The 130,638-nt window shown below is 48.0% G+C and overlaps 1 protein-coding gene across 1 annotated transcript; it reads left to right on the plus strand.

The window, feature by feature from the left end:
• Window positions 1–6,157: 6,157 nt before the first annotated feature.
• GALNT14 (polypeptide N-acetylgalactosaminyltransferase 14) lies at window positions 6,158–110,246 on the plus strand (the record flags this gene model as incomplete). The annotated part of the gene is made up of 15 exons (XM_080342901.1): window positions 6,158–6,286; window positions 43,698–43,867; window positions 68,328–68,426; window positions 77,963–78,030; window positions 80,510–80,575; window positions 82,319–82,440; window positions 87,762–87,849; window positions 88,515–88,599; window positions 89,981–90,084; window positions 95,426–95,552; window positions 98,135–98,227; window positions 99,546–99,629; window positions 100,802–100,949; window positions 109,409–109,528; window positions 110,088–110,246. The coding sequence occupies 15 exons, from the start codon at window positions 6,158–6,160 to the stop codon at window positions 110,244–110,246; spliced, it is 1,662 nt and encodes a 553-aa protein (XP_080199027.1).
• Window positions 110,247–130,638: the final 20,392 nt, after the last annotated feature.

Raw genomic sequence — 130,638 nt, forward strand, 5'->3', positions numbered from 1 at the left:
ACCACCAGAGACATCTGGAGACATGCAGGGCACAGAAGACATGGCTCTACTGTGGCAATAAGTCAGATAAAAGCAGAGCTGGTCAGATGCAGCCAGTGAACAGTACTGAAGGTGGTCACAGCAGACGAGCATTACCAAAGGGATCTGTTCTTGTGCTCCCTAGTATGTCCCTCAGCCACATGCTGAAGTCAATGTTTCTCCCTTCAAACCTCCCATTGCTCTGGTTCTTGTTCCCACACCTGTTTGTACTGGTGCCACTGAGCACATGGCAATGCTGGGAGCCAGTAAAAAGACTGCATCGAACCTAGAAATACCTGTGCTCCAGTAAATGGAGACAAAGACTGGGGAGAATGTGAATTAAACACCAGACCAAGTGGGTGGCCATTTGATTGCAGTTGCTAAAGATGCAAGATAGAATACCTTGTGGTAGGAAAGAATTACCTCCCACAGTCCTCCAGCCTTATTATGGAGAAGTCTTTGCATTTATCCCAAACGGTGGGGGACCTCAGAACCACCTCCTACATCTGTGAAGCTAGGCTGAAGGTGGGAGCCTGACTTGTAGAACTGCAAGTGAATGTCTGGATGTATGCTGGTGCCCATCTACTTGGGGAACAGCTTGTGTTCCTGCAGATGACTTGATGAGAACTTCAATTAGCAAATGCTATTAAAGTGGCTCTCCTCTTTATTATTTTTTTTTTAAATGCATAGCATTTCCTGACAGCTTAAACCTTTAATTAACTGGAGATGCCATCATGGAAAGTTTGCTAGAGAAGAATGCTTGTGGTTTAATTAAAAAGAAAAGAATCCTTTACAGTTACTGAAAAAGATCTGCTTGCAACTCCAACAGCGGCAAAAAGCCCGCAGGATTTCCTCCATTTCCCTTTGTGATTGCAGCAGTGGGTAAGGAGGTGCAGAGCGATTCCGTTGTCTGAGTGTAGAAGGTGAGGGCTTCACAGCTTCATGTTTGACCCTCCAGTTTGGGCTGAAGATGTAGGACAAGATACAGTTCTGTTATCGTGGTGAGAGAAAGCACACACCCAGCTATAAAGCTTTTACTTCTTTTAGGAGAACTTTACCTTATAGTTCTCCTTTTATGGGGCTAGAGCTGTCTCCAACATTTGTGGTCTTCTCTGAGGGCACACAGGGAGAACTTTGTTCAACATAATCACAGATTTATTTTTTTTGGCTTACAATATAGCACAACAGAGCTTACCTGCCACAAAAATGTAGGATAATCTCTTCAGTATCTTCAACAGCCTTCACAGAAGCTGCTTTTTGAGATGGTAGGGTACTGCCCGAGGTGGCAGAGAGTCCTCGCTGTGGTCCACAACCTTGAGGACTGTGTGTGATGGGAGCTGTATCTTGGAACCAGCAGCTGAGGACACATATACCCGTGCAGCGACATGCCACGGGGACAAGGCAGAGTGGTGACAAGCGCTGCAGAGCTGGTGGACTCCCCTGGCAAAGCAACAATCTCTCCTTGTCCCTGTGCAAAGGACCTGTGACTTCTCCCCTTCTTCTACCCACGTTGACTGGATTAGGAACAGATCAAGTGACCTGGAGGCTTCCTGAGCAGCTGCAGATCCGAAAAGGGATTTTTGTTCTTGTATTACATATAAACCTGGAAGAGTCACTGACATGACTTCACATTCAAAGCACAGCTCCACCCCTAGACAAGTAGCAAATGGTTTCTGAGTCACCCCTGGGGAGCAGGTTGGGGCTGGCGGGGTGTTGCCTGGGCCAGGGACATGTGTTGGCTTGCTCTCCGGGAGCCCTGCAGCCAGGCTGGCACCTCAGCTGATGGGTGACAAGGGACAGCTGGGCTTCTTGTGAAACATGCCAATGCTCAGCACTTGCCAAAACAGTTATTTGGGAGCAGCTTTGACGTGCTCTCCCTCCTCTCCTGGCGCCGTCTTCAGTGCAATTAAGTGCAGTAAGTGCAGCACACCCTCTTCCATGGGGTGAGGAGAGAAACTTCTGTGTTAGCTTCTTTCCCCAAGCCTGGAGCAGGGACCACAAGGATGCCTTTGACCACTGAATGAAATCCATCTCCCTGTGTAACCATATGGCCATGCCGACCCTTTCAAACACAGATCTTAGTTTTGCAAACAAATTCTTCCTGATATATCTGCTACTGCAAGCAGGATCTCTTTGTCGAGAAGCTGCACTGCCATAAACAGCAGGAAGACCTGGGCTGCCCCGAACTGCTGGCTCTGCACCAGGTCCTCCCCTGGCACTGGGGCTCTGTGTCCTAGAAGCCCTTTCTCAGCCAGAGCTTGGCGGGGTTGCTCCATCTTACAAGAAGCTGTGGTGTTCAGCATCCTGCGTCAGGGATAGATTTTGATCCTTTCCTCAAATCACTTCTCAAACCTACCTGTTTATCACCCTTTCAGATTTCCAGGAACAAAACACAAACTATTTGTGATCCTTTTGGAAAAGAAACTTGTTTTTTCTCTGGGTGGGTTCTCAGATGTGAGCCAAACCCAGGCGTATTCCCAGTATAAACCGCACTGAAGCAGTGCCTGGGTGGTTTGCAGACCCTAGTGAGATTAAATTCTCTTGAAATGTGCTTTTACAGGTGTCCTTGAAACAGTGAGGAGAGCTACTTTCTCCTACCACCCTTTCCTTAAATTCAGGACCCCACCGCCTGAGATTGCGATTGTGGAGTTTTCCCTTCCACTCAGAAATTATGTGTCGTGGTTGAGATGGAAAAACAACGTAGACCAAGTTCTTCCAGGATGAAAGTAGTAGATGCCATTTATTGCCAGAAGTGCATTTTTATACAGTTTTACCAATTCATGTGTCTCTTCACTATTGGTTACAAGTTACAGCAGTAACATCTCCTTGGCTATTTGTGCTATCATCAGTTACTCTTCTACTCCCTTCTCTCTCACAGGTACATCCTTAACATCTCTGGATACTCCTTTACTCCCATCTTTCTCACGGGTAGGCCTTCATATCTTCAAGGCTAATTTCTGTTGCCATGTCCTCCGTCAGGGAATCCACAGACCCACCGTAGTACCCCACAATTATGTCATATTTTTGCTTTCATGAAACAATCACTTTAATCAAGTTTGTAGTGCTGATACCAACAAATGCTAAATACCTGTTTCCTACACTTTTATTTTCTGTCTCTAGATGTACTGCTGGCCTTAAATTTTGCTCTCTTGGAAACACGTAGTATGTTATGGACCTCACTTGTAAAGCAACTGAGATTGGCAGATGAAAAAAATAGAAAAATGGGGAAGATATGCCCATCAATAATATAATAGCAATTTTTTTCTTTTTTATTGCTGTGGTTTTAATGGAATTGCAGTAGGATTTTTATACAAGTTTCTGAAAGTCTATGACTTCAGATAACTCTGAACCTAGAGATTTGTAGTCTTGCCTTATTCTTGTTTAAATAGCTGTTACCATCCTCTGCTCAATATATTACCTGTCGCAGCACACACGCTCACAGTCAACAGCAACAGACTTTTTTGGAGATCGTATGCGTCACTAGAGCTCCTCAAATCTCCCATCTCACCACAGGACACCCGCACAGAGCAGGTACGGGGCTCCAGCAGGCAGGGCTTTGTTCGGTGTCACCGTGGTGCTCGTGGTGTCACCTCCTCGCCGGTGTAACGGCAGCGCTAGCAGGAACGGGTCAGGTCTTTGCCCATTATCTCTGCGGGCACAGCGGGTTATTCATCACAGCGTCGAGCTCTGCCAATAAAGCTTTCCCTCAGCAGAGGGAGTTGTTTCTCAAGGTAATAAGATAGCATTATCTGATTGCATTTTTGTCAGGTCTGTCCTATTTATTACCTTACTTGTAATCTAATTTGTAATGTATTTCCCTGATATTTTCTATATTTCCCCCTTATATTTTGTAATAACTTCCACTGAAAGTCTGACCTATGAAAAAGACAAGGTTTTTAATCCAGCTTTGAATGATAACACCCAGGTGCCTTTATCTGGAAAAGCTCTCCTAACACAGAACGAGGTATGGTAGGAAGATCTCGGCACCCTCTGCGAATGTGCTGGGGGAAATGCTGCGTTACAGCAGCCAAGGTCATCTCATCCCAGTTGGGGAAACACCAGTGGCAACTTTCTACTTGTGGCAAGATGATATTTTTGGTCAGAGAGCCATTCTTATCCCAAATGGGGATAGAAGAAGGTACGTCAGAGGTAGCAACCAGCCTGTGCCAATAGCTGTGGTAGGCACAAGGTAAGAAGACAAATATAAGCCCTGTGCAAAGCTACCATTGATGAGCCTTAGCTTTCAGGAGAAAACATAAAATAACAGCTTGGGGAAGAGAGCAACACCTGCTGCATTTACCTGCAGGTCCCTTCTAGGTTGGGTAGAGATGTCTCATGGTAGCAGAGCTGGAGTGCAGTGGTCCAGCTACACTGACCATGGGCCTGAGGAAGGTTAATTGGTGTGACACCATGGGACGTGGTGGCATTTTCAGGCTGGCATGGGCCTCCCATGCAGTGTCAGGCTGACGTCTCACCATGGCATAAGGCCTTTCCACTCTCCTCCCACGCGGTTAGTTCTGCTCCTGCTTGGCTGTGCTGCTGAAGTTTGTTTTGCAACGACAACCTAAGCCTACCCACTGGACCTGGATTTCATCGTTCTGATAAAGGCATTTCAAAGTCAGACGGCCTTGAAACAAAGAAAGAGAAATGTCCCTTTTTGTGGATGCTAATGAAATTTTTATCTGGGCATCTTTCTGTGAGTGCTGGGCCTGAGAGGCATGGATTTTGTTGGGGGAGAAGGGCTTACCGAGTCCTGGAAATAAATCGGAGAAGGACAGACGATGAAGATCGCAAATGATAAATTAGCAAGTGACAGAAAACAACTGCAGGAAATAATAAAACCAAGAGGAGTGTGTGGGAAACGCATAGGAGAGGCTGTTTACAATATGTGCATCGGACTTTCCAGCATTTGACATCTTATCGCAGACTCATTCCATATGTTACTTTATGCATGGATTCCTGTTTTTATGGGGTTTGTTCTGTAGTTCTTGTACTAACAGGAATGACTCACATCTGCTCCAATACTTAATTTATTCTCTAATGTCTTCTGCAAGGGATTGCTCAGCTCGTGCAATACTTGTCAGTGGCAGGATCGAGGGGCAGTGAGTAAGGCAGGTGAGCAGGGACAGCTGGGCAAGGCAGCTCTTTTCTGGAGTCCTACTCCAGGGTTTTTTTTGCCCTCAGCAATGTCTGTAATTCCCACTTTGGGTGCCCTGTGTGGACAGGCTTGCTGTGCCAGGGCTGTGTGTGGAGCCAGCAGGGAACGCTCCACGGGACAGAGGTGACACTGAGGGCCATCCCTGCAGGACCATGGCCTGGCACCAAGCTGTAGCTGGCATACCAACAGCTGCCCTGCTCCGTGTCAATGATTATGATTTTATTTTTTTAAGTGCTCTTGACAGCTCTGGAGATTCACATCTTCTCTTCCAAATCCAGTAATTAAATTCCACCTACCTGAATTCCCCCTGCTGTTTCAATTGGATAAATTAATCTTCCCGTCATGTCTGAGCCTCCTCTGTGTGTTGTTGAACGCTGGCCTCCCTTCGCCTCAGCGCCGGACCAGGACCGGGACGGGAACCGGGATGGGGACCGGGACGGGCCAACTTCGCCGCGGCGCTGCCGGGCCCCGCGCGTCCTTTCGCGCTCGGCTCGGGGGCGCTGGAAAGTGGCCGGGACCCACGCACGGTGCGTGTCCGGGGAGAGAAACGGGCGGCCCCGATGATACACATCCCCTCCGCCTCCAAACCGCTGTGCCCGGTGCCGCCGTCCCCGGGCGGCCGCAGCCCCCCCAGGCGCGGTCCCCGGAGGGGCGGGCAGAGCAGCGGCGCGGCCCCGCAGCTGCCCCACCGGGCCGGGATGGCAGACCGGCTGTCTGCGCGCAGCACCTTCCCCAGGCGAGCGGCTCCGGCACCGGCTCCAGCCCCCCTCCTGCCGGCGCCTCCTCTTCCTCCTCCCCTCCCCACCCCTGCAGAGCATGCACAGCCCGGGACTCGCATCGCCGGCTCCGAGGCGGGCGGGCGAGACCCTTCTCCCCGCCTAGCCCCGCTCCCGCTGCCCCCGGAGGCGCCCACCGCCCTCCCCTACCCCATTCCCGGCCCTTCATCCCCCACCTCTCGGACTTTTCCCACCCCTCCCGAGGATGAGGCGGCCGACGCGGCGGCTGGCGCTGTCTCTGCTGGGGGTGCTCTGGCTCGCCGCGCTCCTTCTCTTCTTTTTCGGGGCGAGGAGGAAGTTGGAGGCGGCGGGAGCCGAGGGGCGCACGCCGGAGGTGAGCAAGGGGCGGCGGGGCCGGGACGCAGCCGGCGGGCAGGGCGCGCCGCCGCCCGGGGAACAACTTCCCGGCGGTTTTCGGAATCCCCCACCTCGTCGCGCTCCCCTTAAAGTTTTGCATCGGCTCTGTGCCTGTAGGGGTGGGTCGGGCCCTTTCCTCACTCCCCCCGCCCCGGTGATTAACCTCCCTGGTCGCGGTGCTCCCCTCTGCACGGCCTTGGGAACCGGCAATCCCAGCCGTCCTCCTGCCCTATTTTACCGGGGGCTGCAGCCGTCGGGGCTCCTGACCCGCGGGTGCTGCCGGCGTTACCGGCCCTCCGCCCCGCCGCCAACTTTGAGCATCTCACGTTTCGGGCCGTGGGTCCCTGGGGAGCGGGGAGACAGGTGCGCTCCTAGGAAATGAAGCACGCGTTTTGTGTCCCCCGTGGAGGACGGGCGACTCCTTTCCCTCGTGGGTCACGCAGCGGTTCTGAGCCCTCTCCTAAAACAACAAGGGCTCGACCCTGCCTCCTGGCTGAAACGGGAGGTGGCCCGTGGCTGGGACACATCGGCTGGCAGACCTGCAGGTACATCAGCCGGTTTGAATCACTGGGGCTTTTAATTACTGGTTTTATTTGATGACAGAGTGAGGGCAGGAGTGTTGTCCTATAAGTCGGCCTGGGTAGAAGGATACATTTGCAGTCGCGTGTTTCTGTGTCATGTTTGAGTCCTCGGAGTGACAGCACGGGGGAGATGGGAAGAGCATCCCATTTCACACCGGGAGTGAAACAGAGGAGTTTCACGGCACAGATGCTGCAAAAAGCAGGGAGCTGCAAGCAGCTTTGTTTGAACAAGGTCCCATGTCCCCTGCTCTCTAACATGCGAGAGAGCAGCCTGAGGTTAACCGAGGGTTAACTTCCAAAGGACACAGATTAGATGCTTCTTTTGGTTATACTGCTGTAAGTCTTGAATAAGTTAATCAGGTCTTGAAAATCTACTGTGATTAAGGGTTATTGTAGCAGAGGAAGGGTACAAGACTTCAGCCCTTTTTTTTGCATCAGTGACACCCAACTGGGTGTTTAAAAGCCCATGACTTATAGCAACTGTATGTGTTGGCCAGGTCTTCACAGAGTCTCATCTATGTTCACCTCTGAAACTGAATTAACGACCTGATTGGAAAAAAAGAAAGTCAGAACTCATAAAGCTTACTTTGATTTTTTCATCTTGAGGAATTATTGGGTTCCCATGTTTTTTAAATAAAAATGATTGAGGAGATTTTTCAGGCTTTCAGAAATCTTTCAGTCCTAGCAGAGGAGAATGAATCTATGCAATTTCAGGCTCCAACATAAATAATTATATCTACGTTTATTTATTTATTTTTTTAAGCGGGGGAAGGTAATAAGTTACTGAAAACAGTGTTGGAAGACAAGTGCTTCTGAACCGTAGCTGTGCTTTGGTGTCAATTGGTTTCTGTCAGAACTGCGTTCTTAAAAATTGCAAAACCAGACCTCCCCTGTTTGATGTGAGTTCCTGTATTCTCCTTGAAATGAACCTTGCTTCTCGCTTGGCACCAGCTGCAGCTGAATTGCTGCTTCACTTTGCAGCCTGTTTGGACTGTCTGCTCTCATGCAAGCCCCCCCCTCCCCTGAGGTGCAGGTTGCTGGTGCTGTTAGAGGCCGGGCTGGGCTCCCATGGCTGGTGAAGCGAACTTCTCCATCACACAGGATCAGGCCCCAAGTTTTGAAGCTGCAACTGCCAAGTTGCTATAACTCCAGCAATTTGACTGCTAAAATTGCCTCTCCTTCATTTCCTCTGAATTTTCCATCAAAACAGTCGCATCCCCTTGAGATCCATAGAGTGCAGATTCTTTTTTTTTTTTTTTTTTAAATGCATTACATTTTTTGGCTTTGCAAGCTGCTTTTGGGCAATGTGAATTATAAGCTGGTTGTGAGCGCGGGGATGTGGTGTCACTTTAGTTAACTCCTCCGAATGGCTGCGGAGTTGACTTGGGTACCAGAGGCAGAGATGCTGCGGTCCAGAGAGGAGCCTGGCAGCATGTCCTGTTCCCCTGTTCCCCTGGCCGGTGGGACTGGCTGCTGCTGAAAACTTGAGCAGTTAGAGTTCATCAAGAAATAAGTGGAGGTAGTAGGTTGTTAATGGCAGTGCAAACTTTGTAACGCAGCTACGATGGAGAAATGGAGCAAATTCACATCAAGTTTCCTGGTAGTGGTTTCTGACTTTTTTTTTTTTTTTTATCCCCCCCTCCCTTCTGCCTTTTCTCTCAGTCGAGCTTTATTTTTGCGGCCATATGCATACCCTATATCATGCCACATGTGGATTTAACCTTTAGACCCTTTTATTTAGGCTCCAGCTGGTAGTGCTGCCTCCTGCCCTCACCTATCTCCAGGCAGGACTCACGGCATGTGTCCGATGCTGGGCGGCTGCGGTGCCCAAGCTTGCTGGCCATGGCATGTTGGTAGCTTGCCAGGGGCACAGCCACTGCTCGCAGTGCTGCTGCTCTTGGCTGTGCGGAGGGCTTGCCTGTCCGCCGCTATTATTTTGGTCTGCATCCCCCCCTTGCTCTTTACCCCAAATCCTGTGCCAGATCCAGCACTCAGCTTCCCAAAGGAAGGCTTGAGATGTTTTTCCCACAGCCGGAGAGCTCTGTGTTGGGGTCGGCAAGGTCTCTGAGGAGCAGGTCCTCGGTGTGAGGGGTCTGCTGTGGTCTTTGAGTCCTGCCTATCCCTAGAACACACTGCCAGCTTGGCCTCTTGCAGCGCTGGTGGAGACAGGTGTTTGGGCAGGTCTGACAGTGGTAGCTGAGCTTTCCTGTGCTGCTTGTGCCTGAAGAGGTAGGAGCAGCCGTTTGTTGTAATTAACTTGGCTTCATCTCCTCTTTTTTTTTTCTTTTCTGTTTTTCCCTATAATCCCATCTCTGTGGATCTCTCACGGCTGCCCAGTGGCGAGCAGGCTCAGAGGGCACCCCTTCTTGCCAGCCCTTGCTCCCCTCAATCCTGATCCCCTCCTTTCCCTCCTCTTCGTCCCTGCTGCTTGCAGCCGCTGTCAGTACGTGCCGGGGCAGCCGGAGCAGGCTGAGGCTGGATTTTAGGGTGTGGGACTCCCTCCCGGATGTGGGATGCAGTAACCTGGCAGGGTTGGTAGCATGTAGAAGAACATAACTTGCTCCATTTAGGACTGTGAAGCTGTTCCTGCGACAGGCTCCCCTGTCCCTCCAGTGCTGTTATTCCTGCTGTCGCTTGCAGTTTGATTTTTTTTTTTTCTTTTCCAAAAAGCAGATCAAGCCCTATTAGTGCAGTAAGAGAAACCTGACCTTGCCCTTTCCCTGCCCTTTATAAACTCCTGTAAATTGGCTGGGAGGGGGAGCCGTAGTGGCATGCCTGCCCTTGCCGCGGCGCGCTGCCCGCGCAGCCTGGCTGGGTGCCGGGTTAGCAGCTGGGGGCTCAGCCCCTAGGAACGCTGAGTCTGATGGATGAGGGGGTCAGGACACAGGGCTGCTCGGGGTTACGGATGACCTGGGACCTGTGGGTGCCTCCTGCCCTCTGTGCCTTTCGGCAGAGAGTTTTGAAATACTTTGCAAGCATTAATTAGTTCCAGCCTGTCTCCCTGCCCCAGCAGTTTTCCGGCTGGATAAACTGGGACCCGGAGAGGTTAATTGAACTTTGTATCCTTCTGGCTCTCGTTGACCCCACAGGAATTTGGAGTTGCTCAACCCTCTTGGAAACACAGGCTGCCGGTGACCCACCTGAAGTCACTCAGAGAGGTGGCATTGGGGTTTGGCATGTACTGGGGTAGCTGGAGCTCATGGTCCCATGCCAGTGCCTGGTGTCTCCCCTGCCTCCCTCTGATCTGGCCTTTTGCTTTAGAAAGGGGATGCGCACACATATAAATTAATAACTTAATTACATTAAGAAATAATGAGAAGAACTGATATGTGGGCTTAATTACAAGCAAATTCCTGAACTGATTTGTGAGGAGCACGTGTAGCTGGCTCTGCAGAGATGTTCCGTGAGCGTGGTGGCTCCCCTGGCTCGTGCCTGTGCCTGTGCCCGGCTGCAGCCGCGCAGCCTGGGGGATGCTAAGGAGGGAGCAGGAGAAGGGTGGGTGACAACCCCTTGGCCATCTCATCCCTTCCACCTGGTGGAGCCACAGCAGACTGGAGTGGGGAGCCGGTTGTGTAGCAGAGCCCTGCTGCAGTGAGGGGCTCGTGGAGGGGTCTGGGTTCTGCTGCTGGGCCAGCAGCGTGTGCAGGAGAGGCAGAAAGATGGTTTTTTTGTTGGGTTTGGGGTTTTTACTTCTCTTAATTTCCTCCTGTGTGCCAACTTCCTCCCTCTGATGAATGGCTGAAACACAGCTGACAAGCCTCTAGGGGGAAAGCGGGTCCATCATGGGCTGGATTGCAGGGCAAAAGCTACAGAAGAAGAGTTCCTTTTATTAAAAAAAAGTGACCTGACATACTTGACTTGTGCTAGTATTTGCGATGCGACAGATCCTTTCTCAGTGTGTTCAAATGCAGCTGGAGGGTGAGGTGATGAGAGGTGCCCACGGTGGTGCTCAGCACCCAGCAGGATCTGACCTCGAGGCGAAGGGATGCTCGCCAGCTTTGTGCCCGTGTGCCTCACAGCAGCCTGCACCTCCTTCTGCAGCATCGCCGTCTAGAAAGCCTCAGCACCTGGAGCTCAGCTGACAGTTTTCAGATATTAAATTCCTGTCAGTTTTATAGCAGCAGAGCCACTTAACAGATTAAAATAACTGCGCATCCTGCAAAAATTCAGATCTTGACTATTAAGGGATTGAAGTGACAAAGCTGTCGGGAACAAAAAGGCAGAGTGTTTAGCAACAGGGACACTCGTGCTGGCTGGGGACTTGGGTAGGTCCAGGGTGGGAGAGAGTAGGAAACTTTTGTCATGCTTTGCTGGTGAAATCCCACCCTGAAATCTCTAGGAGCTAACCCAGGCTCTTTAGGATGTCCAAAGCTTTGCTGGTCCAGGAGTTGGGGTAGAATCCAGTTGCTCTCTCCTGCTGGTGTATGTAGTGATTGATGTGGAAGTACAAACCACAAAATAATGCCTGAGCCATCCTCATCTATGGGAACAGATAGGACAGGTCTGGTGCATCAGTGGGTGCTGTTTCTCAGCTGCTCGCCTTCCTTCTGGTGGGCTCGGGGAAGAGGTTTTCTCAGCACGGCCACCTCCTCGTGCTAACACCTGTATCCTCGTGGAGCAGGAGCGAGACAAGAATTCCTGCCCAAGTCAGCACCCAGTCACGTCAGCTACTAAAGCAGCCATGGACAAACGGTGAGCGTCCTGTCTTGTATGTCTTGTTTAATTAATTTACCTACTAAGCATCAAAGTGCTCTCTGAGATACCAGTGAAACGATAAGCGGTCAATGAAAACCCTGTTAATTTTTCACTGGTAATTGCAATGAATGAATTTTACCCCCATTACATTCTGGTAGAGCTCTGTGTTGCAACTGTGACTGATGGGGGCATAAATATTGATTGAACAAGACCTGTTTGCTTTGCAAAACGGTGAGTATCAGGATGCCCAAGTGCCTTTCCTGGCTCAGTGCTTTTCAAAAAATATCTGGGAAGGAGGGAGAGAATGCAAGGTTTATACTTCTTTGCTGGTAAGGAGCTAAATAAATTTCTATGCAGCTGATATGTGTCTTCTTGACAAGAGCTGTTGAGCACCAGAAGAAGAAAAATATTGTTTATTCTGCTCTAGGAGGGAAGAAAGAGCTGGAAAAATCCCGCTGCTGTGCTTGGAAGGGGTGTCAGAGGTGGTGATGCTGCCGAGGTGTTCTCTCTTGCAATCCACTTGTCCTGGCAAGGTCCTTGCGGAGCACCCTGCAGGCTGCCAGTGGGATGGCTCTGGGCTGCTGCGTCTCTTGCTGGCTACTGTGGTGTGGCGTGCCGGTGTCCCCTTGCTCGGTAGGTGGTGGGGAAGGGCGTCGAGCCCTTGGCCCTGCAGCTGGGTTTTTAGGAGGGCTTGGGTCTGGCCCTGAGCCTTTGGTGACCCTTAGGGGTGAGCTCGGCAAAACAAAGTCCTGCTTTCAGGCAGGGAGGTCTCTGAAATCAGCTCTGTCTCTGGATGCTGGGGCACCATAGACACACAGTGTGTGTTGTGGCGTGTTTTGACGCTTGAGAAAGATGCTGACTATCAGCATGTGTTTTTTCCTAGTTATCCTTTCACCACCATTGATGCATACAGAGGTGGATTCTTTACTCAAAGAAACAAGGCAGTTTTCTCTTCCTCACTCTTCCTTTCCATGATAAGAGAACATCATCCTATTTTATCTTGATGTGCTCATGTCCCAGAGCCTGTCTTGGCTGGGTTTGCTTCCTCTTGCTCTGCCAAGAGGTCTCTTGACCCTGGCTCTGCAGCATGAGTTGTGTGCCTGGGATGGCTGCAGGGTAAGGGCTAGAAATCGCAATACTGTGTCTGTGTAACATTCTATGATACCAGGACCAGAGTTTTTCTTTCCTGCTGAAGCTGTGTGGTTGGTTGTAGGCGCAGAGACCAGGGCAGAGAATGCAGGGCATGGTTTAACAAACCACTGTGGTTTATTAGATGTGAGCTGGGTGAGTACAGATGCTTGATGGGCAGTGCTGGGAGAGGCAGCCTTGCAGCAGTGTGCCCAGGTGGCTAAAAAGGCCAACAGCATCCTGGCTTGTATCAGGAATAGTGTAATGAGCAGGACTAGGTCAGTCTTCCTGTACTCAGCACTGGTGAGGCCCCACTTCGAACCCTGTGTTCAGTTTTGGGCCCCTCACTACAGGAAAGACATTGAGGTGCTGGAGAGAGTTCAGAGAAGGGCAACGAAGCTGGTGAGGGGTCTGGAGCACAAGTCTGATGAGGAGCGGCTGAGGGAACTGGGGCTGTTCAGCCTGGAGAAAAGGAGGCTGAGGGGAGACCTTACCACTGTCTACAACTATCTGAAAGGAGGTTGTAGCATGGAGGGTGTTGGGCTCTTCTCCCAAGTAACAAGCAATAGGATGAGAGGAAATGGTCTCAAGTTGTGCCAGGGGAGGTTTAGATGGGATATTAGGAAAAATTTATTCAGGCAAGGGGTTGTCAGGCACTGGAACAGGCTGCCCAGGGAAGTGGTGGAGTCACCATCCCTGCAGGTGTTTAAAAGACATATAGATGAGGCTCTTAGGGGCATGGTTTAGTGCCAGATTTAGGTTAACAGTTGGACTCAATGATTTTGAGGGTCTCTTCCAACCAAAATGATCTTATGATTCTATGAAATAGCACCATTTTATAAGCCCATGTAAGTGTGGGTGCCACCTTATTGTCCCAGGCTGGCAGATCCCTGGGTGGCTCAGTACAGGGTTTGAGCAGAGGTCTTGTGAGCCAAGTGTTTTTTCTTGGGTCCATGAACATGCGTGTCCAGGGCACACAGCCCACAGGATGCCGGTTTGGTGCTTCTGGGTGTGTTTGCCTGTGGTCTCATCTCTTTGCTGGTAGGAAAAGCAAGCTTGGGGGAAGTCATGGAAGTGCAAAAGCAACTTACTGCAGTTGAGAGAGACAGGCATGGTTATAACTGTTCCCTTCTGCAAGGGCAGCCCAGCATTTGGTGCAATAAAACCAGTTATGGGGAATGTATCTGCAGAGAAAGCAAAAGTAGAATCTGTTTAAGAAAGATGTTTGCATGAAGGGGTAATTATGTGTAGCCTAACGACAAAGGGTGCAGTGGATTGACTATTAATTGGAATAGCGTGAGCTGGAGATTGCTGGCGTTAGCTGTGTGTTTCTTGCTGGCTTCCTCCTATTTAAAGAAGGAAGGGGTGAGGAGCAGATGAAGTGGGGGGGTTTGCTCTCAATCCACTTTCCCGTGCAATGAAAAAGCCATTTTCCCTGCCTTTCTCTCACAGCGAAATGTTCAGATTTTGCCAGCGACACTTAGCACAGTTGCTTACTAAGCTGCAATTACATTGATTTCCCACCCTCTTTCCCCTTTTCGGTTCCAAAATCTCAGCAGGAGTCAGCGTTATGGGAAGAGCAATCCAAGGAAGAGATCCTGAGCCCCATCCTCTGCTCACCGAAATCAGTATTGCTCCCCTCTGCCCATGCATTTCCGTACGAGCTGGGGAAGGTGGGCTGCCTAAATACAGGTTTTCCCATTTAGCCGCTGCTCTGGTGGGGAGGGCAGCCATAGGTGTGTCTATAGGGTACCCTGGGAAGCCGCCTGCTGCAGGGGGGTGTTGGATGTCCTGGGGGGGCTGGGGCTCTGGGTGCCTGTGGCAGGGGGTGCCAGGAGGAGGAGGATGATTTCTCATTGTTAACATGTGCCTTCAGAAAATGATCAGTGGTGACAGGTTCAGCAGGAGTTCACCACTTTGTTTGTGGGGGCGGCATTAGTTCTACTAATAGTTTGCCTTCAATCCCGCTGTTTGAAATCTTCTTATGAGCCTTAATTAACCCTCACTGCAGCCTGAGGGAACGAGAGAGATGCAGAGGTCCTTTACGTGTCATGGAGAAGCATTTTGGAAGGGACAATGTGCCAGTTTCCCTTCTTCATGGGGAGGACATGCTGGGTTGGGGACTGTCCCTGGCCAGACATGGCACAGGGACCTTGCTGGTGGCACCCAAGGGGCTGAGTGGGCCTTGTGTCCCGTGCCAAAGCCCTGCCTTGGCACACATAAGCTAAAATTAGTGATTATTTACCACAAAGCAGCTCGAGCTCTGGCTTTGTGATATTATTTGGAGGAGCAAGTGAGCTAATGATTGCATCTCATCGTGGGAAGTGCAGTGCTAGTAGAGAATTGATTCAGAAGCAAAACAGGTTCATTTTCAGATCAGGCTGAAAGACAAGGGAAAGATAGATTATTATTTTTTTATTATTATTATTTTTGTTTGCCTCCATTTCATGTGCAACTGAGGGTTTTAGCCTTTCCCTCCTTGGTTTTCTAGTGGAAATGCCAACAATAAACCTGATTAGAAAGTGATATGAGGAGAACAGGGCTTGTGTGGTGCAAAACCAAACGAGCTCAGAAATCACCTTCTATTCTCTAAATAGTATTTGCAGAGCCAAAGAAATTGAGATGGATTATTCTTGCCTTTTTTTTTTTTTTCTTTTTCTTTTTAAGCCACTGAAGGATCCAAAGGATGTAATTTGGCCCAAGCAAGGAGAGCAAGGCTGCATTATCCTGGCTTTCCAAATAGCTTTGCCTGCATTTAGACACACACCATTTCCTCCTCAAGGACCACTGTCGGAATCCGCCGGTTACAAACACACCTCATAACACATTATGGAGGCATGTGGCTCGCAAATAAAACACGAGTATGTTCAGCGACACGGAGCTCGGTTGCAGCCCCCCGGGCAGGGGGGAGTTTGTGCACATCTTTTCTTTCTCGTGCATTGAATTTTTACTTGCTTGTCTTTAGGTGTGGTGGAGAAAAGGTGAGAGGGAGAAGTTACAGGTCAGAGCAGGCTCATTTTCAATGGTGTGGCTCAGTTATTTTTATTAAAAATGAACCTTTTTTTTATTTAAAGAGTTTATTTTATTTTCTCTGAGTCAGAGTAATCTGCTTCACATGATGGGTTGATTTGGAGTCCTTCAGGATAGAAGAGTATCCTCTAAAATCCCTTAGGATGTGCCCTGGGGGATGTTTGGGATGCAGCCCCTTTGTGCTGTGACCTCACCCAACCAAAATGAGAAACTTGGGGTCTGGGTGGGGAAGGTGGGTGTTTTTTCCAGCAGGGTGGGCAGAGGGAAGATGCAACGGGGCCGCTGGAGCTGGTGTTGGGGAGCCAAGCTGGAAGAGAAGCTGCCGTGTTGCATGGTCCTGCCCTTCGGCAAGAGCAAAGCTGGATGGGAAGGGAGCGGCGAAGAGAAGTGGTGTTTATAATGCTCGTTGCATTTTCCCGACATGATAATATGGTGTAATTTGGAGAAAGAGAGACTCAAACATGCATTAAACAGCCATCTGCTCCTGCGACTGGGATCAAAATGGATGAATATCCGTATAACGCTCAGAGTTAAACTGCGTACAGCGTGTTGGCTGCATACGGTGCGCTCCTCACAGTATTGCGAAATGCAATTCCTATCCTGCAGGAAGATCGCTGGTTTAGGTCTCTTAGAAAAAAATAAAACCCACAACCGTGCAGGCCTTGGGGATGGGTGCTCAGCCCAGCACTGCCTCGGTGGTCCTGCCTGCTGGCTGTGGTGCAGGAGGAGCTGATTTTGGGGTGGAGGAGACAACAAGCATTGCCAAGGGCCGGCCAGCACCAGCTCTCCCTGCCCTGCTGCCGTGGCATGGAGCGCGGGAGGGATGGACAGACAGCTTGCTTTGGCAGAGGGGCGGCACATGTCTTGGGAAGCCGTTAGCAGTGATTCTGCTGAGGGGTTGAAATTCCTGGGAAGCGAGAAGGAAAAGAAATTTGTCTTTTTTCTTAAGTTTTGGTGTGGTTTTTTTCCGTATCATTAAGTACTCACAAAAATAGTGTTCTGGGTATTCAAAGATCAGGACTCAAATTTTAAAGTGGAGTGTGCTGCTCTACCCATGACCACTTTAACTTTACCCCTATGAAGAGGGTGTCGTTTGAATTCGCCATGACATGATGATGTACAAGAGTACCCATGCAGTGTGCTGGACATCTTCTGCTCCATTTTCAAGCAACTATTTTATTTTATTCCTTCCTGCTCCCTGCTGAGCTCAAGTCCATTGGTGAAGGACAACATTATGCACTTCTACACAGACTTTTCTGTCGTGCTCGATGCTCTGATAGCTGAGGGCTTCATGAGCAGTAGTAATTGTATTTGCTCAGCTCCTGCATAAATAAGGACGTGCATCCTGCTTGCAAAGATGATACGTGAAAGATTTGGTCAGCACTAGAAATAATGAAAAAATCAAGCCTATAATGGTTTGAAATCTGCTGAGGCTTCAGCTGCTGTGGTCCTGGGAAACGTTGAGTATTTGTGCAAAATTACGGTTTTCAAAGGCTTCTCGCTTTGCCTGCTTTGGTGGTGTTCTTGGAATAAAAGTGAAATATCTGAGCCCATTATAGAGGCTTGTATCTGCCTAATTTGAAGCCCCAGAGCTTGGAGAAGGAAGGATGTCTCAAAACAGGGGTCACCAGGATTTTGTAACACCACCAAACCCACTTTTTTCTTCCCTGTTTTTGCTATTTGAAAGAGAGTCTGGCTCTCACTGTCCAACCCTCAATTCCCTGGCAGTAGAAAACCAGCCAGGATGTTTTCAAGTGAAATAACTGTAATTAGAAATTAGACTTGCAAGTGGCAAAAAGGGGAGTTGGATGAGGAGAACACAGTACATTGGTGGTCCCCGCTGCTGCTGGTGACATGTCCCTCATTACTGCACACAGATATGGATAGATATGGATGTGTTTTCTCAACAGGGACATCCTGGATGTACCCACGCACTCAAGGAACACGACATTTCCAAAATTAAGTGTGAAATACAAACACAATCTATCTCTCAAGGTGAGAGTGAGCTCCAGCAGGCATCTGAATGCCAGGGAAGGTCATTCAGGTGTTGTTCTTCACCGGAGGCGCTGCGGGTCTTGGGGAGGTGATGACACCTTCCCTTCCAGAGGCAATGTCAGCAAAGGGAAGTCAGCTCCAATTTGGCTTTTGCAAGCAGAAGCTCCGCTAGCGTGTGTGAGGCAGGAGCAAAACACATTGATGCTTGAGGGCATCAGCTACTGGGAGGTGAAGTGCGGTCAACCTTCCCCAACAGGCACGAGCGGCTTTCTGCAAAGCAAGATTTCTTTGCTCTCGGTGCTTTGTTGCATCCTTTGGAGATCAGGTCCAGCTGCCAGCGTCGTGGCCAAATCTTGACACTGGATGCATCACAAAAGTGAAGAACATCTCTGCTATTTAACCTAACCTTTGTATACCTGCTGTTTTACTGAAGCATTGTATTTAGACCACAGCTGTAGTACTGGGGCACAAGCTGGTGTAAAGGCATTTGCTGAAGGTGGAGCAGCACCCGCGGGTCCAGCACAGGGGTTTAGCCATTTGATAGCTGGAAGTGAGCTCATTAAATAAACTGTAATTTGCACCTTTTAGCCTCAGTGATGCCTGAGTGCAGGCACCTGTATTTGGGATAAAAGCTTATTCTGCTTCAATTAATTTTATATCAATATAAGCTGAATAATTAAAGGTGTGAATGAAAGGCCAGGCAGTTATTTTCCTTCCCTCTGGTGTGCGGGCTGTGCTGAAATAACCAGGGAGGTGGGAGCACCTGGCAATGTGGATGTTAGTCCAGCTGAAACCTGCCTGCACCATCTCGCAGCCGAACAATTCTGAGTTTCTATATGTAAATACCAACTGGGATTGCCGAATTTTTGGTGTATATCTCCTGGTATTAACACCGGTTTAGGCATTAGCACGAACTGTGAGTGTGCCCTTGGGCAAGGCAGCATCTCTCTCTCCAAATGCAGGCTTGGGTCTCAAGATGTTCTCCCGATCTTCAGGCAGAACTAGCAGCCATTACTGTATCTGAAAGATAAAGCATATGAATTCCCACTTTTTTTTCCCTATTTCCATAAACTGTGTTTCAAGTCTGTAGGCCAGGAGTGACAGTATTTTGCAGGCATTTCATTGCAGTAGGCTGCAATAGATAACTGGCCATTTCGGCACCAAAATAATGGGAAACTTTTCAGAATGATATTAATCCAATAAAAGACTAAAATGTTTGAAAGTGTAAAAGCTGGGGATCTTTTTCCTTTGAGAACAGACTAACACCTGACCTCAAAAGTGTGATACATCTCTAGTTCTGAGGTGCAGCTAAACTCAGGCCATGCTCAGGATTTCTTTTCCTCCCCCAGTAATCCTTTCCCAGTGCATCAAACACAGATTCGGGAGATTAATTTGCTGAAGGTCTTAATGTTTGCTCTGTGTTACAAGGACCCAAATTCCACATGGGGCCAGCTTTCACTGGAGGAGGCTTTAAAGCCACCCAGTTCATCCCAGCACGTGCTTAAGGGCTTTTGCTGTGTGGGATTCAGTTTTGAGAAAAGCAGCGCGAAGCCAGCGCTCTCCTTTGTGCAAGTGGGGCTGATTTCAGATGCTGTGAGGAGCACGGCGAAGTCTGATAACACCCCGGCGTGGTTCAGTGCCTTCCCTCGTGCTGCCTGGCTGTGCTCTTGCAAGGAGGCACAGTGTGATTACAAGGGCTGTTAAATGCCCTTAATATTCACGCTGTTAGGGAGAGTGCTACTCCTGCAGGCACTGCTGGCTGCTGCTGTTCGCAACCGCATCGCACCAATGATTAAATCACTGATGCCACATTGAATAGCATGTGAAGCCCCTCCAGCCAGGAGATTCAAAGGCAGAGTTAAACCCCTCCTATTTGCCCACCTTTTTTGGTTTTTTTTCCATGTCTCTTAAGTAATGACATTTTTAAAGCAAACTAAACACAGAGGGAACGATTCAAAGCCATGAAATGAGATGGGAAATGAGCCCCTTGCGGAGAGGTTACGAGAACAGGGTGCGGGTGCTGCAAGGGAAAGGAGCCTGGGGGGGTCAGGGCAATGCACGCGTGATGCAGTGCTGCTGTACACGCTGCTTCTCTTACTCTTTTCAGGCAAGGATGGGAAAAGTAGCAAAGTGAGTAATATATATATATGTGTGTGTATATGTACCGATACATACTTAACAGTGCAGCATATGGGGGAGTGGCAGGGAGTGCTATAGCGGTGGTGTGGGGAGGCTTTTGGGGCTGAAGCCAGCAGCTGCTTACAGTGAAAGAGCTCCATTCCATCCTAATCTCTTTTGGGTGCTGTGGGAAAGCTGCTCCCTGTTCTTTTCTCTGTGGATCAGTCAGTGTTTGGTTTGGGGTGTCCATTCCCTGCCATGCCCATGCCATTGTCCCAGCTCCCAGGTTTCCATGGCTGGCGCCGGGATGCAATCATTTCCCTGTCAAAGCCTCGTCTCTTACATGCAGCCTCAGCCACCTCAGAGGGGGCTTTAACTTGCCAGGTATTTTAGGGAAAAGAGCCAAAAGCAGTTTCTCGGTACCCTACTGTGTTCTTTGGGCCGCTCCCCATCCCTCTCAGTCCCCAAAACCATGTCATCTCTGCTGTCTGCCTCCCTGCTTAACCACAGGTATCGCAAGCAGGAGGCTTCTCTCAGAGGTGCCTCAGTTCTTCCCATTCAGCCCAAAAATGTGCTGCATCCATCTGGCCATAAAGACTTGGACTTAGGTTGTGGGGCCGAGGGCTTTGAAAGGCCTGTGGGCATCTGCGAGAAGGGCACTAAGCCGAACGTCCTTGTCTGTGGAGGAAGGCTGGGGATGCCGCAGTGGCCTCAGCAGCCCCTCTTTCCTGCGCTAGCATCACCAGGGAGAAGGCTGACACCTCCACAGATGACTCCTCTACATGGCTTGCTTTCTCGGGGTCTCAATAAAAAGAGTCCTGACGGGGTGGCCATTAGAGAACCTGTCGGTTAATCGCTCCCCTGTCGGTTTTGGTTAGAGAGAGCAGCATGGCGGGGATGCCTGGCTGGGCGCTGGCAGGAGGCTTTGCTCAGGGTTCACTGAGTCTCCATTGATTTTTGAGCATGTCACGCTGTTCATTAGGAGAAGGAGAGCGAACTAGGTGCTTAGCAGAAATGCTCTGAGTCGATCCTGATAGAGCACGTTCCTCTGTTCCCTGGTTAGTGGGTAAAAAAAATTGTCTTGCCCAAATCTCTGCTTCTAAAGTGCTCAGCCTCAAACCTCCCATCTTCCAGGGATGCCTGACAGAACATCAGTTCATCTGTCCTGGCATTGCCACGTCCTCTCAGGTTTGCCACAATGAGAATGAATAAAATTGCACTGTTGGTGCTCTTGGTTCATGGGGTGGTTTTCTGCCCTGTCCCTCCCCCTTGTCCTGCCAGGTTCCCCTGGCCGGATCCCTGCTGCCTATTGGGTTTGATGTGTCCCTTTTTCACGCAACTTATGCTGGAGCTGCACTGATTGAGGCAGTAAATCAGCTTGCTGGTGCTGTGGAGATAAATGATGGCTGTAATGTGAACTGAGGGGGAGCAGAAAAAAAAAAAAGAAAAGAAAAAAAAAAAAGGAAAAACTGGGGAAAATAAGGATATAAATGTGAAAGAAATAGTGTAATCAACAACGAATGGGCTGTGAAACGAAATATCTACCTCGACCAAGGCCCCTCAGCACAGCAGCGTGGTCCTGGTGATGACTCAAAGTGCTGCCATGGGACCAGCTGGGGAAGAAAAAGGGGGTTCCTGTGTGTGCACACGACATTCACCCAGCTTTGGTAGCTGACAGCGGCTAGTGGATGTTGGGGATAAGGATGAGAGCCGGTATCTGCAGCATGCACCAAGGCGCGGGACTGAATAGAGGGCACCAAATGGAGCTAAATCATCGGCCAATTTGTAATCTTTCTACCTAGAGCTGCGGGAAGGTTTGAGCTGAGATACTATTGTTTGAATGTCTTTGCGGCTTTTAAGGTTGCAACCTCTCCATTTGCTGCCTGCTTTGGCTGGGTTTCCTTTTTTTTCCTTTTCTTTCCTAATTTTAAAGCGCTTTCCTGCTGGTGAAAGGCTGACAGCCCCCAAGGCTTAAGTCTTCTACCGATTTCGGCAGGCAGGGGTGGTTCCTGGCTCCCTGGGCTGCCCGGACCATGTCCTTCAGCCCTTGCCTGCACTTTAGGGATGGAGAAGGGTGTTTGGAGCTGAGTTGGTGGTATCTCCACCAATGGGTAATTATCCACTCGGAGCTGAACAGGACCTGGCAGCTCCCCATGGGCTGCAAAGCAGATGTCGGGTGACAGTGATTTAAAGCCTCTGTCATCCAGAGACAAACCTGTGATAATGATTCTCTTTTTATAGACCGGGACTTTGAGGCACAGGGAGATTTAATGGGAGACACTTTGTAAAATTAGCTACTTAGCTAAGTTCAGTAAAATCTTAGCCAAATTAACAAAAAATGAGCTAAATTCAGCTAAAATCATCAGAAAATTGTCTTGCATGATTGGGAAAAAGCAGAAATCGGAGGGGAAAGTGAAGAGATAGTAACACTGATGAAGTTTTAACACTGGTGAGTAGTTCAGGAATGTGCCCCTGCCTTGAGTATTCTCCTGAGTTTTGCGAATCTCACTGGAATGGGTCCTGGGTTGGAAGAAATCAAGGTGGGTGACAGAAAGTTACCTGTAGGCAGAAGGATTTCACTGGTGGACCTCGCTGCTGCTGGGCTTCTGCGGGGTCAAGCACTTGGTGGCTGGCAGCGGGAGGATTTGACATCTGCGTGGCCATCCTCAGCCACAGCTTTTATAAGAGGAGGAGAGGGCAAAATAGTCTTGTGACTTGGGACGGTCTCTTGCTGGCAAAAAAATGGGGAAAAGCATCACTCGTAAGGGAGTTGCATGTAGCTAAGTGGCGTGAGGAGGTTTGCACCTTCCTGGCTGGTGTTGGAGGCAAGGTGTCTGCTCGGATAGTTTGGGAATGATTTGTTTTCTGAGGTTGGGTATGGAGAAAAAACAGTGCTGTTGTAGTCCTGTGCCCTTGGAAGTGAAATGTGAGGAAGGAGAGATGAAGAAAAGCCTCTGTGGCTGAAGGAGGAGGTGAAAGAGGGTAAAATGAAATTCAATTCTGCAAGCCTGGCCGTTGGCCAGGAGGCTGTGGTAAACTTCTGCCGTGTGCCTCAGGTTCTGTCACAACCTGGAGCACTTTGGAGCTATTTTTCCTACAGCAGAGCTACATCTTTCTGGAGATGTTAATCTGCCAGAGACAGGACAGATTATGCAGATTCACGAAGGGCTTGGATGTACATTATTCCCTTAATCCCAATTTGTGTTCCAGATAGTTGTAACCCCCATGGAAAACTATACCTGGTAGAGGATTTGGTGATGTGTTCATGGCTTTCTGCCTTGCAGCTTTTCCCGGGGGCTGTCCCATGGGACTAACCAAGGGGTATCAGTGTCACTGGCCAGCAGCAGCAAAGCTGGTCTGTGGGGTCACTGTCTCCTCCTCTGCTGAGGAAAGCCAGGGAGCTCGTGTCCCCTATGGACCAGAAGGGACAGAGATGTGCTTTTGTGGACAGTGCGTGCCTGACCCGGCTTTTATTATCTGCCCATCTATCTTCAGCCCCCAGTGCTGGCAGAGTTGTTGTGTCTGAGTGGTACCGACGAAATCAGGGTCAGGCGGGATGATGCCAGTGGAGGCTGTGTGGCAGCATCCCTGCCTGGAGAAGGGGGACCCCAAACTGGGACTTCAGGCTGACCCCAGAGCTGGGGAGTGAGAAGGGGATGCAGAGTTGGTTCGATGAGCAATGCAGAGGTTTGCCTGGTGTGCCCACCTCACTTCTGGGGTGGGAATTACTGAGGCACTTTCAGGAATGTGGTCTTGGAAGAAATAGCCTTATGGAGGCAGAAATCTGAATAATCTCTCAGCTTGCAGCCTGCTCTGATAGACTTTTGTTTTCAGAAGTGAGAAACGGGTCATGCAGTCTTTTTGCTTCCTCTAAAAAAGACTCCAACCCTCAAACCCCCCAACCCCACCCTTGCCATTAACACAGTAGGGCAAGGAAGAAATATTTCTTTTTTTTACGTTTGCTTTTATTGAATATTTTATCAAGAAATACTCACCTTGGCGTGCCCAAGAGCACTCAGTTTCGGTTAATGAATTTGTTTCTCCCATCTGGAAACCCTCCACTGACAGCAGTCCCCCTGCCAGCACGGCAGTCCCCGGCACTGCTGCTTCCTTGGGGTCCCCGCGGATGAGCCCGGGCAGCGTTTTGCCATCAGCTGTATTCCTTTAGAGGTGCAGCAGCTGCTCTTGAAGGGACGGGGATGCTGGTGGACAATGGCACGTTATTTCAGTTCGATAGTTCGTGTGCTGAGTGTGGAGCTCAGTGTCCCATCCTAACCCTGACCTTGGTTCCCACACAGCTCCTGCGTGCCTATCGGGAACACGGCGTGGTTGGGGCAGCTCTCATGAGCAAGCATCACTTTTTTGGGTTTGTGGGTAATGATGAGCCACAGTGTGAAGTAGCAGTTTCTTTTAAAGCGGTCTTCTTGACAAAAGTCCCCTTGAATGTAATGAAGACTTAGAAAAGTTGTTCCTGAAATTTTTACGCTGGGATATAGATATCCGTAAAAGAGCCCTCCCGTAAACAGAACGGAAAGGAAACCATTCATTTTAGCATCTGTGCATTTATGGATTGATTTTTAGAGAATCCTATTAGTTTCACTGCCAGTAAATGGCACACGGACTCTATTTCAAACCAGACAGTGTTGAAATATAGAGTTGGGTATTAAATATCATCCTACCGGTTGCTGTTCAGCTATAGTTCCTGTTTGTGTATGAGTGGAATATAATTTCAGAGAGCAGGAATGCCAAGTCGATCTCCTTCCAGCTCTTTGGTTAATAAAATCATTAGGAACCAGGATAACACAAGAGGCTGGTATTACACCGTTTCAACAGCCCATTAAATAGATCTGATTGGTTTTGTGCAATGCTTTCTTAAAAGCAAAGAAATAACTCTCCTGTAGCTGTTACTTGGTTTCTGCTTTTGAGAAAGCAATGATTTATAAACCTCTTCCTAAACAAACAAGTTACATGCAATGAAAAAGCCCTATATAAACCACAGACTGCTACTCCTCCCCATAACTCAGATGGTTTCTAGATTATTTTTGCTTCTCCCCTGGCTTGTAGGACGCAGGATTGTCTCCCTGCCCATAGGGATGCTGCCAGCCCGACTCTATCTGACCGCAGCCAGCACAGCGATGTGTTGCAGCGGCTGTTTGCGCTTTACCTTCGCACTGCGTTTGAGCAGATGACAGCCAGATGGTTTCATAAATAGGCACGCCTCCTTGGGCTGAGGGTAGCTCACCTTCCAGTGTCATTACCAGCCTCTATCAGATTATTACGAATGAAAATATACTATTAAAGTAATTTCCATTTTTTCCCCACCCTATTTAAGCTTCCTGCTTTGTGCATCTCACTTGGTTTTGGCAGTGCAGGGCTTTAGTTTTCATTGATGGGCGTTTTCACTTTTCAAGTTCAATTCCAGCTATGTTTGGTTTGCAGAATGTGGAGACTTTGCAATTAAAACCAAAACTGAGCCGCGCACCTTGCAGTGAGGCAGGAAAAGCAACAGCCTAACACTTTCAATATTACTGGGTTTTCTCAGGGTTGCTCTGCAGCCTGGGGAAGAGTGGGCAAGTTTGGTGCTTTAGACTGAATATGGCTACCCTGGGAGCTGAGGGGATGCTTTAGGGTGCACCTGCAGTGGTCAGTGTGCTTTGGGATGCAGAGTTGCATCCCGATGCATCACACTCCCCCGGAGGAGACCGACTGATGCCACCTGGCATCACCTCCTCTTCCCCATGGTCCTGCTGCACACACAGTACATTAGGAACATGGTGAAGGGGACACTGGTAGTGCTGGTGGCAGCGATAGGGATGCAGAGCCTATTGTGAGCAACAGGCATTGCTCATGACCGAGGAAGACACAAGCCCGTTTGTAAAATGTTTGTGAATCATTAACCACAACCCTGTTAGTCACTCCTTCAATTTATCTCTGCTGCTTGGGCTGTGCCTTTTGTGGTGTGTACTTCTCTCTTCCATCCCTGCAAAGCTGGTGCTGGGATAAATACAAAGAGGGTGGCCTGACGAAGATTAGCAATATTTTGGATCCATTTCAATTAGTTTGCTATAGTGATTTAATCCTCCTCTTTGTGACTCCCAGCAGCACTGGTAGACAAAGCACCCAGGTCTCAAGAGGGAGATGAGTGTGGCACAGCGAGCAGGGGACACTGCTTAGCTGTGGGCATGTCAGTCTCTGGCTTGGGAAAAGAGAATCCATGATTCTTTACCAGACTGTTTACAAAAGGCAAAATAATATGGAAGTCGTGTATATATATATACACACACACATATATGTATGTTCTCCTGTATAAGTTTTCTGTAGCTGAGAAGAAGGGGATTGTTGCCAAGATCAGCAGTGTAGCCCTGGACGCTGTGTGTTATTTAGGCAGTTGATGCTGCTGGTCTTCAGCCTTCTGTGAGCTGCCCAGGTTGTCCCTCCATTGACGCTGACCTTGTTACAGTGGAGACTCTGAGAACGTCACTCCAGAAAGAGAAAAGGACCTTTTTTGGTGGCAGTTGGAAGAAAGGAGCCACGCTCCAAGCTTATCCTCTCCCTGGCTCTTACCCTACTGCTTGCATCCTTCATCCACTGTGTCTTGCAGGCTGTGGAAGGAGAGGGATGTCAGGGTGGATGATGATGCTTGACTGACAGCTCCGTGGTTCCCCTGGCCACAGCAGGCACCTGCCAGCTCAGCCTTGCCTCAAGTTTTTCCCTGCCTCAATGCTGGGGAATGGTTTCTGGGGTTGGAGGAGCACATGGCCCTTTAATTCATGGGCAACCTCGGGCTTGCCCGCTGGTCTGAGCAAGGAGCTCCCTGGCTCTGCCTGGGGGCCAGGAAAAGCCTTGGTAAGCCAGGTCAGCACTGAGCTCCGGAAAGCGGTGCAGATGCTGTGAGCTTGCCCTTTTTGCTGTCTGTAATTTATGAGTGCAGCAGAGGCCGGGAGCTGCGTTTGGGGTGGGTTAGTGCCAGGGCACCTTTAAATAGCAGGGCTTGGCTCCTGGCAATGACAGAATCTGGCTGTAACATCTGTAGACTGAATTTCAGCCTAGCCCAAGGTTTTTGAGTCTGTTTGAAGCTGAGTTTTTTTTTTTTTTTAATATTTTTAAGCTTGAATTGGACTGTACCTGAAGAGCTGCCACGTATACCCACAGTTCTGTGGGGGCCCAGCAGTTGGGCTAATGGCTTACAGCACATTCCATGTGGGTTTGGAGAGTTTCTGAGCTGCTGTGGGCAAAGCAGTCACTATCTCTGCACTTCAGCTGTCCCATCAGGATGTGGAGAAGGGACGGGGAGCCATGGGTGAAGCTGCGCTGTGCCCTGGGGACATGGGGCAGTGGCCGACGGGAGCTTCTCGTGCCAGTCCCGCTGCTCTGCGCTTCCCAGTGCAGGGAAGTACAGCCCAGGAGCATGGCAAAAGCTTGCTTTGGCAACTATTCACCCACTCCGACGGTTAAAAGCAGCTTGGTGGCTCCCTGTGTAAGGCTGCAATTAAAATTATACTCAAAGCAGGGCTAAAATCCCATTTCTTTTGGCCTTTAATTGTTTAATTTATTTTCTATATTTAACATGCTTGCTCTCTGTGAATCAACTGAATTTTTCTGTAATATTTTTTGCTCAAATATTTGTCTATGTTGGCGGAGGGAACATTTCAAAATGAGCCTTGCAAAGCTGGCCCTAGATGCCCTAGTGTTTCTTCTGGATTCTCCCACTATTGAGCCAGAGCGGTTACTGCTTCACGTTTCCCACGTGTTTCCCCCACTGCTTCTAATACAGATAGAATGTTACATTGAAACATGAAGAAGAATTTTAATTTTATACCCCGTATTCACCATTCTTGTCTTGGAAAGTAAGGAGCTGGTGGGATTAGTGTAGTGCCAGCAGCAGAGCCCCACTCGGGCAGCATTGGCTGCCCATTCCCATTCGTCGTCGCTGCTGCTGGGCAGGGGGTGATGGATAAGCCAAAATGAGCCTGTTGGAGCTCAGCTGTGGCACTGGAAATAGCAGAGCCACTGCCAAATGCCTTGTGGTTTTGTTCCCCATCTCAATGAGGAAGAACATCTGGTCTTGGTTTACCTTGTTCCCACACCCCCCATGTCTTTTAGCAGCCTGGACTAATATTGCAGAATAAAGAGGCTTTTGCTGCTTGTCTCTCTGTAGTCAGATTTAAAAGTGAGGCAGAGGGACAGGCCTGTTGAACGGCCTTTCCTTGCGTTTTACTGTGCTGCTGGTGGAGGTGAGTGATGCTCGGGGTTGGAGCCAGCCCCATAGTGAGCATCGAGGGATGGAGCACAGTGGCCAGGTTGGTGGTATTGCTGGTGAACCATGGGTGGTCAAGAGGCAAGGGCAAGCAGGGTGCTGCCATGTGAATCCATGGCAAATCCTGCCTGCTTTTGCTCCCTGCTGACTCAGAGAGAGGGCTGTACAACTGGAAATGATGCAGAGAGCTGGGACATGGGGTGATCAAGATTTTGGGATGGCTTCTCTGCAAGAAGTAGGCTTGGGCTGCTTAACGTGGGGTGGAGGAGGGTGGGTTGTGTTGGAGACCTGGAAGATAGTGGCCAAGAAAAAGTGGATAAGAATTCCTCCTCTCTTTCCCAGATAGAAGCTGGGGTCATCAAAGGAAGCTGACAGGGGACAGGTTCAATGTGGATGGATGCAAGGTTGCAACAGCATCTTCTAGGTGCTGAAAACCTGTGTGGCTTCAGCAGTGACTGGACAGACTGTGGGAGAAAGGTCCATGCAGGCATTAAAGGTGAAGGTGGGAGTGTGCTGGCAGCAACAGGGTGCTCAGAGAGGTGTCCCTGTGCTCCCTTGCCCCTAGTTTTGCCCAGGTCTTTGCTATCAAGAGTCTCATCAGAGATGGAGTATTTAGGCAGATGTGACCCAGCACTGCTGCTTTTGTGAGCAGCCGTTCTGTGCGTGGCTGTCACCCTTGGACCCTGAGGGCCAGATTTCCCACTCCGTGGTCCCAGTTCAGCTTGGAGACTGTTTGCAGGTAAGGGCGTGTAAATGAGCAGGAAGAACATGGTGTGCATGCTTAAATATGCATATACACTGATACATTTAATTTACCACATCCCTGTAAGGAAACTGGGCTGTGGAAAGCTGGTGCTGGGTGTGGGAACAAGCAGTTGGGCAGGAGGGGAGCTGTGGGCACACTGGTCCTTTATACCAGGGTGCGGAGGGAACTCTGCCAGGAGGACTGGTGGGCACCAAAAACCTCATCCCTGCACTGCCTCTGTGTGCCCCTCTGCTGCCTGTGTTGTGCTGCACTGGCCTTCACCTGGGAAGGACAAGCCCCTGGACAGGTGCTGCTGGGTGTGCCCTGCCTGCACCTCGCCCTGCCTGGAGCTGCTTGCTGGGCAGAGAGCCCGGGAGGAGGTCGGAAGTTGGCAGAGAGGAGGAAGTTTTTAAAATATCTTGTTTCCTTTAGTATCACTAGATTTTATTTTTTTTTTTCTCTTTTTTTTTTTTTCCCCCCTAAACACGATGTTCCCAGGCTAGACATGTGGAAGAAATTTTTTACAATGAAGGTGGCAAACCTCTGGCACAGGTTTCCCAGAGAGGTGGAAGATGCTCCATCCCTGGGGACATCCAAGGCCAGGCTGGACAGGGCTCTGAGCACCCTGATCTAGTTTAAGATGTCCCTGCTCATTGCAGGGAGGTTGGACTAGATCAGGTTGTAACTACTACATTTGCACTGGCCTAAAATTACATTTGGCCCTTTGAAGGCAACCACGATGCTGATGTGGCCCCTGAGAAAATGAGTTTGACACCCCTGTACTTGATGGCCTTTGAAGGTCCCTTCCAACCCAAACTATTCTATTATTCTATTATTCTATGATTCCCCAGCTCGGTGGCATTAGAGCCGGGTAGTACAACTGGGTACCACTGCAGTGGCTGTGCCCAGCTGGGATGAGACCTGCTGCCAACTCAGGCAGCTGGGCAGATGGTGCCAGTGCCCCTCCCATGGCAGGGAGGAGGGGGCACTCCTGTCCCCGGGGCTGCCGTGCACACTCCTCTGAAGCGCTAAGTGGTGTTACAGGCAGCTTACCTGGAACTGCAGCACAGCACAGACCATTAGTCTTGCTGAGTATGGCTATGATCGTACTTAGCGCTGCCTTCCTATCTCTTGTTTCTGAACCATAGAGCACTTTGCAACGATTAATTCAGCATGAGACTCTAAGTGAGCATTATTGCCCCTGTTTTAGAGCAGACATAAAGGCTGCTGGCAGAACAAGAGCAGAAACTCTCTGTCATATAGATGTTCACCAACCTAGCAGCTACAAGCCACTGGTACCTCCCACTGGCCTCCTTTTGTCTTGGCACTTTTTTAGGTCCATTTGGTTGCCCTTGAGATGTTGTTCCTTCCACTGCAAAAAGGGGGGATGCATTCAGATGGTCAACTGTACCTGGTAGTTTGGGATTAAAACTTTCTTTGCCTGTGTAGGAGAAAAAGTCTTGGCTTGTGTAACCAGTTATTTGTGGTGCATCTCTCCAGGCATCTGCGTTGATGCGGGCAGCAGCAGCATATGCTGCTGGCTGCAGAGTGACCGGTCCTGTCTCCATCTGCACACAGGCTTGCTGAGGATGTGGTGGGTGTTGCAGCCAGGGCTCTGCACCTCCACCTTTCCCAGGGCTGTGCATGAGGTGGTGGCAGGTCATCCAGCTCAGAGCTGGGGACCTGTGGTGGTGTGTCCAGACCTCTTCACGTCTCATGGCAATTTCTTCTTTGGGCTCCAATGAGGACAAAAAGAGTACAAAAATGCTCAGCTGAAGTGTGTTCTCTGGAGTTGCCTTTACAAGCAGTAAATCAAATATAAAAGCAGTCAGGTGGGGATTTTTTTGAGCTATCAGGACCAGTGCTCGTTGGAGTGCTCAAGCCTGCCTGCCCACCCACCCTGCAGCAGGTGGGATATCTTCACTGACTGTTGTGTTTTCAGGAAGGGTTTGTGGAGTATTGTGTCAGCTCCTCGGCAGGTTTTCTCCATCCATGAGGTTTCTGCTCCCCACCCTTTCTTCCACAAGGTGTTGTGGCTTTTGCTTGCTCTGGTGTGCCTGTCAAAGCCTGAATGTAGCTCTGAACCTCCGCTATCACAATCTTCTCCCCTTTGTTTGAAGGCATGCCATGGCTGGTGCTCAGGGCTCAGGGAGCGAGGGGAGGTAGAGATGTGCATGCCTGTGGCTGGGAGGAGGGAGCTCCTGAGGGATGCAGGAGGAGGTTAGGATGGAGAAAAGAGCCAGTTGATGCCCAGCATTGAGGGAAACAGCATCACCAATTTGGGGCTCAACTCCACATGCTTTCAGGACTGTCCCAGCAACAAGAGGGTTTTGTTTCATCTCCAGTTAATACAGACCCGTGCAGGGGGGATGTGAGAGACATCCCTCTGGCTGTGGGGAGCCTCTCTGCTGCTTGCACTCCTCACCTCCTGCGCTTTCTGTGGAGAAGTCCAGCTGGAGATGCGGTTGCCCCGGAAGGAGAGTCCCTTCTCCCTGTAGCTGGGGGTCATCAGGTGCTGTAGTGGTGTATGCGAACCTATGGGCAGAAAATCTGTGTTAGCTCTGCTTCAGCCATATCCATCCTTTCCTGCCTGGCCGGAGTATCTCATTTCCTTCTGGCTGGGAAGACTGGCTCCTCATTTCTTTGCAGCTGCTGTCGGCAGCAAACGCGGCCTCATTTCTATTATCCTCTGTCTGATCCCACCTAATCCTTAATGCAGGGAGCTGCCGGCAAGGGGAGCGTGTCGCTGCAGGAACAAGGACGATCAAAGGCGTGCAGGACAAGCCATGCCCCAGCTGGGTGATGGGGATGCTTAAAAGTGGGTCGAACCTCTGCTCGTGGTCCTTGCATCATGTGGGGTGCTTCCCCACTCCCTGCCATGGCTTTCTGAGAGCAGAGATGTTTGCCTTCAACAGACATTGCACAGGTTCTGGTGGACCTGATGTGTTCACCTGGCACAAAATGTTCTTTGTTGAATAACAGGCTGAGAGAGTTGGGGTTGTTCAGCTTGGAGAAGAGAAGACTCTGGGAAGACCTTATTGTGGTCTTTCAGTACTTAAAAGGGGCCTTTAAGAAAGATGACGACAGACTTTTTAGCAGGGCCTGTTATGATAGGAGAAGGGGTGATGGTTTTAAACTAAAGGAGGGGAGGTTCAGACTAGACATGAGGAAGAAATTTTTTACAATGAGGGTGGTGAAACTCTGGTCCAGGTTGCCCAGAGAGGTGGTAGATGCCCCATCCCTGGAGACATTCAAAACCAGGCTGGACGGGGCTCTGAGCAACCTGATCTAGTTGAAGATGTCCCTGTTCATTGCAGTGGGGTTGGACTAGATAAGCTTTGAAGGTCCGTTCCAATCCGAACTATGCCATAATTCTATGGTGACTCATCACATCATGTGCTAATACCAAATGCCATCTACAGGAGTGCTTTGCTGTCTGCACTGAAGAGGATGAGGTTTGGGGGTTTCATGTTTTGAAGTATGTGGCGCGCTGTCTTCCGGCGTGGGGTAGCCACGGTGTGTGGAGTCACGGTGGAGCCGGGCAGGAGTGTACCAGAAGCCATCAGCCATACTGCCTCACCACGGTGGAGGAATCATCTTCCATTATCAGCCAAGGGCTTTGGTGCATACCCAGGCATGCACATCACCAAGACTTCCATGCTACATTTTCATCACTGGTGACTCCAAAAATCCTCTTTCCCATATTGCAGTGAAATGTGTATGTATGTGTCAGAGAGAATCCGTGCCAAACACAGATTTTATTATTTTTCTGATAATAACCACAAAGCTTGGTGCCTGATTGCTGGTTTCCATCCAGATCCTCATGCTTTTGGGAGGTGTTTTGAGTTTAATGCATCAGGTGAATTAACAGTGGGTTGTTTTTTTATTTTAAGTGGGTTCTTTTCAATCTAGAGATGTGCAGAAATATTGATGAGATGTTACTAATATGTTAGGGAAAGGAGGAAAGGAAGGCTGGTGCTGTGTCTCTGGGCTGTGACATAGCAGTGCTTTTTAAACCAATGTCCTCCTGGGTGCAAGAGCTCCAGCAGTGGGTCCTTCATGGTGACACAGCTGTCCTCCAAATCACTGATGTAATTTACTACAAGTCAATTTTTGTTTGTTTGTTTTCTTTCCCCCTCCTTCTGTTTTCATTGTGCAGCTCTGATCTTCCTAGCAGTGTGGGGAGCTGTGCGTGTGCCTTCACATGGGCACAGCAGGAGGGGGTGGTGTGTTGTGCATCTCCATGCTTGTTTGCCTGCTTCTGTTTTTGGGAAGGACAGTGCTGCTTCAGCCTGTTCCTCTGGGGAAGCAGGTGTTTTTTGTTATGGCAGAAGGTTTGCTCCAGAAGAAGCTGTTGTGTATTTGTTTTTTTAAGTTGTTTGTCTTTTTTTTCCCCAGCACTGTCTCTTCTCTCCTTATGGGGATGAATTTTGAGGCAAATATACCCTAAAATACTGCTCAGGCCCCAGTCCTTCCTCAACAGGCTTATTTATTTTCTAGCTCTCCATACCTTGCTATGCTATGATGCATTTCTCACTAGCCAGGGTTGTTTGGTTGGTTGTTTTTTTGTCCCTATTACTGAGCTGAGATAGGGGAAGGTTAGGCTGACACATACGCTTTAAATTATGCTGTTGTATCTCTGGTGCTGTCAGTCATGTTGCTTCCAAACCTGGGATCTTGCAGACACTCCAGCAGCAGGTACCTAAGGATCAAAGGTTTAGATCATTTCTTGCTGTCACAAATGTTTTATATCTAATTTCTCCTTGAGGAGAGTTGCAGGGAGGATGGGCTGGCGGCTGGGTAGTACATGTGCCCTGGAGCATCGTCTTTGTGACCTGAGCTTCATCTGCCTTTGCCTGCATGTTGAAGAGCAGCTCTGGGTTACAGAACGCCTGCCTCTCTGCAAAATGTCTATGTGAGGTGAGGAGGTGGGTCACACTGATGCTCTGGTGCATTTTGTTGGTGGGAAGGCGTCTGACAGGTGGGCACTGGTGGGTCCCGTGCTCGTGCTGTGTACTGAGGGTTTGCTGGGTGTCCCATGGGTAGGTGCCTCATGGGTTGGTACCCCACAGCCAGCGTTGCCACTGCCTCATCATGGTCTACAGCTTCCTCACCAGTGGAGGAGGAGGCGTGGGCGCTGATCTCTTGTTTCTGGCAACCTGTCACAGAACCCAAGGGAATGGCAGGAAGATGTGCCAGGGGAGGTTTAGGTTGGACATTAGGAAAAGGTTCTTCACCCAGAGGTGCTGGAGCACTGGAACAGGCTCCCCAGGGAGGTGTCACAGCCCCAAGCCTGACAGTGTTCAAGAAGAGACTGGACAACACCCTCAGACACATGGTGTGAACTGTGGGGTTGTCACATGCAGGGCCAGGAGCTGGACTTGATGATCCTTGTGGGTCCCTTCCAACTCAGGGCATTCTATGATTCTACACCTGCTACAGAAAACCTGCCCCTGGGTCCTGCAACCTCTCAATAGAGGGTAGGGCAGCCCTCATGTTTTCTGGTGGTGCTTTTATCTATGAGTACCAGCGTAGCTGCTTGCTGTGTTTTGGGCTGGCTTGGCCCAAAGCACATCACTGCCTGGTGTGCATCCACCAGAAAAGTGCTCCGAGGGGGCTTGGGGCATTTTGGTAGTCAGCAGTAATGGTTTTCTCTGCTTTTCACACTCTGCAAATCAGAGGTGGGAAAAGAGAAAAGCCCTTGTGCTGGAGCTGCTCAGGGCAGGTGATGCTCCCTGGGGAGCCTCCCACCAAGCGCGAGCCTTGTGAGTTAATTGTAGGAGCAGGGAAACGGAGGCACGGCTGAGAGGAGTCTGGGGCTTTTCCAGAGCTGGAAATCAAGTGCGGGAGTGGGGAGTTTTGACTGATGGCATTTCTTGTCCTTGCTGAGCTCCTTCCATGGAGCAGGTTGTGCCTTGGTGTCCACTTGGTTAAGCTCTGCTCCTCAGAAGCAGTTGGCTGATAGTGGGAGGGTGAAAGGCAAGCTGGTGGCTTCCTGAAGACGGCTAGAGCCACGTGGATAACTGCCTGGTGTATTCACAATTATTTTATTTTGTTTGAGTATCTATTTTTTTTAATCTCTGGGTTTTTTCCCCCCCTATTAGAATGAACCAAAGTAAAATAAAGGCTGAGCTTTCCCTCCCTTGGAAGCACTTTTCCCTTCGCATTAATACACCACTGTTATCTATCACCCCTCTTTGCTACTCATTTTGGAAGGGCGGCCGCTTGGGGAAGGATAGTAGCATTAGTTTCTAAAGCTGTGTAAAGATCCCCATGGAAGCAATTACCAGATGGATTACCCCTGGCTTTGCTGCTGTGAAAAGGCCAAGTCGGGTCGAGGATGCTGAGTGCATTAATGGCACAATCCCTTCCTTGCTTGGGAGGTGCGGTTCAGATTAGCCGCCTGCTTTTTAAAGGGCTGGGGTCAGAGCAGGTCTGGTTACTGGCTCTTCCTCCCTGCTCCCCTTCCACACTCCCTTTTCCCCTGATGTTCCCCATCCTGGGCTGTCCTCTGGCACCTGGGACCCACAGCTCCATGGGGAAGAGGGAGACCTTCTCTGACCTCTGAGATGCTCAAGCTCTGTGGTTTGGTAGGAACTTCAGCTTTTATGCGGAAGGATGAGCGAAGCTCAGCTGGGGACTGTGCAGCTACGGGCTCCTAAGTACTAAATCATCTGCTGCTCTTGCTGAAGCTGGTGAAGGCTGGTTTGACCTTCATGGCTGGGAAGCAGCTTGTGTCCATCCTGAAAAGGCACAGAAGGGAAACAAAACATCGTCTGTCCGTGCAGGAGCTCCCTTTCGCCACTCCATTCACCCACCATGTGTCTGTGTTCTTCCCAAATGCATTTGATCTCTGATGATTCTGGGGATGAGCTGAACCTGGTTGATGTGGAAGTGGGACACAGGATGCTGCCTTTGTTTCTTTCCTAATTAGTGGCCTGTGTAATTGCTGCTGACCTTCAGGGGAGCAGCTCTCAGGCTTGCCCATGCTGTGCTGCCAGTGGATGGTGGCACTGAGCGGTGCCAGTGGGCCATGGAGGCGCCACCCCTGGTGCTCCGGTTAGTGTGGCACAGTGGACACAAAAATGGTCTCTGCCATCTCCTGGCACCCTGGTGAGCTCAGAGAGGGGTGCTGAGGGACCCTCTCTGTCAGAGGTCAAGGTGCTTGGGGGAGCTGGCATCAGCGAAGGATGGAGAGTGCCCAGGGGAGCTGTAGGTGGATGTCCCACCACTGGTGGGAGCAGCAGCAGGGGCACTGATGGGGGACTATTGCCATCAACCTGGGAGCTCACCAGGGAGCAGAGCTGCTGCCAGACCAGTTGTTTTCTACCTTTTTTAAAAAAAAAATACCCACTGAAATATTAAAAAAAAATAATCTCAGTGGAAGCAGAGGCTTTCTTGTAGACTCTTAAAACCTATTTGGTCTTGTTTGCCGTCCAGAATTACTGTTTGCAGATCCAATAGAAGAGTCCACAGGCAGCAATGGGCTCAAGCTGACCTTTCTTGTGGAGCCGCGGGTGAGCCCAGAAGACATTTTTTGGTGGAGGCTTGGGAAGACCAATGCAGCCTGAGCACAAACAGTTGAACTGAGCAGTCCCGCAGCATCTCAGGAGAGCTGTGGGCAGAGGGAGGAAGAGATGACCAAAAATCCTCTCCATCCTTCTGCTTGGCTTCTGGCACAGACAGAGCTGGGTCTTCTCTTTTCTCCAGTCAGCAGCTTGGTTTGTGCTGACCTCCTAAATATTCAGCTCATTATACAGTGTAATGTATAAATAAAACAGAAGCAGGCAGCAATATTCTCCAGGAGGATATAATCGGCTTCCTTTCTTTTTTAATTATACAGGATTTGTCTTCATGTGTCAGGGTATCCTATGGGCCAGTGTGTTGTTTTAAAGAATGAAGTCTGTGTTCTTTACACAGCAAGGTGCTTCTGTACGGCTGTGTGGGTGCACCTGATTTGGGAGCTGCAAGAAGGAAGAACATCTTCCCAAGTGGGAATACAGGGAATTTTGTAGCTGGATGTTGTTTCTAGAGGTCAGTGGCTTGGATCCTGCACTCCTCTCTGTCATTACAGGGAGGCAGGAGGTTCTGCAGCATGTTGGAGAGGATGGGGGGGTCACCATGGGGGCTCCTTGGGATCTGGCTGGGAGGTGAGATGCTGACTGGCAACATGCATTGCCTTTTTCCCCACAGAGACAGGACGGTGACCTGATACTACAGCCAGTGGTTAGAAGCACTGTCCATGCATATGAAGCTCAGGCCCAGGCCACTTGTGGGAGGTGAGGGTATATTTTAACCTGGCACAGCTGCCAGCATGGTGAGTGGTTGCTGATAAGCATGATGTGAACACTGGGCTGACTTGCTTTCTCCTAAGGGAAGCCCTGGAAACAGAATTTGGCCTTTCATCAAAGCAATGAGCCTGTCATCTTTTGCTCCTTGCAACTTGGAGTCTCCTGCTTCTGGATTGTAAATAAATTCCCCATTTTGGTTACCGTCCTGTCCATCTGTGTTAAAATTAAAGCTTTGGTGCCCTTACTGGAAAAAGCATCAATAGTTCTCTGGTGGCTTTTCATACTGTTATATTTGGCTGGAGAATTTAGCAGATTTAAGCCTCTGGAGGGTGTTTTGTACCCTGTAGATAGTTTACTACAGCTACGGACAAGAAGATACACAAAGAGCTGGTTCTAGCTGTGATCGATGGCCCAGCTGCCCAAGCCCTGGGCTGGCTCCTTGCACTGAATCAGCAGCCAACAGCCTGTGCTGATGCTGGTCGAGCATGGGGACGATTCAGAGGAAGACACTGGGGAGCCTTCTCCCGAGTCTGAATGGGGATGTTTCCATCCAAGCAGTGGTTGCAGCCATAGTTCCTGAAGGTAAAGTCTTTTCCTGGCCACTTTGCAGCCTTAATCAGTCCTGTTGCCTGATGCAGAAGGTGTCTTAGTTGCATAAATGTGTGTGTGCAATGCAGGAGAGATCCAGACCCTGCCCACACAGTAGTGGGCATTAGAGGGTGGATTGGAGAGCGACGAGTAAAGGAAACTGGGCAGTGGGTAGGAAGGGCAGCAGGGTGATGGTAGCATGGCCTTGGCCTTAGAACCACGTGAGAAAGTGGGATGCTTGCTGGAAGGTCCTCAGGGACTGATGTTCCTTGCTGAGCTAGCAGATGAGGAAGCAATGTTCCATCCTTTGAAGATGGAGCAGCGTGCCCGTGGATGTACACGAGCAATGAAAGGTCATTGACAGTGAGAAGCTTAATGGTGAATGCTCAGAGCTTCTCCAGGGACCCCAGCTGCAGGACAGGCTTTGCTGGAGAAGTGCTTTGCTTTAATTAGGTATCTGTATTAATATTTTATTTGATTTTTTTTTGTTATTCTTCCTCCAGCAAGTGGGGTCAGAGCAGACTCAGATCTGCAAGTGTCCTTTGAGAACCAGTTAATTGACTCCAAGCAGTGGGAGATACTGGTCCTCCTTGGGGCAGAGTGAGATCCTGACAGAACCTGGATCTGCTGTGCATCCCTGCGGGGTCCCAGAGAAGCTGCCACCAAGGTGCACCTGCCTGTTGTGCCCAGGTCCTGATGCCAGAGGAAGAGGAGCTTCACAGCCCTCAAATAAAGGAACTGGAGCTCAAATCCCCACGGGGCAGAAGACTAATTAAGGGTGGATGGTAGCTGGGGCCCAGGGCTACCTCCGTTTCCAGTGCATGGTTAGTGTCAGCACAAAGCTGGAGAAGGTGGCACTGAGCCAGTGAAGCACTTAAGCAAGTACTTAACTTCAAGCATTTAAACAGGGATTTCTGTGGGTGTGGGACGTGACCCTTGCAGGGTCTGTGCTGGTTTGCTGCTGAGTGGTACCCGTAGCAGCAGAGGACGTGCTGCAGGATGGGTGCAAGCCTGCTCTCCAAAGACCCGCAGCCTAGTTTTGGCACTGCCACGTGCTCTTTGGAGAGGGCAAAGAGCATGGGCATGGTGCTCTGCCTGTCTGCCCCTTGTATCTTGGGGATGAGGTCATTGGGATGCACAGCAACTGGACCAAAACTCAGCTGAAGGATCTCGTACCTTGATGCTCCATCTGGGCTGTTCAGGGAGACAGGGAAAGTGATGAGGGCGGTGTGATGCTGCTCTCTGCTTGTTTCCCCTCTGGGGCTGCTGACCTTCTTAGTGCATGTGCTGGCACCAAGGGACGAGGAGGGATGAGCCCTACCCTGTTTGAAGTATTATAATCCCTTCAGATGGCATTAGTGCCTTGGCCTTTAACAGCTCTATAATTGAGCCTCCTGCTTGCAAGGGCCCCGCACTTCAGCGAGGTATTTAAATCTCATTTGTATAATGCCTGGTTCCAATTCCTGCTGAAAGATTGCCCTCCACCTCCAGTGCCCCCGAGCTGTGCCGAACACGCACACATGCTCCAGCTGGCCATGGGCAGAGGAGCGACCGAGCGTGGCCAGGCAGCAACATGCTGTGCATCATCCAAGTTTCTAGAGTTCTTGCTTGTTTTTGGAGCTTTTGCTAGGCTGATGCATTTTTTTATTTCCTTCTCCCCTCCTTTTTTAATGCCTGAGTCCCTGGGAAAACAGGACGGCGACTTGGCAGTGAGTGCTTGGTCAGAGATTTATTTAGGGATATGATTTTCAAGGGAAAACTGGCTGTGAGGGGTGTGGAGGGGCTGTAGAAGTACATTTGGCTGCTGCCAGACCCCCTTGGGGTAATCATTGCACCTGCACAGGCAACATCCCTTTGCCCAGGGCTTCCAAGCAAACACCAGCAGCTCTGCTTGAGTTTGCTGCGTCCTGAAAGAATGCACAAGGTGCCGGCCTGATTCACCTTGGTCTAATGGCAACACTCAGCTTCCCCAAAAGGAAACTTCTATTTTAGCAAAGGCATATATTCTCTATTTTAAAACAGCGCCATGAAAGAAAAAAGTGAATGAGAGCCTGATTTTGGCTTGTGCCACCCACTCCCTTTCCTCCTGGGCAGCTGGAGGCTGGCCCTGGGGACCAGTGTGACCTGCTTGTCCCTGGTCACTACTGTTTTGCTTGGGCCAGACTTTTCAACCAAAATAACCTTTCCCCACCAGGCTACCTCATCTCACACTCTGGCCAGCGTCCAGCCTGCTCTGGCCCCCCGTCCCGGCGAGGGGTGCAGGCAGGAGGGGGCAGAGCATCCCGGGGAATGCTGTGGGCCCGCAGCAGCAGCTGGCTGGGTTGCTTGTTCCTCCTTCCTGCTCCAGTGATCCCTGCTGTACTGTAATCACACAATTATTATGCCATTAAAATGTCATATTCACAGAAATCCACATAAACAAGGCATTAGCAGTTGCCAGAAAATTGTAGTTTTACTGCTAATGACCTGCTCTCCCCCTACAGCACCACTCTTTTTTAAAATTTTTTTTTCCCTTTTTTTTTTTTGTTTCTGAGCCATGATTTAAGAGGCAGATGATGAATTACATTTTTATACTGAGAGGCTTTTGATCTTTAATATACAGTTGTGGTGAAAAGCTGCCTCAGTGCTCGCTCTGCTGTTTGCCCTTTGCTGGTGAGGTGGCAGGTGGTTTTGGGGAGGTGCCTTTAGTGGTTGGTTTTGGGGGATGCTTTTAGCAGGCTGCCAAAGGAGAAGGTGCTTGGTGAGCCCTGTTCTCAGCTGGGCACTGGCGTGAGCTGGTCGCTCCTCCCTGTGGTGAGTTTTGTCCATGTCTCCATGCCTAGAGAGTGTCCCTCTCATTGAGCCCCTCAGTGCAGTGTTGGAAAGGGTGGCACTTGTTTGCCAAGAGTGACTGGCTACCCCTTGGATATTTATTTCCTCTCTTTCCTGCAGATTCATTGAGTTTCTCAAACTCTTTTAAGCATTGACAGTGTTTCCTATAATTAATACCAGCCATTAAACTGCAATGTTGAAAGAGAAATTACCTAATTCCAAGGAAAAAAATGAAAATTTATTACTAGTACATGAGAGAAAATGAATATGAAACTTGGAGAGAAGACTCCTGTAGAAGATAAATAGAAAGGCGAGTGGAGTATTGACTTGATTCTTTTCTAGTGCAGAGTAATTTGGCTTCTAAAGTGAGTTAGATCATAATAAATTAAATTTAGATTTCTGCACATCAGTGAAATAACTCCCAAGACAGAATTCTGGTGTGAGGAAGAGGTGATAATACATGGCAGAAATATTATAATGAAGACCTTACCCAGTAACCCGTAACTGATGTGCTGTCCCTGGGTGAGTGAAGGGGTTTTCTCCTTATGCTGTAACTTGCTTACTGTGTCCCTGATCTGGTGCCGAGAAACAGGCAAGTCCCTATGTGCAGGTCGGGGATATCTCCTGCCTCCCACCACTTGCGTAGCTGGGAGCTTTTCATCCGAGGCCGCTGCCTTGCTTTCCCTCACAGCTTTGCACAGGTATTTTTTTGCAGAAGTCAGTGCATGCGTGTGTCCGAGCATCCTCTCCAATTTTGGTTAACTCGCAGGAAAGCTTGGGCTGGAAAGTGGAAGAACACCCGGAAGATTTGGACAGGAGGTGTGGGTTGAAAGCAAATAACGAAACCTGGGTATCAGCTTCTGGCTAAGAAGGTTAACCCAATCCTTGGGCTTGTTTCATGGTCAGATAGTGGCTGAAATAACTCTTTAATCTCTATTTAGCATCTATGTGCATCTTGATCTCAGATGTGTACTTAGCTACCCGATGTTTAGGAACCATTCTACTGCCAGATTTCCTCGACCCAAAAAGGAGAGCCTGGGTGACTCAAGATGGGCTGATGTCTTTCAGGTTGAGATTTCACAGGGATATTAGTTCTTCACTGTGGTGTGAGCTAAGAATGCAACGCCTTGAATGCAAGGTATATCCAGGGCAGGATGAGAAACAAATGCCATGGGATAAGGGACTAGTATTTGTCCATGTATCCATTTACCAGTGCTATCCCCCAGTAACAGGCTGGTAGTGGGGATAGATGGGTGCTGGGGAAATGCCATCTGCCCTCCTGCACCCTTCTAGCTGATCCAAGGCTATTGGGTTTAACTGACGTTAATATATATATATATATATATGTATATATATGTATATATATCTCCATCCAACAGCCTTAAGTGCTGTGTGGCCACTTTAAAATGCTATTTCTCTTCTTATTAATTTTGACAAAATCAACTTTTACTTTTCTTAACAGTGTTAAAATTTAGGGACTTGAACTGCATGGTGGTTGTTTTAATGGCACCAGGCCCCCCAGGGCCATAATGAACTCTTACAAACGTCAGCCTGTCGGTGGCTCCACAATGCAATCGGCTCACTTTTCCCTGATCTTTTACTGTGGCGGTAAATCATGTTTTCCGAGATGCTGTAAAAAAACATAAACAATATTTATCAGCCTGTATAAGTCAGTCATTCCAAAAGCCTGCAGGTGGGTTATGTACATCCTCCTTGTAAACCTCTTGTAGTGACCTTACTGGTTTAATAACTTTCTCCAAGCATTGAATAACTTTGTCCCAGTATGCCTGGTGGCTTCAGGGTTTCTTCTGATCTTCCCTGCACTGGGATAAGTGCTGGCGCAGCTCCCAAGAAGGCTGTAGAGTCAAACCAGGGAAGGATGAATACAGTCCTGTATCTGGAAACCTTTGCATCCCTGAGCTCTGTTGATGTTTTTGTGGGGGGCGCATATTGCTGTGACCTGGGGTGATATGGGACAGCGTGTGGCTGGAGGCTTGTGGCTTCGTCCTGCCACAGTTTGCTTGCAGGAGCCGGTGCTCCCACCTCCTCTTCCTACGACTAGACAAAACGCGCTGCTAGATATGAGTAAAATCAATTATGGGATAAAAATCACCCGTCTCAAAAGCTCCATTTTGAGCTATTAGCAGGCAAAGTCGGCTTTGAGATGATGTTAACTGAGGAGGGGAAAAAAAATAAAAGAAGAAGAAAAGATCAATTATTGGATAAGATCACAATTTTCTTTGGGGCTGAGATGTCTGTAAATGTTTGCATCTCCCTGTGTTACATGTACGGTGAGATCAAAGAGGTTGTGCTGCTGCAACGATGAGATTTTATCGGCACTGCATTGTGCTCTCCAGCTCTGTCACTGCATTGCTGAGGGATGTTTAAACTCTCAACAGCACCATGGTGCTGAGCGATGCTTAAACCCCCTGATGGCACCAATCCACCAAGGCATGCTTAACTCCCTCTGACGGCTGTTGAGTAATCTCAAAATGGAGCTCCTCCATCCTTTTGTGGGGAGGGACATCACCAACTAATGCTTGCCTGTTCTTCTCTCTGTGGTAGGGCTAAAGTTTTCGGTGGGAGACTTGTTGCAGCTAAGATGGACCAAAATTGGGCTCGGAGGACCACAACACCCTTCTTCCTTCCAGAGTCCCATTGCTGGAGCTGGCCCTGGAGCCAAGATGTGGCTCTGGAAACATGAGACTTTGCTTGATGAAGCTGCTCCCATCTGATGGCCCTTTCCTGCTGGAGGGGCTACAGGGGTGAGGGGGCATGTGGTGTGAAATACCTTTGCTTTTTGGCTGTAGAGAAAGTAAAACCCTAACAAGACCTTTGCACTTTTATGTTTCTTGAGACTGTACTGTTGGAGAGGGGAATCCACCAGAGACATGAATTTGCTTTCAAATTAGTAATTTTAAATTCAAATTGACAGGCTCTCTTTGACAGGTTTCAAGACCTGTTTCAAGACCTAGCTAAAAAAACAAAACCTGAAGACCTAATGAGGCTCCTTGTTAGCCTGCCTTTGTGATGCTTGCCCATGCTGTGGGGCTGACCGACCTCCAGCAGGGCTCAGGAGGACCTCTGGAGCGGGATCAGATGTTCTCCTGTCTCTCATCTCTCTAACGGGGCTGACTTTGTGCGCGCAGGGCTCGGACCTGGACTGGGACGACCTTTGGGATCAGTTTGAAGAGCGGAGGTACCTGAGCGCCCGGAGGTGGAAGGGTGGAGAGGACCCATACCGGCTCCATGCCTTTAACCAGCGGGAGAGCGAGAGGATCCCCAGTGACCGTGCCGTCCGTGACACCCGCCATCACAGGTTCTGCCTCCCCCCTGGTTTCTCCTGGTCTTCCTCATGAATCTTCATTGTATGGGTGGATAGTCCTGTTTCTCTTCAGGGCCATGGTTTTGGGATGCTATTTGGGTCTGGGCCCTTCACCCACACCTGGTTAGTGTGCTTGGGATTGGTTCTACCTGGGTGGTGTTTTTAGGGTTGAATATTTCACAGAATCACAGAATGTCAGGGATTGGAAGGGACCTCGAAAGATCATGCAGTCCAATCCCCCTGCCAGAGCAGGAACACCCAGATGAGGTTACACAGGAAGGTGTCCAGGCAGGTCTTAAATGTCTCCAGAGAAGGAGACTCCACAACCTCCCTGGGCAGCCTGTTCCAGTGTTCTGTCACCCTCACCGTGAAGAAGTTTCTTCTTATATTTAAGTGGAACCTTTTGTGTTCCAGTTTGTACCCATTGCCCCTTGTCCTATTTCACTTTACTTGATTTCTTGGTGTGCTTGGCAGCCCTAAACCTACTAGTTAAAACCTTTATAAATTATTCCAGGACCACAGGGAAATAAAGGAAAAGGATTTGTTTTAATTTTGTCCTTCAGAAAAGTAATGGGTGTGCCAGAGCACACATCCATGATGGGCAAAGTCTTTGCTGGTGCTGGGAACTCTGGCTCTGCAGAGGATGCAATGTGGTGGTGCAAGGCAGATAAAACAGCAGCTGAGCACTTATTTTGCTCTGCAGAGTGAGGAGTTAATGTGAGGAATAAAGGACTATTGGTGAATGAGGAGGAGAGGAAGGTAAGAACTCTCTGGGTTACTAGCAACTCCAGCACCATCGGGGTCACAAATATCCTTCGGGACCTCTTGGGAGAGGCAGGGGGGATTGCAGGGTTGCCTCCTGAGACCTGCACTCCCTTGCTGCTGTCAGTGTGGGAAGGGCACGATGGGAATTTTGGTGCACTTTGCTTGCCATGGGCACAAAGATGTAGCCTCCCTCCGGCTGCCTCTCCAAACTCATTGAGGAACAACTACTCTTCATGGCTGCAGGTTGTTGATGGTTGCTGAGGTTAATTGTAAGTCTGCTGAACACAGAGATGCTGGGGTGTCTTGCTGGGGTAGGAAATACCTCCAGGGTTCCCTCAATGCAGTTTTCCTCATTCTCTGCGAGCACAACATATGCCTGGCCCCCACTGGTGGTCACCAGCCCACAACTGGTGCAAGCGCTTCCCATGGAGCTGTGCCTGGCATTACGTCCCAGCCTGCTGGCAGCAGCTCTTCTCTCCTGCCTTATCCTGGGAGCCCTTTGCAGGAAGAACCTGCTCCGGTGGGAGCTCTGTGCCAGACCCAGCCATAGCACCTTGCTGGCTCAGGCTGCACCTTGCTCCTGGATCAGAGCGACTCAACTCCTGGCATCTGTTCCAACTCTGAATTTCTGCCGTTCCAGTCCAAATGCAGCACTTAGGCTGAAATGCTGAAACGGCACCCGTTCTCCAGCCCTGTAGCTAGCGATGTGATTTTTTATTTATTTATTCTTTTAGCTCCTTTTCATAGTAAGGACCAGATGCTCCTTTCTCCAGAGACGAGCTGTCAGCCCTGACGGACGCCTGTTATAGCTGAGCAGATAGCAAGTGTGCTATTCCTGGAGAGAATTAATGCCAGGGATATTAACCATCTGCCCTATTAAAAGGGAAGATCAACTCGACTGCCCCCTCACTGTACCCCCGCTGCGTGGTGTCAGCCACCTTGTTCCTGGGTGGTCGGATGTGGCACCAAGTGCTCCTGCAAAAGAAAAGTTCTCATTAAGGAGGAAGCGAGGGCACAGCATGTGGGAGGGGCTGGGGCTAATTGCATTTGCTTCCAATTTCCTTAACCCGGTAATTGGATTCTGATTTATTGAATATGTCTGAACAATGCTGCGGATGATGCACCATTAGTCGAGCATTAGAGCAGCCACGGAGGAAATAGGGCTGCCGGGAGATCTGGGGGAGGCAGCTGCTGATGGGGGGAATCGAGGAGGGAGAAGGGTTGTGGGCATGATGGTGGACAGGGAGAGGAAGGTGTGGAGTTCGCAAAGCCTTCTCTGGAATTAAATCCTTGGTCGTGGTGCAGGTGTCCGGGGAGCTGCTGCAGATGATTCTCTGACACTACTGTGCAGCCTGGGAGCAGGTACTGAATTGCACAGAGGAGCTGGGTGGGAAAGCATGGATGGGCACAGCTTGCTTTAGCAGTGGGGAGAAATTGCTGGTGGCTGTGGAAGAAGAGAGTCCAGCTTGGGGTTGACAAGGAGTGGTCCCTCCTGTGAAACAGAAAACAGAGTACCACAACAGGGCTGGCATGAGAGATGGGAAACCCCCAGAGCTCACGCTGTGTGACCTGCTGGAGGCTGTGCTTAGAGAGAGACTTGACTTTAATAACAAACATGGCTTAGGCTGCTTTCTGTGAGCCAGACTGGAAGGGCACAGGCTTTCTAGTATGACAACAAAACCAAAGGGTTGGTCCTCGATTCTGCTCCAGCTGACCTTGGGGGAAGATACATCCTAGCACAGGGCACCACCATGCCAGGAGCTGTGCTGAGGGGCACCACCATGCCAAGGGGCTCCTGCCCAGGTCAAACGAGGGGATAGGAGGCTTTGGAGAGGGTCTCACCCCCTTTTTCAACTCATACCCATGGGTAAGCAGGTTCTCCTTCAGCCTCTCAGCCAGATGTCATCGCTTGAAGCAGCTTGCTCTGCTCTCCAACCAGGTTTTTGGTGTATCACAGTATGTTTGGGATTGGAAGGGACCTCAAAAGATCATCTAGTCCAGTCCCCCTGCTGGAGCAGGAACACCTAGGTGATGTCGCACAGGAACATGTCCAGGTGGGTCTTGAATGTCTCCAGAGAAGGAGACTCCACAATCTCCCTGGGCAGCCTGTTCCAGTGCTCTATCACCCTTACTGAGAAAAAGTTTTTTCTCAAATTTAAGTGGAACCTCTTGTGTTCCAGCTTGATCCCATTACCCCTTGTCCTATCATTGTTTTCCAACGAGAAGAGCCTGGCTCCATCCTCATGGCACTCACCCTTTATATATTTATAAACATTAATAAGGTCACCATGTGTTTGCTCTCCATCTCTTACACCTCTGTGCAACACATGGCAGCACCAAGACTCGCAGCCCTGGAGGCCACGGTGATGCCCAGATACCAGCACCCCTTAGTCCTGATCTTAGTGCCCAGGACATGGGAGCGCTACTCCTTACAGCCTCGCTGAGGGGTGTTTGTCACCAGGATGATGGCAGAAATTTCCTAGGGTTTTCTTTGCTAATCCAACCAAGCATCTGGACTTGACGGTGGCAGCTGAATCTGACAAAGCCCGAGCAGCAAGCTCCTTGCCAGCAGGTCATGGAGAGGGCAAATACTTTCATTGGGTTGGAATGTGGCACTGACAGCCAGTTGCTTAGCAATGTTTGCTGGATTGATTTTGTTTTTAAATTGCAACCAGTGGAATGGTTTCAGATGAAGAGGAATTGCAGTGCTCCAAGGAACTGGAGCTGGAGAAACCATGGTGGCTGCCCTTGCCTGTCTCTGTCAGGCATGGGGCTGTGAGCTTGTGCTTGGTTTGTGGGTAGTTTCAGCTGGGGAAACACCATGGCTGCATGGTACCCCTCAACCTGGGAGATCTGACAGCTGGAGCATCGCTCCTCGTGACCTGCCTGTGTTTCCCTGCTGTTGACTGTGTCCCTGGTTGCATGTTGACTAAGCCTTTAAGCCACATGAAGGGATGTCTTTCTCCAGGAGAAGACCATATAGGTCCCATGGTTGTACATCCCATCCGCACCAAGTTTGAAGTTTAAAAATATCCTGTGACCACAGCAGCAGGCTGGACCCAGATCTAGGTGGCACGTCCACGTGATGTGCAGCCAGCTCATGCTGCCGGAGTGAGTGGCTATTCCCTCTCCGTCATGGTAGCCACATGCCATTGGGATTACCTCATCACCACATCCCACCTTCTGCAACTCCCACGGGCAAATCGCAGAACCAAAGCGGCAGTGAGTGAGTCAGTGCCAGGCGCCCACCTGTGGGGAGAGGAGCTGAGGTTTCCAGCATTGCTCAGCAGCTTGGAAAGCTGACAGGGAGGATGCGTCGCCCCCGACCAGAAGATTTCGTCGTGATGGCTCCTGGGCTTTTTCCATCTGTGGCAGACAGCTCCCGGGGAGGCCAGTATTTGCCAGGCGGTTGCTCCATATGCTACTGAATCTGACCTTCACTTTGCCAATGCTCTGTTGGGTTTAATAGACGTGCAGATGCTGTTGTGGCTGCCAGGCTGGGACCACAAGTCACAGCCAGCACCATCCTCATCTGGAGTTTGTGCTCACTGAAGGTGACAAAGAAGAGGGGTGAAATTGGGGACAAGGAGAATAGATGAGATGGTAGTGGCTGGAGGAGAGGTAGGAGCCTCCAGCAGACTTCTCTAGGTTGTGCAAATCGTGTCAGCCAGCTTCAGGCATTCCCCACTGTCTGTTTTCCTCTGTTCGTCTGTTTTTTTTCCTCCACAGTGCCAATACAAGTTTAGCAGTGCTGTCTCAAGAGCTGGTAGAGCAAGGAGGCCAGGGATGGAGCCTTCTCATATCCTGGCATAAGGCAATAATCCTCTGAATTTTTGAATCTCCCTTCCTTCCCGTGTCCCCACTGCTTTACAAGAGGCCCTACCTACCCAGTTAAGCTTGAATTTTACAGCTGCTTGAGGGGATGTGTTTGTGTGTGTGTGTGAGAGAGAGAGAAAGCAGCTGCTAAAATCAAGTTGCGATTGAAATGTGAGGCTGGCAGGGATACTGGCAGATAGGAAGATCAGGTGTTGCATCGTCTGCTGAAGAAGAGAGCATCCCAGCAGCCTGGGAGCCTGGAGCCTGGTCATGGCAAATTATGCCCTTATTAAAGCTCTGCCCTTGTATTTTGTCCGGTTCCCTTTGTGGGAAACAACACACACTGAAAGATTTTCTTTGCTCAATTCCCGTGTGGTGCAACCTGGAGAGTGTGCATTGGGTAGGAGAGCTGCCCAGGGCTGGTTTTTCTGCTTGTAGGGACTGTTCACAGAGGAATGGGAAGAGGTGATGCCTGTGATGTTCCCCCGGGCCAAAGAGCTGCTGTCTTTAGTTCTCAAGGTCCAGAAATGTCAGGATTTCAGCCCTGGAGCAGAAGCACTACATGCTGCAGTGTTATTTTGACCCCTTAACTGCAGCACACATCCCCAGAGTACACAGACTGCATGTTCAGTATTAAGTTGGAGCAGCTCTAGTGGGGATAGTCAAAAATACCTGACTGTGCTGTGCATGGGGATGACTGGGAGGAACATGTGATTCCAAGGGTGGTCCTCCCTCTGCCAGATGTGGTACCTCTGTACATGGGCATGTGGGGCTGAGCATGTGTCTCTGCCACTGTGCACCATCCACGTGTCCCCATGTTTGGTGCACGGCATGTGAAAGCGTGTGCAGGTGTCCGTGATTCAGTGAGGGCAGCTGTATTGCATGCAGGTTTTGAAGTGGCTGTGGTTTTGGCTGAGTTGATGATTGCATCCCAGGAGTGGCAAGCAGTCAAGTGCACTGAGACTATTGCAATATCTTCTTGAAAGTGAAGAGTTGAAGAGGAGAGAAGTAGATTTTGACAGCATTGCCTTAGGCTTAGCGTGTTTATGATCCCTTTGGACTTCTTGCATTGCCTTGTCTTCCTTCAACTTCCTTGCCTGCTAGACCAAAGTCACTTTGAGATGAATTGAGGTGAAAACTGGGTCTCAGCAGCTAGAAATGCATTTTATACACCAAATAGGGATTTAGGCATCTTATCTTTCTTGCCTGGTTTCTTGAGAGTTCTCAAAGGAGGTACTTAGTGTCTGGAGAACAACATGCGTGGAAAAGCCTATCTTATTCCACAGGCAGGACTGAGATGGGGCTCTGCTCTGCTGTCCTCAGCAGTGCCTGAACATTACACCTGCAGAAGCAGGTAGACAGCTAGCAGGTGAATTCAAGGGAAGGTTTGCTGGAACGTTACCCAGATGGATCTCCAATGGTTGAGAGTGGAACCAAACTTGGAGGTTTTCCTGGTCTACTGTTGCCTTTCCCTTTCCTGACTCCATGCATTTCTCATTGTGGCCCCTGGATTGTAGCTGAGCTGATATGGTTTCCTGCAGGGAGCAGGGCACGTCTGAGCAGAGGTACCTTGTGTGTGGTGGGGGTCCAGTTCTGGGCTCCTTAGTTTAAGAAGAACAAGGAATTACTGGAGGGAGTCAAGCAGAGGGCTACAAAGATGGTTAGGGGTCTGGAGCATCTTTCTTATGAGGAGGGACTTAAGAGAGCTGGGTCTGTTCAGCCTGCAGAATGGAAGGCTGAGAGGAGATCTTATTTATGCTTATAAATAACTCAAGGCGGGTTGTCAAGAGGATGGGACCAGACTCTTTCCAATGGTGCCCAACGATAGGATGAGGGGCAACGGGCACAGACTGAAGCACAGGAGGTTCCATCTAAACATGAGGAGAAACTTCTTGACTTTGAGGGTGCCAGAGCCCTGGAACAGGCTGCTCAGAGAGGTTGTGGAGTCTCCTTCTCTGGAGACGTTCAAAACCCACCTGGACACATTCCTGTGTGATCTGCTGTGGGTGAACCTGCTTTATCAGGTGGGTTGGACTGGATGATCTCCAGAGGTCCCTTCCAACCCCAACCATTCTGTGATTCTGTGAGGTGGATGGACATCTGTCTATGAGGATGGGTGGAGCTGTACAAGCTAAGACGTGAAAGAGGGAGCCTGGTGAGGAGGATGGGGAAGAGGAAGCATTCAAATGCTGCCGCACCTCTGGACTCAGCGTTGGCAAAAGCTGGAGGAGGTGTCCCCACACTGCCACGTGTGAAGTGAGGGTCTCCATGTGGATGTTGTCCTGGGGAGAGTGGCCTGGCAGCACCTGTGTGGGCTGGGGGTGGCTGGATGCAAGGGGATATGGGTCTCTTCTTGCTTTCAGGATTTGTTGTTTGCTGTGTGAATGCCAGCACAGAGTTTTTCTGTTTCTTGACGTGTTTTTCCAGCTGTTACACTGTTCTCTGGGCAAAGCCAGTGCATTTGCGATTTCATTACAAAGTAAGATTTATCACATTTGGGCAAAATCCTGTATGTGCAAAGACTGTCCCTGGGTGTTTGGCCAGCAGAGGATATTCTGAGGCTGAATTAGCTTGGTAAAAGGAGATCTGTGATCCCTCTGCCTTTGGTTTGGTATCCTTCTTATTCCTAATGACAGGCAAGAGAACAACATGACCCTGCAGGCGAACAGCTACAAAAATGAACAGTGGAAAACACATTTGAGACAAAAAGATCTCTATTAGGAAACAGCATGATTGCTTTTGTCTCTTGGACACCAGACCCCAAGAGGCTGGCACTCGACACTGTATTTTTCCATCACCTTCTTAGGCTGCTATCTCTGGGGATGAAGATATGAGAACAGTCCATCAAGCAGAGCAGGGCCTGGTGTGTGTCTTGGGGATAAACTGGAACTGCCTGAAGAGGCCAAGGTTTTGTTTCTGGTGTCAATCAGCTGGCTTTTGTGGCCTCAGTTTGGAACTTTCACAGGCTGGGTAACATCTTAAGGAAGTCATAGAATCATTTTGGTTGGGAGAGACCATCAAGATCATCGAGTACAACCATTAACCTAACTCTAGCACTAAACCATGTCCCTAAGAGTCTCATCTATACACCCATCAAACACCTCCAGGGATGCTGACTCTACCACTTCCTTAAGCAGCTTGTTCCAATGCCTTGACAACCCTTTCTGTGAAGGAGTTTTTCCTAATATCCAATCTAAGGCTTCTATGGCACAGCTTGAAGCCATTTCCTCTTGTCCTATCATTTGCTACTTGGGAGAAGAGGCCAACACCCTCCATGCTACAACCTCCTTTCAGGTAGTTGCAGACAGCGATAAGGTCTCCCCTCAGCCTCCTTTTCTCCAGGCTGAACAGCCCCAGTTCCCTCAGCCGCTCCTCATCACACTTGTGCTCCAGACCCCTCACCAGCTTCATTGCCCTTCTCTGAACTCTCTCCAGCAACTCAGTGTCTTTCCTGTAGTGAGGGGCCCAAAACTGAACACAGGGTTCGAGGTGGGGCCTCACAAGTAAAGTGGGACAATCACTCACTCTTCTTCTGGGCAACCTGGTAACCCTTTGGCAATGGTCAAAATAGCCAGCACAGGCTGGTGTGTTAAGATACTAAAAAAGTATCTTAGTGTATTTTGTAGTTTCTCCTAATACAGTTGGGCTGCTGAAAGTCAGTGAAACACACAGCTTTGGGCAGCCAGCTTGCTCTCCACACAGTGTCACTGACCACTGATCAACCATTTGAGATCCAGCCATACCACCTATATAAGATGGGATCACTATGTGATTCTGGCATCTGTTTTTTTAGGGACTTGTCCTTGACATTATTATCTCCTCCTGTCATAGTTATCCTGTTTTCAAACTCTAAATCCCTTCAGGAATCCAGACCTTTGCTATACAGGTTGTTTACAAGTGCAGCCAGTTTCCCTAGCTGGGAAAATTTGCTGTCTGCTACCAAAAGACCCAGTATAGGTCCTGTAGCTTCGTGCTAGAGTTTATACCTGCTGCCACTCACAGTTTGGACCTTTGTGTTTCTGGAGAGCTGAGGTTTTTGACTGAACTGAGGCACAAAGCCCAATTTAGAGGATGCAAACTAGGAAAGTCTGATCTGGCCAAAGACTTAAGGATGAGGCATAATTTGAGTAAGGATGTGCACCACGTCCCCCCAGGCTACCATGTCCTAGTAATTTTGCCCTCCCCGTCCCTATTGGACAGCTGTACTAGCACCTCATGGATGTGTTGACCATTTTGTTGCCCATCACTCCTGGGCCAACACTGGTTTTTATGTGCCCGTTGACTAAATCTGACCCACCCATGACTGTAGGTGGGCCCAAATCTGAGTCTTTCACTCAAAAAAGCTCAGTTCTGCACTTTGTAGATTCAGTCCCTCTGGAGTGCTCACCACACGTAGTGGCATTTCACACTTGGTCTTCTGGGAGAATTTGAACTTGAAACTCCAAAGAGGTTTGAGGAATGGGTATGTGATCAAAACTCAGAGAGATTGTTTTCAGGTAGCACAGAGAACAAGGACTACTGAGATTTACAATTGTTAGCAGCCAAGCAGGGAAAGCAAGACAGCTGTTAATCAGAAACAGGCACTTCACAAAATCATAGAATAATTCAGGTTGGAACAAACCACAGGAGGTCTCTGATCCAGCCTCCCGCTGAAAGCAGGGTCACCTACGAAATCAGCTCAGGTTTTTCTTGTCACAGAAACCACTGAGTCCTCTGGCGCTTCTGCCTCTCAGGTGTGGCCCCGCATTTTGTAAGAGGTCATATAATTTACAAACCTTAGTTGCGGCACATGTAATTTGTAGTTCTCCCCCAGCTGCATGTGTTTGTGTGACAAGCTTTGAAGTTACACAAAGTTGGTTGAGGAGCCATCCTTGCAGCACTCGCGTTACCTGTGTCTTTGCTGCAGACACCATGGGCCTGGTTCTCCAGTCATTCATAATGAGCGCATTTAAATGAGTGGGGGGGTAGGTGTACATCAAAGCAGGCTTACTGAAGCCTCTCATCCTCGCTGTCTGCCATCTTTTCCAGGATTGATTGTTATGTTAGTAGCAAATCTGTGTTTCAAATCTGTGTATGGTGGTGCGGTCGCCCTAATGCAGGACAGATGAGGTGACTGGAGACCTTTGTCTGTGTGATCAACAAGCAAGAGTCTCTGCTGCGGCTTGGGTGATGTTCATAATGTTTGGTGGCCTCAGGTTATTCTTGGTGGGACAGCTGTGACAGGAGTTCTTGTTTGCTCGTTTTGGGTCCATCACCCAAGAGCAATGCACTTACTGCACTCACATGTCTCTTCTGGCTTGACATTGCAAGGCTTTGGCAGTGGCGGGGTTGGTTAGACTTCAGCACAGTCCTGACAGTGTTTCAGTATCACCTTTTCATGCTGCTTCGGCTCTGCAGCTGTTTTCATGCCCTGCTTTCTACTGTGCAGGCTCTGAAGTGCATCCAGTGCGAGAAGCGGTGACCCTAGCACCGCATCCATCCAAGACCATTGTAAAGATGCGATCTTCTCGTGTCAGCTGGCCAGAGCCACATCAACAAAGGAGAAAAGCTTAAAGGCTGGGCTGTAAGCAGCACCCTGTGTTTTCCCTCTGTTTCCATGTGCTTCTTAGTCCCTGATATTTCCAAATATGCTGCACACCCAGACCTCCACATTTTTTACCTTCATGTTAATGTAAATCCAAAACCACTTAACTTCTTCAGTAGAGAGGTTCTTGGTTTATGTGCATTTCTCTGAGCAAATAAGATCCATAAGTGTTTCCTGCTAGGAATGCCTGAACTCTCTGCAAGACTGACCATGACCATCTGCTTTCCCTTTCCTCGTGGAACAGAGGAAAGTCCTGCCTGAATACTGCCTAGACTGCAGGGCTGAGATCTGTCCAGACCTCTGCTCAGAGAACACTGGGGAAAAAAAACTGGAAAAAAACAAGTGACCCTGAGTCTTTGTTTCAGTCTGGGACTGAAACTCCTGAACTTTTATCTTTCCTAAGGCTTGGGAAAACTCGGTCAGAGACAAAAATCCCACTCCCATGCAGAAACAAAAATCCCATGGAGTCTCCAGTCTCTGATATTTCCTGGAAGTGGAGAAAAATATTCATTGGACCATTTTAGCCCTGCGAAAGAACACTGTTTCATGTTCTGCTGGAGAGAGTCCAGCGCAGGGCAACAAAGATGATGGAGTGGAGCATCTGCCTTATGAGGAAAGGCTGAGGGAGCTGGGTCTCTTTAGCTTGGAGAAGAGGAGGCTGAGGGGTGACCTCATTAGTGTTTACAGATATATAAAGGGTGAGTATCAGGAGGATGGAGCCAGGCTCTTCTCAGTGACAACCAATGGTAGGACAAGGGGTAATAGATTCAAACTGGAACACAAGAAGTTCCACTTAAATTTGAGAAGAAACTTCTTCACGGTGAGGGTGCCAGAGCACTGGAACAGGCTGCCCAGGGAGGTTGTGGAGTCTCCTTCTCTGAAGACATTTAAAACCCGCCTGGACACCTTCCTGTGTAACCTCATCTGGGTGTTCCTGCTCCGGCAGGGGGATTGGACTGGATGATTTTGAGTTCCCTTCCAGTCCCTAACATTCTGTGATTCTGTGATTCTCCTGCTTCTGCTGAAATTGGCATCTTTCATAGATTTGGGGACACCTGGTAAGAAGTCGGCAAGGCTTCTTTCTCGCAGCTGCACCCACTGCTTCAGGAGAGCTGATACAAAAAGTGTGATGGGTCTCCCTGGAGACTCACCAACTGCGAACTGGGCTGGAAACGCACAGTCCTGGGAAACGGCTGGTGTGTGTCCCACATGTGGCCACCCTAATGTGCAAGAGCATCTGTGACTTTTGCTGCTCCATGTTTGTTGTCCAGTGGCCTGTGAGGCAGCTTGCTGGGAGGTGGAACTTGAGGAGTAGGCCAGCTAGACTTGATGGCTTCTGAGACAGGGGCTGGTGGCTTCAAAACTTGGTGAATGTGATGATCTTTTTCAAATATCCTTTTCTATTTAATGCACTCTTCTGAAGCTTTTTGGCTTTTTAATGGCGGGGAAGGAAGCATTGATGAAAAGAGGCTGCATGAAACGGGATTATAGTGGGCTTCAGGACTGAGAGAGGTCACATCTCAATTGAGGTGGCTGCCCATGCCTGACCTGGGGGCTGTCCTTGGCCAATGCTGCTGGCCAGACCATCTTCCCGACATCTACTTGTCCTGAAGAGCCTGTTCTTCCTTCCTCAGATGTGATGGGGCTTCTGTCATGGTCCCTGTTGGCTTTGCTCGTGGTTGTGCTGGGGCTTAGTGTATTTGCTGGGCCTCACCAACATCTGAACCACCCTGTGTGACTTATGTAGACCTCCCTGGGGAGAAGACAAGCTTTCAAGTGCCAAGATCCCAGCCCAACCCTGGATTTTGCTCTTATGACCTTGCCAACTTCCTGTGCCCTCCCTCCCTTCAGCCCCTCCCTGATTGTTCCTGGAGCTGGAGGTGGTGGGTCAGGTCGGCCAACAAGCAACTCCTAGGCAGAAATGGTGGGTAATCGTTACCTTCAGGCCATGTGCATCACAGTGAGAGGATGGCCACCCTGTTGGTTTTGGGGGTGTTGTGTCTTCCTCACTCTGGCAGCACAGTAGCTCCCTTCCAGTTTTTGGACCACATCTCAGCTGATCCCAGGTTGTCCGTGCCCTGGAGTCACGGGCTCTGGTGCTGGATATTCGCCATCACCAAGTGGGCAGGATCAAAAGTGCTGTGAGATGCCATAGTTTTGTATCTCGAGGGGCTGCCTAGAGAAAGGCAGTCTGAGGGGCTTTCATTAAAAATGGCACTGGGAAGGGATGCTGGGGTGGGGGGAGGCTGGTGTTTGCCCAGCAGCAGGGTTGGTTGTGTCTTGATCATGGATGCTGTAGGGAAATAACAGATGATGGTGCTTGTTCTGCAGTGGTGGATTTGCAGTCCTCTTCCTCCCCCTCCTTTTCTTTTTCTTGAGTGAGAAGGATGAGGGCGACTCTTGGGAAGGAGTTGAGCAGTGAGACAGACTGTATGAGGAGCTGATGGAAATGTATAGACGGGTGTTTTGAATGCAGGAGGATGTGTCAGTTAAGTGGCTGTGTTACTCATATTTTTTCTGGAGGGCAAAGCTAGTTTTATCTGAAAGAGCTGTGCTAGGAGTGTGAGTTATGGCATCTGTCTGTGCAGCGAGCAGAAATGATTCCTGAGCTGTGTTCTTGGCTAAAAGGTGTCTGCAGGGCAAAGGGGATCGGCAGCACGGGTACTGGAGGAGCTCATAGAACCTCGGTGTCTTGGAGCCCAGCTCCTGCAGCAGGGGTGACTCTGGACTGTTCCAGAAGACACCATGATGTAACATTTCCTATGTGCTGTGTTTTGTTTCTCCAAGTTATCTCTCATTTCAGCCCCACAGTGCCTTGCTGGGTAGGAAAAGCATCCACATGGGACAGGCATCCTCCCAAGAAGAGTCTGAGGAGCTCATTCAGGAGAAGGCACAGTCTCCATCCTAGCTGTCCCTTCCCTGGAGGAGAACATGTTTATTTTGTATGGAGTAACATTTTTCTTGCCAAAGGTTGCTGTTTCAGAGAGAAAAAAAGGCTGAAAACAGTTTCTTCCCCTCTCCCCAAGTGATAGATTTCCTTCACCTGAGTTATTTTTGTTTTGTTTCCCCATGAGACGGTTTTGATTTCATTTTGGAAATTCCCCACCCACTGGTCCATTATACTTTGCCAAGAAAAACGTATGCAAAAATAGTTCTGTGTCGACCCGAAATGACTCTTCCCTCTTCCTTATCTACTTCCTTCATTTACCCTACTTGCATCGTAGCCGTCTTCTTAGCAGCCTCATGGGGATGTGTTATGTGCTGTACACCCCAATGAGGACATGGACCTGTTGGAGAGGGGCCAGAGGAGGCCACAGAAATGATCAGAGGGCTGGAACAGCTCTGCTGTGAGGACAGGCTGAGAGAGCTGGGGTTGTTCAGAGAAGAGAAGGCTCTGGGCATAACTAATTGCAGCCTTTCAGTACTTAAAAGGGGCCTGTAAGAAAGATGGGGACAGACTTTTTAGCAGGGCCTCTGGTGATAGGACAAGGGGTGATGATTTTAAACTAAAGGAGGGGAGATTCGGGCTAGACATGAGGAAGAAATTTTTTGCACTGAAGGGGGTGAAACAGTGGCCCAGGTTGCCCAGAGAGGTGGTAGGTGCCCCATCCCAGACATTCCAGGCCAGGCTGGACGGGGCTCTGAGCAACCTGATCTGGTTGAAGATGTCCCTGCTCATTGCAGCAGAGTTGGACTAGGTGACTTGTGAAGTCCCTTCCAGCCCAAGCTATTCTAAGATTATATTCTATGATTCTATGGCTGCCATGCAGGCACTGGAAGGACCTTCTTCTCTGCAGTCCCAATGGGAATTTTCCTCAGCAGTTCATTCCCCTCATGAGAACAGGTTTGTTGTTCAGATGAAAGGGTTCGGGGAGCCTTTGTCGTTTCTCTCTTGTGCAGATTGGGACATTGGAGCTACGAGGGAAGAGACTGCCCCAGAGCTGATGCTGGTGCCTGGGGAGAAGGAACTTGGACTGGTGCTCTGGTGCTGCAACTGTGGCCATGAAGCCCTTGGCTGAGTCACAGTACCCTGGTTTAAAGCATCCCCTGTACCTGAGGGCATAGAACAGGACAAGCAAAACACCTACAGCCTTTGGAGCAGGGTTTTACCTCTGTTGATATTCTACAGCAGGTTAGTTTGTGTTGAAAAGCACCCACTGGTTAGATGTACTGTTAGCCCAGAGTCGAGGTGCTGTCTATCCATCAATACCACGTGCCTCTCTCCAGCCTCCAGTCTCTCGCTCAGTCCCTTGGGAAATGGCAGAGCTAGTACTGCCAGGGCTAATTATTCCTCAAGACAGAAGACATGTGATAAAATATTAACCTTTTTCAAAAACAGAGCCCCAGTTAATTAGCTCCACTTCTGCGACACATTCACCCAGAGATAAAAGCTTGTTCCCCAGATATCTGTCTATGGCGCAGTGATCTTTCTGCGTGTCCCTGTCACAATGGGGGATGTGGAGGAGGGGAGCTGGGAATTTAATAAAAGGCAGTGACCTGCCAGTCACTGTGCCCTGAGGACAAACTGCTCTTTTTCAAGATGAGTGGTGGCTGGGCACAGGCACCGCTTCTTTCCTTCAAGATGCCGAAGCTGGAAATGGAAACTGAGCGGGTGGTGGGATCCACTCCATTCCCCACGCCTGGGTTGTGTCAGTGTTGTCAGTGCCACATCCTTGGAGCCTGAATTGTTGGGGCTGTGCGGGTGGACAGGGCTCTGTAGAGCTGAATGAATAATCCTGTTTCAGTTCTTCAGTTATTTAAGAAAAAGAAAAGCCAGGTGTTAGCAATTTCAGGATAAACCATAAACAAAACTCTCAGTGAATCTGAAAGTAAAAATACAGGAAAACTTAAGGCCGAAGGAGTCTGTTTTTCTCATCCTGAAAAGGTAAAAAATTCATTTAGATCTCAAATGTTTTTGACACTTTTAGTCATCTAAAAATGACAGGCTGTATTTAAAAGCAAGTGATTTCGAGTATCAGATGAAAAGTACAGGCTGGGCTGCTTTGAAACAAATGATGTGCTGGAGTGGAAGCGATGCTGTGACACGCATCGGCGGTTGCCAGAGCCACCGACGGGACGACGTGGCATTGCTGCTGGGGGGAAGGGCTTCTTCCTGCAGGAGAGAGGAATGGGAGTCTCTGATAGACCAGGATTGATCACAGCCATGGCCCTCAAGATGAGTGTGCCAGCATTGGTCAGTCCATGGAGGCATTGGGTCTCCTCTTTGAACTCCAGGTGCCCACTTCCCTGCAGTGGATAGAGAGAGTCCTGTTTTTTTTTCATAGGGAAGAGAAAGCCGAAAGCCTTGCTTATCTCGCTGTCTTTCGCAGGGAGTGATGTGGTAACCACCTGAACCACTGGGGCCTGCTGATGGACATGATGGACATTGCTTCATCACCAAGCGCGTTGGTCTTCCCAGGGTGTTATTGATGACTCTGTGCTAGAGCCATCCTCTGTCTTTGACTGCTACAATGTATTGACCACTTGTCTTATGGTGATTACGTGCCATCGATTACTTTGATAACTTGCTCCAAGTATTTCTGACAGAATGGAGTTGTTAGTTTAACTTTCGTGCTTATCTTGGTATTTCCATTGACTGAATATGTTTGCGTAGGCTGGAATCGAAATCAAGTATTGGTAAGCGATGGAACTAATTCTCCAAGGCTCACTACTATTGATAATTAAAGCCATGAGACAGTTTCTTCCATCAAACTCTTGTTTGTTTTTTCCAGCTACCCAGCCCCTTAAAGTCCTACTCCATCAACTGTAGCAAAAGTCCAATCACAGGCAATGTTTTAGGGCCATTTTTGCTGTAAGTGCTGCAGATCCCTGCATGCTTGAAGTGTTTTTGAGCTACCACAGCATTTGTGCTTTTCCAGTTATGACTGAGGAGGCATTGTGGGGATGGGGACTTTTTCTGCTTCAATTTGCCACATGGTGCCAGGAAGCCCTGGTCAGAAAGCGTCCTCCCTAAAGAATCTTTACATCTGTGGTTCTTACCCTCTGAAATGTAATTTCAGGTTGTCCTGGCTTCTAAAGATCTTTATTAAAGGATTGGTGGCTTTCCAGGAAGGTGCAAGGTGCCAGATTTTGCTTTTCTTTCACCAAGTGAAAACCTTTGATGTCAGAAATTTGGCCACGATTTAAAATTCTACTGAAAACAAAGAAGGTTCATTGTTTTTGCTTTTTCTTGGTTCCGTTTTTCTTGCCTTAGTTCTGATGAAGAAAGGGCGAGGGGAGTCAAGAAGCAAGACAGACCCTGAGTCTGCATGAAGGGCCCTAGAAATCTGAATAATTCATGAGCTGCTTTGAAAATCAAGACACATAATCTAGTTTAACTTGGTTTTAAATGCAGCCCTACAATTCTCTCCTTCCTTTTTTAGTAGGTTATTTTTTTTCCCTCCCGTTTTCCAAAGACAAAAGTCCAGCAAATTTTTGATAAATTATAAATGCATCATCTCATCAGTTCTGAGGTTCACAGGCAGCAGCACGTCATGTGCACAGAAGGTTATTTTTGCCTTCTTATATTTCCCCCTTTCTTCGAATTTAGCCGTTTGATTAATTTTTTAGATATCTATCTTGCAGGGCAAAGAAAGAAAGAAAGAGACTGAAAAAGGCAGTGAGTTAAAGGAAACACTAATTGTGCACTAGCCAGATATAGAACTGTTTCAGTTTCCAGAAGCTGTGTAGAAAAATGTACTTCTTGGTCAACCCAAGAAGCCTGACTTTCTGAAGTCAACCTACAGTTGAGTTGAACCCAGGTGTCTGTTTGCAGGTCCCTGCCTTGATGGGGAACATGCGTGGTGGTCCCCTGCCAAGGCTTGGAGCTGCTTGCCTCGGGCAGGCGCTAGCTGTGACCTTCACTTTCATGGTAGCACATCAACTTCAGAAGAATATGGAGGCTGAGAAGACACCCTTCATCAGTGGCTGCATTTTTTCCTGCCCTCATGACTCTCCTGTTTTCCCTGTTTTCTAGTATTTTTGCAGCAGCATGTGCTGGGGAGGGGAGAGTTGGGGACTTGGACAGGTTCCTCTGAGAGTCTAATCTGCAGCCAGAACTGGTTCAGCGCCCTGGCAGTGTTTTCCTGATGGTTTTCCTTACAGTTTTATCCAATTACATCTAGTTAAAGCCTGCTGTATAATTCCTTGTCAGCTCTGATGCTAACCACTGTTGAATATTTGTTGCAGATGTGCCTCCTCACCCTTACTCAAGCCCTTGCAGACCCCCAACCTGTCTGCTCAGCCAGGGGTTCCTCTCTTTGGATCAAGCCCATTTCTCCCAGCCCCAGCAGCCACTGAGGCTGTTGCGTGCAACCCTGGGCATTTTTTAGTCCCTTTTTGGGAACGCAAACCTGAGGCATGTGCCAGTTCAGCACAGAGAAATCATGCCGACCTTTCTCAAGGGTATTTTTTCACTTTGGCAAGCCAAACTTGAGCTGGCATTCCCTGCCATCATGTGGCATTGCCAGCTGACATCTGACTCTTTGTCCCTTCTTATTTCCTTTTGGCACGGTTGCTTTCCAGAGTCCTCCACCTTACAGCTCTCTTTGCTCTAGGCCTTTTGGTGTTTTGGTACCACCATCTTGCTCACGGTCACGGCCAGCCCAAGGTGGGCATGCGGGAACAGTATAGATGCAAGAGGCTCTGTACCTAGTGCCAGTCTCCAGAGCCACTGCTTTTCCTGGCATGCCACAAATGTCACAAAAGTGGTCTGACAACTGATGTTCATGCTCAAATTGTGGTGTGTCCTGGTGGAGCGGCCAGCATGAAAGCTCTTGATGTTACAGCAGAAACCCCAGAGCTTCCTTGCTAGGTCTTTGTCACAGGTCTGACCCCAAGTGCATGCTGGCTGCTAGCAGGTGTCCCATGGCATGGTCAGCCCCTCTGTTTGAGTGGGTACAAAGCATACCCATAGAAGGAGAAGGGGATGCTGGCATATCTTGGGAAGACAAAGTAGAATTTTGAATGTCTCTCAAAGATGGGCAACAAAATATTTTGAGGTAATGTGCAGGAAGGATGGCTTGGGGAGAGCCAAGAAGAACCGAGGGTGGTGACAGGAGATGAATGTCATGAAGAAGGCTACTGAGCCCTCTGTGTGCTCCAGTCATGCACTTACTGAATTGTTGTATCCCATTTATACTGTCATATGAGACTAAGGTATTGACTGCAATGTGAACAGCACCTCTTGGATTTTCCATCTCTGGAGGGCATGAAGTAATGATTTTTTGAAAGGTATTCTGCAGTCAGACACAAGTCAGCGGGCTTAATGCATGGATAACTGAGAAATGCCCAGATAACTGGGAAAAATGCCAGAGACCATGTTACCCAGAGGTCAGATGAGACAGTGTACGGTCCTGTCTAGCAGTAAGCTATATGAATTCATTAGCTTCCATACAAGTTGACATATACATTGCTATGTAGCTCTAAATTGCAACATGTCCAGGGCCCCTATTTTTGGAGTATTTTCATGGAAGTCACCTGTAATTTTGCTTCAAGTCAAAGATGGGGTTTAGGCACAGTGTTTTCTGACTGGCTGGGGGCTCTGCCACCCTGAGAGGTTGTCTTGAGATGTATGACCAAGGTGCCCATATGTCCTGCCATCCTCTACAGGTGTGTGGAGCCCAGGCACGTTTGGTACTGGCTGTGGCAAGGCAGCTGGGGCTCTAATCTTTTCTTTTCCACTGGTGACTGTTTGCTTGCCTATGGTGGGTGCCTTCCTCCCTCCCTAAGGCAGTAATTTTTATTTTCCTCTGAGAGAATGATTTTTAATACCTGGGTGGCTCTCAGGGCTCGCTCCAGTTTCCTGGGTCCTGGAGGGAGGAATTGCAGTGACTACACCAAGGACACCCTGCTACAATGACTAGGTGAAGCAGCTCAACCCAGAGAGGGCTGAGCTGGTTTTCGTGATAAAAAAAAGAAAAATGAGAAAATAAAGCTCTCATTGGTTTTCTTTCCTGGACTGTCACCCGTTTCCAGAAGTGGACTGGTTCCTGTCCCTTTGGGAAGGTACCAACATGTTTTCGGCATCTCCAGTCTTTCTCCTCCCCTTGCCCTGCTGCTCTGTCTCTCTGGCTGGGAGTGGGGTGACAGCAAGGTCCCTGGCAGGTAGTCATTGTCTGACTGGTGTGTAGCCTGAACAAAACCATAGAGGCTTCTCCCAGGCATGTATGACTCAGTCCTGCCCAAGGCCAGGCTGGAGCAGAGGCTTGTTCTGGTCCTGGCTGGCTGAGTCCCTCCAGAAGTGTGCACCAGGCTGTCAAGATCTGTTCTTCAAGCATGGGTGTGATTTGAGAGCTGAGACATCAGTATTAACTCTTCCTTGAAGCTGCTGTGGGGATTTGTGTAATTTGCTTCACTTTTTTCTGTGAGCTAAAAGGACTTTTTATGTTTTTCCCCTTTCGCTATCAAGTTCTTCTCTGTTTCTTGTGGAGTGTCCGAGTCTGTAACATGTGTCTCATGGCAGTTACACTGCTGTGGTGTGACTCTTGCACATCTTCACTCAAGAGAGCCATCGATCATGGAGAGCTAGTCAGACACGAGAAATGTCATCTGAACCCCAAAGTGCTTGTAGAAGTGGTGTGAATCCATACTATTTCTGATGGCAGGCCCCTGATCCTCTGGGTCAATGTGAGAGGGAGAGCCTTGGGGCTGTGGTGTGGAGACAAACCCAAATACTCTTGTTTTAGATGCGTGGTGATGAGACTGCTCTCCCACATGTTTCCAAGGAGAAGAGAGGAGCCAGGATGGAGTTGAAAGATGGTGTAGCTCCATCTAATGTGGTTGGCTATTCAAAATATATATGTGGAGAGAGCTTTGGAAGTGGTGAGCTGTGTTGAGGGAGAGTTTGGGCTTCATGGAAAACATTAAAAATTCAAAGCAGAGCTGCTGGCAACTGATGACCATTGAAGCAGAAACGAAGGATGAGCAGAAGCCTGGCAGGGGAAGCTGGGGGAGCAGGATGAGGATAATTGACCCTTGAAGGAAGTTAATGAGGCACTGGAAAGGGTAAGCATGAGAGGGGGACACGTGATGGCAGATGTCAAGGCAGAGCTCTGTGGGCATGTAATGGAAGATGTCAAATTAAAATATGCTCTGGGTAAGCCCAGGGTTGGATTAGGAGGGGCTGAGGAACAGATTCTGTCTTTGTTGACACCGTCAGTCATCACCACTGTGCTGCGTAGTGGTGTTTCCAGGGTGGCCTTTGGTTTGGTGGGGGCACTATGAGTAAAGTCTATTGTTCTAAATGTAATATGGGTTGAAATGTCCTGGGAATGGGTGTGCATTGCCCCATCAGGAGGACCTCTAGGGGTGGCTGTGTGTGGAGTCCACCAGAGTGTGATAGCCTATTGCTCACCAGGAGCACAAGAGCTGAAACAACTCAAGAGAAAGGCTTTCAGAGTGAGGGACTTTGGAGGACTGTGAGGCACAGGAGTGTCTGAAGCTTGAGACTTTGTGAGAGAGCTTTGTGATCCCTGTGATGAGTACCAGGCTACGGCTGCCTGCTCCTTGTCTCTGCAAAAGCGTGCACCATAATTTATTCCTGAGCTATGAATGGCATATCAGGAACATGGAGATGAGATATTGCACCCTGAAGGAAGTACAGCAAACAGCTGGTCCAGTCTGGGGTTTCCCAAAGGTGATTCCTAAGGCATCTGCAGCCAGAACATGCCTTTTGTAACTTTCTGATCCTGAAATTATTTTGAATTTGCATGGGAAATAGCCTTAAAACAGAAAATTGAAACTCCCCATCAAATGAAAGCTTGGCTTCTGGGTTTGCAGGAATAAATAATAGTTGTCTGTCTGTCTGGATGCTCTCTCTGGGGCTTTTAGGGCAGGCCAGCCTGGTTTCCATCTTTTGTCTTCTTTTGGACCCCCAGACTCGGTGAGCTGGTGGAGCAGCCCATGTTGCAGGCGGTTCAGGCTGGCAGTGTCCCTGCTAGCAATGGCTGTGCTAAGGTTGCTCCCCAGTCCTGCCACAGGGTTTCGAACTGTAAAACTTTAAAAATGACTTCAGCCAGTGAGTTTCAACATGCTGCAAATACAAGCAATGCAGCTATTACTTTAATGTTTTTAACTTTTTTCTTTTTTTTTTGAACACTGTAAAAAAAACAACAAACCCTCAAAATTTATTTGGTTCTCTGAAAATGTTGTTGGTGTTGGTTTTGTCTTTTTTTCCTTGTTGGCAATTGGGTGACCTATGAAATACCATAAGCAGCACAAAACGTTTATCCGATGACAGCCTGAGGTAACACAGGCAGCTCTTAGTGGGTTTATTTTCATTATTACAGCAATTTTAGGGCTGCATGCTGCAATTTTCACTTGCAGTGAGGTATTAAATTGAAATTACCCCAGATGTAATTGTCACACAAAATAATTCTGGACATGCTGGATTTAATGCTTTTCCAAGCTGTGGTTTTTGTTACCTAAGCAAGTGCCAAAAAACCACTTGTAGTCAAAAACTTAAACTGAAATCTGCCTTCTGGGGAGCCAGGGTGTTTGGCTGCAGTTACTCTGGGGGAGGAAGGGAATAAAAGACAAAAAGGGATCTACTGGAGGAAAGTTTGGGAGGGCTTCTGAAAAAGGGTCCTGGGGATAAAATCCTGGGCAAGGGCAGAATCAGGGCCTCATAGTGAACCCAGAGGAGCCCTGGCAGATGCACCAGCCCATCCAAACCCTTTTTGCGCTGTTTTTTTGGGAGATGAGTCCTACCCACAGTGCAGTGCTGGTCACAGAGGTGAAGTGAGGCTGGGGGTGATGCCAGGTCCCTGCCCGCTCCATGGCGCAGCCATCGGTCCCAATTTTGGGATGCAAGGAGCCTCCTGAGACAGAAGTCAAGGGCAAGTCGTAGATCCCAATCAAGCTCTGGAGCTGCTCGTATATGACATTTCAGTGCTTCCCACGTGCATGTTCTCTAGTTAGTCTGATCCAGTGCATAGACGTCTGGAGTTTTAAACACAAGTTGTCACGCACGAGGAGCAGCTCAGCCAGTGTGCAGCACACCCAGCACTCCCACTGGTGGGTGATACTGCACGCATCCACAGCAGATTTATTTATTAGCTCCTTTGCTGTCATAATGACATAAGTAAAGTATTGATGACTGTATTTTCTACCCTCTTTCATTCTTTTCCAGAAATAGCTTTCCATGTTTGCTCCATACAACCTCTGCTGATGCTGTGCTGGAAGTGGGGGTGGAAGGGCATGCATCTGGGAATGGTTAGGAGATAATGGTGTATAAATAGCACAGGGAGAGCAATCATTGGAGTCTGCCCTGGCAGCTGCACAAAGTAAGCGAGAGCTGAGCCTGAGTGTGGCAAACCAGGCAAAACCGAGCAGCAACAGCAGCTTGTTCCTCACCGTATCAGGTTGGGAAAGCTCAGCTGAAGTTGGTTACTGGATGACACAAGGGGCCACAGTGACCCAGACAAGCAGCTCAGGGCATGACCTGGTGCTGTTTAGTCATTCAGAAACCCTCTGCTTTTAGTATGCCTGAGATGCAACTTTGATAAATGAGGGTGTTGTTGCATAGGGCAATGTCACTGAATTTTCTTCTGCATGCTTAGTGGCCCTGCAACTTTGTCACCCTTTGAGGATGGACCTAGAATTAGAATGGGTTGAATGATGAATTTCTGGGGTTGATGACTATGCTGAAAGAACAGGGTAGTAATGAGAAATTTGTTTTGGTCAAGTTGAGGCAGGGTTTGTTAAAGGTTTGACGAGAGAAGGCAGCAATCGATTTACTGTGAGCTTACAAATATTTTGTCCCACTCAAGATGTCATTTTTTTTCTTCTCATTGGAATTATTTCACCTGTTGTGAATTCTTTTTTCTTCTCTTTTAGGTCACTTTGTAAATAATCAGAAATGCAATTTCAAAATGAAAAGGTGAAAAACCTCATTAAAAAGAATATCTCAAGCATTTTGGTATTTCAGAGGTCCAACATGCAGTGCTGATAGTATAAAACAGCAATATTTGGGTACTGTTACTTGCTGTCTCCTCCCAGTCCCCACCTTATTTTTTCCATCAGTTTTTACTTGACCTCGCAGATACCATGGTCTAGAGCTTTGGGGCAGCAAACCAATGGTTTGTCGGAAGAGTGGTTGTTCAGTTGTTTTTCCTGCTTTGTCTGAAGGTGATAGTGGCACCACTTGGGCAGGGACACAAGAGCAGGCGAGTGGCATGTGGATGGGAAGAGGCACGATGGCTGTGATGCGGAGCTCCTCAGGTTGGGGACCTGGTGCCCTCCTGCCACTGGTGCATTATCTTAAGGCCATCACAGGGGCTGACAGGGACCTGGAAAGAGCAGCACAGATATAAGAGGTGTATCCGGGTTTCCTGAGCTACGAATATGTTGGCGTTGGTCTATAAAAGCCATAAATTTCATCAGCTAAAGGTCAAAGTAATTACAGAGTCTATGACGTTTCCTCCTGGGAAGGAGGTGGCAGGGGCTGTGGTTGCAGTTGTGGGTTTTCACTTTCTGCTGGCTGGCCTGGAAGGTGTTAAATCCCAATCTTCCCTGTAATCAGGTTATGCCATTAAGGCAGAATGAATAAGGAAACAATCAATTTAGAAACAGGACCTGGCTTACCTTGCAGCTGGCAGTTGGAAATTGCTGCCTTGTGAGGAGGGAGTGAGGTGTCTCGGAGGTGGAGCTGCAACGATGCTCTTACCTCTGCCAAGGCCATCAGCTGAGTGGGCACAAGAGTGCTCGGGCTCCTGCCTCAATTTAAGAAAGAAAAAAACCTTATTGACATAACTCAGTACTTCTGGGGTGACACCGAAGGCCCCATGAAGCTCACAAGGCCACCAAGGCAGCTTAAGACTTGCACCTGTTCCTCACCGTTGTTGTGAAGGATCCATTTCTGATCCCATCATGCTAATGCCAGTGCGGAGCATCTTTGCTGAAGGTGGTGTTTCCCTAACTGGTATTAAAAGGGAGGGCCCTTGTCTTCCCACTACCTGTTGGTAGGGGAGGCTGGTGGCACCAGGAGGGTGGGCTAGCTGGGAAGCAATGATTAGAGAAAAGGGCTGCAAGTTGGGTTTCCCCCTTTCCCATCCCTCCCTATTAGTGACAGTTATGCTTGTTTTACTGCTGTAATCCTCACTGAGTTACTTGGAAGTTTCTGGACTCCAGAAAGGATTCATACAGAAAAGACTCTTTTTTTCTTTTTTTTTTTTTTAATGGTGGCTAGAGGACCATCTACTGATGGACTGTGCTGCCTGCTTTAATGATGTGAGCCCCTACTTTGAATTCCAGAGCCTGAGTGTCCTTTTCCTCCTTCTCCCTCCCCAGGTGTACAACTTTGCACTATCGCCAGGACCTCCCGCCAACCAGCGTCATCATCACCTTCCACAATGAGGCCAGGTCGACCCTGCTAAGGACGATACGGAGGTAAGAGCTCTGCTTTGCTGGAAATAACCTTATTTTAAAACACTCCTAAAAAAGGGTGAGTGAGCTGGAGGTTTTTGGTAATAAAGACAGAATCTGCACTCACTGCAGCAACGGGACTGGACTTGCCAGCTGTGGTCTCAAATGAGACCAGGAGAAATTAGCGGTGAAAGCTGATCTCTGAGAAGTAGGTTTTATAGTGGGATGCTGAGGAAAGTAAGTGGCTGTGCTCCCTTTGCAGGGTTTAGCACAGGGTGCCCTTGGGGGAGTGGCAGAAGATTAGACAGAGTCTGGGAGAAGAGGTTTTATAACCAGCGGGGTATCGGTGCTCAGCTGTATTTTGTCCCAGTCCTCTGGGAACAGCTATGATGCTGCAGATCGCTGCTCCAGTCCTGCCGTTTGAGCTTCTCCAGTGACCCATCGAGTGCCAGCCAGGCTTGCTAATTGAGAAGCCCTCATGGTGCACATGCAGACTAGAATTTCAAGGACGGTGTCTGTACTCCTCTGGTTGCATGGCGGAGCGCTCTGGGCATGTGGCCATTCCTTCATTTGTCGATTTGTTCTTGGCTGTGTTCTGCTGTAGTGGATAGACTAAAAGCTTCATTTTCACCACAGGTTTTTGAAGTAAGCATTTAATCCCACCGTGTGCCTTGAATCTGCAAGTTCTCTTGTGGGAAGATTTAGTGAGGTGTGTCCATCACATGTTTGAGGGGTCTATCTCCAGGTCTTGGCTGGTGGTTTCCTCCATAGGAAGCTTGGGTGTGCTCTGCCCTGTGCCAGTAATAAGAGTTTTGCAGGTGTGCCTCATGACCATGTAGTGAACATTTGTTCCCTGCTGCAAGACTTGCCAGCTAAACCCTGGCATCCCCAGAGACCCCTTGTCATCCTCGGTACTGGTCATACTGGGGTTGCTGGCTGAGGGGAGACTTCAGCTGTTTCCTCTTCGCCATCACGTCCTTGCTGGGCTCTTTTCTGCAAGCAGCATCCTTCCTCAGGTGAATGCACCCCGTGTCACAAGTGAGTTTGACAGTCCTGAAATTGAATTCCTGCTTTGCTTTATGGTTTCATGCCCAATCCCATCTCCTTCGCTTCACACTTAATAATCTATCACTGCTTTTTCTCTCTAGAATATGTGGATTTTGGGTGTCATAGCACTGACACTTGGTGCTGTGCACCAGCTCCTTGACCCTGGACCTTCTCTTTTATATTTACAGTGCCTTGCATAGGTTTACTATCCTCCAAAAACCATTGTAACCGAGACAGCAAGGCAAAGCCAAGTGTAGTCCTCTAGCCCCTGCAATACAGGAGGCTTGTAATATGTAAAGTGCAGGAATGGACTTTAATCTCATTTCTCCCCATAACTTACCACCTGACTGTCCTGGCAGGTATGATCATGAGTGATGTTGCCACATGAAGAGAAGTTAAACCCATGATACATCTATTGTTCCTGGATCCCCCTTATCTGTCTTCATTAGAGAACTACTCATTGCAATGATGGCATGGTTAGAAATACAGGTAGTTTGAATTTTTCCTTCTTCCTCTAGGGTATTGCCCTTTGAAGTTTCTGGTTTCCAGCTATACAAATACTTTCTTCCTTGTTCTGCTTGTTTTCTTTGACTTGATTAGTTTGCTTTACTGTCTTCCTTACCCAGTTGTTCATGGTTGCCACCACAGCAATGCACACCGCTCCTGGGGATTCCAGCTGGTCTGTGGGGAAGTTTTCCCCAGTGCTGGGGTCCCGTCACAGCTCTCTTTTCCCAGAGGATGATCTCTAAGCTGTGCCAGAGCCCTGCGGAGCATCCTGCTGAGCCACACTGCATAGGCCAGCCTGGGCACTGCGGAATGAGACGACAGCCTCGATCCCCATCTCTCCTGCCTCTCCCTGGGCTGAGATCCTGAGCTCTCCTGAACTGATGCTCCTTTTCCTGGTCCCCATTGTTTGGAAGGTTTTGGTACTTTTCCTCCTGGATGCAGCACTTAGAGGCTTGCTGTGATCCAGCTGGCACTAGGGGTACCAGCCCTTGGTGGCAAGTTGTGCTGGTGGCATGACTACTGCCCTGCTCCTTTCCAGCCGTGATTGTGCACATGTTGCCCTCTCCCTGCCTGTTTCTGAACCCAGCTGAGAGCTCATCTGCCTCTTCAGCCTCTGTAGGTTAATTTGCTGTGCCTTCTGACTGCTCTGTTTTTTTTTCCCCTTACTTGGCAAATGCTTAGTTTAATTAGATCTTCCAAATAACTCCATCCCACGGTGGCTGTAACAACATGGATCATTTTCCATGGCCAGTCACAACAAGGTCTGTTCTCCTGATACTGCTTTGTGCCTTTTGGAGCAGTTTGTGGCCAAGTGTCCCCAAGTGCTTTGAGCACAGTGGCGAGTAAATTTAGCAACTCTTCTACCCAGTTCTCCCCAGTACATCTCCATGGTGTGCCCTTGGTATAACTCATGTGACTGATGGACATACTGAGGAACAGAGACGTGATTTGTCCATGGCTGGTGGAAGATTTGGGGTTACAAACCTGGTTTCCTGAGTTCCAGCAAGCTGGGTTTTTTGGCCCCATTGCAAAATGAATGTTCTCAGTTAACCCCTGTGGCAGGGGCAGGGAACAGGGCAAAGGGGCATTGCTTGGCTTGTCCAAAGCCACAGAGCGATGGGGCACTGTCCCCTCAAAGAAAGCACTTCTTACAGGGCCTCATGTAAATGCGGAGGGGTGACTGAGGGAAAAGCTGCTGAAGGCACCTCTAGCAGGGGAAGAAATCAGCTTTTGCAGAAGGGAACACGTACACAATGAGCATCAGAGATTTTGCTATTCCTATGCTTTTTCTAGGCCCTTGAGAGCTTTAATGGCCACCAAGTGCTGAGGCTGAGATGGATCACAGGCTCAGTGTTTAGCGTTCGGCTCTTGGTGAGGATGTGAGTTCTCTCACCCATGAAGCAGAGGCACCAACATGTGGCCTCTGGAGCACCCATTACGCAAGTCACGTTGTGAGTGTTTGTGACAGTTCATTTATGAACACTTTGTGTCATTGGAGCTATTGAGAAAAACTAGTGGACTGTGTTGAATAATGAATTAATTTAAAAGTTTCATGATCTTTTCTCTGGCTGTTTACCAGCTAGAAGAAAGAGGGAAAAAAAAGAAGGCTAAATTAATCGAATGCCAAAATGTCTGGAAATTATGTAGTCAGCGTTTATAAATGAGTATGTAACTATGCTTGTGCATATGCACAAATGTCCAGGCAGTTGGGGCTGGATGACATGAGAAAGGGAAATAGAAAAGGGGAGAAGAGGCCAGCAAGGAGGAGATGGTGAATAGCAAAGTAGCTCCAAGGTTTAGTGCATTAAAGGTGATGAGAGTTTCCAACAGTATGGGGATAGGACCGTGTGACTAAACCCAAGGAGGGAAGGTGAGGGCAAGGGAGACAATAAGCAAAATAAGCAATACAGAGGCAATTTCTTCTTTCCTCTCTTTCCATCCTGTGCCAGCTTGGATTTAGGAAGGGAATCCAGCTCATTGCCCAGCTCTAGCTGCCCAGCTCCTCCAGAGAGAGAGCATAAAGATTTCCTCAAGGCCACAGCAGTTACTGGAGGGGAAGGAGCAGCATGGCTGGGCAAGGACATGTGCTCCTTGTCACCTGGGGCCAGGCTGGGTACTGGGGCTCTCAACAGCGATGGGTAATAGTGCCTTCCCATTGTGTAACCCCATGTGTTGCTTAGGAGAACATCACCCTCTTTCCATCCCATCCCATCCCATCCCATCCCATCCCATCCCATCCCATCCCATCCCATCCCATCCCATCCCTCCTCTGCAGGCATCCGCAGGCTCACATGCTGAGATGCAGCCACTGATGGATGGGCAGCCATGTGTTCAGTGCTCAATGGGGGGTGGCATCCCCTGCAGAGGTCTGCAGTGAGCATGGCTGTGTGTGCCCTGTCCCTGGGAACATCCCTGGAAATGTCGGGGAGAGAATCATAGATTGGTTTGTGTTGGAAGGGACCTTCAAAGGTCACCTAATCTAACTCCCCTACAATGAGCAGGGACATCTTCACCCAGATCAGGTTGCTCAGAGCCCCGTCCAGCCTGGCCTTGAATGTCTCCTGGGATGGGGCATCTACCACCTCTCTGGGCAACCTGGGCCACTGTTTCACTACTCTTGTTGTAAAAAATGCCTTCCTCATGTCTAGCCTGAATCTCCCCTCCTTTAGTTTCAAACCATCACCCCTTGTCCTATCACAACAGGCCCTGCTAAAAGGTCTGCCACCATTTTTCTTACAGGCCTCTTTTAAGTACCAGAAGGCTGCAACAAGGTCTCTCCAGAGCCTTCTCTTCTCCAGGCTGAACAGCCCCAACTCTCTCAGCCTGTCCTCACAGCAGAGCTGTTCCAGCCCTGGAGGCAGGACTGCGGGCAGCCTGGGGTGATGCTCTGCTCCTGGACCACTGGAGATTACCACACCGTGACTTCCTCCAGCAAAGCAATTTTGGGAGCTTGATGTCTGGTTGGTGCTGGCACAGGCTGGGCAGGAGAGGAAAACAGGAGGCTGCTGTGCCAGCAGCCTGCTGGGCAGAGGGTGAGATGGTTCCGTTTACTCTGCTGAGTGGTCTTCATTTATTTATACTTCAAACTTGCAGCTGGGAAGCTCAGAAGCAGAACAAGGAGACTTAGTTATTTACCTCTCACTGACAAATCAAAACACATCCTTTGGCAAAAGTCCTGATGTAAGTGCTGTGAACATCACATTAAATATTTAGATTACTAATTAGTGGGGAGAATATAATGCTTTTCATTTTCCAGTGCTTGTAAGTAAGAGATGTCCTGGACAGCCAGCACCTCACACCTTTCCCACTGCCTTGTCTGCATCCAGACACATCTGAAGCAGCGAAATGACAAAGCCAGAAGCCTGCTTCTTTAGGCAGTAACAGCACCATATAGACTCTGTGCCATAACTGAAATGAGCCTGATTAAAGAAGCAAAGCTAAGCCAGGTGTTGTGAAGAAACTGTATAATTAGCACTTTGTGCCAACTATTTTTTATTTCTCCTTTTTTTTTTCTTCTTTTTGCTTAAAACCTGGTCTGTTTTTTTTTTTTTTTCTTAATTTGCTAATCATCTCTCGCAGTGACTAAGTACGCAGCCCTCCATGCGCTTTTACCTTTTGATGTTAACATAAGAGAACTCTTGAATTTCAAAGAGCTTGGTGGGTATTTGAAAGAATAAAATGCAAAAGCCTCAGTGTAATCAAAGCTCATTATGGTTATTCTTGGTGCGATGTGTCTCTTCCCGCATAATTAGCCTTTTTTGGGTTATTGAAGCAGTTCATTTTGGTGGGCATTTTCTCCTCACACTCTTGGTCTGATTTCAATAATTGTGACCCGTGGCCCTTCTGACACTTTATTATACTCCTAAAGGTTTTTGTTTTTGTTTTTATTTGTTTGTTTTGTTTTCCCCAAGAAGTCATTTGTTGCTGTGGAGAGAATTATTGGGTTCATGGCTTCCTGAGGATCAATGTCTACAGTCACCTCTCTAAAGCGACTGATATTCTGGGTGATGACCAAAAACATACCAGCCTTTGGTCAGAAGATCTGAACTCCTTCCTGCAAACATTTCCCTTGTCTTACACATCAGGGTGACTTTTCCATTGGTAACTATTATATTTGGAGATGAAATTGTTGAAACCAGTGCTTACCTCTGGGTAGGCGGAAAAGAATCCCAACAGATTGTTGAGGAGTATGAAAGAAGGACCTTATGATAAAAATTTAAGGTGAAATTCTCCATTGTTATGTCTGCATAACATCTTCCAAATCCATTGAAACACAGAAAAATTCAGCATTAACTTTTCAAGATAATTCAGCAATGAATCTGGTCCTATGGGGCTGAATAGATGTAAGCACTTTATGGACTAGAGGCATGAGCTTTCATTTAAATGTTAACAGGTTTTTTGGCAATTTAAGGGAGAAAGCGTGATCTCTGGCTCAACAGAACTTAAAAGCTGTTTTGATTTGTTAAAATATGTCCGTCACTGCAGTATATCTACCTATGTTTGATTTCAAGGAAAAAATTCTATAAATAACGGGGGGACTTCAAAGCACTACAATATCGTCTTTTGCTTTAACCTATATAAAAGAAAAAAAACGCGATGCACACCACACACATAAAGAAGGAAAAGAAAGCATAAAAAATCAAAGCCGAGCAAAGGCACAAGTAATAGAAAGGCTGTCTTTGAATTTTTAAAAATGCTTTTATAGTCTATCTGAAAAAAAAGCCCAAACCAAAACCAAACCCGTAACGCTGAAAATGTGCTGTATTTGGTGCTTCTGTTTCCCATCCTCCCTGAATAGTGCTGCAGGAGGGGTGTTTATAATCCCCTGTATTTCCAGCAGCATGGGTGCGTTATCGTGTGATTAATAGAGCATAGGCAGAAAAATGTGCTGGAGACATGAATTTGTCTTTGCTGAGAAGCCGGCGCGCTTGCCCTCACTGCGCTGGGCAGTGGGCTGTGTTTGCGGCGTTGCAGCCTTTGCTGTGGATCTCTGTGCCTGCATCAAGTGGCCCTCAGATTAGCAGCAATTTTGGTGCTTGCAGGCGTCTGTGCACAGATCTGCAAGGGCAATGATGAGCTCAAAGCCCACTGAAATCAGTGGACATCACGTCCCTTGGAACTATGGTAGGCCCAGCTTTTGGATTATTCTCACCGGGGCTTTTTTTACTCGGGATTTGGGAAAGTGTCATGCTGTGGGCAAGTGGTGCAAGGGAGGTGGTGGGAAAGGGCTGTGGTGATGTTGGGTGAGGCTGTTTGCAGAGCTCAGGGATGCTGCGTCAGCCACAGTGGCATTTGCCATCAATCCCATGGAAGGATGATGGGCTGTGGAGTTGGGGCAAGCCTTGGAGAGGTCCCTCCCTCATTCATCTGCATGGTACTTTTCCATCCTTGCTCTGGTCAACCGTCTGCATCCCATGGATGGCAGTTCTGGGCATTCAGGGGACACCAGCCCCAATTTATGGGGCAGCAAGCTGAGGCACGTGGTTGGCAGCAAACAGCTTGACCTGGGAACAGCAGGAGTCTGCAGCTGATCTGAGACTGGGTTGCACATCTCCCCAGCCCAGTGCCTTGAAAATGGTCCATGCTGGATTTTCTTCCATCAGAAGTGCCCTGGGGGGAACGTCTCCAAGGCACTGAGTACCAGTTATAGCCCAGGGCTGAATCTACAGCGCAGTGCAGCAGCTTCCATCAAGTTATTCTTGCTGGTAACAGCAAAATCATTATCATCCCCTTTGTGACCACCCTCCTGTAGGGTTAAGCCCTACATTGCGCTTTGGGCAGACAAATCTGTAGGGGAGACTGGGGGGAGGTAGGCTTTGTATATTCGCGTTGGCTGCTGCCTCCCCCTCTCCTGCTGTCAGCAGGTTATTTATTTATTTTGTTGGCTCTTTTACAAGTCTGCTTCTTTCCTGCAGGTTTCACCAAGTTAGGTTTCCAGGCAATCAGCGCTTGTTAAATATTCCACTGAGCATGATATTGCTCTCCTGTCTCTCCGTACCGACGCTCAGCTGCGGTAATTTGCTGAACTCAGCTCTCGCATATGGGGATTTTTTAAAAATAACAAACCTATTAATAATAATAATTAAAAAACACTTGACAGGTGGGAACAGCACATCTAAATTGCTCTGTGCGCCCCAGCAGGAGGAGGGGTGTTCAGCCACTTTTTCTACTACTTTGTGCAGACTGTGGGCGTTGGCGAGGCAATCTTGTCTGACCCTGCTAGGTGCAAGCCTTGGCACTGCTGGGGTGGCCACAGCAGCTCCTGGCTGTTAGGCTTTTTTCTTCTCCCCACCTCAGCCTTAATATGCAAAACATCTGAAGTGGGGGGAAAATCATGGCTTTTGCCAAGATCTGCAAACTGGAGGAGGCTGGAATTGTGTTTCCAGGGAAAGGAGTTCTTGGAAGTGATTTTTAAGGAGTTCTGCAAGGGAGGTGCCAGCCTTACCCACTCTGGTCTGAGATCAACCCCCATTTTCTCAGGATTTCTGCTGAAAACAAACCAAACCATGGAGGGAGGATCCATTTCAAGCATCTGCCTTAGGATATCTTGTTCTCCTTCCAAAAAAATCCAGCCCCACTCTTTCTTCCTCTAGAGGGTTGTAACTTCAGCACCTGGCAGAGTGGGGGCACACCAGCAGGTCCCTGGCAATGGGCACAGACGCTCCCAGCCCTCCTGGGTGGGGGGGGCTTGCGGTTTTTCATCAAGAAGGTTTCATCAGAGAAATGCAGTCCTTTGGCTGAACGTGCTCAGATATCTGAGGGTGAGGCTGTGAGACCCCTCTGGGTTCTGCCAGCTGGGCTGATAGCTCCCTGCCACCTCTGTCCCCCCGGGATCTTGCCCTTCAGAGCCTCTTTCCTGGGGTCTGGGGCAGGGATGTGGTTTTCAAAGGCTCCTGGGTTGGGAGAGGTGGGGGGAAACCTGTTGATAAGGATCTGGAGGTATTAGGGGCTTGAAGGTCATTAGCCTGCAGGGTGCCTGCCCTCTTATGCCAGGGGGAGGTTTGAAGGTTTTCTCCAACCCTGACCAGAAGGCAGACTCAGGTGTGAAATTTGGGGACCCTTTAAATATTGTTGGAAGAAAAAATACATGCTCAGGATGAAGGCAAAGAAGTTTAAATTGCTGGACAAGCCTGTACAACCCAACTGGCATTATCAAAGCGCACTTAGGAGATTTTTGGGATACCCTTGGGTTTCTGCTTCAAGAAGACAGGCTTGACCCTTTGCCTGTGCAGGATTTTACACATGTGTAATTCTGCCACCCTCTGTGCCATGCGAAAAGGGGAAAAACAGGTCTAGACTTTTTAATAATAAGAAGAATAATAAAAAGACCCCTCAGTGGCATAATTAAGGGAAGATTGTAGCTTTCAGCCATGTTTCACAGTGTCTGTCCACCTGAAGGGAGCTGTGAACCACATCCTCCAGCCTCTCTCTTTCATTAAATAGGCGGGCTCCAACCCTGCTCTTATCCTCTCGGCAGTCTCTGAAACACAGTCAGCTCACAGATAAAAACAGGAGTTGTCCTGCTGCAGCTGTGAGCTCTGTAAAGATGGGTTTGAGCTGGGTAATTTTCTCTGTGTTGGCCCTGCTGTTGGTGGACACCATATCATTAGCCCCAGGGGCAATGGTGGGGTGACAGCAGCTTTGCTGTAAGCCGCATTAGGAAACTTGGTGCTATGTGCACGTTGCCGAAAAGCCCGGTTCTCCTGGCTTTACGTGGTGCTCTGCTTTTGCTCACAAAGGTGGTAAAGGGTGAATCTCAGCTATTTCCTAGGAATACCAGGTGCTTGGCTCTTAGATCAGGCTACAGGCAGCTGATGGCTGGGCAGTGTAGGTTACCGGGAGTTGGGGGTGGTGGTTTCTGGCACATATCTAGTATATCTTTTCTAGAAATCCAAGCCTGGTGTTCTGTGCTTTGGCAGGGACCAGTTCCTAGGCTTTTCCACCCTGTTTGCTGGGTTGTTGAGTTGGTCAAGCATTGTCATGCATTTTCTCTCTTCATTCTTTAGCGTGCTGAACCGCACCCCAGTGCACCTCGTCCATGAAATCATACTAGTGGATGACTTCAGTGATGATCGTAAGTGACCCTTTCTATGTTAAAAGTGAGGGGCCAAACCAGAAAACAATGAGAGATTGGGATTTACGCAGAGAAGGGGGAGAGTTTGTCAAAGTGGAAGGAGATTTAAAGCTCCATAGGTGTGGAGGGCAAGCCCTGCTGTGCCAGGTTTGCATTGCCATGTGGAGAGTTCAAATTTCAAATAATCAAGCCTCTTCTCATGAAAATAACACAAGAAAAGCGCATGGCAAATCATTTTTATGCCTAGTAGACATGAATCTAGTTCTCACCTGGTTGTATCCCACCATAGCCATGGTGTGTTTGATCTGGCGTTCAGCTGCAGCCAGGAGCAATTCTGGTTGACACCACTGGAATTGCACAGGATAATGATAGCCCGACCGTCTTGACATATGCATATGTTCTACATACATTTATGTGGGTGGCCAGCAACTCTTGATTGATATTTTTCACCCTGTTTTTCATCCATGTAAGGAGGATTTCCTAGATGGGTGACCCATTTCTGAGATGCACCATAAATAGCATTGTGTGCCACAGACAGCCCACATCCTCCTGCCATTATCTCCCGGTTAATAGTGTGACTCAAGTGAAATCAATAGGTGTGATCTGCAGCAGAAGCTGGTAGCTGAAGCCCCGGGGCTAAAGACCTTGCCTGGTGAGATGGGCGAGTGGAAGATCCAGGTGCTGAGATTAAGTGCTCAAAAAAACTGTCTCGGGCATAAAAAGGATGATAAAATACACCTAGGCTGAGTGGTCCGTAGCACTTACATTTCAAGGAGCTGCAAAATGTAGCCATTAACTAGGAAACATGAAAACAAAACCAGAGAGGTTTTTTGTTGTTAAAAAAAAAGTATCTATGCTTTGCTTTTGTATGTTATAAATAGGCACTGCCTCAGAGAGCATTAGGGACAGATTTCACTTGAGACTCACTTCTCGGCATTGACACCTCCCTGGGAAAGTGCTGAAGCCAGGGGAGTGGGTTGCAGTGATTGCAGTGAGCTTTGGAGTGACTCCAGCACATAGGGATACCAGGCTGGGCAAGTCTGGGGACCAGGAGAGTGTCTGTGGCAGAGAAAAGGAGCAGGTGCAAGGACTGGAGCTGCCCTGGCATACAGCAGAGCAGACTTTTGGAAGGGTAGAGGGAGTACATGCTGGGTTTTAGCTAAATAGACAAAGCACTTGCCTTCCTGAAAGGAGACGCATTTGTAGAAATGCAGCTCCCCTGTTGCAGTGTGCCCAGTGACATGAGCTGGGGAGAAGCAGCAGGGTGGGGTTTAAATTCATCCCAGGGCATCGGGGGGAAGTCCCTTTCCCATGTAACTTAGGGCAGCCCCTTGGCTGCTTGAAATCATCACTTCTCAGCTGTCTCACATCTTCTTTCCTATGATAGTCTGAGCCTGTTGGCATCTGTTCTGCATGCATTTACATAAAATGCGTGTATTTATGTAACATGCTACACACAAAAATGGTCAATTTTTTCCCCACAATCCAACCCAAACAATTGATGCTTTTATTTTGTGCCCAGCTGCGTGTTGTTTCTCACCTCTCTTCCCACTATTGCCAGCAAATTTCCATCATAGGTCCATAGCCAGCCCCTGCCACTTTGGCTCTCCTGGTGTGCGCAGAGCAACTCGGCTCTGTACCTGAGTTGTTTGTGGCGGGGGTACGGGGATGTTTCATCTCTGCAAGATTGCTGGAGGGGATGAAAGCACTTATAGGTGTGCACAGGGATGGGGCACATGCGTGTGTGTCTATAGTGCCAAGGAAGAAGAGGCAGAGAAGCATGAAGGGGCTGTGGAGGCCACAGCACGGGGAGACTGAGCGGGCTGTGATGGGTGCACCTGCCTGCAGACCCAGCTCTGTCATCCTCCACCTTGCTGGGAGAAATCCAGGTGAGGAGGGATGTTGGGGCTTGCAGGCAGCACCAGGGCAAGGGCAATGGCAGCAGCGGCAGGTGGGCTTGCAGGAGGTCCCCAGCTCAGGTGCAGGTGGCGTCAGGCCTCTCTACCCCATGGAGCTACTGCCCAGGTCATGGGGAGCCCTGAGCTGCTCCACGGGTCTCTCTTTGACCATCCCTTTCTCCTCGCTGAGGACTCACAGGCCACCTCGGGAAGCTTTGCCCCTGCCAGGCAGACATGCATCAAACAACTGGTGTGTTGCTTTGCAGCTACCAAAACCAGTCATTTGCATTAACCTGCAAAAAGTCGGATTCTGACCCAAACCACAGCTCTTCTATGCTGACTGTATAATGCAATTCAGCTGTTCTTGGTGTAAATCCACGTGGTTTACACTATTTTTATGAAAACTGCTGTTCTGCCGCTCCTGTGTGAGCCGAGAGGTGAGGCTGTTGTGCCCTAACAAGCCGTCAGACCCCATGACAGGGTCCTCTCCCTTCTCCAAATTTCCTCTGGGACCTTTTCTGCTGCCAGAGCCACCACTTCAGGGCTGCCGGGTGACGTGTCCTCCATTTGTGTTTCCCAAGCTGACGACTGCCGCTTGTTGGGCAAGCTCCCCAAGGTGAAGTGCTTGCGGAACGGATGGCGAGAAGGTAAGAGAGGCATGAGAACAATGGAGCAGGGGGGGAACCTCAGTGGAGTGGATGATAAGAGAGGTCAGCAGTTCTTGGGATTTCGGGGGAGGGAATAGGATGACAACAACACACTGATAGAAGGAGACATGATAAAGAGCTGAGAGTTGAAATGAATTCCCCCTCTCTCACTGTAAAATATGTGACTATTAAGATATCCAATGAGGCTCAGCTGTAGCTTATTAGCCAGAAAATTAGAACAGGCAAAACAAAGCCCCAGGTCTTATTTTTAAAGATGTTTGCTCTAACGAAAGAGAGGAGATCTGTTCCTGCTGCTTCTCTGGGATTTTTTTTTTAATAATTAATTGTAATTGAAAGATTAAGAATGGCTATATGGAGGATGAATGTATGTCCTACTGGGATGCTGCTGGCAACCTTTTGAGACATTTTTCAGCTCCCCATTGTCTGAATGGGTGTTTTCAAGTCCTGCTTTTCAGTATTAGGAAAACAAAAAGCAAAGAAGTTTTTTCATGCTGAAAATTGAAGGTGTGAGTCTGGGTGTGTGTTGGGTTGGAAAGATGGGGAAGCAGAGAGGGTTTGTCTGTGGAATTTTTCTGCACAAGGTTTCAGCTCTGCGGGGCTGGTGTGAGAGTGGCATCATGCTCCCCATGGGTGCATGAGACATAGCTGCATTGGCAGGAGTGTAGGAGTGGTCTCCATAGATCTGCACCTCCTTTTCACCCTTCTTCCTTGTGTTACTGGGGTACATATATGCTCACTCCAGCACTGGATGGACCTGCAGGTATTGGTGCTCTGTAACGCACTCAGGATTTGGGACCCCAGCCCAGAGAGCTTACCTCGCTTAGTAGGTCACTGAAGCTGTGTCCCTCAGGACCTGCCCAGATTTGGGGAGGGCTAGGGTGGACACAACAGAACATGCCTATCCACAAGGTCTTAGAAGTTGCAGGAGAGATATGGGGACATTCTGCGTTGCAGGAGGTGACCTTGGCAGTTGCTGGATTGCTCCGGGCTTCATTCTCCAGTCCCTCTCCCTCCTGCTCAGAGGCTGTTCTTTGACCCCTTTCCTCTAGGGAATTTTAATATGAAATTCAGTGACCTCCTTCTGCACAAACCAGAGGTGCCGCTGCTCCTGAAACCCTTATGTGTCTCTCTTTATCTGCCCCTGTCTCCTCCTGTATTACCACTGTTTCTTATTCATCAAGAAGCTCTGCTCCCCTTTAGCAACCTGCATGTCCTCTTTGCAAACAGACCATCTCCTTTCTTATGTTAAAGTTCACCTGAGCATCAGATGCAGGCAGGAAGGGGTGTTGGAAATCTGGTTTACTCCTGTCTAAATTGGAAATTCCCCATAGAAAACCCACCCTCGACTCCCCTGGCCCATTCCTTGCTGACTTAGGTCAATGTTAGATTTATTACCTGTAGGAGGTTATGGAAGCATTTTGAGTCCTGTTTTTCCTCAGAACGTGATAGCAGAAATAATTGCACAAATTAAGGATTGGCATAAATGCTATGAATCGTAAATCTAGGTGGACCCATTTGTTTGCTTTGGTGACCCTGGGAGAGCGTTGGCATGCCTTGCAGCACTGGGAAGGAGACAAAGAACCTGAGCCATGTTTTATCCAAATGGGATTTTGATGGATCAAAGCCCAATGGACACCTTGAGTGCAGGAGATTGTGCCGGAGGAGCCCGGGGACATTGCCCAGGCATCTGGGTGGCAGCTGACATGGTGTGTCCCTGAACAGGTCTGATCCGGTCCCGAATCCGAGGGGCAGACGTGGCACAAGCAGGAGTCCTGACCTTCCTTGACAGTCACTGCGAGGTTAATAAGGACTGGCTGCTCCCTCTGCTGCAGAGGATCAAAGAGGTGAGTCCTCCTGAGAGACAAGGGCCACCCTTGGGAGATGCGTTGCTTATGTGCACCTCCTCTTCCCTCTCAAGAGGCATGACCACGCAACCGTAACCAACTGCATGCAGGCAATCCCATTAAGAAAATGATGAGGTTTTGGGCTGCAAAGTGGTGTTTTCTGGTCTATCTCCATCCAACAGGCAGGTGGGATTGTCTTCGTGGCTGGGAGAGCATGTGGGTTGGTGGGATGAGGTGCGTCCTGGGGCAGTGAGGCTCTAACCACCAAGCACAGATTGAGTGGTGAAAGGGGAATAGGTGGGCAGTGCTCCAGCAGAGTTTTTAATTAGGCTCATGTGAAATGTTCAGTGCTGATGATTTGAGGGAGTGACGGCTCCTTGAATAGGGGCCGAATTTAATTTCACACAAATTAAGCGCTAATAAATTGATTTAATAGGATTTAAATTCTGCTGATTTTGGAGCAGACAATGACATTCGACTTTCGCAGGCATCGACTCTCTCCTGAGACAAGTGCACAGAGGCTCTTGGCGCCTTGTCACTCGAGTCGAAGGAGCTCTGTGCTGGTGACCCGCTGCCGTGGTGCAGGGGATGAAGCCTTCAGCTCAGTCGTGGATGCATAGTCCTTTCCCTTCACTGTGCCTTGTTCCCTGATCCTTGCTATGCCTCTGATTGCTAGTATTTCATAGAATCAATTAGGTTGGAAAGGACCTTTAAAATCATTGAATCCAACTGTTAACCTAGCACTGCCAAATCCATCACGAAACCTTGTCCCTAAGCACCACATCTACACATCTTTTAAACACCTCCAGGGATGGTGACTCAACCACTGCCCTGGGCAGCCTGTTCCAATGCCTGACAACCTTTTCCAGGAATAAATTTTTCCTAGTATCCAATCTAAACATCCCATGGCACAAGTTGAGCCTGTTTCCTCTTGTCCTGTCACTTGCTACCTGGGAGAAGAGCCCAACCCCCTCCATGCTACAACCTCCTTTCAGGTAGCTGCAGACAGTGATAAGGTCTCCCCTCAGCCTCCTTTTCTCCAGGCTGAACAGCCCCAGTTCCCTCAGCCGCTCCTCATCACACTTGTGCTCCAGACCCCTCACCAGCTTCATTGCCCTTCTCTGAACTCTCTCCAGCACCTCAATGTCTTTCCTGTAGTGAGGGGCCCAAAACTGAACACAGGATTCAAGGTGGGGCCTCAGCAGTGTCTAGTGCAGGGACATGATCACTTCTCTAGTCCTGCTGGCCACACTATTTCTTATTGCTCAGTAGTTTTAAAACTAATTAATTATGTTGAAATAGGGGCAGCTGAGGAGCAAGGGGAAGCTAAGGTGGTGGGTTATGGAGAAAGCAGCTCAGCTGGTGTTCATGGTGCCCCTTGTCCAAGACATCCTGCTTTTCACAGCTCCAGAGGCGACAGCTGTGCTGGCTGGGATGAGTGTCACCTGTGCACAGCAGGAATGTGACAGGGGAAGGGGATCACAGCACTGGGACAGGTCCCTCTGCAGTGGGCGAGGACAGTTGATGCTGCAGGCACTCACAGAGCAGCCAGTGCTGGAGAGGTCCCAACCTTGTTTTGCAGGCTGGGCCACAGTGCTGCTGATAAATGGTGATAAAATGAAAAATTATCGATCACAGTTCCGGTGGAATTACGAGAACACGTGCTATGAAACCCTACTCGAGCCTTGTAGTTGGCCTGCTCCAGGGTGGAATTCACCACTAAATTTGACTGCATCTGTTGTTTCTTTGAGCTTTTTTAAGGCAGGCATTCCTTGCTCTCTGCTGTAACCTTGCTGCGGTCCAGTGGGGAATATCCAGAGCAATTGCCCCTTTCCCAGGCAGAGCTTTTGGTGTGTTTAGGCAGGAGAAGGGCAGTGGTGGCGGCAGAAGGGGGCAGGCAGAGCTGCTTTCCTGCACAGCGCTGGGACTGTGCCCCACACCTGGCACCCATGGGGTAGGTGAAGGTGGATGCCATATGCGGCATCACCACAGGAGTTTCAATGCACCGTGGTCTGAATATAGCACCACATGCAAACGTCACCTCTGTTAACTTCTTTTAGTTTGCTCTTCTGGGTTAAATCTTTCTCCTGCTGGAAGTAAGGCAGTTGGTAAGCTTGTGCTGCTGCTCATGCCAGACTTCCTTGCTCAAGGAAGAAATTTTTTACAATGAGGGTGTTTTACAATGGAACAGATTGCCCAGAGAGGTGGTAGATGCCTCATCCCTGGAGACATTCAAGGTCAGGCTGGACAGGGCTCTGAGCAACCTGATCTGGTTGAAGACGTCCCTGCTTATTGCAGGGGGTTGGACTGGATGAGCTTTGAAGGTTCCTTCCCACCTAAGCTGTTCTGTGATGCTATGATCCTGCCCAGTGCCTTGCAGCCCAGCTGAAGGCAGCAAGGGAGACCTACTATGAAGAGTGTTGAGGGACTTGCAAAGCAAGTGGCGTCCCGCTTCCCTGCTTTTTCAGCTGCTCACAAAAGCTGCAGGATAAGGGCAGAGAGCCTTCGATTTCCTTCTTCCCATGTCCACTGTACCCATCCTTTCCATCAGGGTTAAAATATTGATCAATGAAGTGTATGAAATGTTACTGCTGCCATCTTCAGGCTGTGCTAAAGAGATGGCTTCCCTGTCCGACCGCTGCGGTGAGGATTAGCCACCCACGGTGTTACTCCTAGGAACAGTCTGCTTTGAGCTGATGTGATTTCAGTTTCAAGCAGAGGAGCAGCGAGTGCCTCAAAGTACATCTGGCATGTTTGCCACCACCAGCCACCCCATGCGTCACTGCTCTTTTGTTTTCTCAGCCAGAGAAGCTATTCCTCAAGCTTTCTGTGGTGGGAAACACCAGAGACCAGGTGTGCCACCATGCACCCACGTGAAGGTGCCCCTCAAGCCACACATCAAACTTTCCCAGCAGCTGATGGTGTCTCCTCCAAGGCCAATGCTCACTTATGGGTGTGGGCAGCATGTACCCAGCATATGGATCTAGAAACATGCAGGACTAGAACGTCTAAGAGCAAGTGATGAGGTGTAGGGGGAAGAGAGGAGGTCCAGGGGGCCTTGGACCAGTGCCTGGGAGGGTGCATGTCCCAGGGGGCAGCAGCGATGGTGGGTGTTTTGTACCAGCATATTTGCAGATGTATGACTGTGAGCGCGTGGGCATGGGCTCTTGTTTTTAGTTACTGAACAAGTATCTCTAAAGCCATTAACTGTACATTTCAACTGAATAATTTTTATAAAAATGCAATTATCCAGCCCAAGGTGTTTTTACAGTATGACTCAATGAGCTCACCCCAAAATTGGATTTGAAAATGGCACTGGGATGAAGCAGTGGATGGTGACCCCCCATTTCCAGCTCAAGAACCACCCCCAGTTTGGTGCTCTCCTGGGGCAGAGGGAGGCAGATGAGGGGCAGCTTGGCCCTCTTGCCTTGTGTATTGCTGCTGTGGGGCCAGGGGAGCAACCGTGGCCATTTTTGTTGACCATTAGTAGGTCATGATGTAGAGGTTGGGAGACAAGCTGGAGTCAAGGTCCTTTTCCAAGGTTGAAATGTATCTGTTGTCTGTAGGACTGTTTCAGAGTTTCTTCCTGTTGATTTAGTTCCATAATTTTGCTTGTTTGAGAAGTTCGTTGGAGAAATGCATTCTCAGGTTTTTGAGGATTTCATTGTTTGAAACTGAAGATTTGGGTGTTGTTGAGATTAACATGCCCTGGCATGAGAGGATATAAATTAACCCCAGAAATGTGAAGCTGCCTATTATGAGATCTGGTACTCAACCCAGAATATATCATAGCAACAACGCTGTGCTCTTGAGCATGCCATGTTTTTCTTTTGAGGGTCAGAGAGACCTTTGTGAAAGCTGAGTAAGTGTAAATGTTTCCAGGACGTGGCAGGGAGAAGGTTGTGCTGCTGAAGGCTAGCATTTTGTAGTAATGCACTCAGCCAAAATGCTAAAGGGTTTTTTCTTGCAAGTTGTGTCATGCAATGAGTAGGAGTGGAATCGAAATTGGGGATGAGTGTCAGCTAGTTAGAAGTGCTCACCAGTAAGATGATGAGGGACAAGTTTTAAATTATTAGATACGGTCCTTTCCCTGCAGTGTTTGGCATGCAAAGCAGATGCGTTGCTTAAAACCTTTCCCCTACCCTCGGGATACTAAAGGATGCTTGTGTACACCAAGCTATGGCAGCTTGAGAAGAACTATGATGGGTTTGAAAGGCTCATCATGCTCAGACTTGACTTGAGTTTGTGTGGTAAGTAGGTACAGCAGACCTTGACCTTTTGTTGGGATGTCTGAGTTGCAGAAAGCCATGTTAAGGCTCCTGACTTGACATTGTTATGGAGATATCAAGTATTTGTCATGCTCATTTGGAAAAGCTGAGCTCTAGTTCAGCTCCCAGCTTATGGCCTTTAGTTGCTTCTGCTGACAATTGCATTTGAATAGTTTGTTAGGACTAATTTCTAAACCAAAGTCTTTTCTGAGCGAGAGAGCAAGCCGGTGTGTGCTCAGATGCTTTCCTTTGCATGGCTGTGAAAAACAATTTGATCTGGCAAGAGTAAAAGCTTGAAGTTTGAGCTATAATTGGAGTTTGGGATTTTTGAAAAGAAAAAAGGAGATAAGAGACCAGTCAAAGCTGTCAGAGTCTCTTCCTCCTGCAGATATTTTTGTTCATAACTGTTTGTATAATCTCTTTGCCCATAAGAAGATGTTAATTAAACCACCACCAACTATTTAAAATAATTCAGGTCTTTTTTTTTTTTAACCCTTTCACACCTTTGGCAAAACTCTGGCTGTATCCCTGTAGTTTGTACATTTAAAAAACAGCTGTATTTAAGCTGCTTGATTGCCTGTGTTTTTCCTCTGTCATACCCTGACTTCTGAAATCTGGTAAAAAGTATTTAAGGGAGGTGAAAGGTGAATACAGCGGTCCATTTGCAAAAGGCAGACGGAACTTTGCATCTAGCTGAGCTGGACGCTGAGTGCACACAAAGCCTGTGGAGGGAGAGGCTGCGGGTGAAGGCAAAGCTGGAGAGGGATGCTGTTTCAGCAGCCCAGCAGCACACCATCCTCTTTCCCAGCAGAGAGGGTGTCTGTGTTTGCAGGCTCCCAGCAATTCTTCTGTCACTTGGTGCTGCTGCCATTAATTCCATGGTTGAAGTGATGTGATGGCTGAAGAAGAGGCAATGATGGGCACTTTTCCCTGACAAACCTGAATGACACCAAGATTTCCAGCCACCTGATGTCTCTGAGAGTTTAGAGCATCCCTTGACCAATTTGAGTGGTGTGATCTGAAATCATGGGTTGTTTCGCTTCTGCTATCCAGGATCCCACCCGAGTGGTCAGCCCTGTTATCGACATCATCAACTTGGACACTTTTGCCTATGTGGCAGCTTCCTCGGACCTCAGAGGAGGTAAGTCCAAGCTGTGGGCACGTCTCGTGGGTGTCTGCCCTGTGATGTGAACATGCACTGGCCTGGGGGGCTGGTGGCTCTGCACCACACTGCTGGCTCCCACTGTCTTGCAAAAAGTGCATTAACACTGTTCAGTGCTCCCTGCTGGCTATTTACAGGCTATTTTGGAGACAGGTAAGTGTGGCATGAGGAATGGTGTTTGCTACAGTGGGTAAGGCGGTCAAGCAAGAAAGAAGGGTCATGTCAAAGCCACCCTTGGCAGCTCTGAAAGTCGGCTGCCAGTAAAAAGAGATGGGGGATGTCTAGGCAGCAAATGGAGGATGCAACTGTAGTGCTTATTAGTATGTCTGCGCTATTTGTAGCACACAGTATCCATCAGAGCGTGTATCTGTGTGCACAAGGGGACGAAGTAAGGTTTCATCAGCAGATTGAATTCTGACTTTTCCTGCCTTTAGAGTGCTTGTAATGCAATGAGTTGGGTTTTTGTTTGTGTGCAGTAGTAAAATACATTAGTTGTTGGACTCTTCTCTCAAGAGCTGCAACTCCATGGCTTGAATCATCTGAAAGTGGGGAATATAGTCCATCAAACACAGCTTCTGCGGCCTGCATTACCTCCTAATCCATACCCTTTGTGATTTCCTCATGGTCCTCTACTTTGGTTTTAGGTTTTGACTGGAGTCTGCATTTCAAATGGGAGCAGCTTTCCCCAGAGCAGAAAGCCAAACGACTTGATCCCACCGAACCCATTAAGTAAGTCAAGAGGGGAAAGGAGGCACCTGAGAAACGTGGGGCAGGACAGGCATCTCATCTGACTTCATGTGTGCCACCATGCACCACAGCAGTGTGATATTCCTTCCAGGACAGCTCTGAACTTCTTATACCTGTAGCAAGCTCCTGGCTAGCTTGGGTTTGGCAGTACAACTTCACTTCCCAACACTGAAGCTTGAGGTTGCTACAAAGGTAGAAAGGGTGTATTTATGGTTGTTTGTGTTTTGGTAGTGCTAAGGAGGCTGAATATGGCAAAAAGCCCAGTGCTCTAGACTCCTGCTTCTCTCAGCTCAGCTGTCACTTAAAAATAAGTCAGTGTCCTCAGCCCACTTGATAAAAATGTGGTGTCTTTCCAGATCAGTGCTGCTCTTCTGGACCTTGCTGAAGGCACCTCAGAAATTCAGGATGTGCAGGAGAGGGAGCAAAACTGAACGAGAGAGATGCCATCTGTCCTCATGCAGCAGGATGGAGGGAGTCCCTCCTTCTGCTGAAAATCTCTCCTGGCAGCAAGTCGAGTGCTGGTGTCTGCATCCCCAGCCGCGAAGCACTGGGGTGTGCGACATGGAGGAGACCAAGTGTTGGGGGAAGCTCAGGGCCTGGGAAAGCTTGCTGCTTCTCCCTGGGATGCTGGTGTTAAGAGGAGCTCTCGCTGGCTTCCTGAGGGGCACGTTCCTGGTCATCCTGCCATGTAGGGAGGGCACTGAGCAGACTCGCCCAGAGCAGCAGTCACCCCAGCTCCTCCCCAGCCCACAGTGAGGCATCCACACTGTCTGCGACTGAATGGAGATGGGAATTGTGCCAGCAAATGGCAAGTCTCCTCGAGCTGTCTTCTGGGTCTGCCTGCCCCTCCTCCATGGACCTTCTCTGTGCGGTTTTCTTAGCTAATCCAAAGAATAAAAAATAACCCTGTTTTGAAATAAAGATCACGTAGCTTGTGATGGCTTTTAAAAAGCCGTTCTGAATTGGCTCTGCTTTCCCCTCCCCAGTGGAATGGTGCTCTTAATAGGCTGGCTCCAGGCAAAAAGCCCGTCTGAGTGAATAACCCCCCGAGCGCTAAGTGCATTTTTGATGTTGAAGCCTACAATCAGGGCTGTGAACTTTGGGCTTGTAGGAGTTGTGCTGACGGGTACATTAGCCAGTCATTAAGTGCCAGGCATTTTATGACTGACAGCAAAATACCAAGGCAGCTGAAGGAAAGACTGAGATGCTTTTTGATGTGTGTTGTCTTTGTTTGGTAAGAAAGAGATACATAGATTATGTCCTGACGATGGAAGAGGAAGCAAAGGGAAGGGCTACTTCTGTCCATCCAGGTGCTGCAACAGTATTTGAGAGTGTGTCCTTCCTTCCCTTACCCATTCTGCAGGACTCCCATCATTGCTGGTGGGCTGTTCGTGATAGACAAAGCCTGGTTCAACCACCTGGGGAAGTATGACAGTGCCATGGACATCTGGGGCGGGGAGAACTTTGGTGAGTCTCTCTTCTTCCTCCTGCGCCTTGCTGTGTTGGCTTCTTTTCCTGAGTTATGCCAGATGTTAAGCTCATTTTGGACTTTGCTTTGAATGCTCTTCATGGGTTCCCTCACATTCATAGGCTGCGGTCTCAAGGACCATAATAAGGAATAGAAAGAATCCAGTACCCGTGAATGATGGGAAGTGAGCAATTGTGTGTACTTGGGACTCCTGGCCTTCCATGCTGCTTTGTTTGCTATAGGTAGATACCCTAAACCACAGAGTTTTCAGCTTTGGTGTTACCAGTGGATGAAAGAACACCACAGACACCCTGCAATTCCTTTCTGATCTTATTTACTCATTAATAAAGCAAAGGCATGTCTTATTCTGTTGCCTGATGACAGCATTTCGGAGCTATGTAATTAGGAATCAGTGCCTCTTTGAATCTGCAGAGTGCCTGAAACAGTAGCTCCATCAGCATGCTGCAAGCAGGTCACAAAGTAACATGGCTGCTTATCCGTTCCTGTATCTCCAGATGGCTTAGCACTGCCAGGCTCTCCTTGGTGCTATCATTTGAGGCTAGACATGAGGAAGACATTTTTTACAGTGAGGGTGGTGAAACACTGGCCCAGGTTGCCCAGAGAGGTGGTAGATGCCTCATCCCTGGAGACATTCCAGGCCAGGCTGGACGGGGCTCTGAGCAACCTGATCTAGTTGAAGTCCCTGCTCATTGCAAGGGGTTGGGCTAGATGATCTTTGAAGGTCCCTTCCAACCCAAACTGTTCTATGATTCTATTATTTTTCCTGCACCAAAAAAAAAAAAAAAAGGTTAAGAGCTGACCTAAATTCAGTCACATCTGTCCATTATCACGGGGCAAGAGAAATTAAGAAATGTGCCTGCAGACTTCAGAGGGCACATGAAAGAGGTAACAGCCTCTCTGTCCCATGTCGCCCATGTCAAGTGAAGCTGAATCAGGCTGGGCTGTTTTCTCTTTGAAGCCAAAGCGATGTTGCAGATCAGAGCAGCAGACTGTATCTGTGAAAGCAGGAGGAGGCACTTGATGTCAGGGAGACAGATCAGAACCTGGCTTTAACAGCTCACGCCTCTGGGGAGTATGGCTAGCAAGGAAGGAAGGATCTTGTGTCTTAATGCATAGAGGGATGCTGTCAGTCATCCAAGGGAGCAGATGCTGCCGCCTTGCAGCAGCCCATCCCCTGCTTGGCACTGTTGTTTCCTTCACATGCCTCTTTCCTCTAGCATATTTTATTTATTTATATCTTGTTATGCAGTAGGATCTCTCGCCTTCGTGCTTTCTCTCTGTGGGTGGGTGTCTTGCCACTGGTCTGACTCAAAGCATCTGCTCGTCTGAGTGAAGTGATTCTGAGAAAAACTTGGAGGGAGCAGCAGCCCTCCCTCCCATCTTCCCTGCTGGATCAATGGCCCAAAGAAAGCATTCAAGAGGAGAACTAGGCAGGAGGAGAGGGACTGCTGCTGTCTGTCTCTGCTCGTCACTCTTCTCTGACAGCAGCCTGCCTGAGCTGCTCCTGGGAGATGAACAGTGACAATGCAGCCGGCCCTCCAGGGTGGCTCCATCCTGGCAGCTTGTCCAATGCCCTACAACAGCAGGCATTGTGCTCCTTATGTGTGATTTATGGCCCATGGAATCATAGAATGGTTTGGGTTGGAAGGGACCTTCAAAGCCCATCTGCTCCAACCCCTGCAACGATCAGGGACATCTTCAGCTACATCAGGTTGCTCAGAGCCCCGTCCAGCCTGGCCTTGACTGTCTTCAGGGATGGGGCATCTACCACCTCTCTGAGCAACCTGGGGCAGTGTTTCACCACCCTCATTGTAAAAAATCTCTTCCTCACGTCTAGCCTGAATCACTTGTCCTTTAGTTTAAAACCATCACCCTTTGTACTTTCACAACAGACTCTGCTAAAAAGTCTGTCCCCATCTTTCTTACAAGCCCCTTTTAAGCACTGAAAGGCCACAAGGTCTCCCCGGAGCCTTCTCTTCTCCAGGCTGAGCAGCCCCAACTGTCTCAGCCTGTCCTCACAGCAGAGCTGCTCCAGCCACTGATAATTTCTGTGGCTCCTCTGGCCCCTCTCCAACAGCTCCGTGTCTTTCCTGTGCTGAGGGCTCCAGAGCTGGACACAGGACTCCAGGTGGGGTCTCACCAGAGTGGAGCAGAGGGGCAGAACCATCTCCCTCAACCTGCTGCCCATGCTCCTTTTGGTGAAGGAAGGCCAAGATGCCATTTGGAGTGTAAGGCTTCCCTTACTGGTGCTATGCCCTGGGAGTCTGGTCCCAACCAAATGTGTGCTGGCTGTGCTGTGGGATGTAGCGCTGCCTTGGGGCACCGGCATGGCAAAGGGAACTGGGCAGGTTAACACTGCAACAAAAAAGTGCAGGTCTGTGTAGCAGCAGGGCATGTCCCATCTTTCCCATTGTCCTGAGAGCAGAAACGTGCCCGGCTCAAAGCTGTGTCTCCTGCAGACACAGCAGTCAAGGGCAGCGTGTCCCACCACTCCTTTGCACACAGGGAAGGGCAGCTGTGACCCTACTGGCCCTGATCACTTCTGGCCAGGTGACAGAGGGCAGGAGCTGACTGACCGGCTCCTCATTTTGGGCACTTGCAGTGAACTGTGTTTTTTCTGGTAGCTGAGTCCTGAGAGCATGCAGGACTCTGGGCCTGAGGAGCAGTCAGTGCTGCCTTTAATGTTATTGACTGGGCAGCCAGAGGGGGCTGGAGGCTTCAGGCAAAACAAAAACTAGTGTGTTTGGATTAGAAGAAGGACATTGTGGGTGTTTTACTTCTTAAATTTACTTAATCCCCTGTAGGTGAACTGATGAGTAACGGCAGAAGGACTTGCAGGCCAGCAAGAACGGTTTAAGTTATTTTGCCAAGCTAAGGCCAAGTCCAGTGCACCCCAACACGTACTACTTGCATCTCTCCTGGGGGTCACTCGGAGGGGCCACCCACCCTGCAGACATTCCTCACAGGTCAGGTGAAATGCATGGCTGGTTCTTGCTTCTCTGAGCTGGCCCATGCTGTGCCTTCACTGGTGCCTCAGTTTACCTCTTCTCAAGGCATTTAGCTCTTGGCTGCCTGCCTGGAGACCTTGTTTGTTAGGTGCCACAGATGGCTCCATGGGTTATCCCTGCCTGCCAAAACCTGTGCTTTAATTGCTTCTGCTGGGACTGGGGCAGGGTCTGCAGAGTGCAAAGAGTCTGAAGCACAGAGCTCAGACTCCTCACCATCTCCTGCCTCCCCAGCACTGTGTTCTCATTCCAGTTTGAGAGATCACCTCAGCTCACCTCTTCATTAGGCTTTAAATTAAGAGCAGGTGAGGACTGAACAGTCTTTCCCTTGTGGTGCTTCAGGGAGCTGCTCTTCTCCCAGACTGACCAGAGGGACCAGAGGAGGGGAAGGCATGATGCAGCAGCCACGTTGTGGTTCACAGCTGCTTGGCTGATTGTCCCCCTTGATCGGGCGCCTTTCTGACATACACAGCAGTGCTGGTGGTGTGGCCAGCGCTGGGACACTCAGGCAAATGAGAGCAACAGCCATGTGCGAGGGGAACTGACCATAGCAGCCTGCAGCAGCCGCATCTCGCTGTAATCTCATTTCCCCACAGCTGTGAATTAAGGTTGTTCCCAATGTAGCACCAGGACAAGACACAAGGGCACGTTTTATTGGCCTGTTAATACCCTGTGCCAGCAAAAGTGGTGAAGCTCCAGCTGCTGTTGCAGCTCTTGCCTGTAAACACAGCAGGGAAGGGAAGGGGAGGGGAATTCTGGAAAAAAAAACCCAAACAACTTTTCCCTGCTGTGCTTTCCCATGCCAGCCTTTGCTGGCCCCTGCTGCCAGGGGCAGCTGTTGGGGATGGGCTCAAGCCTTGAATTTTGGACCTGGGCATCAATGCGTGAGTGCTTTGTGGCTGTGCCAGCCTCCCGTTTCCATCAGCTCAGAGCAGGCAGGTGTGCTGGGAGCAGGGGCGGGAGTGATACGAAGGTGCTCCCACCTGTTCAGCGATGTGCACCTCGTGGCTGAGCCTTGTGTGCCAAGAGTAGATGACTCTGAAGGTCCAGGCTCCAATCCTCCTTTGCTCCTTGAAGCTGTGAGTTGTTTTTGGAGGGATGGCAGCTTTGTGGGCTGGCAGCGGAGCACAAGGATTCTTGTCCATACTGCCCAAGTGGCCTTCCCGCCACAGGCACTTGTCTTGCCAACATCCAACCTGGGGACAAGTCATCCTTGTGCTGGCATATGTGAGGGGACTGCCAGGTGCACGAGCTGCCAAAGGTGATGGGCGGACTCCTGTCTGACTTCTGTAGTTAAAAGTAGTATGGAGTGAAAAAGGAGTTTTTAGTTTTGGAGTAAATACATGCTACATGTAGCTCTATACTGTCAACAGATGATCAAATAGGATGCAGAGAACTGCAGAAGCCTTTTCCTTTTAATTTCATTTCTTTTCCATGCTGGTTCTGTCTAAGGATGACTTTCTGACAATATAGCTGCATATTCATAGCTTCACAGGCGTTAGGACCAGATGGGCCCATTAGATCAGCCATTCTGCTCTCCTGTCCTACCTTGCCAGCTAGGATTTCATCCAGCTCCCTGCCAAGAGCCCTGTCACTTCTGGTGTCAGTTGAGCCACAAGCTCATTTTCCTCCAGAAGGGCCCTGTAGACCAGCCACAGAGCAGCCTGGGGCAACTGAGAGGTATTTACCATACTGACTACTTATCCTGATTTTTTGGGGAAAGTCCCTCCGACCAGTGACCTTTGCTTGTGTGAAGGTGTGTGCCTTGTTGGACCACAATGTTGGCACTCATGTCCCAGAGTACGTGCTGGGCAGGGTAGGCTCCTATCCGTTTTGGGACAGGTGATGGATGCACACCTCTCTGTTCACTTTGCAGAATCAATGGTGGATTTACAAAGATAGTGATGGTTGTAGTCATTAATAAGCAGAATTCATGGCCTCTCCTGGTGAACCTGACAGCCCTTTGAGGGAAGTGATTCTGAAACAGGCAGCACAGATGTAATTACAGGAGCACAAAACTGGCAAGATGATTCTGCAGTGTAAGCGGGGCTGCATGAAAAGGGACCTACTTACCGTCTTGCTCTTGCCATTGTGATAGCACCTGCTGTGCTATAGGCAGGTTTCAAGTGCCCTGACTTCAAACAGATTGCAAGAAGCTTTGAAATGTGCTTTTAAAGGAGTTGTGCCTAAGAAAGCTTCTCTGGTAATTGATTTACCCCAGTTTAATGTGGCTGAGGATAAAGTGAGAGGTAACACCAGGATCCAGCATGCTGTAGGACAGAAAGACAAAATGCTAAAGCTGCTTCTCTTGTAGAAATCTCTTTCCGTGTGTGGATGTGTGGAGGGAGCCTGGAAATCATCCCCTGCAGCCGTGTTGGACACGTCTTCCGGAAGAAACATCCATATGTCTTTCCAGAGGGAAATGCCAATACATACATTAAGTAGGTGTTTTGTGCTTGCCTAGTTTTTGGGAGATGGAATTAGGTGCTGCCTTGCAGGGAAGGGGGGAGCTGAGAAGATGGGGAGGAAAGTTTGTTTGGAAAACTTTGAAATATCCCTGGGCAGGAATCTCCTGAGCCAAAGAAAATCGAGCCAGTACAGCTCTCCCTTAGGATTTCTACCGTGCTGAGAATATGACAGAAATAGGGCACTTAGATGGTATCTTTCATCAGCACGGAAGTGGAAGGATGGTCCCAGCATCTTCATGAGCTCTAGCTACCATAACAGCAAATGGTTTAGACCATAAGGTCATCAGAACAAATTTATAATGACCTGAAATCTGGCTATGCCAGCAATGTCTGTCAGTACCCCCTGACCTTAGCTGAGGGCTGAGTGTGGCTCTGCTGAACCAGAAAATTTGGTTCCCGATGCCTGTGCGAGAGGGGAGCTGAGCAGCATCGCGGAGCGGGCGGCTGCACCTCTGGGCTGGTGCTGCCTCTTGAGCAGGGGCAGCGATGGGCTGCACCTCGCTGGTGGGGACACCAGAGGAACTGCCAGGGTGTCCCGGCTGAAGGGGACCTGTCCTCACATACAGGAGTGGAGACTGAATCACGTACTGAAATGCCTGGCTGAAATGGGCTAAGAACCTGGAAAGGGCAGTCCAGAAGTGCGAATCAGCATGGGAAAGGTGACAGGAGCAGCTAGTGAAGGCGGGGAGGATTTCCTCCTCTTTTAGATCATGAGGGTGAAGGTTGTCCATTAAGCAAATGACAAGCACCAGGAGCACTTATACTTAATGCAGGGTTGTTTCTCAGCTAAACTGCATTTGTGTGTGTTTACACACCAGGTATCTCTTTTAGCGTGGACTCCCCAGTGTTATAAAGAGCCGACAGTATTTATAAAGACCCAGCCACCTGCAGCGGGGTTACCACTGACCTGGGCTCCCCGCAGCTTCCCCATGCTTTGCATGTGACAGTGAACTGAGGGGGTGCAAATTACACCCCTCAGTTATACTAAATATGTGATTTCCAGACATGCAGCCTGTGCGGCAGGAAGGGGACTTGTTAGCTGAATGACTCGAGGGGACTTCATCACTTTGCTTCATAAAGACAGCGGTGAAGGACGTGGGACATCAAGGAGGAGGGCACAAATTTGAAAGTCACAAGGAGGCCTCTTGCTTTTAGTAGTAAAATAAGACTTCTACAGAAGAGGCTGGCATGTGGTAAAATCTCCACTGTTGGGCTTGCTGCAAACCTCAGTAAAAAGGCAGTGTCTGCGTTCCAGCACCTGCAGGAGTAGCAAGGGGAGCTTGAACAGGACGGTTCTTCTGGCTGCACTCCAGGCACAGGCACACAGGGACGGTGGGGAGGTCTGAATTAACACCAATGTGTGGACCTTGGAAGCCAGGAAGCCAGACAGTGAAACTCTGCACCTTGGGGAAAGCTAGGTACAGATGTAGACACTGTGACTTAGGCATCTCTTGAGCCAGAGCACTTAGACTGCTGCAGTGCCCTTAGAGAGAGAGGAAGAAGCACCATGAATCAGCAAGGGACTGAAAAGTGGTCTGGCGAAGCATATCCATAGGCATTAGGAGCTTTATGGTATCTATCAGCCTTAAGCCTAATGTTATGGTATATAGAAAGAGAGGAGAAGCAGCTTCTGGCAACCTGATGCTATGTGGTACCTCTGTTTAAATAAAGATGTTATCAAAAAATATCTCTACCTTTCTTCCAGATATTGATTTTTTTCCCACACAACCTTCACTTCAGTGCAAGAGACAGCTCAAACTCCAGTGTTGTGCTGGCTTCATGTACACACTATCTCCTTTTCTGGCCTCATGGGACTTGGCTAGAGCCTGCCCCATGGCACCTTCAGCCTAGTGGTGTGGTCGCAATGATGGCACTGGCTTGTTGTAGAGCAGGAGTTTGAAGGACTCCTCTGACCCGGGCAGGGACAGGCAGTTAGGCATGGAGCAACAAAACCATTTGTAATGAGAGTTAGAGCCATCTGAAGTCAACAGAAGATTTCCTGAGGTTTATAAACCTTCTGCAGACACCTAGCTGATGTGGAAGACTGATATTTATGCTACAGCACTGTGGCCAGGATGATTTCTCTTAAGCTTTGAATCCTGAGATTTCCCTCAGTTAAACCCAGGGGTGCAAAGCAGCAGAGTCCATACAGGATTGATGCAGAGAAAATACTTGCTTTCAGTCTTCGGTGAATTTCGCCCCACTTTTCAGAGCTTCATCCCAGACACTAAATAAAGCCCTAGACATGCCTCCCTGGAAGATGATGCTTAAGAGAAGCTTTGGTTCTGAGTCTAGTGGATGCAAAGCATCCAGCTGAGTCTGAAATTGTGAATTCTTCACTCAAGCTTCGGCCTGTTGTGTTTGGTCTCTGGAGTAATGGGGAGGAGGAGTACCTTCTCTAGTAGTGAGGGGTGTGCTGGCTCAAAGGTGGTTTGAATGAAGCCAAAGACCAAGTTGAGGGTGGGAGGCAAGCAGCATGAATTAGTCAATGCATTTTAGAAAATGTGACCTTTGAAGCATCCTTGGTTTCACCTGTCTTTTGTTGCCTCCTTCAGAAACACCAAGCGCACCGCAGAGGTGTGGATGGATGAATTCAAGCGGTACTACTATGCAGCTCGTCCTGCAGCCCAAGGGAGACCTTATGGAAAGTAAGTGTCTTCTGCTGCTGCCTGCACCCTGCCTGCTGCAGTGGGTGCTCATGGTGACGTTGTCCTGCTGTGGAAACCCGCCTGCGTTGTTTCTGTAGTAACGCTCAATTAAATGCTAATGGTAGGCAGATGCTATGATCACGGCAGTGGAACATATAAACAGCTTGTTTATATGCTGTGCCAGTTTATCCCAGTGAGTGAACTGAATTGAGGCAGAGGAGAACCTCCTCTGCTCATTGTCCTGCCCTTGGCATTAGGTACAAGTACTTCTGGTCCGAAAGTGGAGTTTGGCAGGGAGAATCCAGAGGTCTCGCTGGCAGCTGAGGGGCAGGAAAATGATCAAAATCTGGGCCCACTAAGGCTTTCTTGGAAAGGAGTGAGTGCTTTGTGTGCAGGGAGTTTGCCATTCATTCTATGAACAGTCAGAAACACCTCCCTGTCAATAGGACCCTAAGTATTTATGTTAATTTCTCATTTTCTTACACATTTCCTTTCCTTAGAAAGTTTCCTTTGGATCACAGGGAGTTCCAAATCCAAACCCAAATTCCTTGTGGCTCAATCTCCAGGATAAATAAAGTCCTAGTGACTAACCTGTTTCCATTAACCCTCTTCCCATCTGTCAGCAATGAATGAAGTAACAGCTCTGTCCTGCTAAATATATGAGGGTGTAGAGGAGATAGACTGTGCAAAGGAAAGGTACCAGAGGCTTCCTACTGCTTTGTAAATGCCAGCTCATAACAGCTCAACGGGTGGAGGCTGGCCCAGGGAAGAGCTGGAGTCTGGAAAATGTCACTTAGAGAAGGATCTCTCAGCAGAAGTGTTGCCCTGGCTACAGGGCAAGAAAGATTTCACCATGTGATAACTTCTGCTGACATAAAGATGTGCCTGGGTGCTCTTCGAAATCAAGGCCTTCTGTAGTCTTGTAAACTAAGAGTAACTTATAATAGCATATATTAATTTCCTATTACGTTAATGTATTAAATTAATGCTTATTGCATAGAGTAGAAGGCATGCTTTTTTTATTAATAATTTTTAAGTGACTGTACTTTTTCATCAACCTTTTCATCCACCAAACTCCAGGCTCCTTGTTAAAATGTCAATATGTCATCATGACTCTTATCAAGTGACACCTCCAAAGAGACAGAGATCAAAATGACCACCCAAGCTCATGTAGAAGAGAGCAGAAAATAGAGCTGCTAATGCTCTCGTGTTTGCTGTCTGTGTATATCTGTTGGGTTTCTCTCAGCCTCCTTTCTTGGTGCATTGGGTCTCACCTTCATGATTTCCATTGTATCTCTGTGATGTTTTATTCCCACAGCGTGCAGAGCAGAGTGGAACTGCGGAAGAGGTTGAAATGCCACAGCTTCAAGTGGTACCTGGAAAATGTTTATCCCGAACTTCGGTATGGATGTGCCATCCTCACCTATCTCTAACAGGCCAGCGGGATGTCCCACCCCTCCTGCCCCACAGAGCTTTCCTCTGCCCATCCAGTCCCCACACCTCCCTCCTGCCCCAGAGGAACAGCTGCCCCTCCCTTGGGCTTCACAGAAGGGTACAAGTGAATTTTGTGCTGGCTTTAAACACAGCTTGCCCACAGTGAGATGTGGTTCATTTGTGATCCTGCTTTCTCAGAGCAGCCTTATAGACTCTGTGGCTCTTTCCTGCAGGGCTGGTGAGGGGCAAAGCACCAGTTATTTCTCGTAGCTCTTGGAGATTCCTCAGGTGTCCTCCTGCCCGTGCTGCAGGACAGGAGGTATAGGGAAACAGCCAGTTTTCTTTATAAAAGTATTCCAATGTGGAAAATCCACCATAGCCTTTGGTGGGCTGTTTCAGTGATGAATGACTCTTGCTTACAAAAAAAGCACCGAATTGCCACTCCTTTCACACTGTCCTGTGATAGTCAAGACCTCTCTGTTATGAAACCATCCACTCCAGGATTTTACAACCTGTATTCAGGTGGTTCTGCCTTACTCCTAGCCTCATGCTTTGCTTAATAGGTATTTCCACAGCTGCTTTTGTGCAAATCCCTTTTAGTCACCAAAATTACTCTGGGAAACATTTTATCCAGTCCCTCAGTCACTATGGTGAGCCATGCTCAGAAAGGGTGCAGAAATTTTGGAGATACCTCCAGGGATTTGCTGATGCAATGGCTGAGTGCAGTGTGAAAATGATTTATAGCTGTTTTCTTGCTTCTTTTGCCATGTGTGGCATTGCACAGCAGCATTCACAGGGAATGCCAGGGCTCTGTGACAGTTTGTTATAAAGTTCCCCACGCCTGTAAGCTGAAGGCTGACCTTCAGCCTGCTCACAGGCTGTTCCTTGCTCCGTTTGCCTTGTGCAGTTTCATTTATTTTTCCCTCTCACAAAGGCCAGCCATCCATCTCTGAGTGCTGCTTCTGCAGTGTCCCTGTCCATGTACTGCTCTCAGTGGTTCAGGGTTGTAATAGAATTTGCCACTCTCAATTTCTGAAGCTGAAATGGTGCAACTGCACCCTCCTTGACCCTCCAAGCCTCCCTTTGAGTGCTCCCTGTGCCTGGGGGAGTAGGGGTGTCATTTTCATGCTGTTCCCACAGGATTCCTGAGGAATCGCTTTATCAGACTGGGATGATCAGGCAAAGGCAAAGCTGCCTGGAGTCGCACAAGTCTGAAGACCAGGAGTTCCCCGTCCTGAGCTTAAATCCATGTATTGGCAGCAAAGGCACCACGGCAGCAACGGCACAGGTAGGATGTGTTGCCAATCTCTGTGATGCCGGCTGGAGAGAAGGCTCTGGGGCTGCTTCAAGTGATTTCCTAAGCTAAAGCTCTGTTGGAGGATTACTTGTTTTGCCAACCCCTTTCCTAAGGTAGCATGCAGTTTAGCCCTGGTAAGCCCTTGGTGGAGGCCCTGGGCAGCAGCAAGGACTGGTGGAGGAGCTACAGTACGGGGTGGACCGCTTATCTCTGCGCTAGGCTGTGCTGAACACTCGCCGCTGCTTAGGAACACCACGCGCCGTTCATCTGCAGAGATCAGAGAAAGACAAAGAGAACTATAATTTCCTCTCATCTTTCAGCCTTATTTCTTTCAAAATGCACTGAATCGCAATGGTATTTATAACTTCCTAGTCTGCGTTCTCGCAATATTAGATTGCCCATTAAACTAGTGAGAACTTAATTATGATGATCTTGTTTTTTTCGATCTCATTTTTTTTTCAATCTCACTGAGATGAGAAAAAGCTGTATGAATCAATGTTCTCAAAAGCATCTTCTAAGAAATGTTAGAGCCAAGAGCAGGCACATGTTCCTTGCGGCAGAGTCGCTGGAGCAAGACCCTGAAGGCACAACTTCAAAACCTGCCTTTGCTTCAGGCTCCCTTTGTGATTTTGGGCATGCCAGTAAGTTCTCTCACTGTTCCCATCTATAAAACAAGGAGGATAACAATCACTCACTTCTTTGGGGTGCTGTGAAATAATTTAATAGGCAATGGTGTGCTTGCTTCCACTTCGCTGTATGTCTTTAACCCTCATGGTTACACGTTCAAACCAGGTAGCTGCACATATAAAAATCCTGGCCTGGAGATGCTGCTGAAAATGTCCCTAATTTGTATGTGCAAATGAAGCACGTCATTATGTGCATCTCTTTTGCATGCAGTTGCATGCCTGCCTTTAGTCAGGAAAATAATATCTGTTTCACAGTCTGGTAAAATCAACAATGACTGCTGGAATGTTAGTCAGTTCAGAAAATATAGTGGATATAACTGCAAGTACTGCATAGTCACAGTTCTTAGGGTTTAACTGGTTTCTAAGTTTTAGACTTCTTTTTCTTTCTGCCACTGCTGCATGGACTTTTTATATGAACAGCAAGAGCAGCGAGTTGATGAGAGAAGGTCATTGTGTTTTGCAGGGTCAACTCTGCTGAAGAAAAGAACAATGCTCTAGTGACAATTGCAACTTTCAATGAGTTACATGGGTTTTTTTAAATCTGGGAAAATCAGAATGGAAAATACTACTGCAAGCTGGCATTTCAAAATGAAGTGGCATTGGTCCTTCTGAAATATCAATTTGATGTGATATTTTGAAATGAGGAATGTCATGCCAACAAGTTGGATTGTTTCATTCCCATCAAACACATTTTGTTTTGACGTTTCTGTGCAGTAAATTTTTGGAATTTTTCATGCCACTAACTTTTCATCTTCCCATTTTGATTCCGCAGCAGTTTGCAATAGGTCATCACTTCCCACTGGATGGCAACTGCATTTCTTGTGTGCATTCAGGACTAACTCTGCAGGGGAACAGAAAAATGTACTACAAAAGGATTGCTGAATAGCTACACTCAGTACACAGGCAGGAATAGAGAAAAATATTTTCCTTTTATCTTTCAATGTCTTTCTAGGTTAGTTCTCTGTTACTTGTACCTATGGGCAATATTTCAAATGAAAACAGGGTATTTACATTTTTATTGTGGATAGAAACTTATATTTTAATTACATAACTGTTACAAGGCCACCTGAACTTGGGCATGACGTGAGTGTTATAGTCACCAGGCTGCATGGGATAGATTATGCAGCAGTCCTGAATGCTACTTATTTTCATATTAGATATACCAGAATGGAGCATTAATCTTCACTTTTAACATACTGAAGTCACATCTTGTTTACCCTAAGCTTCATTATTTGAGAAACAGGCTTAGCTAAATCAAAGCTGTGCTTTTCTGGTATTCAGTATGTACTATGGAAATATCCTGGCCATCCAGACCCTTTATTATTAGTGTTAGTAGCATTATTTTGGTTGCTCAATTGCTCTTCTGTAGCTTTCTCCCTGCCAGGCTCCCCAAACCCTTTACCAGCATCACATGCATGAAGTCTGGGTTTGGGTGTGGGAAGATCTGAGCTGTCATAGATCACCATGATTTGAGGAGAGAGGAACAGAAGCTGGCAGATGGCAATCAATTGCTCTTTATATTAGTGTTTTTGTGTCTGTAGTGCAGGGGAAGGGTGTTGCGAGTCCTCTGGCCACATCCACAGTTTGGGTAAATTGAGAAGAGTGACTGCAGTGAAACTAGACAGGCTTTACACCCCTAGCAGATCTCACAAGCCCTCCCTGGTGGTGTCTGGTGTTAATCCTGAATTACTAAAAGGAGCACTGAGGCACAAGAAGGCCCTTCATCATTATGTGGGAGAGCTCTGTCTCCTCATCCTTGGGATCTACTTGGCCCTTCTCTCCCCAAGAGTTCTGGTAGCAGTCAGGGCAGGTGCTGTTCCCCGGGGTGGCTCTCAGAGGGACCTGCTCTTGAGATAGTGACTGGCAGAGATCTTTGTGCGGTGCTGCCTGTCCCCAGGGTACAGTGGGCTCTACCCACACTCCTGCCCATTGGAGCCTTGAGACTCTATGTCTTGTGGTGTCTCATTTGCTAAATGGATTGATTGATTTAATTTTTCACAAGAGAAATGCATCAGAGGGAAAATAATTGGTCATAATTTTGTCCTGGTCTATCTCATGAATGTGTGAGTAGTTATTTTATTGTTGTTGGGGGCTTTGTTTGTTTATTTTCCAAACTAAGTGTCAGTTGATATTAGTCCATACAGCTTTGAAATAGACATCTGACTCTGGGATTTATTTAAATTATTAGCAGTTCCAGGAAACCTGACATACCTTAGATAAAAAAGCAGAAGACACTTTGTCATCGATGCTCACACACATATAAGCAGTAGCCACTAGATGAATTTAAAGTTAGTCATCTCCCAGACAAGTAAGAAAACAGTGGGAAGGTTGCAGTAGACATTTCCTGAACCTGCACCCCAAAATGTCTGGGCTCTGGAGCTGAGTGGCTGCCATTGCATTTGGGTGGCATCCTTGACTCTTATTGTGAAGGAAATGCAATGTAATGATCTGCCTGGTGTGGCATTGAAGCTTATCCCAGTTGGCTCAAGGACCACTGTGGGCTGACCAGATCTGCACTTTCTTTGGAGAATATTTAGCATCTATCCAAACTAACCTGACAGTGTCCCTCCTGAGACATAACAACCATAAAAATTCTCTTCTGACCTTCCTCCCCTCAAAAGTATTCATTCTTCTCCATGGGCAGGTCCTGCCCCAGCTGTATGCCAGCTGGGGCTGCAGGAGCTGGGCAGAGCAGAGGGGCTGGTGGCAGCAGTGTCACCTCTGCACTCAGGTTGCCGTGGGCACCTTTTGTACTTTGCTTTCCCTTTCCTGAGGTGTGTGCAAGTGCTAGTTGCATCCCAGGGCCTTTTGATGGGAGGAGCGCCTTGGTATCCTTAGATGACCCATGGAGTCACATGCCTTGGGAAATCCTTCCCTGTGATTTTAAAACGATAATAATTGAGAGCTGAGGTTGTTTCCGCCTTCCTTAGAAACATTTTTCTCTAGCTGCTACCCCAGCTTTAGGGTATGGCTGACCTCTTGCTCAGCAGCAGAGAATGTACAGCTCTGTCAAACTGTGGGCTCCCATGGGGCTGCTCCTTGCTAGGCTGGGGGGCTTCTTTCTCCTTCTGCTAGCCAGCCTACACCAAGCTGAAGATCACATTTTAAAATAATTTTCTCAATTCACAATGATGCTGAGTAGCAGTGACAGATGCCTGCTCAAATGATGCTAAAGCCTTGAAAAATAGTCATGAGCGTCAGATGGGGGCTAGCATTATCCGAGGCTTCAGAGGAAGGGGATTGCTCATTGTGGTGTGCAGTTGGTAGCTCTGCTCACCTAGTCCACCCTCTTCCTCCTTGCTCCACCACTATTTCATTAGGAGCTGCTTTGTCTTTGAAAAGGCAGGAAATCTTGGTCTCACTTTCACCTCCTGTGCCTGTTTTTCCTCGGTGCCAGAGGTCAGCTCTCAACCCTGTTGGCATTACTTCAGGCTGGTCTGCAGCCCTGAAGCCATGGTAGCTCCTTGAAGGTCTCCTTTCTTGGCAGCACCCCAGGATATCCATTTCACCACAACCACTGGGGTTTGAAGCTGTGCTGTTGTTCCTGCAGTGCTGGCTATGTGAGCGCTTAGTATGCCAGGGTTTAGAAGATAGAGGAGTTTCTTATGGGAGAAAAAAGCATCAATTGTCATCCCAACTGATAAAAATAGGGAAAGAGACGTGGTAAGATAAAAATTTGCGTGGCCATTTGCCTGTATTTTAACTCAAAGATTTTTGTGGATTCTGTGATGTTCAAGTGACTTTCCCCATGACCTCTGAATTTCTTCATTTTCTGCATCGTTTTCTCTGGCTTTCATCTAGGGCTGGAAAGAGACAAGACGTGATTAGAACTGGACGAAGCATTTTCAACAGGACTGGCTTCCATAAAAAGCCATTCTGCCAAAATAGAAGAGCCATGTCAAAATCTGTCAGTTTAGATAAAGACAGCAGCAGGACAGCCTGGGGGCAAGAGGGGAGGATCCAATGTCAGCTGTCGAACTAATGCATGTATCCAGCGCTGTAGACCTCACTTCTTATGATGAACAACAGCTTAGGAGAGATGGTTACCACCACCCTCTCTATCCCATGGTGGTTTGCTGAGAGGGTGGTACTGCCTTGAGAGGTTGTGAATAACTGGAAGGCTTCAACAGAGCATGGCCTGGAAAAGAAGCATGGAGAACCTCTGGGAGGAGCAGTCCTCCGTGAGGTGCCTCAGTGATGCAAGGAGGATAAGAGGTCACAAAGTCCCACTTTCTGAGTTAGTTGGGGGATTCAACATACTCATATTCAACATAACAAAAGGTTCTTCCCCCAGAGGGTGCTGAAGCACTGGAACAGGCTCCCCAGGGAGGTGTCACAGCCCCAAGCCTGACAGTGTTCAAGAAGAGACTGGACAACACCCTCAGACACATGGTGTGAACTGTGGGGTTGTCACATGCAGGGACAGGAGTTGGACTTGATGATCCTTGTGGGTCCCTTCCAACTCAGGGCATTCTATGATTCTATGATACATATGAGTTACAGGATTAACTTGCTGCTGCTGAGGAGCCTCATGGGTGCTGCTGAGGCCTTGTCCCAAGCTAAAAAGACAAACAATTGATTAAAAAATGTAAAGCAAGTTTCCAAAGCAGCTTGCAGCAGTGTGGGTGCCAATAACAGGTGTTGGAGCTTGCCCCACAGGGCTTGGTTCTTCACAGATGCAGGACTAATTTGACACATGATTTCCCAGGCTGGTGCTTTACACAGCGAGTGACAGCGTGCATAGTTGGGATGTGTGGAACATGTTCACTTTAGGATCAGGTAAACTGCTCCATCTGACAAAAAAGCACTTGCTAGAAGGCCCTTTGGGTGCAGACTGCAGCTTTGAAAATGAATGCTTGTTATATGCTGAAATCCTAGGCAGCTCTGCCTGAGAAGCTGGTGGGCAGGCTGGTCAGAAAGCCAGGTTTGATTCTCATTAGCTGGGGGGGGGACTAGTAGATGTGAGAAGCACAAGGTGTGAGGATCACAGTGTGAAGTCCTTGTGGATCTGGGTCTGCTATGCAAAAGCATGCTTTCCCTTCCATTTGGCTAAGAACCTGAATGAAGTGAGATTTATATTCCCAGGAATTAGACGCCTGTAGCTGCCTGTTTTGAAGTCAGAGAGAGGAGTTAGAGCTGCTGACAGTGACAAATACCAAAGTGGGGGAAGCATTCCCTGCTCTAATAACTCATGCTAATGCAACTCAAAGCCTCCACCATTTAAGCTCAGGGGGAGCTGCATGTGTCCCAGCTCTGAGGTCAGGGCAGCCATTCTTCACTTCCCCCTCCAACACCCAGAAAGGGTTGCAGACTCTCAGGAGCACCATTTACCCTTCAGTTTTCCAGACCCAGCCTAAATTGCCATATGTTCAAGTGCTACCTTCCCCTTCATTGCCAACACCCCTGCTCACTTCACTCCTTGTGGAGCTCTGACTCTACCGTATCTGAGCTCTAAGCTGTTTTTCTTTCTCTCTGCACCTTTTCTTGCACATCAGCTTTCCTACTACTTGTAGCCAGTAGCCTGTACCCTGTCAAGGCATTTGTCTAGAATCATAGAATGTTTTAGGTTGGAAGGGACCTTCAAAGCTCATCCAGTCCAACCCCCTGCCATGAGCAGGGACATCTTCAACCAGATCAGGTTGCTCAGAGCCCTGTCCAGCCTGGCCTTGAATGCTTCCAGAGATGGGGCATCTACCACCTCTCTGGGCAACCTGGGCCAGTGTTTTACCACCCTCATTGTAAAAAATTTCTTCCACGTGTCTAGCCTTCGCTCTTGGGGCCTATTGCAGAAACCTTCTTGCTCCCTGATCTTGGTCTCTTCAGTGTGGTTGTTGTCCTCTGCTAGTGAAGCCAGCCTGCTATTTGTCCTCAAGTCCTGCTCACTTGCCCTGCCTCAGCCCACCAACCTGCTTTCCATTTGCTCCCATTGCTGCTTACCTGATTGCTGTCTCAGGGCTGTTTACACAGCAGGAGTTGATCCTGCTTTGAACCCTGTCTAGATGCCCTCAGAAACCCCTTCCAGCCCTGCTCTTTCTAATTTTAAAGTTAATGCCTGCACAAAGTTATACAGAAAATGTTCAACTGGAATAAACATTGGAGTAAACTTCATTGAAATACTGCTGGGCTAAGCAGTGTATCTGAACAAGCATGATGCTTTGTCCAGCACATTGGAAATGCTGATCAAACTATCAGCTGCTTCTCTTTTTCTCCCAAGAAAAAACATCCAGGGGTAGGAAAGAGTATAATCCCAGAGAGCCCCTGTTGTATGGTAAGCTTTACACAGGCAAAAGAGTCTCTGCTCCCCCAAAGATTATTTCTTTGAGCAGGTGAACATGAAAATTAATGTTTATAAATATATAAATAAATATAAATATATAAAGGGTGAGTGCCACGGGGACGGAGCCAGGCTCTTCTCGGTGGCAAACAATGATAGGACAAGGGGTAATGGGATCAAGCTGGAACACAAGAGGTTCCACTTAAACATGAGAAGAAACTTCTTCTCAGTAAGGGTGACAGACACTGGAACAGGCTGCCCAGGGGGGGTTGTGGAGTATCCTTCTCTGGAGACATTCAAGACCCACCTGGACATGTTCCTGTGTAACCTCACCTAGACGTTCCTGCTCCAGCAGGGGGATTGGACTAGATGATCTTTTGAGGTCCCTTCCAATCCCAAACATACTGTGATACTGTGAAAAGTGGCGTGAGAAAAAAATTCCAAGGCAGCCCAAGGCAACAGGAATAGCAGTGGTCATAGCAAACCAGTACAGTGAATGTTTGGAGTTTTGAAATGGAGAAATAAACTTAACAGCAGAGTCAATTATACTGTTAAGCGGCATTCTTTTATTGACAGCGCTGGGGAGCTCTGGCAGTCATCCTCCATAGGTGCTCCAAAGACTGGATGCTCTTGCATTGCTTATATTCACATAATTATTACATATGCATTACAATTTTTGAAAATTTGGACATGCAATACATCTATACTAAGAAATAATTGATGATGTTAGTTATAATTGTTTAGTTTCTTACTCAGAATACATCTATTAATTATTAGTTAAATATAAACTAAGCACTCTGCTTCTAAACAATGTATTACTCAATCTGCTGTCTCCCTCCTGTCATGCAGAAGGATCTAAAACTTGAAAAATATCCCCTCATTTTGCAGGTGGTCAGAAAGCATTTATCATGTTAATTGGTTAATGATGGGTAGGTCTTTTGTAACTTAATCACAGTATGCATTAATTTAGCAGCTTCTCTTCAGTTTGGTCCCACTCCTTTGATATAAAGGGAAGCCTTATCCCTGATTTTCTTCATATTTGGGAACAGAATCCTGGGAATAGCAAACATCTGCGATATATCACCTTCTCTCTCCCACTGCCAGCTGCAAAGCATTTCTGCTGCTCTTCCTGACAAAAAGAGGATTGCACATTGTGTGTAGTATTTCTGCCTCTCTTTTGCTGTTTTTCCATGCCCCTGTCTCCCAACCACAGCCCAGTTCTGGGTATGAAATCCTTTGCATCATGAACCACTTTTCTTCCAGCAGCTTTTGTAAACATCTTCTTTGGTACTTGCAGTCCCCCAATGACAGCTGCAATTTGGGGGAGGATTGAAACATCCTAGTGACCTGTCCTGGTAAATCTTGAAATCAATGAGGTTTGTGCTTGCTTTAGAGGGGACATGTTCCAAGCCAAAGTATTTGCGTTCCCATAGAAGAATACCAAGGATCAGTCCTCATCACAACTCCGTTCTTTTTCTTCCTCTTTGCAGGAATGGACATACACGTACAACCACCAGGTCCGCCAGCAGCAGCTGTGCTTGTCTGTCTATACCCTTTTCCCCGGTTCCCAGGTGCTGCTGTCACCTTGCAAAGAAGGTGACAACAAGCAGGTGAGCCCTTTCATTGATCCCCTACTTTTTGTGAAGTTCCCTTTCTTTCAGCATTAGTATTACTGCACATCAAATGGCCCGTGTGCTCTGACTTCATCTGGGAATCACAGTCTATATGGGAGTACAGCCTCTGGCCTGTTCAGCCCTTTGCCTCCTAAATGAGTGTGTTGTTAAGGATGTCTATTAGTGCGGGTGGTGATCTGGATACTTATCTGCAGAAGTCAAACCAGAGCTGGCAATTTAGCTCACACGGGCTGCCAGTCAGCCAGCAGATGCTAAAATTTCTCTGCAGTTAATCATCGAGCTGGCATTTGAACCAGTGACCTGGGGAAAAAGCTGTTAGTAATATATTATCTTTCTGAAGCCAGGCAGAGACTGAGCTTAAGTGAGTGTCCTTCTGATGGGAGAAATGCAAAGCCAGTTGTCTGCTGAGTGTGGGCTGGGGGACCCTCTACTTCCCAACATCAGGCCACAAAGGCTTAATGACAGCTGTCCTCTTGATGCTGAAACAGTATAGCAAAAGCAAAATGTTTTTCCTCTCATGTGTGTCTCTCCTCAGCGATGGGGTAAAGTTGGGTCACACATTGAACATATAGCTTCACGCTTTTGTTTGGACACTGAGACGATTGGGGACACGCATGAGAGCACCAAAGAGCTTGTCATCAACCCTTGTGAGAGCACAGCCATGAGTCAGCGCTGGGACATGGTGATGTCTTGACCTGCTGGAGGACTTACACTACGGGGATTGACAATGAGATGTTCCTACACGCAGCCAAGATGCACCAGATGGAGCTCAAATGCAAAGCCATTGGTGGTCCTTGTGTATTGTGGGACAGAAGAAGAATCAAACAGATAAAAATAAGGACATGGTGCTCCAGGTTGAACAACGGATGTTGTCTGCAGGGTGTGCAGCTGATATTGGCCTGTTGGCAGTCATGCATTCAAAGAGAAGGGATGGCAAAAAAAAACAAACTTCAAATGTTTTAGAGGGATACTGGGGCTCCTGTGATGAGTCCTACAGAAGTTCGGTGTGCACAATGTTTATTAATCTCTCTCAAAACACGGTAGAAGAGCCTTGGAGACCAAAAGGAGCCTTGGACTCGGCAAAACAAGCATATCAGTAACTTATGGGGGGTGAGGCTGGTGCACAAGGAGGGATGTGAAACATTGCCTGGGATTGTGTGGAAAACACTGAATTATCTTTGCACTTTTCATTGCTGTGGATGAGTTTGTCTTCTGCAGACAGCATGGGTGGAGCTGTGTTGCACATTTGAATTTGTATCTGATCCATGTACATATGTAAACAGAGGCAGGGCAGTCATTTATGGCTATGGCCAGGATCAAGCCAGCAAGTAATGGGAGAGTCCTGCTCAGCGCTAACTGCACATGGGGGTTGTTGAATCTCCAAAGCCCAAGCAAACAGGATTCAATGTGTGAGATTAAAGGATATAAACTGCTGTGAAGCTGGGAGGAAAGGCAGTAATATGATTATTTCTTCTCTCTGAAGGCCATGGGTGAGCCTTGGTTACTGAAAACTCCCCTATAATCTATGTCTCTCTCACTGCTTCAGATCTGGAATAAGTCAAATTTTCACTTTTCTTCCATAAAAGTAATATTTTTGCTAATTGAAGGTAATTGTGTCATATTTGTGTTTCCCAATTCTCCGACTATAGAAGAGTGGACTCCCATGAAATGCTGCTACTGAAGTAACAGAGGAGGTACTTAAAACTAGACACCGCTCTGAGAAAGGAAAAGGGATGGTACTTGGTTTTGCTTCCAGGTATCTTGTAGCCCAAGATGTGAAATACTGAAGAAAAGGTTTGGGATTCTCCCAGTCACACCTGTGAGGAAGGAACCCTAGGTCACAAAGTACCTCTCTCCCAAAGTCTTTTAGCATAGGGAGACTTGGCAGAAGTTATTTCTTCAGGTTTTGGAAATGTCATTCACCAGACGTCATGTCAGGTGCTATTGCTATGTGAGAGCGAGGTTGCTGACAAAGGAGAATAGGACAGAAGACCTTAAAAGGGGTCTTAGGAATAGAAGTTTGGAAGGTCCTTTCCAGCCTGTCCTTCAGAGCACATCCCACCACAGCAACAGACAGCAGGCAGTGAATCACCAAGAGCTCTGCACACAGCTCTTGTGTAGCAACAACTCCTGAAGAGAACTTTTGCAGGACCATCAATATGACTTGAAAAAAACACAGTTTATGTCTCTAAAAATGCTAGAGTTTAATGAAAATCCTATCCTTTGTTCCCTGTGCTGCAAGCTCTAAGTAAAATACCACAAGTTTTGAGCCTTCAAGTGCTCTCAGCATCCCTTCTTGAATAAATTGCTAGCTTTCAGGATTTTACTGCCTCAGTTTCTCCTCCCCCAGTGCTGGGAGAAAGCCATATGTGTAAATCTCCCTGGCATTAGAGGCAGAACCAGAATAACTCTTTATTTACAAAAGGTTGCAGAGTATAAATGCTTTCTGTGTGCTGCAGTGATTACTAACCTAATCATTCTCCCTTGGTGCAAACCTCAAGGGCTTCTGTCATGAAAGGGCTGGAGTAAGCTCTCATTTTGTGGTGGGAGATGCCATTGTTTCCTTGTCACCACTTTGCACGGGGAAACAAAGAGAAGCACTTAAAATGGAATGGACCCTTTTCACAAAGAAGGATAGTGACCTTGGGCTCCTTCTATTTAATTGAAACAGGAAATATCACACCTACTTTTCACACTGGAGATGACAGGCAAATGGTAGTTATTCCCTGTCTAGCGCTCACAGGGAAAGCAACTCCCGAGGGCCTGCAGTTTAATGTGTTCACACCTGTACCAGGGGCTGCCCAGCTGCTGGCACTTCAGTTCTGAAAACCTAAAGAGATGAATGGCTTGGCATCAGTTTCGAAATCCAGCACCCGGCAGGTACAGTCTGACCAGGACCTCAGACCTATCTAGCTTTACTGTTTTCCACCTTAGCCAAAAATAACTGTTCTGCTGACAGCCAAAGCTCTCTGAACAGGTGACACTTCTCTTTGCCTTAGCAGAAACAGCTACTACCTCACTACATGTGTGTGTGCCTGAGCAAATGGACCAGTGGGACCTGCAGTGATGTAGTCTAGGAGGTTGTTTGGCCAACCTCTCAGCTCTCTTGCACTTTGTGAAACCCCAAAGCTGTACTAAACCCCTTTGGTTCTAAAACACACGCTAAGGTGGTCACTGTGATCTTGTTTGGGGGCAGTGGAAGGCAGGCCATGGGGAAGGCAATGTCAGGTGTAGGACTTGGTGTCCCCTACAAGTGAGTAGTGTCACTCAGCTAAGTCTCTTGGAGGCCCAAAAGCCACCACGTACCTAAAAGACCTGGGGGGCAGCAGCCACTTGGCAAACTGGTGATTGTGTCTCACACATCCGTTGACTGTAACCCTTTGACTGCAGCTTATTTTATGGTCCTAGAAATGAGATTAGCCCTATGCATCAGCAGTGTTTTTTGAGAAGCATGAGGATATCAACCTGACTCCTGGGAAGCTTTATAGAACCAGGCAATGGACTGGAAGTCTCTAGAGTTAGCCCCAGTATGGCATTTAGCAAATCTTCCGCTTACAAAAAGATCTTGTATTGTGTCAGGGGAAAGGTTAACTGCTGCTGAAATCCAACTCATACCTTTAGGTTTATTTCACTTATTAAAATACAGTGGAGACAGATGAACCTTTTTTTGCTTTGTATTTGTTACTTGCCTAGATATTTATTATCATGCTTTAAAGGAATATATGTGATATTGATAGGTGTATCTAGATGGGCTCCTATGCCTTTACCTCTAAGCCCTAATGTCATTTGGTAGTAATGCTTTTTGGTAACATTTTGCACTGACTTGAAAGAACAGAAGATAAAATAGGAAATATGGTTCTAATCCTGGCTGTTGAGCTTCATGACAGCCTTTATGATCTCCAGGTAAGTCACTCCTTGTGCCTTCAGAAAATAAGATTCAGAGCAGGAAACTCAGGGCTAGAACTACTACTGCCATTTAAAGAACCAACCAAGACAGTGCAAAAAGAGCAAAAAAGCACCTTAACCTTCCCCTTCCCTCCTGAAGGAGATCCATGCTCCAGTGAGAACAAATCTACCTGGTTTAGTTGGGCTGGGGGTAGTCTTAAAATCCCTGCCTTGGTACTTATCTGATTTCCAGGTATTTTGTGCTCATCTTCTCTCTGTACCAGCACAGTGCCATGAGATAAGAACACAAAGCGTCACTGCTTGGAACCTCAGCTTACAACATGTCAGTGTATTAATTTAGTAGTAAAGAGAAGGAAATGGAATTCAAAGATCTCTGATTATCTAGTTAGGCAAGAGGAAGACAGGGCTGATGGATGAAGATTGGAGGACTGTGGTTCAAGACAAGCGCCAGCCCTGATTGTTAATCCCTTCTACTGCTTCTAGGAGCGACTTGGCATAGCTTACTTCATTTCCCTGCCTCAGTTTCCCAACCTTTTAGTGAAGACTGAATGTTTTGAAGAGAGAGAAAGCCAAATATTAGTTTTTGTGGTAAGGAATGCCAGAAGTACTGAGCTGGAAATAGACTGGCAGATGCTGGAGCTAGCCCCATGGACCTTTATTATAATATCTGCCTATACAGAGTCTGGTTCAGATGGAGTTAATTTTCCTCATAGCAGACCATATGGTATTGTGTATTAGACCGGTGACCCAAGCAGTGTTGATAACATACAACATTTTAGTGTAGAGGCTTAGCTGCCAGCCAGAGTCAACCCACCACACTGCCCTAGGCAAACCAAGATGCGTAGTGTAACAGACTGGTATTCTTCATGGCTTGAACTTTGATCACAGCTGTGCAAAAGGATTTGCACTGCTCACATTTCAGATCTTAAAAGCTTTGGTGCAAAGCGATGGGCTAGAATTGTTTGTAGAAGTGGTAAAGGAAGCAAAATCAAGCAGATTACAAACTGTTGATGATCGACATACAAGCAGCAGAAGAAACTGCAGCTCATTAATGTGCTGGCTAAAGTAATTTTGGATGATCAGTCCAGCTCCAGTTTTAATATTATGCAGCTGCTTTAGATGTCTGAAGACTTTAAGGAAGCCTGCTATGGGTGTCCATCTCACATTGAGACTTAAGGGCTAAAATCCAGTGGAATTATACCAAATTTATGGATATTTTCCATATGTCCACTGTTCTGTTACTGGAAGTGCCTTCAGAACCCTGTAAGAATAAAAACGTGTTACAAGCTACTACCTCTCTAACTGAGTCTAATTAAGTTTCGAGTTAAACTGCATTTTAGCTGAGAGCTGATGAAAAGCAACAAATCAATTTGCAGGTAAGAATGCTGCTTTTGTGGTGTAGAGGGTGCTTTGTTTTCTCTGGTGTTACTTGGGCACCAAGGAAATATAAGCTGGTTGTGTGTGATGTACAGAAGAAAATATGACTGAATTTCAAGTTTGGGTTTTGCCTAATGGTTGGACTCGATCTTGAGGATCTTTTCCAAGCAAAATTGTTCTATGATAAGTGATCGAGTAATTATCTATTGACTGTCCATCACAATGAATGTTGTCTCTCATTTTCCTGTGATTTATGTGAAAGAAGTGCCCAGACAAGACATTGCTACCGTACAGGGTTAATTCAGTTGTGAAACCAAACAGCCAACCAACCAAGAGGAAAAAAAGGAAAAGGAGCATTGAAAGCTTATATGTTACCTGATACATGTAACAAAAGAAATATATTGCAAAATCAGGACTGTTCTCAGGCTGACAGGTTTTGTAGTCTGCAAGTCAGTAGGAATCTGTTTAGGGTTATTTTTAAGAGAAGAGTGGAAAAAAAGAGGTCTTAAGTGTAAGCAAATTTACTGACTGTAAATGCACATTTTCCTGCCATTTCTGCGACCCAGACTTTCTTACCTTGGGCTGTGAGCTGGTTGCAGACAGAAGTGTCCTAGCTAGCCTGTTCCCACCACTCCAACTGAGAGAAGTGGGAAGAAGCAAACTCCCATCTAACAGTCAAATTGATATAAGGCTCCCTAGTTTTAAAGTTTCTTAGTTTTACCCTGTGTGGAGGTGAGGGTTGATTTCCCTGTAGGGTAGCAGCTGCTTCTGCTGCAGCGGAGAGTCCTTTGCCAGGACGCTCTGAGCACACAAGGGACCTTAAAGCTGTGGCAGGGCCCTCTGCAAATTGGCAGCGTGTCCTCCTGGCTGTGGGCTGGAGTGGTTGTGCTTTGTCTGAGTGAGCTGCAAATCCAGCCCCAGTGACTCAGAGCTACACCACAGGGTCAAGGTTGTACCACAGCACCAAAGCAAAGTTTCTCCCGATACTCCTGAAAAGAGCATGTGACTCGAGGGCTCCTGTGGTCCTTCGGAGCAGCCGTGCTTGTATCGGGTATTACACACTGCATGCTCCCAGCTAACTCTGACCGTGGAGAATCACGCCGACCCATCTATCCATCTGTGTGTCTCTGCAGCAGACAGATCCAATGGCATGTCTCCTCTCAGCTTTGGAGAAGTTGCCTGAGCCTATTTTTATGGAGGTCAGCATCCAGGTACTGTGATGCTGTTCTTGCATCTGGAATGTTTTTAGACGGATCAGTGTTAGAAGCACTTTGAACAGTTTTCATGAATTCTGATCCTGCTTGACAATTCCTGCATCACCCCCATGGACATCCAGCCTATTTCCCTTAGCAGAGATGATGGTTTTCTCTAAAAGCAGAGTCAGTCCTAAAGACTGTGTGCAGTCACAACCTTCCCCAAGGGTGTTACTAACATTATCTCTGACTCTCTTGCGCTAATCCAACACAAGCTAGATAGCTATTACAAGCTTTACTGAACTTCAGCTGCCTGGGATCACTGACAACAAGGACACAGCTATGGTCAGACAGAGGAGCATGCACAGCAACAATCATTTCACGCAAAGCAGAAGAGCATAAAGTGTTAGGAGCGAGTGCTCGTAATCCTCATCCTGAGGCTGCTGTCACCTTCTTACTAATCCTCGGAGAGCTGGGCTGGGGAGGGTTGTGCACAGGCTCAGGTGAAGGGGAGTTTTCCTGGGGGTTTGGCAGAGGTGGGAAGCACTGGCAGGGAGTCTGACTGACACATGAGCTCATGAAGGGCAAGGGAAGTGAGTTCACAAGATGCACAATAAGGTGTGGAGCCATGAGGCTGCTGCTGCCGCAGGTCAGGTGAGACTAGGGACTAGCGAGGGACATTACAAATAATCTGGGAATGAAAACATCTGCTCCCAGGCGTGTAGAGAGCCAGAGTGGATCTCAGGTCGGCACACGGCACTTTCACAGTTTTTTATTTTGATTGATAACTGATCCAGTGGCTTGAAATGGTTCCATCCACATGTCAAAGGGGTTAAAACAAATGTGCTTATCTGGTCACTACATATTTTTGCTTCTGTTAGTGAAACTGTTGTTAGAGTGGCAGTGGATTTTTCAGTGCTTTTGGAAGTGTAACCTTGATTTGGACACGGCACATATGTTGATAATGTGTATTACTTGTCCTGTCCCTGCAGCTTTGCATTTCTAAAGACTCAGTATGTTTGCAATGGATCCTTAGCTTGAAAGATCACAGCCATTGCATCTTGAAATTAATTTCCTTCTGTGGAGAAATGTTTGAAGCAAAAAACAATTTGGTTTGTATAAACTACATTAGATATAAGAAGATATCCCTCAAAATGCAGAGGATCACCTTTGAAACCATTTTCACTCTACCGTGAATAACAAGTTGCACAATAAAAGGAATTTCTTACAGCTGATCTGATCTCTACCCATCCGTGAGTTGTCTCTGAAATGTTATAAACCTATCTACTCCAATTCAGCACAGGCATATCGTATTTCCCAATCACATTACAGAATCTCATGAGGCCTGGTGGTGTGACCCAGGGCGTATTACCACAATGAGTGAGGCAGCTCTATCTGTTTTGGGGGAATTGCCTTGCAAGTAAGATGTCAGGCTGCTCCCCCTGCCTTCAGGAGGCAGCAAGTTGGTCTGTGAGGCTCTACCTGGGCTACCAGGTGAGTGGTGGCTCTGGAAGGTCACACAAGCAGCTTGCTCTTCTGTCTGGATAGATTCAGTGTCTTATATGTCTTTTTTTTTTTCCTTTCCTCTGGCCTGTTCTTTCCTTCTAGTCTGGTCCTCAGCTGATGCCTCTTTAGGTACCCTGGCAGATAACCTACAGAAACCAGCAAAACAAAGTATGATTTAAAGGGAAGAGTAGTGAGGAAAAAAGCCCACAACAAAACTACCACGTTTCCCTCCCTTCCTCTCTCTCTGTGTGTTCTGTAATAGGTTTTTCTGATGTGTGCTAACACATCTAAGAGGTATCAGGGCTTGGGATGCTACTTTGGTGCTGGAGACACAGGTGCATTTGCAGTGTGACTCCTGTCTAGATTAATCTCTTCTCTTCCCTCAGCACAAGGCTGACAGCTTCTGTTGTGCCAAGACAGGAATGTTTTGTGGGCCCTGCATTCCTTTTTGCTTTGACAGGAGTATCAGGGATGGGCTGAAGAGGTTGGTTCATGAAGATGGAGCAGTTATCCCCAAACAAGAATGGATGGGCTCCTAGCAACAGATGCCAGCTCAAGTTGTCCCTAAGACAACAGGGAAATGACCCTGTCTGACCAGGCCTGGGGCAGGCACTGGTTCTTCTGCAGGGGACAGGGTAACATTCACAGCTGAGCTTGTTGCCTTTGGTAGCAGAGAGCAAATCTTCTGTTGGTTTGCCTGTATGCAGCTGTGAAAATTTAATGTCCCATATTCATGTATCATGATAATTAATGGTAGTTGTCAAAAGGTGCCTGAGAGTGGAAGCATCCAGAAGGGAAAGGAGAGATTCATCGTGCCTCAACTGGATTTTGTAAGAAGTAACTGGACTGGGGGGAAAAACAGAACATGTCCTTAACCTGACTTCAACTTTACATGGCAAATAATAATTATAGCAGGTGTGGGTGGGTATGAAAGGACTATGCCACTGTCTGGTCTGTGATTTAAAAGGTCAGCCTTGAGCCATTTTTATGTGAGGCAGTGGGGAGTTAAAAGCTCTGCTTTTCCTAAACCTTGTGTCCTGTGTGTTCAAGTGTGCAGGGCTGAGCTGGTGAGCCCTATTGATTCTGTGATTTCCCCAGGCTTACAGTAGTGGCTTGTGGAGGATCACTGGTGGTGCACGGTGCACCTTTCTGTGATATGCCTGCTCCTGGAGGGACCAGTGCCAACCTCAGCAGAGCCTGAGGAAGCCAAATAACCTTTGGTGGCACTCTGATGGAGCGAGAAGCCATGTCTGTTCAGGCAGCTGTGAGTTCTTCCTTGGAGGCTGCTCTTTCTAGGGCTCTTGGCTGTCCAGTGCATCCTGCAGCCTACTTGTTGGCGTATTTAGCAGCTGATTTAAAATGACTCAAACAAGCTCTTATCAGCGGATGAGACCGAAGGGTATTAGTGGGCATGATGTCAAGGAAGGCTTTTATAAGCCACTTCATAAAGCCAAATCCTCAGGAGCTATTGAGGCCATAATTAGATTTGAGGATAATATGATTCTAACTTTTCTTCCTTGCTCTTTCTTTTGCCCCTCTTTCTTTCTGGTAGCAAATCAAGTGAAAAATTGGAGCACTCAGTTCGTTCTTGTGGAGCCACAGTGTGGCTGCAGGCTCTTCACTCGGTAACAAAAAAGAAGTTACAACTTGATGCCAAGTAGTCTGGGAGAAGCATGTGCATGAAAGTACAGTGATCTGCTTTAGACTGTGTGGATCCCTTATGTACGTGCCTTGAAAAGGCCTCTCAAGCCTTAGGAGAGATTAATAATGAAATCACCTGATAACAAGATCTGCAATGCGAAGGGAAAACTAGCTGGTGTTTTGTTAAGGGGAGAAAATGAGCAAACCAGCAGGGGACATGCTGATCGTGTCTGATTCATGTTGTCTCTATAATCCCAGCTAAAGTTTTAACAGCCCTGGAAGATGAATTACCCACTCTAACCAACACACAGATCAGCATGGGGTTTATTAGAAGCAGGCTATCATTTAACAATGTCAGAAGTATATTTATTATTAAGCAGTAGACTCCACAGTCTAAATGGAAAACCATTACTCCTCCTTAGACACCGAACAAGGTAGGTTCATAAAGCCAAATGGCCAATATATTGTATACTTGCATGAACACAAATACTATGTCCGCTTTACTGGACCTTAGGGCTCTCTCTGTTTAGTTAGAGACAAGTAAAATGTTTTAAGCTACTGGAGGGCAAAGCTGTACACCATATGCTAGTTTTGACCCTCAAAACTCCCTAGCGACTTCACCTCAGTGACTTGGTAAGAAACCAGAGAGACTATTCGGGGTTTAGGACAGAGGTTGGTTTAAAGTGATTTCATGCTGGTCACAATATTAAAAAAAAAAAAAAAAAAAAGGCAATAAAACCCTGTGCTAGAAACTAGACTGCTTTCAAATATTTTTTTCTGTCTTTTTCTAATATTTTTCTGTATTTTCAGCCTAAAGAGTGCTATGAGTCCTTCCATTTTTCTTGACACCTGTGTCCTTATCTGTAGGACAACCAATCAGTAAAATATATGGTAATACACAGCAAACATTTTCGTTTTATTAATCACTGCATTAAGGTACCCAACATGGAAGCATAAATAATATGGTTCCAGTAAGCTACTACTTAAATATTTCAAGCTGGATTTGGTTGGGACAGGCTTAAAGCTAGCCATGTTTTCAGTCCAGTTTTGCAAATCCAAAGCATTTCTGTAGGACCAACAAACACAGGAACCTCTCAACCTGTAGCACAGCTGAAAAACTCTGAGCATTTTGCAGTTCTCCTACTGCTGCACAATCAAATGGCAGTCACAGCAAGAGTCTTCTGGCATAAACGTGGGAAAGAGCTACTGGGCACTGCTGTCTGACTGATGTGACTGTCTCCTTTTGTGGGCTGCCACAACTGGCTTTGAGCATTAAAAAAAAAATAAATAAATTGCAATTTATGAAGCCTTCTAAGCCATATTTTTAATATGTCCTCCTGATAGTAGATACACTGAAATATGACAAGGTGGATTTTCAAAATTTACAAGCCAAACTGCAGAATGAGCTGACAGCTGGGGCAGGCATGGAGCAAACACAACAGACTACTTTTAACTTTCACTCCTTTTTACCAGCTATCTCGAAATAACTGGTTGCTGAAGTTTAAGCATTTTTTAAGATTTCATAATGTCACTTTAAACTATTTCCTTTATCTCTCAAATTAAGGATTTGTCAATATACTAGACTGGAAATGTGGGATGTGGGTTATGCAGGGACTTGCTATAGCAAGACGCAAGACTTTTTCAGTTCTCCTCACCTTCAGTGCTCAATTTCTCCAATCAAATTTGAAGTCCTTTTGTGTTTCCTTGCCATTCCCATCAGCTACTTCTGCTGCTGAACATGGTCTGTCACTGTTCCCTGAATTCCCTGTAACCGTTACCAACGATCAAGTCATAAAAGATTTGATATCATCTCAACAGGAATGATTTTCATCTAGGTGTGATGAATACCTATTGCACTCCAGTAGCTTGGATTTGAGCCATGCATAATTTTTGCATTAATTATACCATTACTGTTTAATTGCTGCAATTAGCAACATCACTTTCCCTGAGCCGTTGCTGTCATCATATGGCCTCCGCATTATAGCAGGCTCTCACTTCTGCAGGCTCCCACCTGTTGGAGAAACCAATGCTGATTCTCATGTATGGGATGTCCAGATAGAAAATAAACACACAATCTCCAGATGACAAGTCCAATGGTCTGCTGTGATGTAACTGAAAGCAGGAAGACTTTCTTCTCAGGATATCAAAGAACTGTCTTCAATTCACTGAAAGAGAGTAACTGAGCTGCTACCTCTTCTTTGTCAAGGCACCAAAAACCCTGCAAGAGGAGTGCAAAATCACGCTTCTCTACAATGGTAATTTTTCATGTCTTCTTTGTGTGGCTTCAGATGGCTCACACAGTACAGGGAAGCTGGAATCATGTCTCAACTTGAATATTAAAGAGTTTCATAAGCTCTATTTGTATGTCACCATGACAGTAAGTGACACCTGGAAGTGATATGCATGTTGTTTAGGCCAGAAAATGAAGACCATGCTGGGAGTGTATATCAAAAAGCAGACTGAAGCTTAGTCAAGACTGTGATCCCACCTGTGAAAAGCACTATAGCTGGTCACATAATGCAGAAAGGTGTTCAGTTTGTAGCTATTAGGGTGATGCTTCTGGAAGACCTGGGTGCTTCCTACTGGTGAAAATGTTAAATGGTGAACTAGTGACATGAGTGTCATCTGATAAGCAGCTATAATAGCAACACTTCTGGTATCACCTGTATATGCTTTAGGAGTCCACCCCCATCTAACCCACTGGTGGATCTGCAGTGGGGAGGCTCTATGCAGAGCCTTCAATGGAGGAGTTTGCTTTAGTCGATGAGGACTGGGATAGGGAGCAATTAAATAGTCTGGACATCCATAAATCCATGGGTCCAGATGGGATGCATCTGCGGGTGCTGAGGGAGCTGGCTGAAGTCATTGCTGGACCGCTCTCCATCATCTTTGCCAAGTCTTGGGAAACAGGAGAGGTGCCCGAGGATTGGAGGAAAGCAAATGTCACTCCAGTGTTCAAAAAGGGCAAGAAGAAGGACCCGGGTAATTATAGACTGGTCAGCCTCACCTCTGTCCCTGGGAAAGTAATGGAACAGCTTATCCTTGGTGCCATCTCAGGGCATATCAAGGATAAGAGGGTTATTAGAGGCAGTCAGCATGGCTTTACCAAGGGTAGGTCATGCTTGACCAACCTCATAGCCTTTTATGAGAATGTAACAAGGTGGATGGATGATGGCAGAGCGGTGGATGTGGTCTACCTTGACTTCAGTAAAGCCTTTGACACAGTCTCCCACAGCATCCTCACAGCTAAGTTGAGGAGGTGTGGTCTAGACAACAGAGTAGTGAGGTGGGTTGCAAACCGGCTTAAGGAGAGAAGCCAGAGAGTGGTAGTCAATGGTGCGGAGGCTGGTTGGAGGCCAGTGTCTAGTGGAGTGCCTCAGGGGTCAGTACTGGGGCCAATATTAGTCAATATATTCATTAATGATTTAGATGAGGGAATAGAGTGTACTGTCAGCAAGTTTGCTGATGACACCAAGCTGGAAGGAGTGGCTGACACGCCAGAAGGCTGTGCTGCCATCCAGAGACCTGGGCAGGCTGGAGAGTTGGGAAATTACATATTAGAGAGCAGTGTAGGGGAAAGGGACCTGGGGGTCCTGGTGGACAACAGGATGACCATGAGCCAGCACTGGGCCCTTGTGGCCAGGAAGGCCAATGGCATCCTGGGGTGTATTACAAGGGGGGTGGTTAGTAGGTCCAGAGAGGTTCTCCTTCCCCTCTACTCTGCCCTGGTGAGACCACATCTGGAATATTGTGTCCAGTTCTGGGCCCCTCAGTTCCAGAAGGACAGGGAACTGCTGGAGAGAGTCCAGCACAGGGCAGCAAAGATGATGAAGGGAGTGGAGCATCTCCCTTATGAGGAAAGGCTGAGGGAGGGGGTCTCTTTAGTTTGGAGAAGACTGAGGGGTGACCTTATTAATGTTTATAAATATATAAAGGGTGAGTGCCATGAGGACGGAGCCAGGCTCTTCTTGGTGGCAAACAATGATAGGACAAGGGGTAATGGGATCAAGCTGGAACACAAGAGGTTCCACTTAAACATGAGAAGAAACTTCTTCATGGTGAGGGTGCCAGAGCACTGGAACAGGCTGCCCAGGGAGGTTGTGGAGTCTCCTTCTCTGGAGACATTCAAAATCCACCTGGACATGTTCCTGTGCGACCTCACCTAGGCGTTCCTGCTCCAGCAGGGGGAGTGGACTAGATGATATTTTGAGGTCCCTTCCAATCCCAAACATACTGTGATACTGTGATGGGTTTGGAAGACCTGGGGGAACCGTGTCATGATGAACTGAATGGGAGCATCTTGTAGGCGGGTATGAGACCCTTTGCCTACATCTTACAGCAGGGCTGAGCGAAGCCGAAACTGTTACTGCTGCAGCCTACATCTTCACTGCTTCTGTCTTTGTGAACTAAAATTTTCAATATTACCTCTTGTCAGTCTTCTGCACTAAATTAAAATCCATTTTAGATAATGTCAGAAGGATGCCAGTACAACAGGTTATTAATCTTTCACCTATAACATCTGGAGAAAGCTACTGGGACTAGAGTAGACTCATGATATTAGCCAAGTACCAAAGCCTGTGCTTCCATTGTGTAGAGGAAAGGGCTTGTTTCTCTGAAGTAATCACTCTTGCTGTAATCTGACCATCCCTCAGAGATTATTCAAATTAAAACTACACTCTGATACTCAAAAACAAGATTAGCTCTTTAAGGAGAGTCATACTTTGTACTGTGCTTGTTGGGCTCAGGAGGCTTTTGACTGAATCTCCAGTCTCCTGCTCAAAGTTAAGCTATCTGCTAACAGCAGCATCATTACTTTACTGCACAATATCCATCAAGCAACAGACCTTAGTATTTATTTAGCAGCAGGAGATCATTATCCAGTGGAAGCGTTCTTCGTGCCTTTAGACATCCTGCCTTAAATAAGGGTCAGCCATCCTGCTGACTGCATAAAACTCACTTTACCCTGAGTACGAACGCTTATTTTGAGTTAAACAGGCAGAGATACAACTTCTTGAATTGCTTTTAATTCTCAGTGATTTCTTTTTTTTTAAATTTGTTTTTGGTGTGTGCGATGAGAAGGCTGTGTGTGTGCTCTTTTTTTTTTTTTTTTGCAATGGCTCTGCTGGGAGTTCTTATTGTTGCCTTCATTTGAATTTGCTTACACAGACAAAAATCACTCAAGCAAAATCACTGCTGATCACTCTGCAAGTGGGAATGATGTTGAGGTGACAGTTATATGGGCTTAGTTGTATGGATATAAACCATCTTCATTGGCTGGAAAAGCTGCCTTGGGAGGGGCTCAATCTTTTTGTGTTTGCTTTCAAGCACTTAGGAAGAAAGGTAGCAATTACAGAACACGGCTTTGGGTCACTTTAAGTCACCCAGTGATGAACATTTATGCCACATGTTACTGGCTTTTTAAAAGGCACTGTTCTGTGACAGTGGTTACCCGCTGTATAGCTAAGTGTAAAACAAACTCCATATTCCAGTTGACACCCTTTCTAATTACATCTCACCTTCATTAGGCTATTAAAGTGATAAATGCTAGCAATTACATTGAACTCCAGTGAAAACGCCCTGTCTGTGGCATGCATGGACTGTGATGTGAGTGATTTGCTCAGGAGCTCAGCAGAACTGTGCTGGTGCAGCAAAGCCCTGAACAAAACAACCACAAAAAGGGGAAAAAAGGCAGCAAAACAGCTCAGCTGATTAGACAGCGTCTGACAGTAAAGTCTATACATGACATTGAATAGCATGGCTGGCTGGGGCTGATCTGCTGGCTGTGAGTGGCAGCTTCTTTTTCATTTTAATTAGATCTGTGCAGGAGGGGAAAGAGCGAGTGGACCTGCTATGTACTTTGAGAAAGAATAAGGTGTTCAGATCTGGCACTGGTGGCTGTGCCATGGTTCTCCTGTGCTCACATGTTTTGGCTCTCCCGTGTTCTGGCACACACAACCTCCCTTGCCTGAAGAGGCAGGTCTCCTGGGGCCAGTGCAGATGGACATCTGTGCATCTGTAGGATTTAAATGTGTACAGTCACCTGTGCACATGTTCTCTCATACAAGAGGTGGATGCAGGTAGGTAAACAAAAAAGCCACTTTCTGTCACTATAAAGGTGCATGGCAGTTTGCAGAGGCTATGGGGAATGCTGCCCTGCACAGCAGCAGAAGACTTGAGGAGGATTCCAGGGTGTTTGAGTGCCTGGCCACCCTTCCTCCCAGGCAGTCCCTTCTGGGAGAACCAGGGAAAGAGCTGCTGAGATTTGGATTTTGGCCGATAAAAGGCTTTCTCCCTGTCAAGGCCTTTTATGAGAATGTAACAAGGTGGATGGATGATGGCAAAGCAGTGGATGTGGTCTACCTTGACTTCAGTAAAGCCTTTGACACAGTCTCCCACAGCATCCTAGTTGCTAAGTTGAGGAGGTGTGGTCTAGACAACAGAGTAGTGAGGTGGGTTACAAACTGGCTTAAGGAGAGAAGCCAGAGAGTGGCAGTCAATGGTGCGGAGTCTGGTTGGAGGCCAGTATCTAGTGGAGTGCCTCAGGGGTCAGTACTGGGGCCAATATTATTCAATATATTCATTAACGATTTAGACGAGGGAATTGAGTGTACTATCAGCAAGTTTGCTGATGACACCAAGCTGGGAGGAGTGGCTGACACGCCAGAAGGCTGTGCGGCCATCCCGCGAGACCTGGACAGGCTGGAGAGTTGGGCGGGGAATAACCTAATGAAATTTAACAAGGAAAAGTGTAGAGTCCTGCATCTGGGCAGGAGCAACCCCAGGTTCCAGTATAGGTTGGGAAATTACATATTAGAGAGCAGTGTAGGGGAAAGGGACCTGGGGGTCCTGGTGGACAACAGGATGACCACTGTGCCCTTGTGGCCGGGAAGGCCAATGGCATCCTGGGGTGTATTAGAAGGGGGGTGGTTAGTAGATCAAGAGAGGTCCTCCTTCCCCTTTACTCTGCCCTGGTGAGACCACATCTGGAATATTGTGTCCAGTTCTGGGCCCCTCAGTTCCAGAAGGACAGGGAACTGCTGGAGAGGGTCCAGCGTAGGGCAATGAAGATGATTAAGGGAGTGGAGCACCTCCCTTATGAAGAAAGGCTGAGGGAGCTGGTTCTCTTTAGTTTGGAGAAGAGGAGACTGAGGGGTGACCTTATTAATGTTTATAAATATATAAAGGGCGAGTGCCATGAGGATGGAGCCAGGCTCTTCTCATTGGCAAACAATGATAGGACAAGGGGTAATGGGATCAAGCTGGAACACAAGAGGTTCCACTTAAATGTGAGAAAAATGTCTCCTTCTCTGGAGACATTCAAGACCCACCTGGACATGTTCCTGTGCGACCTCACCTAGGCGTTCCTGCTCCAGCAGGGGGATTGGACTAGATGATCTTTTGAGGTCCCTTCCAATCCCAAACATACTGTGATACTGTAATACTGTGAAGTGATCTCTGATACATCAGAAGGTTGTGCTTCTAATCAGAAAGATCTGGACAGGCTGGACGACAGGGCAGAGAAGAACCTGATGAAATTCAAAAAAGGCAAGTGTAGGGTCCTGCACGTGGGGAGGGATAACCCCATGCACCAGCACAGGTTAGGGGTTGACCTGCTGGAAAGCAGCACTGCAGAGAAGGACTTGGGAGTTCTGGTCGACAGTAGGTTGACCATGAGTCAACAGTGTGCCCTTGTGGCCAAGAAGGCCAATGGTATCCTGGAGTAAATTAAGAAGAATTTAAGTTTAGGACAGGGAACTGCTGGAGAGAGTCCAGCACAGGGCAACAAAGATGACGAAGGGAGTGGAGCATCTCCCTTATGAGGAAAGGCTGAGGGAGCTGGGTCTGTTTAGCTTGGAGACTGAGGGGTGACCTCATTAGTGTTTACAAACATATAAAGGGTGAGTGTCATGAGGATGAAGCCAAGCTCATCTCGGTGACAACCAATGATAGGACAAGGGGTAATGGATTCAAACTGAAACACAAGAGGTTCCACTTCAATTTGAGAAGAAACTTCTTCATGGTGAGGGTGCCAGAGCACTGGAACAGGCTGCCCAGGGGGTTGTGGAGTCTCCTGCTCTGGAGACATTCAAAACCCACCTGGATGCCTTCCTGTGTAGACTCGTCTAGGTGTTCCTGCTCCAGTGGGGGGATTGGACTGGATGATCTTTTGAGGTCCCTTCCAATCCCTGACATTCTGTGATTCTGTGAAGAAGGACAAGGAATTACTGGAGTGAGTTCAGCAGAGGGGTACGAAGACACTTAGGGGTCTGGAGCATCTTTCTTATGAGGAGAGACTGAGAGAGCTGGGTCTGCTCAGCCTGGAGAAGGCTGAGAGGGGATCTTATCAATGTTTATAAATATCTCAAGGGTGTGTGTCAGGAGGATGGGACTAGACTCTTTCCAGTGGTGCCCAACGATAGGATGAGGTGCAATGGGCACAGACTGAAGCACAGGAGGTTCCATATGAGGAAAAGCTTCTTTACTCTGAGGGTGCCAGAGCCCTGGAACAGGCTGCCCAGTGAGGTTGTGGAGTCTCCTTCTCTGGAGACATTCAAAACCCACCTGGACACATTCCTGTGCGATCTGCTCTGGGTGAACCTGCTTTAGCAGGTGGGTTGGACTGGATGATCTCCAGAGGTCCCTTCCAACCCCAACCATTCTGTGGCCACCACCATGGCCAAGGGGCCTGGCTGGGCCCTTGGCGACACATGGCAGCCCCAGCCTCTCCTCAGAGAGGAGCCCCCTGGCCACCAGCACCCTGCCCCAGGCACACGCTACACAGACTGCACAGGGGAAGAGAGAGATCTCCCCCACATTAGAGAGAGCTGAAAGCTGTAACTCCTCTCTCAGCTGCCCAAAGACCTACCAGGGAAGGGTGAAGATGAGTTGGCATGTTTTGAGCAGTGTTGTTCAGCATATGCTTGGCTGGTGTCCATCAAAGCTGTGCTGTCACCCCAAAGGTCAGTTCTATAGCTGATCCCCCTGGGCCTGTGTGCCTTGAAATGGCTACAGCCCTGAATCTGGCCATCAGCCTTGTCTAGTAGAGGGACACCCAAATGGGAACAATTTTGCAGTCAGGGAACCAGCCTGAGGGTTTGGAGTCACCTTGTGGTGCCTGTGCCATGATTGCCTGATGACTGGATGCTAATTGGATGTATATGGCTTTACAGCAACTGCTGCAGATCTGCCTGATTTCAGTCTTGTAGTAAACTTAATTTTAAAACCTCACAATGCATTGTTATTGCCATGTGCCCGGTTCAGCAGAGAGATCAGCCAGACACGGCAGGAGCAGATGTTTCGTTTCCTGATGGATTGAGCCAACACAGGAGATGGAGTGATAGAGATTTTTTTTTTTAAATAAATATGATGGCTTCTGCAAACTTTTTCCTGAGGGTTTCTGCAGGGCGACTGGTATTGCTGCTAATAGCATACCTTGAGCTGGATCCAGGCTTGCCCAGGTCCTCAGGGCTGGTGTCTTGGGAGCCAAACAATTGGGGTTTCCAATGAGTAAATAATTTCCCAGAGAAGGACAGCCAAAGTCGCTTCTTATAATTTCTGATCTTCCTATGGACAGATTGAGGGCTTCTCAAATGTATTCACTCTCTTAAATTATTTGCTGAATACGACGATTAGTCATTTCTGATTTATGGCTTTTTACAGTCTGTGAACAGCTCGAAGTAAGGTATTTGAGATTCAAAATCCTGGCTGTGCTGATGTGTTGATTAGCTGGTCTGAATGCATTAAGGTACTTGATGTGTTTCTATTTTCTGACTAAAACAAGTGTGACCTTTAAATATTTCGTACTACTAAGAATAATAAGTCATTAAAATCCTTAGTAGTTGGCCTATGCCTTAAGAATATGATCCAGAGTTAGGAAACAACAAACAGCTGCAGGCTGATTATTGATAATTTATAGCAGTGGCCTTTCCTCCAGCTTCTTTTGACAGGCATAGCTTTTTGATGCCTGAATTGCCTTGCTATATCTGAGTGACTTGCAGAAACCCCCTGAGCAAAATCATCAGCATCTGTCCCATATTATTTCTTCCTTTTTCCCAGAAAAAGAAACAGGTGGAAGGGCATGATTTGTTTTGGTATGGATGCCTTCTCTAATAAGGACTGCTCCTAGCAAAGCTTTCTGCATCTTGTTAGCTGCAGACTGGACTATGCGCTAGTCTGTTGATGTGGAAATTCTGTGTGTTTTCACCCAAATGATAGAAACTTTGTCTATTTTCAGTGACTCAGTCTACACAACACAATCTATTTTCTATGTCTATTTTCTGCGACTGAAAGGCTTGCTCAAAATACTATTTTCGAATACATTCTTGCCAGTAAAATTGTTTAGAACCACATTTGTAGAAAAGCAACATGAAAGTAGCAGGAATCTGGAAAACAAACAAACAAACAAAACAAAACACACAAAAAAAACCCCAACAAACCAAAAAAAGTTCTCGAAAATAAGAAGAAAGATAATTCCTGAGAAAAATAATAGGGGGCTTATAAGCCACTTTCATTGAATGCCAGCCTATTGACCTTTCTTTCAAACAGGGGTGTCTGCAGCCTTGCTGGACCATCCTGCTGTTGCCATTAAGAAAGGCACTCGCAAACTGCCACCCCCCATCATCTCCTGACACTATGTCCTCGTGGTCACTGGGGGAAGAGATACGGAAAACAATGGGAGATGCTTGGTTATGTGGAAAAGGGTGGAGTTTAGACCTGGTGTAATTTTCTGTGAAATCAAAGGTGCTGGTGTGACTTTGAGGCAGAACAGCCCTGCTCTGCTCTCTGCCAGCCTCCGCCAACCAGGTCAACAGGGCTGGTTGGAGGTGTTTTACAAACATTTACTCAATCAAGAGTAAACAGATCCATGTGTGAGTCAAATCCAAGCTCAGGCTGAAGCCTGGTGTTGTGTTTGCTGGTAATGAGACTTTCCGGGTGTTGCATTTTCCATAATTCTTCTTTGGGCATCACAGTTCAGGCTCTAATACCTACTGTGCATGATGACAGCAACAGAAGTAAACTTTCTTCTGCATTGGTGACACCTGACTCGCTGCCCATGAGGAACACAACCCCAGGTAATAGTCAGCAGGTAGATTCAGCGGACCTGATTTTGGCTAATATTTACTTTTCAAGCACTTTTGATGCAAGCTTTGACAAATGGCTTTGCACAGATGCAGGTGTGAGGGCAGGCATTAGGGAAGTGCCAAAGAGAAATGGTGAAAATGAAGAGCAAGGTCAGGGTGGCAGGAAGATGTATCACCTTGTGTTAGACCTATCAATAAAGATGCAGGTGAAAGGAGATGGGGAAACCAGCAGGCATCTGGGCTTTTCTTCAGGTCTGAAACTAACCCAAAAAGGTTGGGTTTGCTGATTAACAGAGAAGCACTGTTATTTACTAGATGACAGTCTGTAGATGCTGATTCCCTGCCAGCCTGGATCAGACTGCCCTCTTTAGGGGACAAAGTA

Source organism: Nesoenas mayeri (assembly GCF_963082525.1).
Source record: "Nesoenas mayeri genome assembly, chromosome: 3".
NCBI lineage: Eukaryota > Metazoa > Chordata > Aves > Columbiformes > Columbidae > Nesoenas > Nesoenas mayeri.